The sequence below is a fragment of the Symphalangus syndactylus genome, chromosome 21, assembly GCF_028878055.3.
Source record: "Symphalangus syndactylus isolate Jambi chromosome 21, NHGRI_mSymSyn1-v2.1_pri, whole genome shotgun sequence".
Taxonomy (NCBI): domain Eukaryota; kingdom Metazoa; phylum Chordata; class Mammalia; order Primates; family Hylobatidae; genus Symphalangus; species Symphalangus syndactylus.
Window position 1 is genome coordinate 3,618,965 of NC_072443.2, and position 144,179 is coordinate 3,763,143.

Genomic DNA, 144,179 nt, shown 5'->3' on the forward strand with positions numbered 1-144,179 from the left:
GCAAGAATTAAAAAGGATTATTACATTTTTTCCTCATACTATGGTGGCTATAATTTTTTAAAACAGTAGAAATGTTTAATTTTTAAAGGCCGCTAGTGTCTGTTTTATGCAAAGATGTGAGCTCCCCAGTTCAACCTGTTGTTTGAAATTTGACCAGCTTTTTCTTGCTCTTGTTCAGGACAGTTATTACACAGTCCAGGCAGGCCTCCGGAGTTACATATGTGTATGTGGCTCTGTGTGTATATATACACAGAAGTACAAGTAGCATATAATCAATTTACATAAGACTTTTGCTTTTGATGAAAATTCTTCTAAAAGTGAATATAAATTAATAGCATATGGAGCCCACAAAAATTGTCTAATAGGCAAGTAGGCAAAGATAATCTGTGAACAAAGAGTTTGCTAAAACATACTTTTTTTTTTTTTTACATGTAATAACTTTGTATCGAAGGGTTTCCAGAAATACATAATGTTATAGGGCACTTATCCTGAGACACACAAAGGAGACAAGGGGTAGAGCTAGAATGGAAGGGAAAATAAAGGACAAATAGAGATAGATACTTAAGTGGAAATGTTTTTATAAGAAAATCGTCAAACAGGTGGTAATTTTAAAACATGGCTTTTCCAGGCAGCAAATTTTCTGAATTTATTGCAAAAGAAGATAAATCATGTGTCTACGTAGATCATGCCAATGAAATAAACAATAAAGATTACTTATTAGAATATTGAAAGTGGTTGATAATAAATTATTTATATTTATGATAAGAACAATAAACTTGATTTTTAGGGGGTTCAATGACTTCCTGAAAATATCCTTTCACAGATTTTCTCAGAGTGTCTAGTTGGCAAAAGCACAGCTCCAAATAGCTATTTCTGTCAACGTCTACAGAACATTTACAGTTTGATTTCTGAAAGTTTCCATTTCTACCGATCTTACAAATTTGTAAAATGAATGCCCACCAGGACAAAATATTAAGTGATAAAATTAATTGGATCCTACAAGTGAAAATCTAGGCAAGGAAAGTCTTCTTCCTTCTTAATGAATGATTTTTATTTCTCTTTATTCATGTCCTTCTAGGTAGAGCAACACTCTGCAGACCTTCTTTTGAGGCATTTCACCACCAGAGTAAGTGTAATGTATGACTAATTAGTCCACCCACAGGGGGCTGGTGAAATTAAATTGGAAGTCATTTCCTAACTGGCATATCTTGGAGTAAAATTAATCTAATAACAGCTTTCATAAGAGAGCATAAGCTTAAAAGACCATTTTTCATTCAACTTTACCAAACAAAGTGCAAATTTAGGACTCCAGTTGTGAAGTTTGGTTGTGTGTGGATTGTACAGTGAAGGTACCAGTGGACAACAGTTGCTCATCAAGCAAGTTTATACAAAAGCTTTGGGACAAGTCCAACTCTAGATAAAATTCTAAAGGATTTCGTGCCTGTGTTCAGAGTTCCTTTTTCTCTCTCCAAGGTAACCCACATATCAAAAGACGTATGGGTTGTGGGTAGAACTTCCTAAAATTGCTGGTGAGAAGTGTGCCATGCATAAACTTACTTCACTAGCTTGAATTTTCTATTAGTCTCACAGGCAACAATTACAATCCTGTATGTTGTTCTATCTCCACACACTCCTGTACATAGAAAGATCAGGCAACATCCCTGGTTAAGATGTGCACAGGTTACAAGACATGTCTAAATATATTCACCAAGAGGTTTATCATTTTCACAGTGGCATTCACTAAATCAGTTGTCAGTGCAGCAATACTCAAGGAATAAGCAGTGTCTTTACTTTATCAAAGTTTGGAGTCAACCCCAAGTTAGATCACTGAAGCACATAACTATAGATAAGGTCACTCAAAAGCACAAATCCAGGTTATAAATATTCAGTTGTCGTTTATATGCATTTAGCAATTTGAATGCGGGGAAGTGTAGCCCAGAAAATAAATTGACATGGAACTATTGAAGAGGCATGCATGGCACCTGCACTTTGAATCTCTTCAGACTCAGGTTAAACAGGAGACACCGTAGCTCATGTATCCTGCAATAACCCTTCCTCATTGCCTTTTTATCTACGAACCTGCCCTTTTCAATGTTATCTATATGCCTGAAGGTATGAATACCCTTGATCTTGGTAAAAAATGGTACCACCCGTCAGCAAAATCTCACCGATCGGTGTCTATGTTACCTCACCGAGTTAGCCTTTTGTGTTGTTGTGGCCCAGGATGACAATGTTGACACAATCCAAACCAGTAATTGGAAAGTTAATGTTGGATGCGTCTTTGACAATTGATGGAATTACCTGAAATCAAATGTGAGGCGGTGGAACGACTCAAGAATGCTATTCAGGCAGTTAGTGATCTGTGGAGATACTAAATGAAATATCTGGAAGGAATTGTAATCTTGCAACTGTGCTTTTATGTGTTTTTTGACATAAACGGTTTCTATTTATGATGGGGCTGCAGAGTGCATTTCCCGTAAAGTTCCCACAGTGTTAACTAATATAGTCATGTGTCACTTAATGACAGGGGTATGTCTGAGAAATGCATTGCTGGACAATTTTATTATTGTATGAACATCACAGAGTTTACTTACACAGACCTAGATGCTATAGCTGATTACATACCTAGGCTATATGGTATAGCCTATTCCTCCTAAGCTACAAACCTGTGCAGCATGTTACTGCACTGAATACTGTAGGCCATTGTAACACAACAGTTAAGTATATCTATATGCTTACTTATATCTATACAGTAAGTGTATCTATACATGTCTATACATAGAAGAGGTACAGTAAAAATACAGTGTTATGATTTTATTGCACCACTGTCATGTGTGTGCACCATCCTTGACCAAAATGTTGTTATGTGATGCATGATTGTAACAAAAGAATTAATTAAAGATAATATTGAAGGGCCTATTGAAATTTCAATGAAGGAAGGAATATTTGTAAATTCTGATTGCCTTAAGTGGGAAATGACTTTCTTCCTGTTTCCACGGCTGTTCTTGTGAAAGGGCATAGCTTTCCAAAGACCTGAAATCTCCGACAAATCTTGCAATTCTCTATTGCCTGCATTATGAAGGTCACCTGGTATCAAATGAAGCAAAATGGTAGGTTATAAAGACCTGTACTTTCTTGTCAGTTCCTAAACATAGCAAGCATTGGTCTGTCTTGAACATTTCTGCGGTTATAAATTAGCCTTGGGTCATGATTGTCTGCCTTTTTATCATAGACAAGATTTAATTTAGGAGATGTCCTTTTAATGTGTTATGTGAATAGTAAGTGCCACTTATGAAGCCCTATTTTCTTCCAGTCATTTTAATTGTCAAATCTATCCAGTCAAGATGCATTGTTAGAGGCTTCACTGACGACACCGTCTGTGTGTGTGTGTGTGTGTGTGTGTACATACATATGATTGAGCAGGATTTAATGTAAGTCAAAACAGTCTCAAATTTCTTAGGACAATACAGCTTCCTTGGCCATTCCCTTGGAGCTCTGGGTTGAGGAGCTGGTGATGTGTATTTCTTTTGTGTGTTCTACACGTTATCCCTATGCAGGCCTTCCTTGGGCTTGGTTTTGGAACCAGTGATGAGGAATATCATTAGAATTGTTGTGCTCAGAATGATTCCTCCATTCTTCTGTATAAGCAATGGCAATTTTCCCAGACCAATATTTCTTCTTTTGAAATGGTAAATTTTGAATATTAACAGGTTAGTATAATCCCATAAAATAACAAAGTTTGAGTCCTATGAACTGTGTTTTATGCTAAATCATCATTTACTCCTTGTATGATCTTTTTTTTTTTTTTTTTTTTTTTTTTGAGATGGAGTCTCACACTGTCGCCCAGGCTGGAGTGCAGTGGCATGATTTTGGCTCACTGCAAGCTCCACCTCCCGGATTCACACCATTCTCCTGCCTCAGCCTCCTGAGTAGCTGGGACTACAGGTGCTGCCACCATGCCTGGCTAATTGTTTTTTAAGATTAAGGGCAAAATCAAAGCTGCTCCCCTATATTATATTCATAAACCAGAATGATTAAAGCAAGCTATTTATTTATTAGAAGCACATATTCCAAATTTAGCATCTAAGACATGACAGCCTTTCAAGAGACATCAATTTACTTTTTAGTGTCTATAGCTATGTTTGTATTCATGTTATTGGTGTCCATAATATTTCATTAGATGTTCTGGGCAAATCGATAAATGAAAATAATGTATATGATAAGGAGAACAATCTAGGCCTCCTGGAGGCCCCTTACAACTCAGCTGGTGAAGCAGGAATGCCTGGGTGTAATAGTGAGAAACAACCTTTCAAAAGTGTTGGGCAGTTTTCAGGCAGCGGAATATGTATGCCAATCCAGGCAGCAAGATAAGTGGAGGCCAGTTAAAAGATCAGGTTGTGATTACACGTTTTTTTTTTGTTTGTTTCTACTGAGGAAATATAACACTTCGTTATTATTTTCTCCATCTATCCCGCTATTTTGTCAAAACCTTTCATGTAAGTTACTACCAAACACTGGGTTATCCAAGATCTGTGGGTCGTATTCAATATTTGCTTTTCCCTCAACTACTAACACATTTGATTCCCTTTGTAACTTTCTCCCGTTTCTCCTTTCAGCCTGTTTTCTCCAACCACACTGAGGTTATGAGCCTCCCTGTGTACTCTCACACCCTGTTTCATCTCTAAGCTCCCTTGACCTAAAGAGATTTCCTTTTTCTACTATTGTACTCATCTCATTCCCTAATTTATTTCTTCTTATTTCTCTCTATATTTTTTATTCTTTTAGGCACAGCTCATGTCTCATGACTTTCAAAAAGTTTTTCTGCTGATATTCCCAGCTCAAATTAGGTACATCCTCATCAGTTTCCTTAGACTCACCACTCTGCGTGTTAGTTGCTTGCAGTCTGTCTTAGGCTGGGAATTAGCTGCTTGTAGGCAGGGGCTAGAATTTATTTACTCTTATGTCCATAATGCCTGACACAGGAACTGTTCCCACATACAAATTGTAGGGCCATAATTCCTGAGAACATATGTATATTGTAGTGACTCACAAAGGCTTGAAATAAATTTTTAAAATGATGAATTGGGAAGTCCATGAACTTGATATCTTGATGTAGAAGAAAAGCAAGGGCAGATGAAGAAGTTATACAGGATACTTGAAATACCAGAAGAATATAGTCAGAGAGCAATAAATCAATCCTAGATTTTTAGATGTGAAGAAGTTCTGAGAAATATTTGAAGACATGGCTCTAGGAATGAGTACATAACAGAGACCAGTAGCCAGAGTCAGAGCTTTTCAGAGTGAAGAAATTGCATTGCAGGGAGAAGGGCTGTTGTATACTAAAAGAAATTGTCGTTAAATGGAAGACTAAGCAAGAGGCTGATGATCTGTGGCTGAGAGATGCAAAAAGGTGTGGAGATAGAGGTAAATGCCATAATCTACAAAGAAGATATTTTTGTGCCAGGAAGAAAGAATAGGTCTAGAATGTAATAAAAGATAAATAGGTAACTACATTGTAATGTGGTCTGAGAACTCACTGAAGGCATAGCCGTTGATGTTAACTTCCACTTTGCTTCCAGACAAAAGATTTTAAATATCTTAAAAATTGCATTTGATATTGTATGATTCATCAAGACAGAAAGTAAAGCTGTAGTTGCCCTGGGAGGGTGGGGAATGGGGAGTCACTGTTTAATGGGTACAGGATTTCAATTTTACAAGACAAAACGAATTATGGAGATGGGTGGTGGTGATGCTTGCACAACATTGTGAATACATTTAATAACACTGAATTGTATACTTAACAGTGGTTAAGATGCAAATTGTTGAGTGTATTTTGCCACAACTAAAAAATGGAAAACAATAGTATTTGAAGATAAAGCCCATTTCATCTGGTAGCTAGCTGTATGTGTCTGCTCAGCTGTGGATAGATATTTATGCTGTCTCTGAACTGGAGGTTACTGGTATTCTCTAAGGTATAGGAAAATTGATCTTATGTGGCTAACTGAAGTGGGAATAGTCGTATCCGTCAGACAGTAATGATATAATCATGATAGTTTACATTTAACACAATTTACACGTGTCATACTTTCGAAAGCACTTCATAGATATTATTACTTAATACCATTTTCCCCTTACCATATTTGTCTGTCCTTTCTCTGCTGACTTCAGAAAATGTCTCTTCCACACTACTCAATTCATCTCCTTATCTTTGTCACAATTTTAAGTCTCAGAGTCTCCAGAAAATTCCAGACAAGTCTCATCAGCTTCCGGTCATTGATTAATCGATGCCCTTAGAGGCTTTCCCTTCCCCTTCTCAATTGAACATAGCTTCCAAATATACTTGCCAGTAAAACAAAGTTGTTTATAAGGTTTTGTATTTCTTCCTGTTGAATTATGAACATTTTTTCATATTGACATTGATTTCCATCTGGCCATGAAATACTCAAGGTGAAGAAAATGATACAAAATGGTGAAAATGTATCAAGAGCCAGGTAGTTTTAAGTGTCCTAGAAGCATAAACTAGTGTGATGCTCATCAGCTCATATGAGAGGCAAAAACGGATGAAACGATAAAACCAAGACATAGAGAGTTAAGGGAAATTTCCCAAGATCACACAGCCACTAAGGATATGAACTAGATTTTGACTTCAGGCTACTTACCCCAGAGCCTGTGCTTTCAACCATCATTTGTACTGCTTCCCTAAATTACACTCAACTAGACTGTGACATTACATTTCACCTATGACACTGATTATCTGGGGAACTTTGCAACTTATTCTGAATATGACTCAGTTTTCTTTTCTGTGCAGAGATAAAGTCAGTATATACCTTTTAGATTCGTTATAAGGATTATATGAAATGACACATGAGAAGGCTTTAAAAGGACTTGGAAAGCAATAAGCTTTTTTGTTTTCAATCATTTTTCAATAGGTTATCAGTGTTGTGAATGGTTCATGAAAAATGACTTTGGGCTCAGTGAGTAACTGAAATGTTGATGCTTAATAGTGTGTTTATATTAGTATAATAGTAATAAATGTTGTTATTGTTGAGTAATAGTTATTTTGCTTTTCACTGCTTTCCTTTTCCAGTGATTTAGTCAGAGACTTCTTAAGCCTCCTCGAGAGTGTACACATTTCTTAAATTTGTTGGAAAGTACCAAATTTAAGATATCTTGCATTTTTTTCTTCCTTAGTAAACACTAAATTCTATCACGCAGCAGAAAAAGGGCTCTGTGATTGTCGGTACAATGGTTTCATATTCACTTTTATTCCCTGTATGGTAGTTCTGATTTAATTGCTATTTAGAATAAAACTTGTTCCTTATATGCTTTCATAATTACAAAATTTATGTTTTAATGCCTTCTACACATATATTGTGCTTTTCTTTATTTCTTTATATCTCTCACTGTTTCATAATCCTGGTATTTGAAATCTCATTAAGTGTTATTTGGGGATTTGCCGGGAATGTCATCTACATAGTCATGTCTCAAGTTTGTAGCATCTTTAAAACATAATAGGAGATGGAATTCACAGCAGAGTAATAAGCCTCCCGCTTTAGGCAATGTATTTGTGATTGGTATGACTTTGTTCCCAGAGGGCAGTCAGCAACACAATATTATGGCTATGTGTACAAGGAAAACAAACAAATTTTAAAAAATCTCCTTTAAAAAAAAACAGTGCCCGAGCCTAACCAGTGTCATGCACAGAATCCATTTCCACCTCTTCATATGGAAGTAGCTCTGGGTGGACGTCTAGAAAGTTGGATAACTATTTATCACATATGATCTGCAAAGGAAGAGATTTATAAGAAAGTGTTAAATTTAGTCCGTAGGAAAGCAAAATCAAAAATCAATGAATTTTCCATTTGTACTTTTCTCTAGGGGCTCTACCCTCAAGATGGCTTAAATGCATTAGAATTCAATGACTAGGCACAAGTGTTTGTTAGTGATATCAAAGCAAGGTAAACATTCCTGCTGTGTGAGTCCAAGCACAGGGACACTTGGTTTCCTTTGGAAGGATATCATAAAGGCAATGTTTATGAGTAATCATTGTCTTTTCTTCTGTAGCATTCAATGGTATGTACTATAATTTAGAAACGAAAACTACTTAAAGACCACTTGCTAAGTTTCATGTATTTCAAACTCTCAGATCCTGAGTGTTTAAATATGCCTCTATTTCTTCATGAAAAAAACATAATGTTTGCCAAGTTAGAAAAAGTCATATTCCCATTTTTAACTAAATGTAGTCAGAAATTTGGACAGTTTTTAGCCTTCAATACATTATGTAATTTGGGTAATAGGCTGAATAAAAGTAAGGAACTTCAGTTAAATTCAGAGAGAAGCTAGTAATTGTTTCTAAGACTCAAATGTGTAGAACAGATCTCTGATATTAAGGATAAGACCCTCAAAGGTGACCCAAATTGGGTCACTGTGGGATTATTTTGGGAGGAATCATCATAGATTCTTACTGTTATAAGTACAGTCAAATGTCAGATGAATATACTCCACTGAAATGTCCTCTAGGAATGATGTTGGAACCAGTGTTGGTAATTTTGAAAGTCATGGAGAGGATTTCAGATGATTGAAGTCAGGCAACTATCCCAGGTTTAATAAATAAGCAAATAGTGAATTCCAAAAATGCCATATCAATGAGCCTCATATTGATCCAGAGCACAGTTTCAGGAAGGTCCATTAAATGGGTCTTTTGAGAGCATTAGGATAAAAGGCTGGCAGCAGAGATTCACTAAGAGCAATGGTGCCAAGCTTGCCTCTTGGACATTGTTATCTGACTGATAAAGGTAGGCCATAGCGGCACACAATACGGATATTTCCAGGGTAATGCTGTCGAGCTGCTATAACTTTCCTTTCCTCTTTGCTATCTTCTCCTATAGTCGACTCCCAAGAAAAAGATAGTTGACTTTTAATCCAGAAATGTATGTTAATTGGCAAAAACAAACAAATGAAGCCATAAACTATCCTTTAGGCTTCTCTCTGCTCAGTTATTAGATCATGTGAATGTGCCCTTAGGAAACACAGAAGGCCCACACTATTATAGAGACAAATTTCTTACATTCTCTGCTGTTTAATGCTCTTCAAAAGACTTACCATACTTCACCAATTTGATTGCCAACTACTTGAACACAGGGACTTATTAAAAATTTTGCATATTATGAGGGCATTAACTTTTAAGTATTCGATTGTTAAGACAATGCATATTATTATAAACCATAGAAGGCACACTTATTACCTCCTTAAGAACCAGTCTCTATTTCTCTGGTTCATAGAACTCCCAGGTCATAGAGGGATTGGACATTTGTGTCTTCAATTGGCCCTCTTCAGCCCTAGGATAAATAGTGATTAATCTAAGCCAGTGGTTTGCAGCTCTGTCTGACCCAATGCCTCTACTTCATAAGAAATTCTTCAAAGACCCCTTTACCATTCTAAACTATTAGTGAGAACACAATGTATGCAATCAAGTTGTTGAAAATATTAATGTTATGCTGCAGCTAACAAAGGAGAAATAATTTACTGTCAGTATATAATCCAAAATGTATATAATTGTGCCAGAACATTTACATATCAAATACAATAGAACATAATGAAATTTTCGTATCTTCACCCATACCTTGAAACATTGTAAATAAAAAGCTACAAATATAGTTTCATTGAATAACCAAATGTCAAAACTGCCGTTTCTATTGTTGACATGATTGATCTGCACTGGTAAGTGTGATAGATTCTTTCTGCTTGATCCTTATCCCCTGTTATACTCCCCTATTTACTGGCTTTTGTCCAAGTGGAATGGTCCATATTGAATGTCTCAATAGGTTCCCTTGCTCATTGCCTTCTATGCATGTTCATGAGATTAAAGGGAAGGAGGAAATGGGATTGGGGATTATTGCCTAAACTCCCTCTCTGCTGGGTCTCTTTGACTTCTCTTTTTCATAAGAAAATCAGTGTTTCCTTGTGTGATCAGGGCAGTTTACTCCCCGGAAATCTGCCCGCTTCTACTAACCCAGAGTTATCGTGGGGTGTGATCTCTGTGATTCCTTCACCCTTCTCCCCTGACGTTTTCATAAGTAGTCTCTTTGGAAATAAACTCATGTTAAATTATCTTAGTTTGAGTGTGTTCTCTTTTTCCTATTGAGACTCTGAAATGAGTATCTAAACGAAAAATTCTACCATCTTTTCTCATGTACATAGTAGTTTCATTCCTGCAAAATTCATGGCACATTAAAACCATGCAAAAGTACTTGGCACTTAGGCAGTTACATTTCGGTTTGCGTAATTAAACGAAGCAGGTTATTCACCTTCATTACGTTAGAAAGTCATTCAGGACATATAGCAACCCTTGATTAGGAGCGGTTATCCCATGTTACTGGACATTTGGCATCCCTGTTTTCCAGTCCTTAAAGTTCCAAAATGCCCTCACTTATTCTTTCCTGCCATTGGATTTTGTCCCATTAAGCTGTAAGGCTGGGAATGCCATAGCCATCTTGAAAACAGGTAGAAAGATAAGAGAATCACAAAGACGTGGATCATGTTGAATTAATTAATCATTGATACCATCTACTTGTTGTGCGATTTGGTAAAAATTGCTCCTTGTTTTTTTCTACAATTAGTTGACTATTCTGTTACTCGAAGCTAAAAACTTTATTTTCTTTTCTTCCTTTCTTTTTTTTTTTTTGACAGAATCTTACTCTGTTGCCCAGGCTGGAGTGCAATGGCATGATCTTGGCTCACTGCAACCTCTGCTTGCCTGATTCAAGCAATTCTCCCACCTCAGCCTCCCAAGTAGCTGGGATTACTGACACATGCCACCACACTCGGATAATTTTTGTATTTTTAGTAGAGATGGAGTTTCACCATGTTTGCCAGGCTGGTCTCAAACTCTTGACCTCAAGTGATGCACCCGCCTTGGCCTCCCAAAGTGCTGGGATTACAGGCATGAGCCACTGCCCCGGCCAAAAGCATTTTAACCAATAGCAAAGCATATTACTTCATTTTTTCAAAAGTTGCCAGTAATTTCAATAAAAAATATTATATAACATGCTTAATGCAATAGAATTGCTTTTCAATGTACAATGGGGTTGTCTTGATAAGATGATCATAAATTTAAAATACTGTAGTTAAAATGTATTCAATATGCCTAACATACTGAGCATCACAACTTAGCCTGGCATACCTTTAATGTGCTCAGAACACTTACATCAGCTGACAGTTGGGCAAAATCATTGAATACAAAACCCACTTTATAATAAAGTATTGGATATTTTATGTAATTTGTTGAGTTGAAAAGCAGAATAGTTATATTCTATTCAAAGCTATCACTTTTGCTTCATCATAAAGTTAAAAAAATAATAAATTGAACCATTATAAGTTGGTGACCATCTGTGTATATGTATGTATATGTGTGTGTATCTATATAAATATGTATGTTTATATATATATTTGTGTGTATATATATCCTCTGTGTGTGCGTGTGTGTGTGAGAGAGAGTGTGTGTGTATGTATGAAATTGTAGGAAAGTAAAATTTCGTATCTTATAGATACAGCATGTTAACATGTTGGTACCTATCCTCCTGAGATGTAAAACTTTACATGGATAGATGTGTGCATTTACAGTTGTACACAAAGAGAAACATATTCGCTAGGCTCTTTAGTTTTCTGTAGTTTCATTCAACACTATCTGGTTTATATGGATGATTACAAATATAATGCTAGGGTGAAGGTTCTTCTCTATAACTTTGACACTTCCTTGATTATCAACCCTTGGCATATTCTTAGAATAGGATTTTATTTTAGAATTAAGATCCTTGTTTTAGGACTCTAGCCTGTTAACACACAGAGCCAATAATTATTCAGAATGGTTGGGTTAATTCACATTCCCACAGATGGGACATCAAGTGTCCAGGCTGCACAGCCTCATTAACACTAGATTTTCTGGACATTTCATATAGTATTTCATCTGATATAAAAAGTAGAATTATAATTTAATTATGGTTGTTAATTTATTTTTATAATTTTAGTCATTATGAAAATGTTTAACTATATGAAAAGCCAGGAAAGTGTTGTTTTTTTTTTTAAGGTAGTACTTCAGAAATATTTGTGATACTTAATTTTTAAAAATTCACTCTAAAAGAATCTTGAAATGTCTCTTTAATGAAATAGGACATAAATACTCGTCACATTAGTGAAAAATATGTGTTTAAAATTAAAATCTCTGCAGAAATCCTGTAAATATTAATAATTTTTTTAAAAATTGACATCTTCAAAATATAAATGTTCTAAACTTATAATCAGTTAAATATGTCTCTATTAATACATATAGATACATATATCTAAATAAATTTGAAGACTTCAAATTCCAGGTACAATATAATTTTTTTCTATCCTGTGATTCGTCATTCAGGATTTTGTAATTTGAACAGAAATATTTTGCCCTAACCACATGTCTTTTCTCTTACCTAAAAATGTTATTTTATGAAAAATTGTTTTAAAGGTCAGTTTGCATGTTGGAAAGCATCTTGTACAATGTTACATAACATATTTCATATTTGGCTGTGTTGTTTTAACTGTGTAAATACGGTTTAAATCTATGATGCTCTTTAGTGCCGATCATGAGGCAAAGCAAATTTATCTGTATGAAAGGCTCCTGTTAATTTTTAACTTTCAAAAGATTAGATACATTCACCCTCTTCTGAATTTTAATTCCTGATGCAAAGATTATGAAATCTCGAGAGGATAATGAATCAGCTTCTGATTATATTCTGGAATCACGATTTGATCACCCATCCAAGAATGCGTATTCACTTTCCTTTACATTACACACATGTGTAATACCATGCTGAGTGATGTTGGGAAAGGTGAGTCTTCAGTGATGCCATCATGAAGTTACAGTCTCACCACACCGAGATATTTTCTTTTTAACCCTTTCTTTTCTGCTGTGAATAAGTGCCTAAGAGATGAACAGGTGGGAAAAACTGAAAAAGAACCTTCATCTAATTCAGTAACTAGCTTTCGTATCTTCTAAGAATTTTTGTCTCCAAAAAGCTCTAATTTTCATTCCTTTACAAGCTTTATTTCTCTCTCCTTTCCACGCCAGACTTTGCTCTGTTTGTTTTCTCTACCTTTTTTAGAGACGCCTACAATAGAAAGAAACTATGACATATTCAATACATCTGAAAATTTTGCATTGCCATAAATAAGAATGAATTATCTGTTTATAAAGAAAAAAATAAAAATATGAACCAAGAAAGCACAGAAGGTAGTAACCACATTTCGATGTTTATCATGGAATCATCTTTATAATCCATCTGTTACAACTCCACAGAGCAAATTACAAGTAATTGTGGAGTTTCCCCTCATTTTATAGGTTTGGTCTTGTAAGGCATACAACACAAATTTTATTTACTTTTCTTTTTGGTATTTGGATCTTAATTTGGTCAAGTGGCCACTGGGTGGATGATGGAGCCTCTTGGGACATACAGTCTTCTTCTAGTTTTGTTGATGTAAATATTACTGTGTGTTTTTCATTCACTTGTCATTTTACAAGGCATGCTTCATTAAAAATATGTCAGCATCACATTGACAAATCACAAAATTTAAAAGGCACAAGAAAAAAACAATTTATTTAAAACATTCCTGTGTAAAAGTAGTCACCACTCTTACTATTCTTCAACTATTTTTATTCTATTTAAATGCAAGCCTAGTTTTATCTCGAGTGTCTGACCTTGATGATATGGTATACTTTAAACTTAGAAAAAATTGAACTCTATTGGAAATTTCCTACAGATCATCTTTTCTAGACGCCAAGCGCCTTGTTTTAGCCACGGTGATGACAGCAATTGGGTTCTCAGGGATTCTGGCCTCTGGCATCATCTCAGTTGTTTGTAATTGAAGTTGGCTCTGATGAGAACTCAGCTTACATGCATGGTTGGACTGCTGGGCTTAAGGCTGGCCTGCCAGGAGGTTGCCTTGAGGTGTAACCAGGCAAAGAAAGAAGGAGGTTGGGCAAAATTACCAACAATCTTCAACTATGAATTTTTATGAGTAGGGGCTTCCCACACCATCAGGCACTCTGAGCTGGAGAAACAAGGGATGCTGAATTGAATGTTTAGCTTTTTAGGCTTGATAGTCAGATTAGGGAAGTTTTGGGTACACCTTTCCCACTCTAGAGTCCTCTCCCTAACTCAGGGCCAATTTGGGACGTGGGCTCAACGGAAAAGAGTGCCGAGATCAATTAGAAATATCCACCATGAACATAGGAGGCAGGCATTCTGGCCAAGGGGTGTGTCTTCCCACTTTGTATTCCAGAGTGCGATTTCTTCTTGCTATCTGTCCCTCCATAAATAAGCGTTGGGTGGAGGACAAGCTGGTTACAATCGAGGATGGAACGAGATTCTAGCAGAATTGCAGAATGAACTGAGAGCCACCAAAGTGTGCCTCTGTGAACCAGCAGAGAGAGCTGTGGAAGGCAAAGGAAGAGGAGCCAAGAGGCCAGATAATATTCCTGCTTCCCCTACATTGTGAGAGTGAAATTGTCCGCAACCTGTATCAGTAATTAACCAGAGGCTTTTTAGAGAGTAAGAATTCTGATAGACACTTCAATAGCTGAAGTCGCTCTTCAGTACTGCACATAACCTGTGGACAGATTTTCATCATTATTAATTCATTTATTCAACAGATACATATTAAATTCAAGGCATAGTTCTAAACTATGCAGTCAATTACAAAAAATAAATAATAATGAAGGGCATTAGCTCTGCCTCATAGGACGTTAAAGCTCTAGCTGCTAAATGAGACAAGTAGGGTTCCCACATCAAGTGCCTGGGCTCCTGTTATAACCTGGACTCTGCTTCCGATGGCTTCTCTTGTTTCCGTTTTGGTAAAGCCATCATTTGGCTTAGTCCCTATCCTTGCCATGGTCACCCACCAGCAGGTGGACCTCCTTGACCGTAACTACACGCATAGATCTTTGATTGTTTCTTTTCAAATGTTTGCTTACTTTAGAGCTGCAGTCGAATGTTGTTTGGACCATAAGACTCTGAGGCTGTGTGTGGTTGAAGCTGTCTTGAGACTCAAAGAGCTATTGAGGAAGGGATTTGGTAGCTGAACTCTTTTGAAGGTTTTCTCTGTCTCTCACACATCTGGGGCTGAATAGCTGAATATATTGTTTAATTTCTACATCGATAATAGTTTAATAGGCATTCATGCAAATAAGTTCTGCTGGGAGTTTATTGTCCTACTCCAATAGCCAGTAATGCATTCCTTGAATTCCGTGTAGGTATAAATTCTACATGGTAAGTGAAACTGTCTTTATGAATTACTGCTATAGAATATACTAGATTGTGTAGGTTTTAGTACAATCTAGGTAATTATCAAGCCTTGTAATATTTTCAGGAAAGTGATCCTTTCACTTCAGTTTATGGAACTTGGAAATTTTTCAGTTGCCACCCACTAGTTAATCATAAACTTAATTCTATGTATCTGAATTTATTTTTCTATTTATAAATGTATCTGGATGCTTTCTCAAAGGTTTCCCAGATTAAAAACCTATGACTTTGAAAAATTAAAAGAGAAGTAATTAGAATTGTGTTAAAAAACAGAATCAGGCCGAGCATGGTGGCTTATGCCTGTAATGCCAGCACTTTGGGAGGCTGAGGCGGGAGGATCATTTGAGGTCAGGAGTTCGAGACCAGCCTGGCCAACATGGCAAAACCCCACCTGTAATAAAAAAATACACAAATTAGCTGGGTGTGGTGGTGAATGCCTTTAGTCCTAGCTACTCAGGAGGCTAAGGCAGGAGAATCGCTCGAACCCAGGAGGCTGAGGTTGCAGTGAGCCAAGATAGTGCCACTGCACTCCAGCCTGGGTGACACAGTGAGATCCTGTCTTAAAAAAAGAAAAGAAAAAGAAAGAAAACCAGAATCATACAATGAGAGAGGTTGTATAGCCCTTTTAATTGTCCATAATGGATACATTTCTTTTTCTGTGTAATAGTTTATCAGCATGAAAAAAAAAAGAGTCACTGAACACTGATAATTTTCTTCTCTCTCTCTTTATTTTTCCTTTTTTTTTGAGATGAAGTCTTGCTCTGTTGCCCAGGGCTGGAGTGCAATGGCAACATCTCTGTTCACTGCAACCTTCACATCCTGGGTTCAGGCGATTCTCCTGCCTCAGCCTCCCAAGTAGCTGAGATTACAGGTGCATCCCACCATGCCTGGATAAGTTTTTGTATTTTCAGTAGAGATGGGGTTTCATCGTGTTGGCCAGGCTGGTCTGAAACTCCTGACCTCCAATGATCTTCCCGTCGTAGCCTCCCAAAGTGCTGGTGATGATTTTCATTTAACGGTGTTCTACAAAGTGAGTTTAGGCAGTGAAAAGGCACATGTCATCTATAGTTTACCAGAAAGTAGTACTGGTCACCAGCATTGAAGCATACTCCTAACCCTGGAAAATTTCTTCAGCTGCCAGAATTAATCTCAGATTTTAAGACTGGAGCAAAGACTAATTTGGTATGTGTTCATTTAGATTAGTAAATCTCCATGGTGTTCGAGCTGTATAATATCAAATCTAAAATAAGCCAAGAGAGTTGAACAATTTCTCATCTCTCAGAAAAAAATGCATCATTTTCAAGAGATTTAAGATTGAATTTAAAATCCAACTGCCTATTCCACTGTATGTTTCTCCAGAATAAGGCCAAGCCCTAAAATTCTGGAGAGTGTCCTCCAAGTTGTGTTTAAGTAATAATTGATAAATCTATGGTTTAGATACATATGGAATTCCATATAACTCTAGCTCCAGCCTTTGCGAGTAAAAATTGGCAGTGACCATGGCCTTAATGGAGGCATGTGGTTAATTGGAATTTTCGGTACCAAAAGTCTTCTTGTTACTAGGTTATCGGGGTACCCTATAGTAGTATCCATAACTCATTGCCCACTTGTCTGTTTTGATTTCTTTTTTTAAAAAGACAATTTTAGGGCAGGCGCGGTGGCTCACGCCTGTAATCCCAGCACTTTGGGAGGCCCAGGCGGGCAGATCATGAGGTCAGGAGATCGAGACCATCCTGGCTAACACGGTGAAACCCCGTCTCCACTAAAAATACAAAAAATTAGCTGGGCGTGGTGGCGTCGCCTGTAGTTCCAGCTACTTGGGAGGCTGAGGCAGGAGAATGGGGTGAACCCGGGAGGTGGAGCCTGCAGTGAGCAGAGATCGTGCCACTTCCAACCTGGGCTACAGTGACACTGCGTCTCAAAACATACAAACAAACAAAGACAATTTTAAACTTGGAGGTTTTGTACCTCAATTCACATATGTGGCATATTTATAAAATAATCATGCCTTTGCATATTTTTCCTTTGACATCTTAGCTATATATCCAAGCCATTTATGTTTTTTAATTGCCACAAATATCGCACCGAAATGGAGCACCAGGTACAAAAATGCCTGGTATAACATTTCTTCTTGTTCTTGAAAGTTATTTTAATCCCCATGTTTAAGATATTCCTAGACAGCTATATGTAACTATAATTACTTCTGCTAGGTAGAAACATCTCTGTGGTCAACACTTGTGAAGTACCTTGTAAATAAAAATATGCTTGAGTAGAAATAGTATTTTGCAAATATAGCCCTAAATAGAACTACTGATTTTACCAAGAATTAAACACTCCAAACTCTTTGTCTTTCAACTTTGGTTGATAGGAACATCTCATTACAATGAGCCAAAAGCCTATGTGATCATTAATGAGGTAATTTTAACATTTACAAATGACACAGCTAATTTGTAATAGGTTTTTGAAGTGCAAATTACATGTTTCTGTTTAAATAATGAGAGTAAAATATGGACACTATTCACACTCTATATACACAACTAACCCCAACTTGTCTCTAGAAGAAAGGTCTAATTTTTCCGGTCTCATCCACAAAATGAAGAGTTAAAAAGCTGTATCTTTATTCTCACTTTAAGTGATTTTTTTAACCACTGTATAACACTACTACAGTTTGTTTGGAGATAAAATAACTCATGGTGAGAAATCCAGTTCTTGAAAGAAATCGTTTTACCTTCAATCACATTTAGGATATCTATGCTTTTAGGGTAAGGATGAAAATTTATAAACATTTGTTAAATTATGCAACTGTTTTTGAAGATGTTTCAAAATTACATTTTCCTTATTGTACAACCAGTTTTCATGTATTCACAAATGAGACACATGAGAATTATTAATGCAAAAGCATAGCATATTGACAAAGTTTATAATGTAAATAGTTTAGTTAGGAAAGAATGTAATAAGTGAATTATCAAAGCTATTTTATTGGTCCCTAGATTTGCCATAGAAGAAAATGAAGCACCCTTATAAAAATTTCTCAGCAGTGAGAAAATTTAAGGTCTATTTTGTATGCCGTAAGCTCTAAAAAATATTATTGCCAATAAAAATAGAGTGCCTGATAATAAAACACAATCTAAAATTGTCTTTTTAAAGGTTCACTCTGATTCTTCTTCCCTTCCTATGTGTGCACAGAATACTGTCACTGTCTTGATTGGAACACTGTCTCTCTGTCTCAGAGGGTGTACAGTTGTAGAAGGGAGAAAATATTTGTTCATTTTGCTTCCTATAAGGTAAAGTCTCAGTGGTTGAAGGTCAATTAACAAACTTTTTGTCTTCATACTACTATCTTGGAATTACCAACTGGCTTCTATTTAGATTTTGAAAAATAAAAGAAAAGAACTAGCATTTGTTAGAACTTACTGTGTTCCAGAAACTTTATTGATACGATTTCTTCTCATTATCACATTCATTCTTTCAATTAGTATTATCTTTTCCATCTTAAGAAGGTGGGACCAGAGGTTTTGTAATGTCCATTAACCCACTGTGGATTTCATGGCTTGCAAGAAGAAGAAAGCGTGGTGGAACTCAGGTTTGTCTGATTCCAAATTCACATCCTTTCATGTCTCCATGAAAGATAGAAAAGATAAATTGGGCTCTATTCTAACAAGAGAAACACAATTTTCCATCAGATAAATGAATGATTCTTAAACCTCAAAAATAAAACATGTAGCAAAAGCTCAGTTCAAGAGTAGACATAAAGGTTGTGACATGGGTAGTAGGGATATATGTCTAGTGACATAGATTTGCTATGCATATCTGACCAAAAATCTCCCTCATGATTTTCAAATCAGATGCACAACTGCATTTAATGAGTTTCACAAATCATTAATATCAGTCTCTGAAAACAAGATTGTTAAAAAATATTAAGATTTTCAACAACAAAGATCTTTTCTAAATAGTAAGGAGATTATATTAGATGGCTCGATTCCCTGGGCAGTCTAGTTGACAATTCAACTTGTTCAAAGCTATAACATATGGCAACTTAAAAAATTATGAAAGTTTTTCTAACTTTGTGCTTAAGGTAGTTGGCCATTCTTCCTCTTGGGAATAAAAAGTGCAGATTTTCTGTCGAAGCATTTTGCTATTGTTTTTCAATTTCCATTTATGAGAAATAGATAAAATAGCAACTTTTTAGTTACAAATTTAAAGTCAAAATGGAGATAATTAAGTATCTCCATTAATTAAGTAAAGATTAATTTTTTTAAAAATAGCATTTACTAAATTCTAATTAATCAATTGATTGACTATTTTTATCCCTGGCTCAATGTAACTCTCTTTGAAATACTCTTGTCTCAATTCTAGTTTATGTCAACAATGTGTCATCACAGATGACTGTTTGTCATCTTGATCTCTCGGTTCTATGAACACCTTTGATCTAATGACAATGTTTTCCAATAGAATTGCTTCTACTCAAACTTCTGAGATCAAATTTGTGGATTTAATCTCACCCCAATCAATTCTTCAACTCTCAGGACACCAACTGGTGTCCTACAATTCAATTCAATCCTGAGACTGTCTATCTGGAGATAGCATCAGATCCCACAAGTTCAGGGTTCAGGCCCACAAGACTGCCCCCCCCCCCCCCACCGTTAGAGACGAGTTGTGGGCCTCCCATACTCCTGACCAACTGGCTATAAATTAGGACTTCCATGGATTCCTTCCCCAGGTTCTATAATTTGCTAAGACGGCTCACAGAACCCAAGAAAGCACTTTGCTTCCAGTTACTGTCTGATACAAATCAGGAACAGTCAAATAGAAGAGACACATAGGGCCAGGTATGGTGAAAAGGGGCACAAAGAGGGCCGACAGTTTCAACCACCTAGTTAGGCCTTCATCTTTCTGGTGTCCAGCACCCACCCTGAAGCTCTACGGGTCTCCAGCCACCACTCATGTCATGTCAATAGCATAAACTCAGGTATGGCTAAAAGGGACTTATGACTAGTAAAGGATGGTCCTCTCATCTCTATCAGGAAATTTCAAGTTTTAGGGGCTCTGTACAGTGAACTGGGGAGGAAGACCAAATAGGACATACCCTAGACCAGTTGTGCTAACTACTGTGTGCCTCAAAATTGCCTACAGTTGTGTTAAAATAAGAGATTGCTGAGACCTGCTATTGGAATATCAGATTTGGTAGATCTGGGGGTGTAACCTGAGAATTTGCAGTTCTAGTAAGTTCCCAGGTGATGCTGATGCTGCTAGCACAGGGACCACACTTCCAGAAGGACTGAGTGAAGCATCGTCATTACTTATAATAGCAACTTCTCTGTAGTCACAATTTCATTCATCCCATTCTCTGAGCTCCTCCTTTAATCATTCCCTTTCATATACTGACATAAAATTTTTCAATCTCTCTGAGACCTCCAAACTATTATCTTATCATATTCACAATGACCCTTACCTCCTTGATGTCTACTCTATTGCCTGTTCTCCTGCCTAAATTCCATGGCCAACCATTCCCAGGAAACTTCAACTTCCTTGTTTCTCTTTCACTTTGCCGAATCTAACCAGGAAAATAACCCTGGTTAGATCCAAATTTACACCAAATCTTCACATATATTTGAGCAACTAGCTATATGGAGCGATTTGAAAAATATCCCACTTGAAACTGAGAATCTCAGTGCCGCCTATCAATCAGTCATACTACATATGTTCCAATCTATTCACCCTCTAATTTACTTAGTTTTGTAGCTTATCCTGTCTCTAATCCCTAACACTTCCCCAGAAATCCTCATTCTCTTTTTGGTTGTGCTTCCCTGAGAACATTGCATCACCCAAAGACAACTTCCACAGACTCCTGAAACAATTTAAACTCACTTTCCCATGTCTATATCCACATACTCTTCCTTTTCACCTATTATTATCATAAACTAACTGGCCCCTGTCTGTATATTGTCTGATGATGATTTCTATATTACAGGGTTAGAGCTACTTTCTCATCATAGCATAGCTTAGAATCAAATCCATGCAGTCCACCACTGAAACTGGGGTTCCAAGTCAGTGTATTTGGAGAAGGAGAGCTAGTAGAAAAACAAGGATGAAAAGATCCAGGATGAAGCTTCTGATGGGAGAAAAGGCCATTTTTACTATTATGAACCCCTTGAAGTAGACCATAAGCATTCTCATCTGGACAAATATCCATTCATCCACACCAGTGAGCTGATTAAGTTTTAGGGTTTTAAGGGTCAATGAACAATTATTCCTCATTCAGCAATTAAAGAAGGATTAATATGAATATTATCTTGAAGAAGTTTAATTTAAAATGTATTTCATTGATCTTTGGCAATTGTCTTCTATCAGATCATTACCAATCCATATGAGTTGGGAGGAAGGGAGAAAACCCAAAACTTAATCAGATGCCTGAAGTTAGGGAACATTTTATAACCAACCCAGGGGAAAAAAAAAGGCTCAAAAAGGGAAAGATGAGGACATAGAAAATACATTTCAAATATTTTAACTTTTTGACAAAATGTCAGTTGTGTGCAAGAAAAACTGATGATTGTGTGAATATAACTTTGTCATTTACATCTGCCAATGTGTTCAGAAATATATAACCTATAAGTTTTTTTAAGTCTGACACAAAATTCATTCATCAAAGTATCTAAAACATTCTGAAAATACTAAAAATTTTCAATTTAAATATTAAGCTAAACAGCTCTGTATATATAAATAAGCTCAAACAAACATGCACGCTCCCCAACAATAACACTGCTACAGATATTGACTGGTGGTTTTGGTTTCATTTCATCTTATAATGGCAAATCTGGTTAAAACCTAGATTCTGGGCTGGGCGCAGTGGCTCACGCCTGTAATCCCAGCACTTTGGGAGGCCGAGGCAGGCAAATCACAAGGTCAACAGATCGGGACCATCCTGGCCGACATGGTGAAACCCCATCTCTACTAAAGAAACATACAAAAATTAGCTGGGCGTGGTGGCACGTGCCGGTAGTCTCAGCTACTCAGGAGGCTGAGGCAGGAGAATTGCTTGGACCTGGGAGGCGGAGGTTGCAGTGAGCTGAGGTTGTGCCACTGTACTCCAGCCTGGTGACAAAGAGAGACTCCGTCTAAAAACGAAACAAAACAAAACAAAACCTCAGATTCTGAACTGAATCTCAGAATAAGGATCTCAAAGAGGTCAATATGTATGTAATCTATTCTTAAAGAAAAATTTTCTCCAATTGTTTATTGAATTGTCACACAGGCTCTGACTTTGTTTATACCCTTAAAAAGTATGTAGATTTATGTGTAGCTTTTGTAAAGTGAAAGCTCAGAATGTCTACTCTGTCCTGGTAACCCTTTAGTTTAATTGCTGGAAAATATTTAATAAAAATGAATTGGTCAACAAATGGAAAATTTGAACTCTGCATACTAAATTTTTACTTCATATTATCAACTCTTGAAAACTAAGTGTGTATATTAGAAATGACACTCATTTGACTATACCATAATGCATTTCAGACTTTTTATCTTCAGCTACAGAATTTCTCCATCCTTTGAATTATGTTAGCTGGCTTTAGTTGCCCAGTGTTGGTGATCCGCCTCCACTAATTCACAGCTCTATTGTACTGCCCCCGGGGGTGCATTTCCATAGCTCTGCCTTGTTACGAGTGTCATTTTTTTCTTCTATTTTGTTGACTGCCATTCAAATATTTTTGGCTTTATCAGAGAGTTTCACTTTATTGTTTGTCACCTCCTCATTTTTTTAGCTTTTCGTAATTTACTGTGTTATATCTGCCTGGGCTTTTGGTTCCTTTACAGATTTGTTTCATATTATTTTTAGCTTATGATACTTCTAAAGTCTGTACCCTTTTAATTTTCACTTGCTTCATCTTCACATTCTTGTGTTTTGTTTTCATTTCAAAATACCAGGAAGTAAAATGTCTCAGCAGCTTGGTGAGTGGAATAGTTTATTTATAATCCAAAGAAAACCCATACTTTTTGTGAGCTATCTGCTTATAAGTAAAAATTTTATATAGAAATTCTTGAAAAAAAATCTTAAATTTCTGGGGGATTGAATGAGATTTTAAAAATCATTCTATACAACAACAGGTGCAAAATTTGTACTCCTCTACTCAAGAGAAATAATTAATGAACATTTGTTATTAGTTTACTAACATCTAAATGTTAATGTATTCAATTATACGTTATTAAAACACAATTAAGCTTAAGAGGTGGAAAAGTATAAAGCAAACCAGTGCATAATTTACCTTTATTCATATGAAACATCTTTTTCTCTCCTGAAAATAGAGATTAACTAGTGGTGTGCTGGGGCGGGAGGGGGTGTGTTGGAGGGAGAAAAGCGGTGATTTGTACAATTTGCCCATTTCCATGTTTTAAATACTCCCACCCTGGCCAATTTCAAGCTACCAGCAATTTGATAACCAGTTCACAACATTTTTGAAAATTTAATAATCAGCTCTCAAAAGCTGGTACAGGCCAGGATAAGCCAGCTTCAGCACAAAACTGAAAATGATTATTAATCTTTACTAGCTCCAGATATCTTTTAACATATATTGAAATCTATGACCCTTAAAAAGAAAACATATATACAGATTTTGACAAAACTTTGCAGTTCCACTCATGGATCCCTGTATAAGAATCCCCTTTCTATGTGTGTTTGCAATTTGAAGAGTTCAGACTTTATGGTTCACAGGTGATAACTAATGATTTAATCTCACACTTAGGCTTTTATAATTTGGGAGTCAGGTGTTTAACTGCTGTAGTAGTAACTGCTTCTTCTCAGAGAAACTTAGAAGCTAAGACCAGGGCAATATCCCTTGGTCTGCAGCACACCTCTTCTTTCTGAACATATCGTATAAGAAGCTAACTTTGTCTCAAAGTTCATATGACTTTTGCATTTTCAATTACTAGCTATTTTCTCTTGGAACTGTAGGACTGGGAGAACTTTCCCTCTACCCTCTGAAGGTATGATAACTGAGTCTATGAAATAAATGGATAATAGGCATGTCAAAAGAAGAAAAGGTGTACACATTTATTACACACGTGGGGAAATCACAGGAAAGAAAAGTGGATGCAAAAACAAAACAAAACAAAACAAACAAAACACGACCAAGAAAAAACCCCAGTGAGATTTAGGAGCTTATAGGGAAGGCAGGAGGGAGAATGTAGGAAACTTAGGGGAGGGGAAATTTCTTTTGGGAAAGATGACCAGACCCTTAGCAGAATAGATGACAGTCTGTGACAGTCTGTCTTGGTGTGGTTTGAACTCTTAGTCTTCTCTCCTGTGATACGAGGAGTCAATTTTCCCTGGCTGATGACACTCCTAGGAAGGAGATGAATGTCTTTGTGCTGATAAGACAGTATATTGAAGCTTTATTTTCCAATTCAGTTCTAAATCTGCAGTGTATCAAAATCTCCTCATTATGCTTTGGATGTTATGGTAGATAAATGGTATCTCCACAAAGATACATTCATTCTGGTATTGAAAGTTCCTTTTTGGGGGTTTCTCTTTAGGAAGGTAAAGGGAGTGCAGAGAAAGCATGTCCCGCATTTGTTGTTTTTCAAATATTTTCAGTTCGATGTAATCAGTGCACCAAAGCAATCCTCTCAGGGCTAGCATTTCCTGAACACCTTCAGAACTCTTTTCCATCCCCTGTTATTTCTATCAGATCATGTGATTTAAGAACAACTTTTACTTGCCACTTACATATATATTGAGAAGGCAAACTTTCCTTTCATAGTTTGCTAATTTTGGCAAAGTACATTAACAAAAATTAAGTAAGTGCAATTTTCTGTTCTATGGTTTTGAAAACAATTCTAGAAACTGTCCTTGTAAGAACAGCAAAAAGAGAAAAAGATAATTCTCAACTGCTGCTTCAACCATTCTTTGCTTAACAATGTATCCAATTAAAAGGCAAAACTCTCATTTCAGGTTTATATGTATCAATTGCTTAATTAGAAAGTAAATACTCCACTCCATATAATCTGGTGTCAAAAAACTTATAGTAAAATTACTTTGATTTTGTTGCTGATAAGTTTGTGAATTTAAATCTCAACTTATAGTGATGAATTTATTTGCTTTGTGCTGACAAGCCAGTATCTTGAAGTTTTGTTTTCCAACTCAGTTCTAAATCTGCAGTGTATCACAATCTCCTCATTATGCTTTGGATGTTATGCTACATAAATGGCATCTTCACAAAGATACATTCATTCTGGTATTGAAAGTGCCTACTTAAAATTCTGCACGAACAGTTTTATTGAAAAAATATGTAGACAAGCCGTTAATTATACACAGTGACTTGGAACAAATTCTTTTATTTATTTTTTTTTTTTGAGACGGAGTCTCGCTCTGTCGCCCAGGCTGGAGTGCAGTGGTGCAATCTCGGCTCACTGCAAGCTCCGCCTCCCGGGTTCCCGCCATTCTCCTGCCTCAGCCTCTCCGAGTAGCTGGGACTACAGGCGCCCGCCACCACGCCCGGCTAATTTTTTATATTTTTAGTAGAGACGGGGTTTCACCGTGGTCTCGATCTCCTGATCTCGTGATTAGCCCGCCTCAGCCTCCCAAAGTGCTGGGATTACAAGCGTGAGCCACCGGGCCCGGCTGGAACAAATTCTTATAAGAAGCATAGCATATCTTTCATTAAATGTATACATTTTATAAAAAGTTACTGAAAGTCTTCCTGAGGTTAAACAGTAAATCTTTTAAATTTAATCACTGTGCTACCTCAACGGTATTTTTTTCTTTAGGACACTCACTTAGGGCATACCCTCAGATTTCAGCCTACTTTAAACAACTAGGCAGTATTTTTAGTGCACTTTTCTGTTTGTTAAAAAGCTAGTTGTTGAGAATAAGTTGCTCAATTATCTTCCTCAATTACTTTTTGTTTTGTTTTGTAATTATTATCCTATTTTGGTTTTCCTTTAGAATTGTGAAATATCTTGAATCAGAAATTGCAGAGAATATATAAATGAGTAAGCATGCACTCTGCAATCAAACTAGATCTCGAAAGTGTTTTGTTGTAGTTTATACCTTGAATTCAAAGTGTCATTTTATACAAGGCACTTGAAAAATTTTCAAGCTCATCTATTTCGTAATAGTACAAAATTTATTGTTCTTTTATTTGCAAGGAGATAGACCAGATAAAAGATCCCTTTATTTCTTACAGTGTTGACTTTGATATTCTAAACTTGTCAGTTTATACAGATTAATGAAGACTCCGTACATGTAAAATTCACTATAATTTTTTTTCTGGCGTGAGAGTCCAAACAAATAGTCAAACAGGTAACTACATATTCAAACACGTCAAGTAAAAATATACAATAGCTTGACAAAAAAGAAAAAAGAAGAAAAAAGAAACCCCTATACATGCCTTAACATTCTTAAACTCTGAGGACCAAATCAGATTCAAAAGAAACATTTCTGGTGGTCAGGGAAAGGGCTAAAAAGCTAAAGTATGTAATAAGTAAATTCGTCATTGCTATCAAATATATGACCAGCATGACATTTCAACACATGTTAAAGTTTTCTGAAAAAAGTTCTAGGATAATAGGATTTCAACTTTGGATTCTACAGATACCATTCTTGGGATTGGTATGGGAGAATCATCCTCTTCATGTATTAGTGGATTCAAATGAAAAAAAATCAGCCAGCTAGTTCCTTTCCAAGAAGCCTTAGATATTGTTGTACATAAAAATATGAACCATATTTCTGATTCAAACTTTAATTAGAGAATTCTCTTTATTCCCTCTTCCGCATAAAATTATGCACCGGCACTCTGCTCTCCAGACAAGTAAAACTTCTTACCTGCTATCATTTGAGACACCCAAGACTCAGAACATAGTATTTCCTAGCTGAAAGTCCCAACAAAACTTTTCAGAACAAAAACAACAGAAAGTTAAATACACAGAGACAGGGTATAAAACAGTGGTTACCAGGGGCTGGGGGTGAGGAGAGAAAATGGAGACAGAGAATTCAGAGGATGCAAAGTTGCAGATATGTAGAATTAACAAGTTGAGGGATCTGATGCACAACATGAGGACTGTAGGTATTAATATTTACTGTATTTGGCATTTTACTAAAAGGGTAGTTTGTGGGTACTATTTCCTCAGACACATATCCAGAAAAAAGGTAACTGAGATTTTCAAAGGGAATGCTTCCAGTTTTTGCCCATTCAGTATGATATTGGCTGTGGGTTTGTCATAGATAGCTCTTATTATTTTGATATACGTCCCATCAATACCTAATTTATTGAGAGTTTTTAGCATGAAGGGCTGTTGAATTTTGTCAAAGGCCTTTTCTGCATCTACTGAGATAATCATATGGTTTTTGTCGTTGGTTCTGTTTATATGCTGGATTACATTTATTGGTTTGTGTATGTTGAACCAGCCTTGCATCCCAGGCATGAAGCCCTCTTGATCATGGTGTATAAGCTTTTTGATGTGCTGCTGGATTCAGTTTGCCAGTATTTTATTGACGATTTTTGCATCAATCTTCATCAGGGATATTGGTCTGAAATTCTCTTTTTTGGTTGTGTCTCTGTCAGGCTTTGGTATCAGGATGATGCTGGCCTCATAAAATGAGCTAGGGAGGATTCCCTCTTTTTCTATTGATTGGAATAGTTTCAGAAGGAATAGTACCAGCTCCTCCATGTACTTCTGGTAGAATTCTGCTGTGAATCCATCAGGTCCTGGACTTTTTTTTGTTGGTAAGCTATTAATTATTGCCTCAATTTCAGAGCCTGTTATTGATCTATTCAGAGATTCAACTTCTTCCTGGTTTAGTCTTGGGAGGGTATATGTGTCCAGGAATTTATCCGTTTCTTCCAGATTTTCTAGTTTATTTGCGTAGAGGTGTTTATAGTATTCTCTGACGGTAGTTTGCATTTCTGTGGGATCAGTGGTGATATCCCCTTTATCATTTTTTATTGCATCTATTTGATTCTTCCCTCTTTTCTTCTTTATTAGTCTTGTTAGCGGTCTATCAATTTTGTTGATCTTTTCAAAAATCCAGCTCCTGTATTCACTGATTTTTTGAAGACAGGGATGCTCTCTCTCACCACTCCTATTCGACATAGTGTTGGAAGTTCTGGTCAGGGCAATCAGGCAGGAGAAGGAAATAAAGGGTATTCACTTAAGAAAAGAAGAAGTCGCATTGTCCATTGGCAGATGACATGATGGTATATCTAGAAAACCCCATCATCTCAGCCCAAAATCTCCTTAAGCTGATAAGCAACTTCAGCAAAGTCTCAGGATACAAAATCAATGTGCAAAAATCACAAGCATTCTTATACACCAGTAACAAACAGTGAGCCAAATCATGAGTGAACTCCCATTCACAATTGCTTCAAAGAGAATAAAATACCTAGGAATCCAACTTACAAGCGATGTGAAGGACCTCTTCAAGGAGAACTACAAACCACTGCTCAATGAAATAAGAGAATACAAACAAATGGAAGAACATTCCATGCCCATGGGTAGGAAGAATCAATATCGTGAAAATGGCCATACTGCCCAAGGTAATTTATAGATTCAATGCCATCCCCATCAAGCTACCAAAGACTTTCTTCACAGAATTGGAAAAAACTACTTTAAAGTTCATATGGAACCAAAAAAGAGCCCACATCACCAAGTCAATCCTAAGGCAAAAGAACAAAGCTGGAGGCATCACGCTACCTGACTTCAAACTATACTACAAGGCTACAGTAACCAAAACAGCATGGTACTGGTACCACAACAGAGACATAGATCAATGGATCAGAACAGAGCCCTCAGAAATAATGCCGCATGTCTACAACCATCTGATCTTTGGCAAACCTGACAAAAACAAGCAATGGGGAAAGGATTCCCTATTTAATAAATGGTGCTGGGAAAACTGGCTAGCCATATGTAGAAAGCTGAAACTGGATCCCTTCCTTATACCTTATATAAAAATTAATTCAAGATGGATTAAAGACTTATATGTTAGACCTAAAACCATAAAAACCCTAGAAGAAAATCTAGGCAATACCATTCAGGACGTAGGCATGGGCAAGGACTTCATGTCTAAAACACCAAAAGCAATGGCAACAAAAGCCAAAATTGACAAATGGGATCTAATTAAACTAAAGAGCTTCTGCACAGCAAAAGAAACTACCATCAGAGTGAACAGGCAACCTACAGAATGGGAGAAAATTTTTGCAGTCTACCCATCTGACAAAGGGCTAATATCCAGAATCTACAATGAACTCAAACAAATTTACAAGAAGAAAACAACCCCATCAACAAGTGGGCGAAGGATATGAACAGACACTTCTGGAAAGAAGACATTTATGCAGCCAACAGACACATGAAAAAATGCTCATCCTCACCGGCCATCAGAGAATTGCAAATCAAAACCACAATGAAATAGCATCTCACACCAGTTAGAATGGCCATCATTAAAAAGTCAGGAAACAACTGGTGCTGGAGAAGATGTGGAGAAATAGGAACACTTTTACACTGTTGGTGGGACTGTAAAGTAGTTCAACTATTGTGGAAGTCGGTGTGGCAATTCCTCAGGGATCTAGAACTAGAAATACCATTTGACCCAGCCATCCCATTACTGGGTATACACCCAAAGGATTATAAATCATGCTGCTATAAAGACACATGCACACGTATGTTTATTGTGGCACTATTCACAATAGCAAAGACTTGGAACCAACTGAAATATCCAACAATGATAGACTGGATTAAGAAAATGTGGCACATATACACCATGGAATACTATGCAGCCATAAAAAATGATGAGGTCATGTCCTTTGTAGGGACATGGATGAAGCTGGAAACCATCATTCTCAGCAAACTATTGTAAGGACAAATAACCAAACACCGCTTGTTCTCACCCATAGGTGAGAATTGAACAATGAGAACACATGGACACAGGAAGGGGAACATCACACACCAGGGTCTGTTGTGTGGTGGGGGGGTAGGGATAGCATTAGGAGATATACCTAATGTTAAATGATGAGTTAATGGGTGCAGCACACCAACATGGCATATGTATACATACGTAACAAAAACCTGCATATTGTGCACATGTACCCTAAAACTTAAAGTATAAAAAAAAAAAAAAAAGGTAACTGAGATGATGGATATGTTAATTTGCTTGACTATAGAAACTATTTTAATATGTATATGTGTATCAAAACAACTTAAATATGCAATAAAAATGAATGAATATGACTTTAACTTCTCATGTGCTCTCACTTTGGATCTAATCTTGCTACTGAATAACAAAAGGTATAGAGATATAATAATCACTCACCATCCTCTAGGTGTTATGGAATATGTTGGGGGAGTGGTGATAGAAAAATGGGTAATTCACAATTAGTAAACTCAGGTTGCTTGAAGTTGATCCTATGTGCCCTGTGGCTAAATTTTCATTAATTCACGGGATAATCCCAACTGATACAAACATTATCAAGTTGCCAATAGTGCCAGCCTTGAAGTGTTGGTCAAACTTTTGATTCTTGGCTGTATTCATTTGTAGGCTCCAGTTTCTGTTTTGTGTTTTATGTAAGTAAGTATATGGACGTTGGCCTCTCATTCTTTAAATTACCTTCTGTTATAAGCTTCTGTGACGCCATGTTTGCTTGGCTTACTTATGCCTCTAAGGTCTCCCGTTGCTATTCTTTTTAGGCTTCTCTCATCAGCTCTTAAATTCTGGTGCTTCTCAGGAGCTGGCCCTCCATCCTCCACTCTTATGATCTATAATCTCTTAAGAGTTATTTAATTTGCAGCCATGCCTCCAGAAACACCTGTCATTTTATTCCTCTTGAATCTCTACCTATATTTTCAACATTCCTTTTCTGCTAGAGACACACATGGGCCTCCCATGGTACTCACGATCTCCACATGCTCGTTATGGAACTCCTCCTCTTCTCTTCTCCCATGCTTCCTCTTCCAACTTACTCCTCTCCTGCTTTGCACAGGCAAGTTATGGGAATACGACACACCTGGTTATCAAAGCCAGACACTCCACCTTTTTTTTTTTTTTACCTCCTGTCCATTCATCTCACCCCCTTCCTCCACTGTATCTGTTACATCGACAAACCCACTTAATTTTACCTCTGATATAATTCTACTCTATCTAGCCTCATATTCCCTACCATCGTCTTCTCTCACGTGGACTATATTATATTTTTTAAACTGGTCTTTTCCTCCTTTTCATTTTTATTCCTCTACAGTCCATCTTTTTGACATTGCTATGGCACTCAAATCTTCAGAATAAAACAAACTCTTTTTTGGAAATTTAGGCTCTTCAGGATTTAGAGACAGCAGCTATCATCCTTTGCTTGATATTCAGAATATCTGGGTAACTTTTTAAAAACACAGGCTCACAGGCCACTCGTCTGAAATTCTGATTTAATTGGTCTGGAATAGGGTCTAGGCATAAGTTAGTATTTCTTAAACAAAAAACCAAGGGATGGAAATATGCAGTAAGGGTATATGTAACAAACCTGCATGTTCTGCACGTGTATCCCAGAACTTAAAGCATTAAAAAAAGTTGTATTCATCGAAGAATAATGGTTCCCAGAGGCAGTGGGTAGGTGAGGAGTGAAGGAATGGGGAATTACTGGTCCACAGTTACAAAGTTTCAGCTAGACAAGAGGAATAAATTTTGAGATCTACTGCCAAGCAGGATGACTGTAATCAATAATAATATGTTGTATATTTCAAAATAACTAAGAGTAGTTTCAAATGTATCACCACAAAAATATCAAGGAAGTGAAGTGATGGATATGTTAATTAGCTCGATTTAATCACTCTAAATTGTAGACATATCAAAACATCACATTGTACTATATAAATACAATTATGAAAAAAAATCAGACCTGATGTTTGAAATGATAATTATTTTTATAACCTCATTTCAGATTTAAGAATGTCATATTATATCTTAGTATGTATCCATATTACCCACATGGGAACTACATGTCTCTATAAAGTTACCCAGGTGTGATATCCAAGATATTCAGTCAAGAGGGAGTGTATAACTGTTACTTTTAGTCTTCATTCAGGTTAGTACTGCCCAGCCACAGTTTGTACAATAGTTTTCCCACTTTACAATTTTAAAAACCTATCATTCTTGATTTTATTAACTTGCCATTCTATCAAATTTAAACATGTTTTTATTTTTTAAAAGACCATGTCCAAGTAGCAATTCTATCTGTATCTCCCTCAAAAAAGCATCAGTTGAAGAAATCTGAGAAATTCAGCCAGCTCTGAACTCATCACTGTTTCAATGTCTGTTATTTATTTATTATTATTATTTTTTTGAGGTGGATTCTCACTTTGTTGTCCAGGCTGGAGTACAGTGGTGCGATATCAGCTCACTGCAACTTCTGCCTCCTGGGTTTAAGTGATTCTCCTGCCTTAGCCTTCTGAGTAGCTGGTATTACAGGTGCCCCCAACCATGCCCAGCTAATTTTTGTATTTTTAGTAGAGACGGGGTTTCACCGTGTTGGCCAGGCTGGTCTCGTACTCCTGAGCTCAAGTGATCCACCCGCCTCAGCCTCCCAAAGTGCTGGGAGTAGAGGTGTGAGCCACTGGCCCAGCCCCAAGGCATTTTTTTAAACCAGGACTTCTGTATAATGAAACTTTTCTCGATATCTTTTTAACCACATCCTCTTACTTATTACATCCATTCCAACTGCCTGTCTTCATCTCATCGCACTTAAGTACTCAAACTGTCCACAGGCTGCAGAATGAATTCATTAGGACTTTATATAATTTTTCAAATCATGGAATTGCACAATCTTTTGAATATGGAATTGGAAGGCCTTTATAGTTCATTCAGTAGAAAACTGGAACATTTTTGAAAGGTGATCTGCTTGACACCTTTCAAAGAGTACAAAACCTTGTGAAGTAGCAGATGCATGATTACCAATATGCTTTATGAAATGACTTTCAGAGTTTCAGATTAAATTGGCTTTTCTGAAATATGTAAGTCTGGAAAAACACAACATTTCTAATCTTGCTTTGGAAAGCCTTTAAGTAAAAATCAATTTCTTATCTTCTTTGAAATAAACATGGAATATCCTAAGGTTTTATTCATGTTTCATGAATTTCGCAGCATTCATCACATTTTAAAGTTATTTTTGATGCTTTGCATTGTATTAAAATCTCTCTTGGAATGAGAGGCCTGAAAAACAATTGTAATATACTGTTGTTGTCTAACAATATATCAACTTTTTAATGACTCTTACAATGCAATATTTTTATCATTCTTGTAGTTTATTCACATGTATTTAGATTTTAGTAAATTAATTTAGATTTTAGTAAATTAATTCTGATCTTTGTAAAATAAAACTATATCTATATCTATTAATTCTTTAGTCCATGACTCCATCTAACAATTATTATTGAACAAGTTCTAGGAGATAAGTACTGTATAGTGGCTAAGAATTCTGAAAAATCATCTTATACCTATTATGCAGAAGCAGAGCAAGACAAATGAACCAAAACTTACATAACACTGTGAATGTGTTTCAAGTTTAAAGATCTTAAAAAATACCTTTCATAAAACTAAAGATAAAACTTGATACTTGTTTCTACTACATTTGGTTTTATATACTTAGGCATATTATTTTTGAGTCTGGTATTAAATAAGCCAACATATGTTTGCAGTCTATATCTTTTTTTTTTTTTTTTTTTTGAGACAGAGTCTCGCTCTGTCGCCCAGGCTGGAGTGCAGTGGCGCAATCTCGGCTCACTGCAAGCTCCGCCTCCCGGGTTCACGCCATTCTCCTGCCTCAGCCTCTCCGAGTAGCTGGGACTACAGGCGCCCGCCACCACGTCCGGCTAATTTTTTTGTATTTTTAGTAGAGACGGGGTTTCACCGTGGTCTCGATCTCCTGACCTCGTGATCCGCCCGCCTCGGCCTCCCAAAGTGCTGGGATTACAAGCGTGAGCCACCGCGCCCGGCCTGTTTTTTTTTTTTTGAGACGGAGTCTTGCTTTTTCGCCCAGGCTGGAGTGCAGTGGCGCGATCTCGGCTCACTGTAAGCTCCGCCTCCTGGGTTCACGCCATTCTCCTGCCTCAGCCTCTCCCAGTAGCTGGGACTACAGGCGCCCGCCACCACGCCCGGCTAATTTTTTGTGTTTTTAGTAGAGACGGGTTTTCACCATGGTCTCGATCTCCTGACCTCGTGATCCACCTGCCTCGGCCTCCCAAAGTGCTGGAATTACAAGCGTGAGCCACCGCGCCCGGCCAACATAAAGGTGTTTGTAGTATTCTCTGATGGTAGATTGTATTTCTGTGGGATTGGTGGTGATGTCCCCTTTTTCATTTTTATTGTGTCTATTTGATTCTTCTCTCTTTTCTTCTTTATTATTCTTGCTAGCAGTCTGTTAATTTTGTTGATCTTTTCAAAAAACCAGCTCCTGGATTCATTAATTTTTTGAAGGGTTTTTTGTGTCTCTATTTCCTTCAGTTCTGCTCTGATTTTAGTTGGCCTTCTGCTAGTTCTTAAATGTGTTTGCTCTTGCTTTTCTAGTTCTTCTAATTGTGATGTTAGGGTGTTGATTTTGGATATTTTCCTGCTTTCTGTTGTGGGCATTTAGTGCTATAAATTTCCCTCTACATGCTGCTTTGAATGTGTCCCAGAGATTCTGGTATGTTGTGTCTTTGTTCTCATTGGTTTCAAAGAACATCTTTATTTCTGCCTTCATTTCATTATGTACCCAGTAGTCATTCAGGAGCAGGTTGTTCAGTTTCCATGTAGTTGAGCAGTTTTGAGTGAGTTTCTTAATCCTGAGTTCTAGTTTGATTGCACTGTGGTCTGAGAGATAGTTTGTTATAATTTCTGTTCTTCTACATTTGCTGAGGAGTGCTTTACTTCCAACTATGTGGTCAATTTCAGAATAGGTGTGTTGTGGTGCTGGAAAAAATATATATTCTTTTGATTTGGGGTGGAGAGTTCTGTAGATGTCTATTAGGTCTGCTTGGTGGAGAGCTGAGTTCAATTCCTGGGTATCCTTGTTAACTTTCTGTCTCATTGATCTGTCTAATGTTGACAGTGGGGTGTTAAAATCTCCCATTATTATTGTGTGGGAGTCTAAGTCTCTTTGTACGTCACTCAAGACTTGCTTTATGAATCTGGGTGCTCCTGTATTGGGTGCATATATATTTAGGATAGTTAGCTCTTCTTGTTGAATTGATCCCTTTACCATTATGTAATGGCCTTCTTTGTCTCTTTTGATCTTTGTTGGTTAAAAGTCTATTTTATCAGAGACTAGGATTGCAACCCCTGCCTTTTTTTGTTTTCCATTTGCTCGATAGATCTTCCTCCATCCCTTTATTTTGAGATTATGTGTGTCTCTGCACGTGAGATGGGTTTCCTGAATGCAGCACACAGATGGGTCTTGACTCCTTATCCAGTTTGCCAGTCTGTGTCTTTTAATTGGAGCATTTAGCCCATTTACATTTAAAGTTAATATTGTTATGTGTGAATTTGATCCTGTCATTATGATATTAGCTGGTTATTTTGCTCATTAGTTGATGCAGTTTCTTCCTAGCCTCAATGGTCTTTACAATTTGGCATGTTTTTGCAGTGGCTGGTACCGGTTGTTCCTTTCCATGTGTAGTGCTTCCTCCAGAAGCTCTTTTAGGGCAGGCCTGGTGGTGACAAAATCTCTCAGCATTTGCTTGTCTGTAAAGGATTTTATTTCTCCTTCACTTTTGAAGCTTAGTTTGGCTGGATATGAAATTCTGGGTTGAAAATTCTTTTCTTTAAGAATGTTGAATATCGGCCCCCACTCTCTTCTGACTTGTAGAGTTTCTGCCGAGAGATCAGCTATTAGTCTGATGGGCTTCCCTTTGTGGGTAACCCGACCTTTCTCTCTGGCCGCCCTTAACATTTTTTCCTTCATTTCAACTTTGGTGAATCTGACAATTATGTGTCTTGGAGTTGCTCTTCTCGAGGAGTATCTTTGTGGCATTCTCTGTATTTCCTGAATGTGAATGTTGGCCTGCCTTACTAGATTGGGGAAGTTCTCCTGGATAATATCTTGCAGAGTGTTTTCCAACTTGGTTCCATTCTCCCCATCACTTTCAGGTACACCAATCAGACATAGGTTTGGTCTTTCCACATAGTCCCATATTTCTTGGAGGCTTTGTTCATTTCTTTTTATTCTTTTTTCTCTAAACTTCCCTTCTTGCTTCATTTCATTCATTTCATCTTCCATCACTGATACCCTTTCTTCTAGTTGATTGCATTGGCTACTGAGGCTTCTGTATTCTTCACGTAGTTCTCGAAACTTGGCTTTCAGCTCCATCAGCTCCTTTAAGCACTTCTCTGCATTGGTCATTTTAGTTATACATTCATCTAATTTTTTTTCAAAGTTTTTAACTTCTTTGCCATTGGTTTGAATTTCCTCCCGTAGCTTGGAGTAGTTTGATCGTCTGAAGCCTTCTTCTCTCAGCTTGTCAAAGTCATTCTCCGTCCAGCTTTGTTCTGTTGCTGTTGCAGAACTGTGTTCCTTTGGAGGAGGAGAGGTCCTCTGCTTTTTAGAGTTTCCAGTTTTTCTGCTCTGTTTTCTCCCCATCTTTGTAGGTTTTTCTACTTTTGGTATTTGATGATGGTGATGTACAGATGGGTTTTTGGTGTGGGTGTCCTTTCTGTTTCTTAGTTTTCCTTCTAACAGGCAGAACCCTCAGCTGCAGGTCTGTTGGAGTTTGCTAGAGGTCCACTCCAGACCCTGTTTTGCTTGGTGTCAACAGCGCTGGCTGTAGAACAGCGCATTTTCGTGAGACCACAAATTCAGCTGTCTGATTGCTCCTCTGGAAGTTTTGTCTCAGAGGAGTACCTGGCTGAGTGAGGTGTCAGTCTGTCCCTAATGGGTGGTGCCTCCCAGTTAGGCTGCTTGGGGGTCAGGGACCCACTTTAGGAGGCAGTCTGCCCGTCCTCAGATCTCCAGCTGCTTGCTGGGGGAACCACTACTCTCTTCAAAGCTGTCAGACAGGGACATTTAAGTCTGCAGAGGTTCCTGCTGTCTTTTTGTTTGTCTGTGCCCTGCCCCCAGAGGTGGAGCCTACAGAGGCAGGCAGGCCTCCTTGAGCTGTGGTGGGCTCCACCCCATTCGAGCTTCCTGGCTGCTTTGTTTACCTAAGCAAGCCTGGGCAATGGTGGGTGTCCCTCCCCCAGCCTCGCTGCTGCCTTGCAGTTTGATCTCAGACTGCTGTGCTAGCAATCAGTGAGACTCCGTAGGAGTAGGACCCTCCGAGCCAGGTGCAGGACACAATCTCCTGGTGTGCCGTTTTCCAAGCCCATTGGAAAAGTGCAGTATTAGGGTGGGAATGACCCGATTTTCCAGGTGCAGTCTGTTACCCCTTTCTTTGACTAGGAAAGGGAACTCCCTGACCCCTTGTTCTTCCCAAGTGAGGCAATGCCTCACCCTGCTTTGGCTCCCGCATGGTGAGCTGCACCGACTGTCCTGCTCCCACTGTTTGGCACTCCCTAGTGAGATGAACCCACTACCTCAGATGGAAATGCAGAAATCATCCATCTTCTGCATCGCTCACACTGGGAGCTGTAGACCAGAGCTGTTCCTATTCGGCCATCTTGGCTCCACCCCAAAACTTAATTCTTTTAACATAGATTAGTAATAGGTTGACAGTCCTTCATCTGAAATTCCAAAATCTGAAATGCACCAAAACTAAAACTTTTTGATTGCTGACCTGATACCACAAGTGGAAAATGCCACACCTGAGCTCATGTGACAGGTCACAGGCAAAATGCTGTCAAAACTTAGTTTCATGCACAAAATTATTAAAAGTGTTATATAAATTTACCTTCAGGCCATGTGTATATCCGCCATAAAAAAATGCTTAGATTTGGGTTCCATTCCCAAGATATCTCATTTTATATATATGCAAATATTACAAATTCTGAAAAATTTGAAATCTGAAACACTTCTGGTCCCAAGCATTTTGGATAAGGGATACTCAACCTGTAATTTGAATTTAGCTTTTAATCTGTTTTTATTGCAAATGCTTGAAATTACTTACCATGGAGTAAAATGGATGGTTCAAGAGGACACTCCTTGTATCTCCTGAGATGTAGCATCATCTCAGCACACTACTGAGTATACTCACTTTGAAGTGTGCCCTACATTTTGAGAGTTCAAATTCTTTGGAGATGACTTCCAAAGATTTATCTCTGGTTCTGATTTCTGTAGTGTTTTTTTTTTTTTTAAATTAAATCTGTACCTCTAGAGTATCCACAGTGCCTATCTGGCATTACAAAATTAACAGAGCCAGAAATTGTACTTTTTATTAATTCTGTCAAGTCTGTTTTTTTCTATTGTGTTCTCTATTTTAAATAAAAGGATTATACTTCACTTGAGTACTTTCTCTAAAAACCCCATGCATGTGTAACTTCATGCTTCCTTGTTCCCTTTCTTCTCTCATATGTATACACACATATATATAAACACACATATAATTCAGCCATCAAATCTTGTCAATACTACTACTATATTATTTGGGAATTTATTTCTTTTTCTGAATTACCACTGTAGACCCCTTGTTTTAGGCTGATATTCACTCTTACCTGATTTATTGCATTTGTGTCTTAAATGTCTTTCTGCCTCAACTTTCTAATCACCTTGTCTTCATTCTCCTTTTTTGCCATTATATACTTTTTGAAAACAAAGATTGAGTCCTTCTTGTACCTTAAAACTCTTTTTGTGTGGCCAGGTGCGGTGGCTAATGCCTGTAATCCCAGCACTTTGGGAGGCCAACGTGGGCGGATCACAGGGTCAGGAGATCGAGACCATCCTAGCTAACACGATGAAACCTGGTCTCTACTAAAAATACAAAAAATTAGCCAGGCATGGTGGCACGGGCCTATAGTCCCAGCTACTCAGGAGGCTGAGGCAGGGGAATCACTTACACCCAGGAGGCAGAGCTTGCAGTGAGCCGAGATTGCACCACTGCACTCCAGCCTGGGCATCAGAGCGAGACTCCATCTCAAAAAAAAAAAAAACAGAACAAAAACAAAAACAAAAAAGTCTTTGTTTTCTCACTGCTTAAAGGGGAAGTTCAAGCTCATTTTATTTTTGTCTATGGGTTTTTTTTGTTTCTGTTTATACACAATTTCTTTTATGCCTTCTATAGTTCAGCTACTCTAGATCGCACTTATTTTTTGAACACATTTGTTTGTGAAACGATACTATATGCCAAATATTGTGATAATTGCAGAGAATAAAAAATGTACCCCAAATTTTCTGCTCCCAAAGAGCTTCACTTTTAAGACTGCTTTGGTTTTGTCACTGCTATGGTTTGAAGATTTGTCCCCTCTAAACTCATGTTGAAACTTAATCCCCAATGTAGCAGGATTGAGAGGTGGAGCCTTTAAGAGGTGATTGGGTCATGACGTTTTGCCCTGGCGAATGGACAAATCCATTCATGGATTAATGGATGAATGATTAATGGGTTATCATGGGAGTGAGACTGGTGGCTTTATAAGGAGAGGAAGAGAGCCCTGAGCCAGCACATTAGCATGCTCAGCCCTCTTGCCATGTGATGCCCTGCACTGCCTTGAGAATTGGCATGGAGCCCCCACTAGCAAGAAGACTCTCATCAGATAGGAATGGTTCCTTGACCTTGGACTTTCCAGCTTTTAAGACTGTAAGAAATAAATTCCTTAAAAAAAATTAATTACACAGTTTCAAGTAATCTGTTATAAGCAACAGAAAATGAACTAAAACACAAAATTGGTACTGATACATGGGGTGTTGCTGATAATGAATAACTGAAAATGTGGAAGCAGTTTTGGAATTGGGTAATGGGCAGAGGCTGAAAGAATTTGGAGGAGCCTAGATTCTGGGGAGAGCCTAGAAGACCAAGGAATGTTTGGAACTCCTTAGAAACTGGTTAAGTAGTGGTGACCAGAATGCATATAGAATTATGAACAAAAAGGCCATTCTGATGAAGTTTCAGGTGAAATTGAGGAACAAGGTATTGGAAACTGGGGTAAAAGCCATCCTTGTTGTAAATTGGAAAAGAACGTGGCTGAACCAGGTTCATGCCTGAGGGCTTTGTGGAAGACCAAACTTGAGAGTCATTAACTGGCATATCTGGCAAAATAAATTTCTAAGCAAAGTATAGAAGGAGCTGCATGGTTACTTTTGGCTCCTTACACTGAAATCCAGGAGTAAAGGAAAGATTTAAAGATACAATTCATAATTAAAAGAAAAACAGAGTGGGAAGATTTAGAAAATTGAGCCAAGCCACATAAAGAGTCAAAAAGTGTATTCAGGACAAGAGACAAAAAATGTAGCCCAGGGACCATTTGCTAAAGAGATTAGCATGGATAGAAGGGAGCCAGATGATATTCCACAAGACAATGGAAGAAAGACCTCAGAGGCATTTCAGATATCTTTGAAACTGCTCCTTTCATAACAGGCTAAGAGGTCTAGGAAGGCAGAATGGTTTTTGGGTACAGGCCTGGAGTGCCCTCCATAGGCTCCTGCACAGAGATCCCTTAGGTATATGCTCTCTATATTTCAGCACAGCACTCCTTGACCACCCAGCTGTGGCTCAATTGGCCCCAGGTATGGCTTCACTAGGCACCGCTCCAAAGGTACAAACCTTAATCCTCAGGGGCATCCACATGATGTTAATTCTTCAGGTCCAAAGAATGCAAGAGCTGTGGAGGCATGACAACTTCCACCTAATTTCAAAGAATGTATCAAACAGCCTGTGTGCCCAGGCACAGACTTGTTGCAGGGGAGGAGCCACCATAGAGAACCCCATACTAGGGCAATGACTTGGGGAGCTGCAGGAGTGAAATTGCCACTGAGATCTTAGAACTGTAGAGCTACTAGGGTGCAACACCAGCCTGCAAGAGCTGAAGTGTGGGCTGAGCCATGGAAAGTCATGCAAGCAAGGCAGCCTGAGGACTTGGGGGCCCAACCCCTGTACCAGTGTGGACAGAATGCTGGATATGGAGTCATAGGAGATTATTCTCTAGCTTTAAAATTTAATGTCTGAACCTTTGGTGCACTCAGTCTTGTACTTGTCAGCCTCCATAACTGTAAGAAATAAATTCCTTTTAAAAAATAGATTGCCCGGCTTCAGGTATTTTGTTATAAGTAACAGAAAACAAACTAATACAGTTGTGCTGTTTTCTCTACATAAAATATAATTCTCTCAGTTTCACCCTGATAAACTTGTATTTGTTATTTAAGTACCCATTGAATACTAATTCTGTGAAGTCTTTCTTTTTTACTCTAGGAAGAATGAATTATTCTGTCTATATTCTGGCCAAATATTTTTATGCTCTTGTACATTTTTGTTGGTATTAGCTCCTAAATACTTCACGAAAATATTTATTTCTGACCATCTTCAACACTACTACTCTCAGTAAAGCCATCAACACCTTCCATCTTTACTGCTACAGTCTTTATCTATCTGGCTGTTCTTTATCCTTATTTGCTTCTATCCATTCTCTTTACTGCAGCCAGAGTGATCTATCACCACTCTCCAGCAAAATCTCTTCCGTGGCTTTCTTGGCTCTTAGATGAGGATTAGCATTCTTAATTTAGTATCCTACTCTCTGCCTGGCCTGGCCTACATTAGCAGCCTAATCTTATACTTTTTCCTTCCTTGTACTTTGCTCTCCATTCATTCGGATGTTATTGAGTTTCTCAAACAGCTGTTCATGGGACTTTAGCATATGTTAATTTCTCAGTAGAGAAATCCACCATTCCCCTTTTTATTTTATTTAGCTCACCCTGCCTCTGTCATCAAATCTTAGCTGAATCATCGTTTGTTCAAGGAGGTCTTTGCTGCCCTCCATGATAGACTGAGCACCTCTATTACACACTCACATAACACCATATTTCTTTCCTTCACAGACTTACCCATTTTAATGATTATTTGTATTATTCCTTTATAAATATCCATCTGCTCTACAAAATCATGTATACCATTAAAACAGCCTTTTTTTTCACCTTGGATTCCAGTTCCTGGAAGACTGCACTCAATAAATACATCTTGAATGAATAGAATGTAATATATTATGTTACAGCAAGGTTGTAAGTGCTGTCCGTGAGATCAGGGCCCATGGATCTCTCAAACTGATACCCTCAGAATCTAACACAGTGTCTGAGTTGCAATAGAACATCAAATTCAGTGGGGTCTGTTCAAAGATGGCCGAATAGGAACAGCTCCAGTCTGCAGCTCCCAGCGTGATTGACGCAGAAGACGTGATTTCTGAATTTCCAACTGAGGTACCTGGTTCATCTCATTGGGACTGGTTGAAGAGTGGGTGCAGCCCACTGAGGGTGAGCTGAAGCAGGGCGGGGCATTGCCTCACATGGGAAGTGCAAGGGGTTGGGGAATTTCCCTTTCCTAGCCAAGGGAAGCCATGACAGACTACCTGGACAAACGGGACACTTCCGCCCAAATACTGTGCTTTGCCAACTGTCTTAGCAAAAGGTACATCAGGAGATTATATCTCATGCTTGGCTTGGCTGGTCCCATGCCCACAGAGCCTTGCTCACTGCTAGCTCAGCAGTCTGAGATTAACCTGTGAGGCAGCAGCCTGGCAGGGGGAGGGGTGTCCACCATTGCTGAGGCTTGAGTAGGTGAACAAAGCTGCAAGGAAGCTCAAACTGGGCAGAGCCCACCGCAGCTCACCAAGGCCTGCTGCCTCTGTAAACTCCACCTCTGGGGGCAGGGAGTAGAATAGCTGAACAAAAGACAGCAGAAACTTCTGCAGGCTTAAACATCCCTGTCTGACAGCTCTCAAGAGAGTAGTTGTTCTCCCAGCATGGTGTTTGAGCTCTGAGAATAGACAGACTGCCTCCTCAAGTGGGTCCCTGACCCCCATGTAGCCTAACTGGGAGACATCTCCCAGTAGGGGCCAACTGACACATCATAGAGATGGGTGTTCCTCTTGGATGAAGCTTCCAGAGGAAAGATCAGGCAGCAATACTTACTGTTCTGCAATATTTGCTATTCTGCAGGCTCCACTGGTGATACCCAGGCAAACAGGGTCTGGAGTGGACCTCCAGCAAACTCCAACAGACCTGTAGCTGAGGGACCTGACTGTTAGAAGGAAAACTAACAAAGAGAAAGGAATAGCATCAACATCAACTAAAAGGACATCCACACCAAAACACCCTCTCTAGGTCACCAATATCAAAGACCAAAGTTAGATAAAACCACAAAGATTGGGAGAAACCAGAGCAGAAAAGCTGAAAATTCTAAAAACCACAGCACCTCTTCTCCTCTAAAGGATCGCAGCTACTCGTCAGCAATGGAACAAAGCTGGATGGAGAATGACTTTGACAAGTTGAAAGAAGAAGGCTTCAGATGATCAGTAATAACAAACTTCTCTGAGCTAAAGGAGGATGTTCAAACCCATCACAAGGAAGCAAAAAACCTTGAAAAAAGATTAGAAGAATAGCTAACTAAAATAAACAGTGTAGAGAAGACCTTAAATGACCTGATGGAGCTGAAAAACCATGGTACGAGAACTATGAGACACATGCACAAGCTTCAATAACTGATTCGATCAAGTGGAAGAAAGGGTATCAATGACTGAAGATCAAATTAATGAAATAAAGCAAGAAGACAAGTTTAGAGAAAAAAGAGTAAAAAGAAACAAAGCCTCCAAGAAATATAGGACCATGTGAAAAGACCAAATCTACATTTGACTGGTTTACCTGAAAGTGACGGGGAGAAGGGTAACAAGTTGGAAAACACTCCTCAGGATATTATCCAGGAGATCTTCCCCAACCTAGCAAGGCAGACTAACATTCAAATTCAGGAAATACAGAGCACACCACAACGAAATGAAGGAAAAAATGTTAAGGCAGCCAGAGGGAAAGGTTGGGTTACCTACAAAGGGAAGCCCATCAGACTAACAGCAGATCTCTCCACAGAAATCCTACAAGCCAGAAGAGAGTGGGGGCCAATATTCAACATTCTTAAAGAAAAGAATTTTCAACCCAGAATTTCATATCCAGCCAAACTAAGCTTCATAAGTGAAGGAGAAACAAAATCTTTTACAGACAAGCAAATGCTAAGAGATTTTGTCATCACCAGACCTGCCTTACAAGAGCTCCTGAAAGAAGTGCTAAACATGGAAAGGAACAACCAGTACCAGCCATTGCAAAAACATGCCAAATTGTAAAGACCATCAATGGTAGAAATAAACTGCATCAACTAATGGAGAAAACAACTGGCTAATATCATAATGACAGGATCAAATTCACACATAACAATATTAACCTTAAATGTAAATGGCCTAAATGCCCCAGTAAAAGACACAGACTGGCAAATTGGATAAAGAGTCAAGACCCATCAGTGTGCTGTATTCAGGAGACCCATCTCATATGCAAAGACACACATAGGCTAAAAATAAAGGGATGGAGGAAGATCTACCAAGCAAATGGAAAGCCAAAAAAAAAAAAAAAAATGAGTTGCATACCTAGTCTCTGATAAAACAGACTTTAAACCAACAAAGATCAAAAGAGACAAAGAAAGCCATTAAGTAATGGTAGAGGGATCAATTCAACAACAAGAGCTAACTATCCTAAATATATATGCATCCAATATGGGAGCACCTAGATTCATAAAGAAAGTCCTTAGAGACCTACAAAGAGACTTAGACTCCCACACAATAATAATGGAAGACTTTAACACCCCACTGTCAACATTAGACAGATCAACGAGACAGAAGGTTAATAAGGATATCCAGGACTTGTACTCAGCTCTGCACCAAGCAGACCTAACAGACATCTATGGAACTCTCCACTCCAAATCAACAGAATATATATTCTTCTCAGCACCACATTGCACTTATTCCAAAATTGACCACATAGTTGGAAGTAAAGCACTCCTCAGCAAATGTACAAGAACAGAAATCACAACACACTATCTCTCAGACCACAGTGCAATCAAATTAGAACTCAAGATTAAGAAATTCACCCAAAAACACACAGCTACATGGAAACTGGACAACCTGCTCCTGAATAACTACTGGGTAAATAACAAAATGAAGGCAGAAATAAAGATGTTCTTTGAAGCCAATGAGAACAAAGACACAACATACCAAAATCTCTGGGACATATTTAAAGCAGTGTATAGAGGGAAATTTATAGTACTAAATGCCCACAAGAGAAAGCAGGAAAGATAAAAAATTGATACCCTAACGTCACAATTAAAAGAGCTAGAGAAGCAAGAGCAAACAAATTCAAAAGCGAGCAGAAGGCAAGAAATAACCAAGATCAGAGCAGAACTGAAGGATATGCGGACACAAAAAACCCTTAAAAAAAGCAATGAATTCAGGAGCTAGTTTTTTGAAAAGATGAACAAAATTTATAGACCGCTAGCAAGATTAAAAACGAAGAAAAGAGAGAAGAATCAAATAGACACAATCAAAAATGATAAAGGGGATATCATCACCAATCCCACAGAAATACAAACTGCTATCAGAGAATACTATAAACACCTCTATGCAAATAAACTAGAAAATCTAGAAGAAATTGATAAATTCCTGGACACATACACCCCCCAAAGAGTAAATCAGGGGGTGAATAGACCAATAACAGGCTCTGAAATTGAAGCAATAATTATTAGCCTAGCAACCAAAAAAAGTCCAGAACCAGATGAATTCAGAGCCAAATTCTACCATAGGTACAAAGAGGAGCTGGTACCATTTCTTCTGAAACTACTCCAATCAATAGAAAAAGAGGGAATCCTCCCTAACTCATTTTATAAGGCCAGCATCATCCTGATACCAAAGCCTGGCAAAGACACAGCAAAAAAAGAGAATTTTAGACCAGCATCCCTGATGAACATCGGTGCAAAAATCCTCAATAAAATACTGGCAAACAAAATCCAGCAGGAAAAAGCTTATACACCATGATCAAGTCAGCTTCATCCCTGGGATTCAACGCTGGTTCAACATATGCAAATCAATAAATGTAATCCATCACATAAACAGAACCAAAGACAAAAACCACATAATTGTCTCAATAGATGCAGAAAAGGCCTTCAGCAAAATTCAACAGCCCTCATACTAAAAACTCTCAATAAACTAGGTATTGATGGAACGTATCTCAAAATAATAGCAGCCATTTATGACAAACCCACAGCCAATATCATACTGAAAGGGCAAAAACTGGAAGCATTCCCTTTGAAAACTGGCACAAGACAAGGATGCCCTCTCTCACCACTCCTATTCAACATAGCGTTGGAAGTTCCGGCCAGGGAAATCAGGCGAGATAAAGAAATAAAGGGTATTCAACTAGGAAAAGAGGAAGTCAAATTGTCCCTGTTTGCAGATGACATGACTGTATATTTAGAAAACCCCATCATCTTAGCCCAAAATCTCCTTAAGCTGATAAGCAACTTCAGCAAACTCTCAGGATACAAAATCAATGTGCCAAAAATCACAAGCATTCCTATACACCAGTAACAGACAAACAGAGAGCCAAATCATGAGTGAACTCCCACTCACAATTGCTTCAAAGAGAATAAAATACCTAGGAATCCAACTTACAAGGGATGTGAACGACCTCTTCAAGGAGAACTACAAACCACCGCTCAACGAAATAAAAGAGGATACAAACAAATGGAAGAACATTCCATGTTCATGGATAGGAAGAATCAATATCATGAAAATGGCCATACTGCCCAAGGTAATTTATAGATTTAATGCCATCTCCATCAAGCTACCAATGACTTTCTTCACAGAATTAGAAAAAACTACTTTAAAGTTCATATCAAACCAAAAAGGAGCCCACATTGCCAAGACAATCCTAAGAAAAAACAACAAAGCTGGAAGCATCACCCTACCTGGCTTCAAACTACACTACAAGGCCACAGTAACCAAAACAGAATGGCACTGGTAGCAAAACAGAGATGTAGACAAATGGAACAGAACAGAGGCCTCAGAAATAACACCACACATCTACAACCATCTGATCTTTGACAAACCTGACAAAAACAAGAAATGGGGAGAGGATTCCCTATTTAATAAATGGTGGTGGGAAAACTGGCTAGCCATATGTAGAAAGCTGAAACTGGATCCCTTCCTTACACCTTACACGAAAATTAATTCAAGATGGATTAAAGACTTAAATGTTAGACCTAAAACCCTAGAAACTCTAGAAGAAAACCTAGATGATACCATTCAGGACATAGGCCTGGGCAAGGCCTATGACTTCATGACTAAAACACCAAAAGCAATGACAACAAAAGCCGAAATTGACAAATAAGGTCTAATTAAACTAAAGAGCTTCTGCACAGCAAATGAAAGTACCATCAGGGTGAACAGGTAACCTACAGAATGGGAGAAAATTTTTGCAATCTACCCATTTGACAAAGGGCTAATATCCAGAATCTACAAAGAACTTAAACAAATTTACAAGATAAAACAAACAAGCCCATCAAAAAGTGGGCAAAGGATATGAAAAGACACTTCTAAAAAAAAAACACATTTATGCAGCCAACAAACACATGATAAAATGCTCATCATCACTGGCCATCAGAGAAATGCAAATCAAATCCACAATGAGATACCATCTCACACTAGATAAAATGGCAATCATTAAAAAGTCAGGAAACAACAGATGCTGGAGAGGACGTGGAGAAATAGGAACACTTTTACACTGTTGGTGGGAATGTAAATTAGTTCAACCATTGTGGATGACAGTGTGGCGATTCCTCAAGGATCTAAAACCAGAAATACCATTTGACTCAGCAATCCCATTACTGGATATATACCCAAAGATTATAAATCATGCTGCTATAAAGACACATGCACACGTATGTTTATTGCGGCACTATTCACAATAGCAAATACTTGGAACCAACCCAAATGTCCATCAGTGATAGACTGGATTAAGAAAATGTGGCACATATATACCATGGAATACTATGCAGCCATAAAAAGGATGAGTTCATGTCCTTTGTAGGGACATGGATAAAGCTGGAAACCATCATTCTCAGCAAACTGTCACAAGGACAGAAAACCAAACACTGCATGTTCTCACTCATAGGTGGAAATTGAACAATGAGAACACATGGTAGGTTGGGGAACATCACACACCGGCACCTGTCCTGGGGTGGGGAGCTGGGGGAGGGATAGTATTAGGAGAAATACCTAAAGCAAATGACAAATTAATGGGTGCAGCAAACAAACATGGCACATGTATACCTGTGTAACAAACCCACACGTTGTGCACATGTACCCTGGAACTTAAAGTACAATAATAATAATAATTATAACAACAAAAACATCAAATTCTGGCATACTGAACTGAAATAGATTTTAATTAGGGAACACAGTCATGAACGTGAAGTCAGTGACAGATGCATGGTGTTTGGGAATTTGTGTATGTGGTCTAAATTCACCAATTAAAGTAGGAATAATAACTTTGTGATAGGGATCATAATTAAATTTTATATTATTTTCACTAATCTATATGATGTCTTAATTCATCTTAACAGTTTAAAATTTGTATTTTTTTATGATTTTCCATAAGGTAGTAATTTTTCTACTGTTTATTCTTAAGTAGTAATCTCTGATTCAAAGCTTCAATGAGACATTTTAATTTCTGATTTTTGTCAAGGACAATCAAGAACTCTTCTCCACTTTATATCTGTGGCTTAAGTTATAAGCAGTTAGGATTATTTTTAAATAAAATAATCACAATGGAGTGACAGGTCATTTGGTATATTCTGCTGTGTGTTGCCTAATTGCATTTAATTAATTGTAGAGACAAGAACGCTCAAGCTTGTTTGAAATTTATCACATGGACCCAGGTGAAGGTTCATAACTTCCTGCAGAGAACATGTGTGCACATTCTGAGAAACTAGGCAGGGCATGACATGGGACAATGTGTACATGTGATATGTCCTTCACTCTTCATGAATCCCTTTCATTAGCACCATGGGCTTGATGGGGAAGAACTTCTCAGAGAGAAAGAAGTAAAGCTGAAGCAGCTGACGCAGTAGAACGAGCACTGGCTTAGAAACAGAATTGTTCATTGACACACTGAGAGAAAGAGCTAACACAGAAGACAGCTTAAGATGGTATAGCAGTGTGGAAATGACCTGGGCTCTGGTGACAAAGATCTAGGTTCCCCTTCCAGATGATTAGCTGTGAGTGAGCTATTATTCTTTAAGTTTCAGCTTTGGAATATTTAAAATAGGAATCATATCCACATCAAAGTATCAATGCGACATGTAAATGAGCTATGGCATGTAGAGATTTAAATACAGGGCTTGATATATAATAGGTATTCTGTAAAAAAGTTACCTTTTAAATAGTAATAATGTTATATTTAATCATAATAGTAAAAACTTTATCTTAAATTTTTTTAACCAATAAAACTCCCAATGGCCAAGCTAAAATTGTACTCCTCAATAAATGGTGTAAATGTTAATCATTTTTTAAAATGTCACATTCAGTTTAAACTCTTTCTATTCTCAAAGACAAATACACTCTTGGCTCAGGAAATGCCTCTGTGTCAGCTAGAGTTTTTCTCACTTTCTTCTCCAAGGTCCAATAATAAGGCTCTCTTTGCAGATATTCCCTGTAGCCTGAACTTGGGTGGCAATGTACAATACCGAGTGCCATACCTTGAGCCAAACCATGCACCTTTTATTTTATAGAAGAAGGAAACTTCCGAAAGTGGTGGGACTTGGCAGTCATTTGTATGCTGTATAATTCTACTAATTTTTATCAGTATCTTTACACTTTCTATCAATAAAATGAGTCAACCATATTTACTTTTATTCCACACAAATGGGACTAGAAATAATCTGGCTTATCACTATAAAGAGTTTTGTAATCTTTAGAGTTATGGAGTAATCTTTCTTTTCTATTGAAGTTTATTGAAATACGTTTCTTTTACACAAAAATTTATTTTCAAATTGTTAAAAAGTTTGTGAAAAGTTACTATATTAACTGAAAGGAAATCATGAATTGAAACCGAAGAGTTAGATTGAAAGCTATGGTTAAGTGCCATAAAGCAGAGATGTGTGTGCAGAGACAAAAATAAAACAGACATGAAGGAAGAAACAGAGCAGCCATGAGGCTCCAGTGGCCTGGAGAGAGAGCGAGACGATTTGGTTCCAGTTCTTCAAGGGAGTTGGCGGCTCATATTGCTCTTTGTTTGTATGACAGTCTTTGTCTTAGGTTGGCTTCCCCCAATCTAAGGAAACTTTAAACATCTGAAAGATACTCTTGGCCAGGCTTGGTGGCTCACGCCTGTAATCCCAGCACTTTGGGAGGCCAAGGTGGACAGATCACGAGGTCAGGAGATCGAGACCATCCTGGCTAACACGGTGAAACCCCGTCTCTACTAAAAATACAAAAAATTAGCCAGGCGTGGTGGCAGGCGCCTGTAGTCCCAGCTACTCGGGAGGCTGAAGCACGAGAATGGCCTGAATCCAGAAGGCAGAGCTTGCAGTGAGCCGAGATCACACCACTGCACTCCAGCCTGGGCGAGAGAGCGAAAATCCGCCACAAAAAAAAGAAAAAAAAAGATACTTTTTGTATTAGGTCAATTTCTTCAAAATAAGGAGATATTAGTTTAGGGATTCATATGCAAGTAATTTATTAAAGAAGTGTTCCGTGCTAAATTGGCAAGGGAATGAGGCAAGGAGGGGAGGGAAGGTAAGAAGCCAGGGTACCACTTCAAGCAGGGGTGATGCCAGTCTGATTCAGCAGGGAATTTTGGAATGTAAGTTATAAGGCATTGTTTGTCCCGACTTAAGGCAAGGGAACTGGGCTTTCATACTCCCGCACCAATGAGTCATTAGCTTGTGACCATCTTGGGAGGCATGGTGGTTGCAAATTCCAAGCATTTCCTCTTCTCTGCTTATGCTGGCAAAGATGCTTCACTAGCTCAAGGCCCTTCTTCAAATTAAAGAATCAGCAGGCAAAAAACTGCTTTCTCAAATTGCTCACAACTTTCTAAATGCTTCATCTCAATTTCTATACCAAATTCCATCATGATCTTTAAATCTTTTTTTTAATTTTTTTTTTTTTTTTTTTTTTGAGACAGAATCTCGCTCTTTTGCCCAGGCCAGAGTGCAGTGGCACTATCTCGGCTCCCTGGAAGCTCCGCCTCCCGGGTTCACACCATTTTCCTGCCTCAGCCTCCCTAGTAGCTGGGACTACAGGCGCCCGCCACCGCACCTGGCTAATTTTTTGTGTTTTTTCAGTAGAGACGGGGTTTCACCTTGTTAGCCAGGATGGTCTCGATCTCCAGACCTCGTGATCCCCCCGGCTCGGCCTCCCTAAGTGTTGGGATTACAGGCGTGAGCCACCGTGCCCTGCCTTTTTTTAAAATATTAATAAATTTTTAGAACTTGTCATCCTTGCACAGGGGCCATGCTAATCTCTGTATCATTTTAACTTTAGTATATGTACTGCCAAGGCGAACACTAAATCATTCTTTGAGTAGCACTATACACTTATATCTACAGAATACATACCCTTTTGTTGCATAAAGTGTCTCAGATGAGTTTCTTTACTTGCAGTCAAAAGAATATTGACTAAGATTTCTTCCATTCTTCCTTCTCCCTAGAAAACAGACTTGTATTTATGAGGCTGACCAGTGCTCCTTCCTCGATGTTGCCCGTAGCTAGATCTTCTGGTTGTCCATCATCTCTTCATGAGGGTTAAAAATTTAAGACACTTTCATTTGTAGCCCTATCATAAGCAGCTTCCAAGACACTCTTGTTGAACCACATCTAATAATGGTGACTAAATTCAATTTTTCTGGGATTGGCAGGCAATTAAATAATGTGTAGTCTGGTCTTAATCGTGGACCTATCTCTTTTCACTATTAAGTCTTTCAAGAGTGTCAAAATTTGGCGAGGCTTCTACCTGTTTTAATATGTCTATTTACTGAGTTTGTTTTGTTTTCCATAATAGAAACTCATAACCAAAAAAAGTTCATATCTAATCTTTAGATTGGATAATCTTCATCTCTACTCAATACATTTTTTCTTTCATTAAAATATTTACTTATTAGTTCATTTCTTTTTCTCTCATATACAAATATCTTTCTTTCCTACTAAAGGTCATGAGAGAAAAGTTATTTTATATGACCATTATAAACTCATGAACATGCAGGAAGTCACTGTATTAAATAGAAGAAAGTTACAAAATTAGTGACAGTACAAGACCAAAATTTAGACTGACAGTTATGTTTAGGCTGATTTTATATTTGTTGATAATTTTTTATGTTTCATCTAATAAGAAATTTGTGGTGAGTGTTCAATAAAAAAGAGAAAGAAGGAAAGTAAATTAGGATTTTGTCTCTTAAAATTTGTTGGTGTATTTAAATCTTACATTCTGAGATAATATTTTGAAAGGCATTTGGCATTTCTTGAAACAATACATAAAGATATGAGAGTTGAAATGATATTTCTCTCTCTAAAACTATCAGTTGAAGGCAGAAAATTCATCAGCTCATCTGATACTTTCTAAGGTGAAAGAAGTCATTAATAGAATTATGCTTCCTGTAGTTTTTGCTATATTTAAATGTTAGAAAGGTTTTATTTCTAGAAAACAGTTTAAGGGCTTTACAATATAAGAACTTTTGTATTTAAATCCAGAATCACTCTTTTATCAAATTGAGCTCTTGATTTTCATGTTCTGACTGGAAGAAAGATTTTAATTTATAAGCTATGATTCCATTAAATAATTTCATCATGATTACGATTTGAATGATTACACCCACTCTCAGTATTAGAGATGATAGTAAAAATTAAGTAGAAGGGAGTTGAACCTCATTTGATTTTGTACTCTTGGAAACAGATGAAATTATCTAAATGACAAAAGTATGATCTTGTGCTGTGTGTTTAACATTTCCAATTTAAATCGCTTTGACTTCCCTGTATCTGCACTTATATTTGTCCATTTATGCACACAGCTTTTTTTAGTTGCATTAAAAAGGCACTACAATTATAAAATATCATTTTAACTGTAACTTGTGATTTTGGAAAAAGTTATATAAATAACAGAACTTTGGACTTTTGATAGATCTTGTATATGAAATATCCAGAAAATTAAACAGGAAACAAGAAATATTATTTGGTCCCTGTGGTTTTATCAGCTAGATTGACTTGGTTCTGACTTCAAACACACTGCCTGGGTCCTCTGGTAAGTAAAAGTGCTTGGGTTTACATCTATGGTATATTCCAGCTAACTCTTTTGCTAAGCTCTTTTTGGCAAGATGAAGGCTATCAGCATGAACCAAAACAAATAGCACAGTCTTTTTCTTTTTTTTCCTTGACTTTTCATACCATTTCAAATAAGCTGATGTGTGCTGGATTGACCACACGATGGCAGTACATGAATGCCTTATAAATGAAAGCAAAGTGACTCTTCAGACTGTGCAATGACCCAAAGTATCCTCTTAAAACACGAATGTGGCCGGGCCCGGTGGCTCATGCCTGTAATCCCAGCACTTTGGGAGGCCGAAGCCGGCGGATCACGAGGCCAGGAGTTCGAAATCATCCTGGCCAATATGGTGAAACCCCGTCTCTACTTAAAATACAAAAATTGGCGCGGAGTATGGTTGTGGGTGCTTGTAATCCGAGCTACTTGGGAGCCTGCGGCGGAGGTTGCAGTGAGCTGAGATCCTGCCACTGCACTCCAGCCTGGGTGACAGAGCAAGATTCCGTCTCGAAAAATAAATAAATAAATAAATAAACCCCACAAATGTGTCCCTATTCCACGGAACATCTTTCGTATTGCAAATATTGTCAATTTATGTCCTTAATATTGAGATTTTCCCTTTCACCACAGACTGATAGAATTGTTACTATTCAGTGAAAGCAGATGTATGTTAAAGACATTGCTTCGGTTTTATTTTAATTGAAAGAATGGCCAGGCATATATTATAATCGGTAGGCATAAAGTAGCATTAACCCTTCACTAACTTCTATAGCTCTTGCAAAAACAATAATTTCTATAGTGTTTTCCCACTCTACTATTAATGCTCAAGACATCCTTCAGAGGTTACTAATAAACTAAATAACTATTTTAATGATGAAAAATGTAACCTAGATATTAAAATTTCAAGACAAGTGTAAATTCATGGGAGTTTATCTTTTAGAAGGGGACAGTTTTCAGGTCAGTGGTTGTACTGCTATCAATCAAAGTGAAATAAAATCAATAGATAGAAGTACGCATATTTTAAAAGAGAAACGAGGCAACAGAAAGTAAACAAGATGTATTTGATTATTTATAAAAGAGTTAAATCTTGTAATCTATATTGTACTCATGAAATGTAGGGACAGAAAACATTTATTCTTATTATTTGTACATTTTTCATGACACCTTATTTCTTTTTATTGCTGTGTTTTCAAGCAGCTTGTTCAAGTTTTCAAAAATACTTCTTCAGTTAGTTCTGCCTGTGACAGGTATTCATACTGTCCAAGAATTCATTCTATGGGGAAAATATTTCTACCAGTTTTTTGAGGTTGCCCTTTGAATAATGGAAATTCCAAATGTCTATATAATCTAAGTACACCACCTTACTCTTCTACATTACTTTTACTTATCTTAAACATACCCAAGCTGAGTTGCATATCCTGTCTTCATTGTTTGACCCTACTTGACATTACGTTGAGCCTTTTTGGGAAAATCAGTTATTGATACAAATTCTTGTAGTTAAAAAAAATCTTCTGGCATTTGAAAACTAAGCACAGAACTCCTAGTTGTCCTGTGGATGCTTCTGAGAATGGACTATCGATCTGTTTCCCTTTACTAACTCACTTGTATGCATAAACTATACCGTATGCAGAATCACAGAGGTTGTCTATTAAAATAAGGAAATTTTGTCTATTCTAATTTTATCTTTGGATTAGTCTGTTCTCTGTTGTTTAGATTGCTCCCTTAAATCACTTGTGTGTGCAAAAAGTAAAAGCTACAGAGAAAGGACTCACAGAAGATTGTACTCTTCCTCTTACTTCCTTTCTCTGCTTCATTCATCCTTTTCCTTTTCTCTCTCCTCTCTGCTTCCTTTTTCTTAAATTGGAATTCTAGTTTCTCAGAGGAGAATTATAGGAAATACGGGAGGAAATGCACTATTATCAAATTACATCCTCAAGGGACACAGTAATAAACATCAATCTGAAGTTATTTGGGAATAGATTGCACGGTTATTACAGGCACATGCAAACTGTATGTAAATAAACTTGTGACCCACTTACGTATTGGTCTTGGAAGTCATACCTCACTTCTTAAATGCTGCTTAGTCTGACTATCCTGAAATTTCTCTATCCTCAGCATGAAATATTATCCCCATTAAAAATAATATCAATATTTTCATCTCAATAGCTTTAAATATGGAGCCAAAATAAGCATATGTGAACTGTTGCTTCATCCTGTCATCCTCATCTATTTGGTCATGATAATTACACTACTATAACCAGCTTGAATTTTTTTTAGCTCTAATTCTAAAATGATCCATGTTACTATGATGAATATGTGTTTTTATGGAGCTGGCTCAGTTTCCTCATCCTTAGGATTGGGTGATTGTGTTTCCTCTCGGGATGAATTAGGGTAGTATATTTGAGATTATATTTCATTAGTTTTATTGCTGCTTGTTAAAGTTTTATTATCCTCTCTGTTTTATATTTCAGGCTGGCAACACTTGCCAGCAGTGTTAAGTGACTTGATACATATGAATCATAAGTTTGTGGCCGAAGAACATGCGGTCTGCAAATATAATGGTGACTTAGAAGTGATATTTTATAATGCTATTAAACATATGCATACACAAAACAGTTATCTAGAATTAAGGAACTTTATTTCAAATTTTCTCTCATCTCAGTTCAAGTTTGCAGCATTTCTCCTAAGTGGTATATAATATGCTTTAAATAGGAATTCATTCATTCGGAATGATTTTCATTTATTTCACGTGTTATCTACTATGTGGTTAGAATTCAATAATGTCTTTAAAGCAATCTAGCACTTGGGTAAAATCTGAAGCCACTTTGTGCTACTCAGGTGGATGTCTCCTTACTTAGCTGAATAAACAGTTAAGTAGGTATAACGAAGAGTTGCACATCACATAATTGAAGTAGTGCTAGACAGGTTGATGGCTGAACAGAAAGCATGTGTTCTACTATAGTTACAATCCCCATTCCTCTGAACTCACTATCCTGTGTAGTACTCCCTAATACATTTATAGCAGTTATTAAAATGTGTGCAACTATTATCATAGGGAACATTATTCAAATAAACTACCTGAAATTGGAGTTTTTCTAAAGAATAAATTTGTAAGCAAATCTTTGTTCTTCAAAAAGGAAGTGTTTTAGTTTTCCAGTAGAGGGAATATTAGCTGCAACCTCTTCCAATAATGTAGTCTCTTGAAGAATGATTCATTTATGAATATTTATTAAAGTCCCGTTATGTACCAAAGGATATCTTGAATTTTTTGTTTTTTTTTTTTTTTTTTTTTTTTTTGAGACGGAGTCTTGCTCTGTCGCCCAGGCTGGAGTGCAGTGGCGCAATCTCGGCTCACTGCAAGCTCCGCCTCCCGGGTTCACGCCATTCTCCTGCCTCAGCCTCTCCGAGTAGCTGGGACTACAGGCGCCCGCCACCACGCCCGGCTAATTTTTTGTATTTTTTTAGTGGAGACGGGGTTTCACTGTGGTCTCGATCTCCTGACCTCATGATCCGCCCGCCTCGGCCTCCCAAAGTGCTGGGATTACAAGCGTGAGCCACCGCGCCCGGCCGAATTTTTTAAAAACACATTGTCATTTTCATATTATTAAACTTCACATAATTGAAACTAGTAAATGATATGAAAATCTATGGTTAGCTTGATGTTCAATTACCAATAACCTAAAATTTATTGAACATTTTAGAAAAAAAGAAGTGTAATCTGTATTTTTCTAGGGTTGCCCTTTCTTGGTGGTATTCTAACACTTAACAAATTTTACAAATTTGGATTAATCATGAAATCAAACTTCTCCTTACCCATTAAAAGCAAAACAGTACAAAAACAAAGTTTGTGTGAGAAAAAGAGGTAATCTGGAAATGTCGGCTTATGCGTTCTTGAAGCAGACAGAATTTCATGCTTGCCTTCTGAGTGGCAACCTGGCATTGCACTGTGTCCCAGCATTTCTTCTAAGGGGCCGGGGAGGTATCAAAGAATTTGGCACTTCCAACCTTAGAGAACTCTTTGAGATCTCTGTGGTTTCACGTAACTGTGGAGAGTATTATTCAGTTTCCCACTGATTAAAGAGACCAAGGGATCCTAAAAAAGAATGATCCTGAGGCATCATAAGAATTCTAATTGTCTTTTAAAGAGCTTGGAGTTTCAGAACAAAATAAAACGTAATGACAGTAAATTGTTTTGAAACTAAGCATTTACATGCGATGGGAATAAAAACAATTTAATGTGTACCCCCTTGTCCCTTCTTTTCTGCTTGCCTCTAACTGCTAAGGAGAATTCTTTCCACTCCTATATTACATTCATGCTAATTTGGGCCAATGAATAAAAACAACCTGAAAAGGAAAAAGTAGGGTATTTACTTTGGGAAGAGAGAAAAATAATGGGATTGAAGGAAAATAAGAGAGGAAGGAAAGGCAAAAGCCCACATGGGGTGTGCGGGCTGAGTAGAGTGCCTGGTTGGGAGCTACGAGTAGCAGAGAGGGGGCCGGGCGCGGTGGCTCACGCCTGTAATCCCAGCACTTTGGGAGGCTGAGGTGGGCGGATCACGCGGTCAGGAGATTGAGACTATCCTGGCTAACACGGTGAAACCCCGTCTCTACTAAAACTCCAAAAAACAAAAAAAAAAATTAGGTGGGCGTGGTGCCTGGCGCCTGTAGTCCCATGTACTCGGGAGGCTGAGGCAGGAGAAGGGCGTGAACCCAGCAGGTGGAGCTTGCAGTGAGCCGAGATGAGGCCACTGTGCTCCAGCCTGGACGACAGAGCAGGACTCCATCTCAAAAAAAAAAAGAGTATCAGAGAGGAAGCTGCTGCTACCCATGTGGGGATCAATGAGTTACAGAGAGTGCTATCATTTGAAATTCATGTTAAAATTTAATTGCCATTGTAACAGAATTAAGAGGTGGAAGCTTATAGAAGAGATTAGGGTGTGAGGGCTCCACTCTCATGGGTAGTATTAGGATGTGATGGCTCCACTGTCATGGGTGGCATTGGTGTCATTATAAAAGAGCGAGTTTGGCGCCATCTTGCTCTCTCTCATGCTCTAGAGTCTTCTAACTTTTGCCTTGTGAGGATTCATTCTTTTTTCCCTCTGGAGGATGCAGCATGAAAGACGCCATCTTGGAAGAAGAGAATGACCTCACCAGACATGGAACCTGCCATTGACATAACTTAGATTTCTCAGATTTTCAGAACTGTGAGCCAATAAATTTCTATTTATAAATTATCCAGTCTGTGGCATTGTTTTATAGCAGCACAAAACGGACTAAGGCAGGTGGAGAGAATAGAACGTGAGATGATCTATAGTTTTTAAAGTATTTTTCCATTCTGTTGCCATTTTGAAAAGGACATGTTTAAATGATATGAATGTCTTAATTACTTCTGGCTACTGTTTGTGTTTCTCTGACCACACAAGGCTGAGCTGAGCCTGAATCACATGGGCATGGTTTTTATCCACAATACTCTACATTTCTGAAAGATATCAGGTTGCCAAATGTAGGAAACTCTTATGATTTTGCTTATCTCTTGGTAGGGAGCTTGTATCAGGCCATTTTTTCAGGCAGTGCAAAGACAGAAGTGTGATCATGCTCCTCTTCATTTTGAAGTTTTAGGCCTCTCATCTTTGGAGTAAAGTTTATGTTCTTGAATTACAAGACTCTTGAAAGAGAAAACCTTGTGGTGAGTGAGGGAAAATGGGCCTATAAGAAAAATCTTGAAAGGAGGCTTGGTTCAGTGCCACTGAGTTCAACTCCATTCCGTGGAGATGCTGAAATTGAGGAGGCCTAGGGTATTCTACCAAAACTTTCATTGAGACTATCCATTGCTCTGTGTTTCGTATTGAAAGAAGAGAGGCTATAGTCAAAATGATTAGATATTTTAGCTATTGCGTTCTTCCCAGTAGCAGAAATGGTGGCAGTGATCTTCTGTCCTTATTCTCATGTTGACCATTCTTCATTTTCTTCTGGCTGTCAAAAGTAATAAAAATATTCAACACATTCAAACCTAAACTTAGGCTTTTCCCTCCTGAGATTTCCCCTCCAACTTTTCTTACCTTTGGTCTCCTGGTTTCTCAGTTTTAGAACTTAGAAATAATCTTTTGTTTTCATCTTCACTCTTGTCCAATCTTTGATGATCCATAATTTCTGCTCTTATAATGTTTCTCAGACTCTGATGATTGGCAACAATATTTTACTCAAGGTGTTCCAAATGGAGAAGCTGTTCCCTTCCTCTCTAATTCTTTTAAGTGCACAAGTTAGTCTCCTACCTTAAGGTAGTGTGCGCTCTTTACTCTAGTGCCCCAGCCTCTGTCCCATCCCATACATACTTGGCAATTATCTACTGCTTGTGGGAATGATTGTGAAGTTTATTAAAATGCATTATTTTCATGTGTATCTGTCCTATATGTGAACTGAGTCCATAAACTATAAAAATTACTATGTTTGCCTTCTTTTCTCAATGACAGTGTCTTGTCGTTGAGTATCCTTTTGAATGTATACATTTTAAAATGCTGGGTTTGTAAGAAGTTCTTGTCACTGGTGAATTTAATCATAAGAAGCACATTTTCAGTGTATAATGCAAGGTAAGAGATGTAAATGATAGTTCAACGAACAAGAGGAGGGGAATACAGCCACACTTCTCAAGTACCCCTTGAAACAGAGAAAAGTGGACATGTATCCTAAGTGGCCAGAGTATAGCTGGAAGCACCTGTATTAAATATGATTGATGTTCCTGTTTAATCATGAAAATTCTGGGGAATTATTCTTATTTCCATGGTATCAGTATTTATTTTAATATAAAACTAATCATTTAAATTATATACTAGTTCAACAACTTCTCTTCTCGTTTTATGCCTCCAAAGTGTAACAAAATTGATACTCTAAAATTTGTCTGTGTAATGGTGTTTCTCGTCTTTTCAAAGGTATCTTTCAGATTTGAGAAACTTGTTGATAACAAGGCCAACACTAGGCAGAAAATGAACAGCCCATTAAAGGCTATTAAACAAGTGAGAAACAGTTTCATACACAATTTCCAAATGGAGGGCTGTATGTATTTTCACTGACTGAAATTGTGAATATAGTAGCAGAGATTTAAAAATTGAAAGTGTTCATTAAGCTCATAATAAATTATGTTTCATTTATCTGTTTTAATTGTGTTTAAATAAATTTACATATTCTACAAAAACCATTTTGGTATATATCTCTAAAATACAAAATCTGAACTATTCTATTTAAACTTTAATTTCACTTCTAAAAAGATTTATGTGAACTTAAATGTTTGAATATAGTGCTTCTTAACCACTTTTTACATGAAAAAAACTTGTATTACAAGTTCAGGGTAGAATTATTAGAATATTAATATAAAAACTTGTTATGAATAATACATACACATAATATGGTAAAATGCTTTAATTTTATGCATTTAAATACTCAAATTTTGCATTTTAATTATGTATACTATTATTTATATTATATCTAATCACCTATATAATACAATAATGTTATTATTATATGTAATTACTTATGCATACTTATAATTAAATGGCATATTTATAATATACATAATATTAATATTACATTATGTTTACAATATCATTTGTTTTTTCTATTTACAAATCTGGTTGCATATTATTTTAGTTATGGCACAATTACAAACAAAATAAAACATTATTGAAAAGTTAAATAAAATGAATACAAGAAAATAGACCATTAAAGACATCATCAATATTACCAACTTAGAAGTCACATGTTAAGGATCCATGTTATCTTAAAGTGTATTGAAATATTTTAAATGTGATTCTCATGTTTACTATAGACTAGCCCATAGCATTCTGGTAAAGTCTTTAAAAATTTTCCTATTTTGGTTAACATGTTGATTACCCCAATGTCTCCCTTCAAATTCTATGGAGTACACTTCAAAGTTTGACAAAAGTCAAACTTTGACTTTTCCATTTCTACATTTAAAGTTGTGTAAAAAATATATTTGATTATGAACTTTTCAGCTATAAAAGTTATGTTTAACTACATCTACTTGTAAGTAGTTCACTTTCCAGATTGCTATAATATTATTTGCATCTTTTCAGATAGACAGACTGATTCTGAGAGGGTATGAGTCTCATAATTTCAATTTCAATTTTAGAAAAGTGGGCAAAGATGAACTTTGATGCATCCTGAAGTCCCCTGTCTTGTTCTTCATACCAACTGCTTTCAGGCCGTAGCCTGTTAAAATTCCTTTAACTCACTGGAACTGCTAGTTTTCTCAGGAGTATTTTCTGCAAGTAATCAATGTTAAAATCATGCTTAGCAGCACTGGTGGCATTTCGGTCATGATTGATGGGATTGGGGGTATGGTATTATGGCAGTTACCTCCATAATCTGACCATGTAGATAAATGCCTACTCTACTCACAGTTTCAACCTTGCATTATTTCGTTCATTATCTTTTGAAAAAGGATTTGTAACAGCTATAATGTTTTTTTCTAGATATGTAAAATTTTCTTAAATCTAAAATCTGAAATATTTTGGGAATAACAATTTCATAATTTTTTTAGTCTGTATGTTCTCTTTGTTCTCTTTCAGATTTACCTCTTTGAGACTGACAAACACAGCATTATAAGTAAATGTTTTCTGAAGATTTATATTGCTTTTCTAAAATCAAAGTATTTAAATATATATGTATCTTAAATGTATTTATTTAAAATATATATAATTTAAATATCTTTGAAATGGAAATAAACACTTAGGTTAAAGCAATTCATCCTCCATCAGCCAATCAATAAGCACTGAACTCCGTTCTAGGCTAGAACTGTGCAGATTCCACAATTACTTTAGGACATAGTCCCTGCTCTAGTTGATCAAATGTTACAAGAAAACTTCAGAATGGCTGCAGGGCATTTTTCTTTCAACCTTTCCAGAATAGCAAACAAAAAGCCCAATAAAAGAAACGACTCTGTTTTTAATCATTATTTTGTTTAAAAACATTATTGTTATGCCTGAGAACCTGCTATACTGCATACTTGTAGTATCACTGAAGAAATAAGCCTTATTTCAGTGAATGCCAATTGTAAAGCTGAGAAAAGTTAAAAAGTGCTTGGCAGGATCTACTGATTTGTGTTTTCTCAAAGCCTCCTCTTATATTAGGCTGTTTCTAACTTCAGTTGGGTAAAAGTGTAAAGTTTCTAACTACATATTGTAAAACTGATACAGTAAATATTCTATTTACTTTCTGGCAAATTGTATATTCCATTTTCCTCCCAAACTCAGTGACCTTATGATTTATGCTTTTTTCCCATATGAGGCAGTGGTTCTTGACCTTGGGTGCACATTAGGATGACCTGGGGAACATTTAAAACACATGGACTCCCCAGCTGTCATGGAGGTTCTTACTTAATTGGATTAGGAGGAGCCCTGGCATCTGTACATAATAACATCTCACAAGGCAATTTTAATATGCAATCAGGACCGAGAATCACCGGTAGGAGGGGAAGGGGTTTTATTTTAATTATCTGGAAAATCCCATCACTGGGAATATTAATACTTCCTGTGTGCATAGTGACACAGCATATGTTTTGAAAAAGCTCTCCTACCGATTCTAAGCACTGCAAGCAACCCCAGTGTGAGGAAATAAGTTCTTCATGTGCTTGGTTGTGTTGTCCATTTGCATCTCTTTGGAAAAATCTTGTTGGGAAGACGTCGGTTTATAAAGTTCCATAACCACCAGTCAATGTCAGCGAATTATCTCTGCACCTCTTGACATATTAACACTTTAGTTTGATTAGTTATTAAATGTACAGCTGAGATGAAGAACCTTTGTAATCAGAATACAAGACAGATATGTTTTGATGAGGACAATGGGAAAACCTAGAAGGCTTAAGACAGTACTGGTGTCCTATCACCTGTGGAGATGAGTTGCTGGAAAAAGGAAGTGTCAGCTTCATTAATTGTACCTAGAGTCAATCCTTCGTCTGTTTTTTCATCAGTATCTCAAAATTTTATTTAGAAAACTGTTCCTGTTGGGTCACTAAATACACTAACAACTTTGTCACTGACTATGGCCAAACTCAATCACTTTGGAGCATTCAGTTTTTCTTATTGTTTCTACCAACATCAATTAATCTTAACTTTTTCAATAGTAATTTATAATAACAAAGAGATTTGGAGAAGAAATGTTATTTCTTTTTTATATTGGATTCAACACTGTGTACAGAGGAGGCTATGTAATGGCTAATTTTATGTGTTAACTTGACCAGGTCATGATGCCTAGATATTTGGTTAAACATTATTCTGGATGTTGCTGTGAATATGTTTTTTGGAAGAGATTAACATTTAAATTGGTAGACTCTGAGTAAAGCAGATTGCCCTCCATAATGCATGTGGGACTCATTCAATCAGTTGAAGACCTTCATAGAACAAAGATTGACCTCTTGTAAGCAAGAAGGTATTCTGCCAGCAGACTGCCTTTGATCTTGAACTGCAGTTCTTCCAAGGGTCTCCAGACTGTGGCCTACCCTGCAAATTTTGGACTTACCAAGCCACTATAATCATGTGAACCAATTCCTTAAAACAAATCTCTCTCTCTCTCTCACTCTCTCTCTCTCTATATATATATATAGTTACAAAATAAAATAGCATTTACATACATAAAGTATGTATATTTAGTATATATATTTACTATATATAGTAAATATATATATTTACTATATATAGTAAATATATATATTTACTATATATAATATATATATACACACATATAGATCTATCTATATATTATATATACAGAATATATAGAGATATAGATCTATATTGCTATATCTGTAGAGAGATATAGGTCTGTATTGATTTATCTATAAATAGATCTGTTTATCTATCTATGTAATCTACATATATTCTGTTGACTCTGTTTCTCTGGAGAGCCCTGACTAATACAGGCCATACCAAGCATATGGACAGTATGGTGGTTACTGTGGGCCCATCTGTCCTGTCTCCACTTCTGGTCATCCAGACCAGTGATATGAATATTCCATGGGAAATTGTTAGAAATGGCAATCTTTGGGCTTTATCCTAGACCTACTAATTCAAAAACTGTGGCTGTGGCTTGCAATCTTTGTTTTAACAGGTCCTCCCTCTAATTCCTAAGCACACTGAAGACTAAGGACAACAGTTACTATGATTTGAATGTCTGTGTCTCTCCAAAATTCATACGTTGGAACTTAAACCTCAAAGAAGGTGGGGTCTTTGGTGGTGGTTAGATCCTGAGGAGGTCGACCTTCATACATGGGATTAATGCCCTTATAAAAGGGCTGAAGGAGACTATATAGGCCCTCCTTTTGCCCCTCTGCCTTCCACCATGTGAGGACACAGCAACAAGGCACCATCTTGGAAGCAGAGAGCTAGCCTTCACCAGACATCCAATTTGCTAGTGTCTTGATCTTGGACTTCCCAGACTCGAGAACTGTGAGAAACAAATTTCTGTCGTTTATAAAGAACCCGGTCGTGGTATTTTCTTCTAGCAGTGGGAATGAACTGAGACAACAGTCATAGGTCATAGAGGACTTTGGAAATTAGCATAAACTACCTGCAATCTTACTCTGACTCTATTTTCTAGAGGTAATCCATCTAGGTAAGAAGGGACACAGATCAGTGGTTCTTAAGCTTGGCTGCACATTCAAAATATGAGAAGCTTTGAAAAACCCATGACTGCATTGCAGCCTACACCAGTTATGAGTATTTCTAAAATGTGTCCAGGTGATGCCAATGTGCAGCCAATTTTAAGAACCAGTAGCACAGATAAATCAGATATGTTTGCAGTTGGGAATAGAGGAAACAGTTACAGTGTTAAATGATCAAAATATCCTGAGTAACTATAAATTATGAAATATAATAATCATAACTAGCATATATTTTAAGAGTTATACATATTAACTTATTTAATCTTAATAATAACCTTATACTTACCCTCCTTTAGCAACTGAGGCAAGAGAGATGCAGAAAGGTTAAATTGGCAGAAGTGACGGTGACAAAACAGGGACTGACTTGATCTCAGGTACTCTGCTCCAGAGCTTGTGCTCTTTGCTATTACCCACCACTACCTTGCAAATATTAGTTGATGTGGGTGAATGCATGCTTTTCCTGCAATTGACTCACAACTTGAAGAAAACTGGCATTTGCGATCATTGCTAATTTCCTATCAGTGATCTACGCAGGCATGAAAGGAGATTGCTAACCAAAAGGCCAGGACATAACTCACCACTCCTCAATCATTTAAACAAAAATAGAAGCCTAGAAAATATCTCAAACTAGAAAAAAAGACTAAATGATGAGAAAAGTTTTTTGTGTTAAGCCCAGAGGAACAAAAAATGAGCAGGCTGTGGTTGGTGACAAGGAACTATCTTTTCGATTCATGTTAATAGCCTGGCATGGCCTAGCTTCTTCATTAATGGAGCCATGTGGTGTTATCAATGATGAATTTATGTGGGGAAAAACATACTCACAGTTTTGAAAATGTTTTAAATCAATTGTTGCATGCTGTCGTTCATGACTAGTGTGTGTGATGCAAAGGAAAATACTGCATTTGCTTTAAGTGCCTATTAAATTTTGGAATCTTTAAAATATAATATCCACTAAATCCACTTAATGTTCACCATGTTAATTAAGTTTGACACTTTTTCTGTTTTATTTATCATTTTACACATAATTAAATTTGGAGTCTGGTCATAGCCATTGGGTACAGAATGTCTCTATGACAAGTTTTTAATTCAACATCTTACAGATGTCTCTATGACAAGTTTTTAATTCAACTTGCCAGTATGAGGGTCTGATTTGGGGGAAGAAAACAAAACAAAACAAAAACGAAAACAAAGGAACAGTTGAAGAACAACTACAGCGATAGCATTGTGGACTTCAGACATCAATACGACTGAGATTCTGAATTAACATGATCTTAGTTTTACTTGAGCTTTCTATGCAGCAATGATTGACTCTACAATACGGATTCGCCTTACACTTAATTGTGAGCCATTTGTGTTGCTGGGTGGTAAAAATTTGCTGAGTAATTCCCATCCTGTAAAAGAAAAACTCACAAACATACAGCTTGGTATATATTCTATCTAATGATTTAGTCTCAAACTCAGAAAAAAACAAAACAAAACATTTTTTCAGTTTTGAGATGGCACTTGGTGCTTATTTACATTATGGGTTTTTGTAACTTACACTTTGAAACATTCTTTAAGTGCCTTAGAATCCTTGGTTGCATATTTTGTTTGGTCCTTATAAAAGTGAGCCTCTGAAGAAATTGATTGGTTTACTTTGAAAATGTATCATTTCTTCAGTGTACATTAGGCAGACATAGAAATCTATTCTTGGCAATCACATCACAAGAATTCCTATGAAAACATCTATACCAGAGAAACAGCTGGCCTATTTCCTGTTAATTGTAAAATTATTGGTTGCAGAATAAAGAATAGCACTGGTAATCTTTTCCTTAATCAAGCTCTTAACTTCATCTGCTGTTTATTTGCTGAGAAGCAGAAATCTAAGTTATTACTTTTGTTCCAAACTCAGTGAAACAGTGTCTTTAAAGTATCAAATATAAAGAAAAAAATAAAATTTATCCCCAAATAATAGGAATCCAAGAAGGTACGATACGTACAAAGTAAATTCATTTTCTCAATTAATTTATCTGCAATCATTTGTTAAGCCTAACATATTTTCTCTTAAATAGGAGCAAATAATAATGGATGCAGGCAATCTACTTATTTTCATTAGCTATTAATTTATCAATAAATGCACAGAACTTTATACATTAATAAAATGATTCTTTTTAAATTTAATTTTTAAAATTGACAAATAATAATTCTACATACTCATGTGGTACCTAGTGATGTTTCAATGCATATAATGTATAGTGATCAGATCAGGGTAATTAACATACCCATGTAAAACATTTATTTGTGTTGAGAATGTTCAATATCCTTTTTCCAGCTATTTGAAATTATGTATTATTGTTAACTACAGTCATCTGACAATGGCATAGAGCAGGCGTCCCCAACCCCCGGGCCACAGACAGGTACTGGTCCATATCCTGTTAGGAACTGGGCTGCACAGCAGGAGGTGAGCGGCAGTTGAGCGAGCATTATCACTTGAGCTCAGCCTCCTGTCAGATTAGTGGTGGCATTAGATTCTCATAGGAGAGAGAACTCTATTGTGAACCCGAGAACCCTATTGTGAACCATGCACGCAAGGGATCCAGGTTGCATGCTCCTTATGAGACTCTAATGCTTGATGATCTGAGGTGGGCCAGTTTCAGCCTGAAACCATCTCCCCCACCACCAATCTGTGGAAAAATTGTCCTGTCCCTGGTGCCAAGAAGTTTGGGGACTGCTGGCATAGAGCACTGGAACGTATTCCTCCTATCTAGCTGCAATTTTGTATCCTTTAACAAATCTCTCCATATCCTTCCCTTCCCTCTACCCTTCCCAGCCTGTAGTATCTTCCGTTCTAGTTTTCACTTCTACAAAATCAACTTTTTTTTTTCAGCTTCCACATATTAGTGAGAACATGCAATGTTTAACTTTTTGTTCCTGGCTTATTTCACTTTTGTATTTGTTATTCTCTTTGTGTGTATGTTGCAGAAAGAAAGAGACGGAAGGAGAGAGATGGTTTTAGTTCTTAATTTGGGGTAATTTCGACACACATATCTTTACATAAGATAGGTCATTGTTAAAATAGAATAGCACATGACTTACTATATTAGTCCATTCTCACACTGCTATGAAGAAATACTCAAGACTGAGTAATTTATAAACAAAAGAGGTTTAATTGACTCACAGTTCCACATGGCTGGGGAGGCAACAGGAAACTTACAATCATGGTGGAAAGCACCTCTTTACAGGGTGGCAAAAGAGAGAATTAGTGCTGAGCGAGGGGCGACGTCCTTTTTAAAACTATCAGATCTTGTTAGAACTCACTCACTATCACCAGAACAGCATGTGGGAAAACGCCCCCATGATTCCATTATCTCCATCTGCTCCCGCCCTTGACACATAGGGATTATTACAATTCAAGGTGAGATTTGATTGGAGACACAGCCAAACCATATCACTTAACCATTCTGTGTAGGGATGGATGTTGGCTTTCGAACCTTTTCATTTCTTTATCTTGATTACTATTTAGTAGAAACTGACACAAAATTAATGCTCCTGAAATAGTAACATGAATTTTACTGGTTAAGATAGTATTCTAGTTCTTATTAAAAGAATGATGCGTATATATCATGAGGAATTGCTTCCATTTTCTAAAAATAAAAGTTTTGCTAAGAAATTCAGTCTCATGTGTATGTCACTTTTACTTACTCTGTCAGGAAGAAGGAAGAAGTCATTGCTGATATACTTTAGCGCAATAATGTCTGTATAAGCATACTGTAAACAGCAACACACTTTTTAAATTTGGGGCACTATTTTGATTTTTTAAAAACACCCAAAACCCACAAATACCTCTGACAAAGCAAGTGATCCATTTGAAGGTACTAGAATATTAATCTTTGAGCAATGGTATGAGGCAGTAGGCAACTTTGAAAGCAGATGATTAATTTCTTAAAGAAAAATCTCAGCAAATATATTATTTATATGGCTTCATCATATTTCTCTCATCTCTTCCTTGTCTTTTTTCCCTGATGTATTAGCAGTTTGTATGACACTGTCCAATTTAGTTAGTCCCTGAATGTATCAACTTTTAATGATTAATAAAAGTTAAAAAATTCAAATATAGTTCAAATTAACCTGGCATTGTCTTTGTAACAATAGAATTTTTAGTATACTAGAGCAGACAACACAGATGTGAAGGCCTTAAAAATATAAATAAAAGGACAAATATTGAGTATAAAAGAGCAGTTTAATGTACTGGCTAAGAGCATGAACTCTGGAGTCATACTGTCTCTATTCAAATTCTAGTTCTTCCAGTCACTAACGTGTGACCTTTAGCAATTAATCAATGTGCACCTCAGTTTCCTTCTCTGAGAAATGGGACTCACAATGCACTTACCTTGTAGAGTGTTTGTGAAGATTAAATAAGTTGACACGTGTAAAATGTGCAAGTTTTAACTCTATTTAAAAATAATAAATTAGAAAAGCACTTAAAATTGATGTCATGTGCAAAAGGCTGGATTTAGTTCATAATCTTGAGAACAGGATAGAAGAGAAACAAAGGGATTTCATGCTGTGTTGGGAGGGAGGGGTAGAGAGAGGAAAATAATTCTTGCTATTAACTATGGAAAGCTTCAAGGAGGAAGGAGGAAGACTGGAGGGGTTGATATTGTAGGCTGCTGAGGAGAACTTTTGGAAAAGAGAGTGAAAAAAGGGGAACAGGCATTGAAACCTAGGGAGAGATCATTGTAAACTCAAATGGGGCATACACAAAATATGTTGTAGACTTAATCAGAAATGTTATGGAAAGCTATTTTAAGACTTAGAGAGTTAAAGTCAAGTGAGTCATGGGGTAAAGAAGAGAAAGGATTAACTGTGGCTTTGGTAGTGAGAAGAAGTTTTGTGCAAAGCAGTTACTGAGGTAGAATATGTATGTAGAAACAATAGATTTTGTCAATAGAATATATATGTAATGTATGAGTATGAATATATATCATGTATGTATAGGCATATATGTTATATATACACATATACATTTATAAAGAAAATAATTGACTCACAGTTCTGCATGGCTGGGGAGGCCTCAGGAAACTTACAATCATAGTGGAAGGCACCTCTTCACAAGGTGGCAGGAGAGACAATGAGTGCTGAGTGATGGCGGAAGTGCCTATGTATGTATAGGGGTATATATTATATGTACACATATGCATATTATATGGTACACATATGATAGATAAGGACAAGTATTCATCAAAAATTAACTATAGGACACTCATACTCCATAGTGTGAGGCCTAAACATTTTTGTGGCCTCTGTCCACATGTTTGTTGTTTTGTTGAGTGAATACTTGAAGACAAGTTATAATCTCCTAATAAGTGTGGCATGATTTGATAAATTATAAAAAGTCTGCTTTTTCTGGGGAAATATATTTCAATAATTGAATCATAATTTATTTTGTATAAAATACCCGTTGATTTTAGCATAGCAAGTCCATCTGTCAAAAATTAACAATGTCATAAATTTGAGGCTACTTTTTAAGACTGATACATAGATTCTATTGTACCTCTGGATTCCCCATTTGATTGATACTGTATGCCAGTTTCAGAAGTTTAGAGGCAAGTGCAAATGAATATAACTTTATTTCCATTTTTCTAAATTGCTTAAGATGAGCCTTGTCAAGTTGGACAAACAACTTTAATAGTGGGAAACAATAGTATTTCATTGTGAAGGGAGAAGTTGGCACTTTAGCAAAAGATTATTTCATAACCTCCATATATTAGCTGGTGCAAAAGCGATTGTGCTTTTTGCCACAATCGCTTTTGCACCAACATATTATACCTTGGCACCTAGTTGCAGAAACATATTGAGAACTGCTTCTGCACTGTGTGTGGTGGAGTGGAGAAGAAATGAGCAAAAGGGAAAGACATGTAAGTTACACAAAATCTAGAGAACTTTAGCTAATAGGGGAAGAGCTGGCAGTAAAAAGTGAAGTCCAAATAGAAATGTGGCCAAATTATACCTGTTTTGACAAGCATAACTACTCAAGGTGAGTCTTGTTAAAGGTTGTAGGATGGTTCACTCACCAGGTGAAGATGACTGGCAGCCATCAGAGAACCCAGCTAAGGTTCTGCTGGGACTAATGCTATTTTGCTAATTGCTTCTCTCTCTTTTTCCCATCTCACCTTAAATTATGGTAAGAACCTCAGGAACCTCGAGATCTGGATGAAATATTGGCAACATGTGGCTGGTAGTGATGGGAGATAGGTGAGAAGGCTCTGGTGTGATGGTGGTAGTAGGTGTAGTAGTAGGGCTCTTTAACTTAAAGCACAGGCAGGAACTGCAGGAAGAGACTAACATTTCTAGATTTTGTCACCATTGACCAGATTGATAAATTTCTGTTCGGTTTGGCTTGCAGTAAACTGTCAGCTGATCTGGGTTGATTAGCTCAGGTAGATATTAATCCTGATAGGAGTCAATCAGGAAAAAGGGAGTAGGATTAGAGGTGATGGGTGTTGTCAAGATATTTTTTGTGTATCAAGTGGCCCTACCATCCACATAAAATGGAAGGGTCATCATAATAGAAACCACATTGTGTTCTACTTCCATCTTTAAAAGATTTGTCTTCCTAGTCAGAAGAAGAGAAATTTTCCAATCTATTCTTATACATTTTTTCCTTTTCAGAGATCAGTATAATTATTCTCAAGTCAAAATAACCATATTTTTACTGGTAGAGTTTTCTTTGAGGTGCAAAGCAATCAGATATGGGAAGAGTGTATCTCAAAATGGCTACAAAATAGAGAAATAGCTAAACAATAGCTTTCTTCTTCATGGTAAAAAAAAATATTGCTTAGATGAAGAAGTTGTAAATGTTTCACATACGCTAGTTGAAGATTTCTATTTTATCTAGTAGATTTATACTTGAAGTCGTAAAAATGATCCTGAAACGTTTGGTTTTATTTTGGTTATCAAATGTAGTGTTTCTTTGTTGTTATTAAGAACACCTGTTGGCCAGGCGTGGTGGCTCACGCCTGTAATCCCAGCACTTTGGGAGGCCGAGGTGGGTGGATCACGAGGTCAGGAGATCGAGACCATCCTGGCTAACACAGTGAAACCCCGTCTCTACTAAAAAATACAAAAAATTAGCTGGGCATGGTGGCGGGCGCCTGTAGTCCCAGCTACGCGGGAGGCTGAGGCAGGAGAATGGCGTGAACCCGGGAGGTGGAGCTTGCAGTGAGCCGAGATCGCGCCACTGCACTCCAGCCTGGGCAACAGAGCGAGACTCCGTCTCAAAAAAAAAAAAAAAGAACACCTGTCTTCCCAGTTAGATGGTAACATCACTTCCTTTCTATGTGTCTAGCATAGGTCTCTTCACTTTGCTTAATTGATGTCAGTTGAATTGGAATCTTCTTAGTTCTCTACTTTTTAAATTGTGGTTCAGTACTAAAACCTTTTCTTCATTAAAAGTCCTCATGTCTCAGTTGAACAGTTTTTTTTTTTTTTTTTGGTCTTAAAGTTGTAAAAGTATTAGATTCTTTTATAGACCTGTCTATGCCCTGCTTTTAATGACTTTTACCTACAGTGAATTCAGGGAGTTTCTGAAGGAATTTTCACTGAGCATTACAGATTTATACTCTTTAACCATGGGGTGTAAACTGTTCTTTTACCTTGGCAGTGCTTGAGGCCAGCCCTTTGTTACAAATCCTCTTGACCTCTACCATAATTTTAAACTAAAGGTGAATTACAAAATGATTAACACTGTGATTTGTCTTAGGAGATAAGGAAAGAAGATTCAATGATCGTATTTTCTTCAACATGTTTCTTCAGCCTTAAGTTAAATCAAAGATTATGTTTAGAAAAGATCCGCTATAGAGAATGTACATGCAAATACAGAATTTTGGTATGACTAGCCGAAAGACTATTTCTTTCTTTGAGATATCCTATTTAGGGTATCCTAATCTGGATCCCATATTTTATAGGACAATTAAACTATGCCTTATTTTCTAGACAATATTTATTTCTGATTCAAAGGAGATACAAAGAAAAGACTCTAAATGCTCTGTCTCCTGGTACTTTTCTCTCATCTCTTTGTACTTCTCTTCATCCTCTCCCTTGGCTCTCAGTAGAGTAAGCTCCTTTGTGCTTTCAGAGTTTTCACCAAAACTCACCTTCACATTGAGCCACCCCAGTCAACATTAACATCTCAGTCTTCCATTTCCACACTTCATGTCCTCCCTCCTTACTTTATCTTTTTCTCCTTAGAGCTGTTTACAATCTAACACATCACATGTATGATTGAGTAATTAGTTTTCTATCTTCCACACCATAATTTAAGCTCCGTGAGAGCAAGGTATTGTGTGCTATCATGTTCATACTACCTAGTAGTGTGTTGGCACATGTAAGTATTCTGTAAATGTTGGCTAATTTGATGATTGAAAAAAGAATGATTGTCATGTCTGAACAAATGGCTAAATTTTTCCTTCTTTGAGTGTAGTCTATGCTGAATGTAAATTTCTCCTGTGTGAGGCTAAACTAAGAATTTTTGGAAGGCATACGATTAGTTAGAACCTCTATGGTATTTGAAATCATCACTGTAAATTGAGGGTCAATGTATTAAAAATGTACATGTATTAACTTTTAAGAACCTTGGGTAAGAAAATTATATTCTTTGTCATATGGCTTTCTTTTTTTTGGCTTTCTTTATTTTTGTTCTGAGGAATAGATAAATAAATCAGCAGAAAAAATATTTAGATAGGTGGTATGCAATGGCACTATTGGGAAATGTATTTGATGACTTACAATAAACCATATTCCAAGTAAATTATAATTGCTGCCCAGGAGAGAAAAAACCCAGAAATTAGTTTCACCTTTATTTGATGGGAATCGTGTGCACATAATGCACTTGACAAAAAATAATCACAAAGTAGAGGTAGAATGATTCACAGCAAAATATTTATAATTTCACAATTGGGTACAAGTCAAACGTGAGTCTGCCTAAAATGGATGGAAGACATAACATTTTTCAAAAGAAGTTACTAGAAATAATACAAATTGTCTTTTTCTTTCTTTTTTTTTTTTTTTTGAGATGGAGTCTCACTCTGTCGCCCAGGCTGGGGTGCAGTGGCACGATCCAGGCTCACCGTAATCTCTGCCTTCCGGGTTCAAGCGATTCTCCTGCCTCAGCCTCCCGAGTAGCTGGGATTACAGGCGCCCGCCACCACGCCTGACTAATTTTTTGTATTTTTCGTATAGACGAGGTTTCACTATGTTAGCCAGGTTGCTCTCGAAGTCCTGACCTCAGGTGATCCACCTGCCCCAGCCTCCCAAAGTGCTGGGATTACAGGCGTGAGCTGCTGCGCCCAGCCCAAACTGACTTTTTCTTTTTGAGCTTGTTCCTTAAACTGTGCACCATGCTAAGGACTTTGCACATGTTAACACACTAAATCCTCCAAACTGTGACATTGGTACTATTTTTTCTATTTTGCAAGTGAGAAAATTGAATCTCAGAGAGGTTATGCATCTTTCCTAGTTAGGCAGCTGCTAAATGGCAGGACAGAGATTTATTCCACCTAAACCTAACTCTTAAGTATGCAACATATTACTGTGCGTTGAGGCCTTAACTTGAATGCTGGACCTAATAGCCATTTTTGGCGATTTGAGCTCAACTCCATGAGGTATTCCAACATGTTTGGAATGTCCCTTAGGATCGAATTAGCCAACTGATACTGATAGTGAATGTATCTCACAGCAACTTTTTAACATCCAGTCTTCCATAGTCATCAGAAATAGATAACTTCAAGTCATAGTAAAGTTAGGGTCTTGAATTTGCATTAGTTCTGGAATTAATTTATCCAAATTCTGAAGTCAACATTTTAAGTAGATTCAGTGTTTGAAAGAGTCACCCTTCTAAAGAATTGACAATGCGAAAAAGGAGAAAAGAAGTTAAGGGAGACTGCTGATTCATAGATGGAGAATTTCCTTGGATCCTGGAGATCAGCCTATCTGTCCCCTTGACAGCGAGATGTTACCAGCTATAGATAGGAACAGAGGGAGCCATATAGCAGTAAAGCAAATGCCAAGCTTGAAAAAAAAATACTAAAAGATTTAGTGTCTGCTGTGAGTGTAGTAAATGTTTGGAAATAGGGTAGAAATGATGGAGAGCTGTGAGTGTAGAGTCAGAAGAAAGGGTGTTGCAAAAACCCACCATTTGGCCTTTCAGCCTCTGCTTCCCTAGATTATCTTTGCCTTTCATCTTCGTTAGCCGATCCTCCACGCAGGACTGCCTACATGGTCTTTTCATACAGATTTGGTCACAGTCACCAGTTCTGCTGACTCAAATGCTATTAAACAACCAATGATTTCTTTTTTAAAAAAACTCTGGAGAATATAGTATATATATATTATAAACAAATAACTTTTTCCCTCTTTTCTCTCCTTTGTTTAATTTTCCCTGGTTGCTCTTAAAACTATGTCCACTTTTTCCTAGTTGTAAAATTATTCCTATATTGTTGTGTTAGTCATAATCCATTGTGGATTTTATATTTGTGATAGTAATTTAATCTGTTATAGCATAATCATGCTCAATTTGTTTACTTCAGTGACCTACTATACTGGAGTGGTTAAAAAAAAACAAAAAAAAACAAAAAAAACCAAGTTCCCTGATGAGGATATTAAGCCAAATTCCCTCTGTCCAGATGGCTCCTGCTACCAAGCCAGGAAAATGCAGATCCTCCATACTTCCTGCTGATTTGTTTATAGTGGCCCTTGATTGCTATTAATTATCCCCAGCTGTAGCGACTACCTAGCCCTGTCTACCTTCCGTCTCTTACACCCTCATTAACCCGTTGGGGTTGGTTCCAGCTTCTCTGCTATCTATTTATTTCTTCCTTGCTTCTTTGCAAAGGAAACAAAACTTTAAGTTTGAGACCTTCCTAGGAAACTGGAAGAACAATAATAATGAGGCGATTCTAGGGAGAGCTTCTTTGACTTGTATTTTTCTTAACGTCATACTCTTGCAACCATATACATCTTCATTTTAAATCACTTTTTAAAGAATAAATTAATTCGGAAGCACCTAAAAGACTCATGTATGCACATGTTTTTATCCATTTTATATTGCTTTTTGGAGTTATTTTAGGGACAGTTTTGTCAATTATGTAAGGATTTGTATTACTTGCAGTCTACTCTCGACTACCACCTCCCAATCCTTCTTTGTACTTTCTATTTATGTTAGGTTTTCAAAACACAAACAAATAAAAATATCATAGTGTTAACCATTATGTTCAGAAACTGAATATTTTTGTAATCTGTATTTGAAATAGATGGAATGTTCTGAAAGGAAAAAAAAAAGATGGAATGAAGAAGCAACTAAATTTCCTTCTTTTAACACCTGGGTAGAAAATGAAGCAGATATGATGCCATGAATTAAAGCAGAGTAAAGTAAATTAAAGTGTCTTTTATCTTTGGTGATTTTCTATCTTCTCTTTTCTTTTTTCTCTTCTTGACTTTAGATATCAAGCTACAAATTTCTTTGAAGATGTTTCAAGTGCCTCTTTGTATTTTAGGAGAGAATTTGATAATAAGCTAACAGCCATGGAACATGTTCTAACTGTCAAGTGCTGTGTCATGTACATTACCTGCATTAGCTCTTATTTCTTAAAAAAACAGATACTTAAATTACTCCCATTCACAGAGGGAGACACTGACAGATTTAGTATGAACATCATCTAGTGTATCTTTAAAAATAACTAAACAAATGCACTATTCAGTCATTTATCTCCAAACAAAAGCTCCGAAGCTAAAGCAAGATAGGAAGAAGACTTTACAACCATTACCTTGGGGGAAACATTATAAACTGGGACCAGGGAGCAAGCTCTCAAACAACAGCAGCAGAAAAGTCTTGAGGCCTATTGTTATGAGCAGCAATGGAGGGCTCATTGGATTAAAAAGATTTAATCTCACTGCTTTTCCTTTCTAAGAGAGGAAGAACAGATTGGTTTCTGTTTTCTTTCCTGAATGGTAGGAAGCAATTCTCACATAATAGGAATAAATAATATACATTTTTAACCTAAAAAAAAACCGTGAAAACTCTCTGATAAACATGAAATGCCACAAATGAACACTCATTGGTAACAAGTCCTATAATCTGGCCTGCTGAATTATTTTAGAATGGGTGGACAATTTTTCTGGCATTTTGTGACTCAGTTGTTTTTAAATTGCATTAAAACTCAGGCAACATTGACAGATTTTATTTTGGATCATACATTATTTTGTGGTTACTTTTGCCATCTGGTCTTTTTTTTCTTTTTCCTTTTTCAAAAGCTTTTTATTCTCTGACTAATCTTAATAGCCTCTCAGTTTAAAAATAACTGTTATCAGATAGTATGCACTTATGGCTTGACCAACGAAACCATCCCTCCAGGAGGGATGTTTTGTTTGTGGGAGCACAGCATTGCTGAACTAATCCCCCTGGTACAAACACACTATCCAAGGCAACACATTGCAGTGTATTTTAAATGAATAGATACATTCCAAAATGGAATGAGGGCTTTAGGGAACTGCCCACATTTAACCAAATAACCAGCTGTGCAAAATGCTAAAACACAATTGATCTACTACAGTATTTGAAAATCATGGAAGGTCATTTAGTTTAATACTCAGATGGCTATCCAGCAGGTCTAGAAGCTTTGCAGGCCCAGCAGTAACTGATATTAGTCACTACTGGAGATGATCAAAAAGGCCAACTGGGCCTCTTTGAATCCAGCTACCATTCCGTTCATGTATTCCTCCCCACAATTCCCCAGATCCTGTAAATTTCCTCCTTAAATTTTGGCTAAGGAGAAGGTTTTTGGTACATTTTTTTCCCTGGTTCATTTGACTTCTTACTCCTAGATAGGAATGACAAAACTAAACAGGCATACAATGGAGGAACGGGGTTTATATTAAAGGGAAAATAAGAATTTTAGGCAAAAGTATTTTTGTCATCCACTATCTCTTCCTTTCATGTTTTATTAGTTCATTTTTCATACTTTAGTCAAATTTAATGTATTTGATGAGGTTGTACCCCTGAAGTCTGTATTCACTTTTTTCTTCTAAATGGAAATAAAACTCTTTCACAAATCTTAAATTTCACTGTTATATTTCCTTTGTTTTTTTCTGTGTTGGTTCTTTTTTTTTCTCAGTTGTATTCTAATGAGTTATTCCAGTGAATGAAATATTATCCTGGTTTATATATACCCTTTTTTTTTTGCCAGTACAGTAGATAAAATCATTAATTTATTAAGAAGAGTCATGCATTCCACTTCAAATTGTACCAGTGTATTCTCAAACTATTTAGAATAGTTTGGTATAAGATGTGGCTGAGTTGATAGTCCTTTGTTTTTTTAGATAGGGGCCCTTATAGCAAACAGAAAAGTATTTCCTTTTGGCATTTTGAGTTGTGAAGGAACTTTGAAATAATTACACCAAAATCAATGGCAGCAAAAGCCAAAATTGACAAATGGGATCTAATTAAACTAAAGAGCTTCTGCACAGCAAAAGAAACTACCATCAGAGTGAACAGGCAACCTACAGAATGGGAGAAAATTTTCACAACCCACTCATCTGACAAATGGCTAATATCCAGAATCTACAGTGAACTCAAACAAATTTACAAGAAAAAAACAAACAACCCCATCAAGAAGTGGGCGAAGGATATGGACAGACACTTCTCAAAAGAAGACATTTATGCAGGCAAAAAACACATGCAAAAATGCACATCATCACTGGCCATCAGAGAAATGCAAATCAAAACCACAATGAGATACCATCTCACACCAGTTAGAATGGAGATCATTAAAAAGTCATGAAACAACAGGTGCCGGAGAGGATATGGAGAAATAGGAACACTTTTACACTGTTGGTGGGACTGTAAACTAGTCCAACCATTGCAGAAGTCAGTGTGGCAATTCCTCAGGGATCTAGAACTAGAAATACCATTTGACCCAGTCATCCCATTACTGAGTATATACCCAAAGGACTATAAATCATGCTGCTATAAAGACACATGCACACGTATGTTTATTGCGGCACTATTCACAATAGCAAAGACTTGGAACCAACCCAAATGTCCAATAACGATAGACTGGATTAAGAAAATGTGGCACATATACACCATGGAATACTATGCAGCCATAAAAAATGATGAGTTCGTGTCCTTTGTAGGGACATGGATGAAACTGGAAACCATCATTCTCAGTAAACTGTCACAAGGACAAAAAACCAAACACCGCATGTTCTCACTCATAGGTGAGAATTGAACAATGAGAACGCATGGACAAAGGAAGGGGAACATCACACTCCGGGGACTGTTGTGGGGTGGGGGGAGGGGCCAGGGACAGCATTAGGAAATATACCTAATGCTAAATGACGAGTTAATAGGTGCAGTACACCAACATGGCACATGGATACATATGTAACAAACCTGCACATTGTGCACATGTACCCTAAAACTTAAAGTATAGTAATAATAAAATAAAAAAATTATTTGAAACATGCTTAAGAAATGTAATTTGGGTTCAAATAAAAATATTTATTTTTTGAGAGGCTATTTTTTTACATTTTACAGAAAAATTTTACATTTTTCTAATGAGATACAAGCCCAAAAGGAATCAACTAAATGTATTCTTTTGCTTAGATTAATAGCAGTTACAGCAGAAAATGCTGAAAAATTGCACTTCTGCAGAGCTCTAGAGTTTTATGTAAAGCAGTGTTATTACATAAAAGGGTCTAAGAACCTAATGATACAAGGAAAATGAAACTATCAGGTAGACAGAAGCTTTTCCTTTTCGTTTTTACAATTATGTATAATTAAGGTATACACAATAAAAAGAATCTTACTGATGATGCTGAAGTGTTGCATTTGGATGATGAAATGCCAGTGCATTTTTTTTTTTTTTTTTGAGATGGAGTCTCAGGCTGGAGTGCAATGGTGCAATCTTGGCACACTGTAACCTCTGCCTCCCGGGTTCAAGCAAGTCTCTTGCCTCAGCCTCCCGAGTAGCTGAGATTACAGGCGTGCACCCCCACACCAGGCTAATTTTTGCATTTTTAGTAGAAATGGGGCTTCACCACATTGGCCAGGCTGGTCTCGAACTCTTGACCTCAGGTGATCTACCCGTTTCAGCCTCCCAAAGTGCTGGGATTACAGGCGTGAGCCACTGTGCCCGGCCCAGTGCATCTTTAACTCTGAATTTCAGGATGAAACTTTTTAAATTTAGTTTTAACTTGTTTCATGGCCTTTGTGTTACAAAAGGCACCCTCTTTCTTAGATGATGTGTGTGAGACACAAGGACTACTAGGTTCCTCCTTTATACAGTGTTTTGAAGTTAGGCTTCTCATATCTCTCACCACCAAGGAGTTCAGGAAACTTTCAGGATATATTTATACAAAAGCCTTTCATTATGTAGATTTAAAATCTAGTGTCTGCTGCTTCATGAAAGAATCGTGTAATTTACATTTGCAGAGTGACTAGACTGCTTTGTATTTAGGGTCAAGTTGCAGGCTTGCACAAGTTGTCTCCTTTCGTGCAGGGAAGAACACTATTTACATTGAAATTATTGCTCTCTCACAATATTTAGCACAGATGACTAGCACTAATAGAACACCAGTAAATGTTTGATGAGTCTAATTGAATTAAGTTGCTTTCTGATAAAAAGTTGTGGGTTGTTGAAGAATAATTATGATCATCCAAAATTTGTTCTGCCAGTTTGGGAAGAGGTGGGCTGAATTTTCTGCAGACTTGCTTTTAAATTTGCAATCTAATAGTAGGCCACATTCTAGGTTGGTGCCTTTGAATAGTTTAATTCATAATGTTCACCTCAAGTAAAGCTGACTACTGTTTAAATACAATATTCTCTTTAGAAGTTAGATTTTGACACTTGCCTTCTGCTACTCTTCTGATAAATTTGGATCTTTTCTGACACCTAAGTTTAGCTAGTTACTTGAATAGACCAATACCACAAAATCAATCCAACCACTTCAATCCAAAACTTAACAAATATATCACAAGGGGTTAGAATAATCAAAAGTAGAAAAAGACTGGCAGTGATTGAATATAGGGAAGGAAGTAGGACAAAAAGGGGAGGGCTGCGTGTTAACTAAAAAGTCTGGTTTGGAGTCACCAGGCAAGAAAATTGTGGGACTGATATGGTTTGGATTTGTGTCCCCACCCAAATCTCATGTCAAATTGGAGGAGGGGCCTGGTGGGAGGTGAACGGGTCATGGGGGAGGGTTTCCCCCATACTGTTCTCACGATAGTGAGCCAGTTCTTATGAGAGCCAATGGTTTAAAAGCATGTGGCACTTCCCCCTTCTTTCTCTCTTTCTCCTGCCACCATGTGAAGAAGGTCCTTGCTTCCCTTTCACCTTCCACCATGATTTTAAGTTTCCTGAGGCCTCCCAGTCATGCTTCCTGTTAAGCCTGTGGAACTCTGAGTCAATTAAACCTCTTTCTTCATAAATTTCACAGTCTCAGGTAGTTCTTTATATTAGTGTCTGAATGGACTAACACAGCGACAAAGAGATGTCATTAAACATTTCAAGGCCAGGTATACAGAAGGTGAAGTATTAATGGATGGAGTAGCATAGCAGAACCATGTCTTCAAATCACTGCAAGAAAATGAGGCCTAATATCAGAAAGGCAAGACCAAAACACAAGAAAATGCTTAGGTTCACTAATAACTGGAATGTATGAAGCTATATGCCCTTAACAGAAATAGAATGATAACATGACTTTTTACTAAAACCAATTATAGGTAAAAAAATCATTAATCTTTTCATTATAGATAGGATTATATTATATAAGGGTAGCATATATTATAGAAAAGTATGACATTTGTGCAAACTGCATTAGGGCTTACATTATTGAGAAAGTAAAATTATGAGAGAAATAATGATCAGCCAGGCTAAGATAAAAACCCCTCTATATCTAATTCTACCTATTTTAGGCCTTGGAATGGTCTGTGCTATAGTTCATATAGCTGTCTAAAAGTCTATTTTCAAAGTTTGGCTATAAATTGGTGTGTTTATTTATTTTTGCCTGGATAGCATTTGCACTTTTCTTATTTTTGGTTATCTGCTTTTGCTGGTAGAACATTAGTAATAATTGGAATTGGTTTGCAGTTTGAATTGGGGATAATTTTGTTTTTTACTTGATATTTGCCAACCTTTTATTTTAAAAGCTCTACTTTACACCTATGCACAGCCTGAGGGAAATGGAATTTTAGTACAATCAGCTAGGTCATTTATTTATTTGCAATTAGTTTTCTTCTATCAATTATACAATGTTCATAGACAACTGTTTGCTAAATTAATTTCTTTTGTTCCTTCAAATTGTATTCCCTTTAAACATGTTCCCAATGGTAAGGGAATTTGGAAGTAAGAAATATGATCTATGATGTCAATGATAAGGCTTTATTTTAAAATATTATTATTTCAAACACACACAAATAAATACATTATCCCCAGCACTGGTATTGTTATTAGTCAAGCTTTTTAATAAGGCAGGAAAGAAACACACAAGAATTACCTGTGGAAAGGGAGCTTATTAAGTTTATACAGAAATAGAGGGGTGAAAGTTCCAAGATCGGGATATACTATCCCTTTTGGAGACTTGAAACCATTAACTATGATCTAGGATCTAATAGAACATCTTTTCATTTAACATTTATATTTTTTAGTAATAAGAGAATTTGATTGGTTTAGTTTATCATCTTTCAATATGGAGCAACTTTATTGGGTAGAATTTCAGGCCAAAGTTCTTCGAGATGACTGGCCTCTCTTTTCTCCTTCTCCAATGTGATTGTTTTTGACTAGTGCACTGATAATTACTGCATTCAGTTGTGGGGAAAGGGCTGAAGTTGGTTTCACTCAGTATACATTTGAAAGCATTATACACAGGAAAGGGCCAGTTCTGGCCACTTTCTTTCAGAGGATACTGTGAGCTTGGCAGTCGTCTGAGATTACATGGACTTCCCTTTAGTATCCAATAAAAATACCATTTTCCATTAAGTAAAGATCATCTTTCTTAATCGTTCTTAAATCAGTTAACTTAATTAAATTAGTTTTCTTATTTAAATTAGTTAGAAAATGTGGTGGGAATGGAAGAATTTAGGGAAAATTGTTTTATATTACAGAACTAAAATTGAAATATTTTCTTATCGAGACACTAGTTTCCAATTTCCTACCTTTTTTTTTCTTGAAATCGTACACATTAAATTTGTTTGTATTGTCTATATAAAGGAGTAGATGGGTATTGTTTTATGAAAGCTAAAATTTCAGGGCTCATTATATCTGTGATCTGTAGACTTAGCTGTGAAATGTCTGAAGTATGGAAACCAGGACTTCTCAGAGACTTGTGAATTTCAGATGATAGCTCATGGGTTGTGAGTCTAGAGAAAACTTCTCTGAGTTTAGAGTTCAGTTTTATTACTATAAATAAAAACACTTCCTTTTTTTTTTAACAAGGTACTCATAGGGAACAGAACAAATGTAAACTGCTGGCTTTCCTCCCAGAAATTTTTGCTGTTTTAATGGCATATGTTATGAGGCAGTTAGCAGGAAACACTGACACACTACATTTTGGGGTAAGGTAGGCAGTAAAACAGTAAGTGGAAAGGGAGAAGCTTCTTAGCTATTTCAGCAGTTGCATAAAACCAAATTCTACAGAGAGCTGTCTGATTCAGTTGTCACATCCTGAAAGCATTGCAGTATGCTCTGGGAGGAAGTTTCTAGCAGGTTTAAAAGAGGGTTTTGACACACAAGCCACAAAAGGTGTGGGGCTTAACATTTCCACTTACCTAGTCACACCAAATTAAAAACAGAGGACTGGGGAGAGGTGGCTGGGCAACTCTAAATTATGCAGGAACAGGAAGTTAATTATTGAACCTCTCTGGCCATCTGCATACAGTTTAAATTTTGAGAAAAACAGTAAACTGTATTATTCTGATGACTACAGCAGAAATGCACTCATGTTTATAGGATGTGGGAATAAGGCTAACATTTCGGGTATGCTTGTTACATGCATCATACTGGGAGATAGTACTTTTCTGTATCACTTATAATCCTCAATATCTTTTGTGTGGAGTCTTAATGTCTCCATTTACATAGATGAGAAAATGGGTCTAGAGAGACTGACTGATTTACTTAAGGTCCCACAGGTAGGAGTAAGCCCATCCATCTGGAATTGGGATCCCAAACTGACTGATTTAAAACCTAAGGTGCTTCCAGAGACCTGGAAAAATTTATTTACTATTGTTCTAGGAGCAATGAGAAGTTTCCTCCTGGAGTTATTGTGGCGAACTGCTCACTAATTAAGAGGATATTAAACAACGAGTGCATAAGAATTTAGTGCGTCTTTCATTTGTTCAACAACAGCTGCCTTGAGCCAGTGCCATGGGTATTTTGTGGGAGGCAGAATAAAACAGAAACAAATAAGTCACAGTATCCACCTCCAAGAAGTTTACTGCTTGGGAGGAGGATATGAATGGAAATTACATCATATAAAAGGAGCTAGAACATGGGAACCTCTGATAAAAGTACAACAAATTCTACCTCATATTATTTATTTAAATATGTTTTTAGCATTTTTTTATTGAGGTAAATTTTATACACAGTGAAATGTACAGACCTAAAATGTATACAATTTAATAAATTTTGATAAATGCAGGAACATGTGTAACAAATACCTAAAACAAGACATAGGTCATTTTCATCATCCTGCAAAGTCCTCTTAGGCCCCCTTTCCTATGGTTTTCCTGCCTTTAGGAACCATTATTCTAAATTCCATTATGATAACACTTCAAGTTGAAATCCAAACTAACAATATCACATCTTTTTTTCTTTTTTGGTTTAGCTTTTTTCTCTCAAAATGGTGTTTTGGAGGTTTATCCATGTTTATTGCATTCATAATACTTTTTTTTTAATTGCAGACTATTATTCTATTGTATAAAATACCAATTTGCTTATCCATTCTTCTATTGATGAGATATTCATTTTTTTCTCCAGTTTTTTTTTCCTGCCTGTTGTTATTTGATATCTGGATCCTTAATTTAGGCAGGAGTCTCCAAGTATTTTTGATTATACCAGCCAATAATATACAAATATCATTATTATGAACCAGTATCTCAAGGCACAATATACATTTAGGGTGAGGTTTTTTGTTACTAGCAGTGGATAGCTGCTCATATTTTTAATGGTCTTCATGATACATTTTTTTGTTGTTGATTTCTTATCAAATCCTATTAGACTTTCATTGATTTTATCAAGTGTGGCCAGTGTAGCCAGTGTGTAAATAATCAGTGTGGCCAGGGAGGCTTTCATGCTAGAATTAATAATAATGTAAACCCTGGTATTCTTTTTGCTTACTGGTACTTACACTATTTTTGTTATTTTCATTCCTTACTTTAACTGGAAGAGCTGTTGTAAGCCACTTGCCTATTTTATGGAGATTTAGTTGAAACTGGATAATACAATTTGTAAATTCAATTGTTAGTTAAAACTGTAAAACCATAAAGCCATTTTTTGGTGAAAATGTTGACTGTGACATCAACAAGATGAAAGCAAATGCACAAATGAAGTGACCTCTGTCCCATTTCTTCTAATTGGAGATGTTCCACTCTTTCCTCAGGGCATCCTGAATACTGTAGGTTATATGAATATATGAAATATATATTGCCCTAATTGGTAAACTAGTGTCAACCTGTATATTACAATCTTATAAAACTTAATTACTTATTTCTTTTTCTTTTTTTAAATATAAAAATGACAGATAATTAGGGATGCTGACATTTTCTACACTCAGTACAGTGCCTAGGCTTACTTACATCCTGGGATGCCTGTACTCCATTTTGGAGAACCCTGATTGAAAGCATGGAGTCGTAGAAAAGTTATGGACCAGCTAGTAGTGAGAATACTCATTGTTTTCTAATTATAGAACATACACTGGCTCTCTGTTGAGTTACTCAATATTTTTGGAGCTTGTTTGTAAGATAAGGCATTTGGACTAAATACCTCTGAGGTCCCCCTGGATCTAACACTGCATGAAGATGAATTCCTCATCTTTGTCCTTTTCAAGTTTTTCAGGAGACCCATCCCTTCTTAATGTAATCTCTCTCTTATTACAGCAATGCCCCCTAGTAGCCTTTAAGACAATATTGTGGGCTGAATTAGTCTCTCATATATCTTTTTTCCCCTTTATAGTCTAGCAAAATGTCTTGTTGCAAAAAACTCTCAACAGATGTTCTGCCAAAAACAATATGCAGGAGTCTAAGATGGCCAAGGCCAGGGCCACCCAATTGGTCTGATCCTGAGGCAAATGTTTAAAAGTTAAGGATGAAAGAAAGAAAAATTTATACAGATATTCTCACTCTCCTAGACAGAGTTGGCAATAACTGTAGACCACTTAGAAACAGGTGTAGTCACAGCAGGGGGAAGTTTCATCTCATTGTTTTCTTGACGAGGACTTAGTTATCTTTCTGATGCTAACTAGTAACTAGTTATTTACCTGACTACTAATCTTAAAGAGAAAGTTCAGCATAGATTGGAAGATTATTAGAATCACTTGTATTTTAGAGTATTTTGAATCTGACCATCTTAGCATTGGATTTCTGAATTATTAACTTTGAGAAAATGGGGTATCCGCTGCATTCATTCAAGGAAGTTTTAAAACACATGACTAGAAGAAAGTGAAGTAAAATCTGAGAAAGAAGATGGGTTGGATTTTGAGCAGATGGAATATCAGCCTGATGTGTTTGGTCTTCATCTCTTAGCTCATGGGAACTTTGTTATTTTTTGACTAGGCTTGGACCTAGTTCCAAAATCAGATTTTAAGAAAAAAAATTTTTAATTATGTTTAAGATGAAATGTAGGAGTTAAAAATCGAAGCAAGCTACCTAGAGGAGAGCAGATACTTAGTGATGAGAGCAAGTGCAATGGAAAAATTAAAATAGGTCTAGAGAGGAAAAAATATACAAATTGGTGACTGAATTTAAGAAGGAAAGTGTCAAAGATGATACTGAAATAGTTTAAAAATTAGTCTGTGATGAATGGCATTTAAACATGGTAATTATATATATATGTATTTATGTCATATATATGTATGATAAATATATATGCATGTATTTTTATTACTGAAATTCAATCAAAGCTAAATTTCCTGAAGGGGAATTATTGCTCAGCAAAAGAACCATGAAGCGTATACTGATGAAAAACATGAAGGCTTGCCCTCAATGTACTCTTTCCACCCCCTCTGGCAGTGATGTAACGAGGAGCTACTAGTATTTTTGTTGTCACCAGCTATTCATGCAAACTACATTAATTTTGTTGAAAAATGATCATTAGGAAAGTTAATTATCTTTAAAGTGTTAACTGATTATTGTGTAAGTATTATGTGTTCACTAATTATTATTCCTTTCCATTAATTATATATAATTACTTAATTCCTAAAAGCAGATGATTCTTGTTTTACCATGCTGTTCACTTCTGTTAATTTGGCTTACCAGATAATCCTTTGTACCAATCCAGAACCATACACTTGAGTGTTCAGAGTAATTTGATAAACATTAACTTGCTAATCCTAATAACTTCTTGGTATCAAAATGAAAAACTTTCTTGCTAGCTTGTGTCTTATAGTCACCATCAAGTTGACAATTGAATAGTATCTGAATAAACAAAGGTAATGAAACCATATATAATGCTTGATGATTCTTGGGAATTAGCTCATTTCCCCATGGGGGAAGAAAAATAAATCATACCTGATACATGGAATTATTCTGCTTATCCTGTAAATACAGAAACTTTAAAAATCACAATTTTTTTTTTGTTTGTTTTTTATTTTTTTTTTTATTTATTATTATTTTTTTTTTGAGACGGAGTCTTGCTCTGTCACCCAGGCTGGAGTGCAGTGGCGCAATCTCGGCTCACTGCAAGCTCCGCCTCCCGGGTTCACGCCATTCTCCTGCCTCAGCCTCTCCGAGTAGCTGGGACTACAGGCGCCCGCCACCACGCCCGGCTAATTTTTTGTCTTTTTAGTAGAGACGGGGTTTCACCATGGTCTCGATCTCCTGACCTCGTGATCCGCCCGCCTTGGCCTCCCAAAGTGCTGGGATTACAAGCGTGAGCCACCGCGCCCAGCCTAAAAATCACAATTTTAATATGAAGGAGAAATAAGTAAATGAAGACAAACATTATTATAAATCAAATTTACATTTTATATCTACATGCAAAGCTTGAATTTATTTGTAGATTAATCTAATTTTGAGACACAGTCTGATACAATTTATTGTTCCTTATAAATATAAACAAATGTTGTATGAAACAATTTAATATTGTGCTATTTAACAATGTAGCATTTTTTTTTGTATTTTCAGGATATTTGTCTTTGTTAGTTCTTCCAAAATATTAAAATGATGGGTTTGTGTGTCATCAAATCTATTCGTTATTCAAAACAGCAGTCGCCTTCATTTTCTTATACTCTAATCCCCACTGATTATACTTTCCACTCTGACTATAACTTCAACTCTATTTGCAAGTATCTTTTTTCTCTGGAGATACTACCATCAACTTTTTATATACTAGAGGCTTGAAAGAAAATGTTTGAGAAAGCAGAATGGTGACCAATTCACCATGATATAGAATAAAGGGATTTAGCTTTATATGTTTAGTCATTGTAAAATAGTATATTAGAACACATTTCAAAGACTTATTTCATACCCTTCTGATAAATACAGTAGATTAAGACACAACTATTCAAACAGGAATTTTATACACTGAGTGGTTGAATTCCAGCTTAGATCAAATGAATTGTATCAATGTATCTTGATACAATGCTATGTATCAAGAAGCATTTCAACTGCAGAATATATGAATTAAAAGCTCATTTTTCTTGGTTGGGTGCAGTGGCTCAGGCCTGTAATCCCAGGATTTTGGGAGGCCAAGGTAAGCAGATCACTTGAGCCCTGGAGTTTTGAGGCCAGCCTGAGCAACACAGAAAAACCCAATCTCTAAAAAAAAAAAAAAAAAAAAAAAAAAAATTATCCAGAAGGCTGAAGAATTGTTTGAGCCAGGGAAGTCAAAGCAGCAGTGAGCCTTGATAGCGCGATTGCACTCCATCCTGGGAAAAAGAGTGAGACCTTGTCTCAAAAACAAAAACCAAAAGACACCTACAAAAAAACACCCTATTGTTCTCATTTGTCAAGGTCAATAAATCTGAATGCTGTTGGTTGTCATATAGGGAAGTTACCTTGCTTAAGGTAGAAGAATAACATACATCATAAAAAAATAAGTTACCCAGGTCCAGTAAAAATCAGCCAGGTAAGTGAACCCGGGAGGCAGAGCTGGCAATGAGCCGAGATCGCGCCAGTGCACTCCAGCCTGGGTGACAGAGCAAGACTCCATCTAAAAAAAAAAAAAAAAAAAAAAGTCAGCCAGATAAAAGAAGAGTGAAATAGTTTGTTCCTTGCACACAAGCATACGGTTTACTTATTTTTTTTTAATGTGATATTTTTTATTAATGTTCAGCATGGGTTTATTAATCATTCATTTATTCACATTTTCATAATATAAGGTAAACGTATTTTTTTTATTATTATTATACTTTAAGTTTTAGGGTACATGTGCACAATGTGCAGGTTTGTTACATATGTATACATGTGTCATGTTGGTGTGCTGCACCCATTAACTCGTCATTTAGCATTAGGTATATTTCCTAATGCTGTCCCTGCCCACTTCCCCCACCCCACAACAGTCCCCAGAGCATGATGTTCCCCTTCCTGTGTCCATGTGTTCTCATTGTTCAATTCCCACCTATGAGTGAGAACATGCGGTGTTTGGTTTTTTGTCCTTGCGATAATTTACTGAGAATGATGGTTTCCAGTTTCATCCATGTCCCTACAAAGGACATGAACTCATCCTTTTTTATGGCTGCATAGTATTCCATGGTGTATATGTGCCACATTTTCTTAATCCAGTCTATTGTTGCTGGACATTTGGGTTGGTTCCAAGTCTTTGCTATTGTGAATAGTGCCGAAATAAAAATACGTGTGCATGTGTCTTTATAGCAGCATGATTTATAGTCCTTTGGGTATATACCCAGTAATGGGATGGCTGGGTCAAATGGTATTTCTAGTTCTAGATCCCTGAGGAATCGCCACACTGACTTCCACAATGGTTGAACTAGTTTACAGTCCCACCAACAGTGTAAAAGTGTTCCTATTTCTCCATATCCTCTCCAGCACCTGTTGTTTCCTGATTTTTTAATGATCGCCATTCTAACGGATATGAGATGGTATCTCATTGTAGTTTTGATTTGCATTTCTCTGATGGCCAGTGATAATGAGCATTTTTGCATGTCTTTTTTGGCTGCATAAATGTCTTCTTTAGAGAAGTGTCTGTTTATGTCCTTTGCCTACTTTTTGATGGGATTGTTTGTTTTTTTCTTGTAAATTTGTTTGAGTTCATTGTAGATTCTGGATATTAGCCCTTTGTCAGATGAGTAGGTTGCGAAAATTTTTTCCCATTCTGTAGGTTGCCTGTTCACTCTGATGGTACTTTCTTTTGCTGTGCAGAAGCTCTTTAGTTTAATTAGATCCCATTTGTCAATTTTGGCTTTTGTTGCCATTGCTTTTGGTGTTTTAGGCATGAAGTCCTTGCCCATGTCTACGTCCTGAATGGTATTGCCTAGGTTTTCTTCTAGGGTTTTTATGGTTTTAGGTCTAACATTTGATTCTTTAATCCATCTTGAATTAATTTTTCTATAAGGTGTAAGGAAGGGATCCAGTTTCAGCTTTCTACATATGCCTAGCCAGTTTTCCCAGCACCATTTATTAAATAGGGAATCCTTATCTCATTGCTTGTTTTTGTCAGGTTTGTCAAAGATCAGATGGTTGTAGATGTGTGATATTATTTCTAAGGGCTCTGCTCTGTTCCATTGGTCCGTATCTCTGTTTTGGTACAAGTACCATGCTGTTTTGTTTACTGTAGCCTTGTAGTATAGTTTGAAGTCAGGTAGTGTGATGCCTCCAGCTTTGTTCTTTTGGCTTAGGATTGACTTGGCAATGCAGGCTCTTGTTTGGTTCCATATGAACTTTAAAGTAGCTTTTTCCAATTCTGTGAAGAAAGTCCTTGGTAGCTTGATTGGGATGGCACTGAATCTAAAAATTACCTTGGGCAGTATGGCCATTTTCACGATATTGATTCTTCCTATCCATGAGCATGGAATATTCTTCCATTTGTTTGTACCCTCTTTTATTTCATTGAGCAGTGGTTTGTAGTTCTCCTTGAAGAGGTCCTTCACATCCCTTATAAGTTGGATTCCTTGGTATTTTATTCTCTTCGAAGCAATTGTGAATGGGAGTTCACTCATGATTTGGCTCTCTGTTTGTCTGTGATTGGTGTACAAGAATGCTCGTGATTTTTGTACATTGATTTTGTATCCTGAGACTTTGCTGAAGTTGTCTATCAGCTTAAGGAGATTTTGGGATGAGACAATGGGGTTTTCTAGATATACAATCATGTCATCTGCAAACAGGGACAATTTGACTTCCTATTTTCCTAATTGAATACCCTTTATTTCCTTCTTCTACCTGATTGCCCTGGGCAGAACTTCCAACACTATGTTGAATAGGAGTGGTGAGAGAGGGCATCCCTGCCTTGTGCCAGTTGTCAAAGGGAATACTTCCAGTTTTTGCCCATTCAATATGATATTGGCTGTGGGTTTGTCATAGATAGCTCTTATTATTTTGAGATACGTCCCATCAATACCTAATTTATTGAGAGTTTTTAGCGTGAAGTGTTGTTGAATTTTGTCAAAGGCCTTTTCTGCATCTATTGAGATAATCATGTGGCTTTTGTCTTTGGTTCTGTTTATATGCTGGATTACATTTATTGATTTGCGTATGTTGAACCAGGCTTGCATCCCAGGGATGAAGCCCACTTGATCATGATGGATAAGCTTTTTGATGTGCTGCTGGATTCGTTTTGCCAGTATTTTATTGAGGATTTTTGCATCAATGTTCATCAAGGATATTGGTCTGAAATTCTCTTTTTTGGTTGTGTCTCTGCCAGGCTTTGGTATCAGGATGATGCTGGCCTCATAAAATGTGTTAGGGAGGATTCCCTCTTTTTCTATCGATTGGAATAGTTTCAGAAGGAATGGTACCAGTTCCTACTTGTACCTCTGGTGGAATTCGGCTGTGAATCCATCAGGTCCTGGACTCTTTTTGGTTGGTAAGCTATTGATTATTGCCACAATTTCAGAGCCTGTTATTGGTCTATTCAGAGATTCAACTTCTTCCTGGTTTAGTCTTGGGAGGGTGTATTTGTCGAGGAATTTATCCATTTCTTCTAGATTTTCTAGTTTATTTGCATAGAGGTATTTGTAGTATTCTCTGATGGTAGATTGTATTTCTGTGGGATCGGTGGTGATATCCCCTTTTTCATTTTTTATTGCATCTATTTGATTCTTCTCTCTTTTCTTCTTTATTAGTCTTGCTAGCAGTCTATCAATTTTGTTGATCTTTTCAAAAAACCAGCTCCTGGATTAATTAATTTTTTGAAGGGTTTTTTGTGTCTGTATTTCCTTCAGTTCTGCTCTGATTTTAGTTATTTCTTGCCTTCTGCTAGCTTTTGAATGTGTTTGCTCTTGCTTTTCTAGTTCTTTTAACTGGGCGTCAATTTTGGATCTTTCCTGCTTTCTCTTGTGGGCATTTAATGCTATAAATTTCCCTCTACACACTGCTTTGAATGTGTCCCAGAGATTCTGGTATGTTGTGTCTTTGTTCTCATTGGTTTCAAAGAACATCTTTATTTCTGCCTTCATTTTTTTATGTACCCAGTAATCATTCAGGAGCAGGTTGTTCAGTTTCCATGTAGTTGAGCGGTTTTGAGTGAGTTTCTTAATCCTGAGTTTTAGTTTGATTTCACTGTGGTCTGAGAGACAGTTTGTTATAATTTCTGTTCTTTTACATTTGCTGAGGAGAGCTTTACTTCCAACTATGTGGTCAATTTTGGAATAGGTGTGGTGTGGTGCTGAAAAAAATGTATATGCTGTTGATTTGGGGTGGAGAGTTCTGTAGATTTCTATTAGGTCCACTTGGTGCAGAGCTGAGTTCAATTCCTGGGTATCATTGTTAAATTTCTGTCTCGTTGATCTGTCTAATGTTGACAGTGGGGTGTTAAAATCTCCCATTATTACTGTGTGGGAGTCTAAGTCTCTTTGTAGGTCACTCAGGACTTGCTTTATGAATCTGGGTGCTTCTGTATTGGGTGCATATATATTTAGGATAGTTAGCTCTTCTTGTTGAATTGATCCCTTTACCATTATGTAATGGCGTTCTTTGTCTCTTTTGATCTTTGTTGGTTTAAAGTCTATTTTATCAGAGACTAGGATTGCAACCCCTGCCTTTTTTCATTTTCCATTTGCTTGGTAGATCTTCCTCCATCCCTTTATTTTGAGTCTTTGTGTGTCTCTGCACATGAGATGGGTTTCCTGAATACAGCACACTGATAGGTCTTGACTCCTTATCCAATATGCCAGTCTGTCTTTTAACTGGAGCATTTAGCCAGTTTACATTTAAGGTTAATATTGTTATGTGTGAATTTGATCCTGTCATTATGATGTTAGCTGGTTATTTTGCTCGTTAGTTGATGCAGTTTCTTCCTAGCCTCAGTGGTCTTTACAATTTGGTATGTTTTTGCAGTGGCTGGTATTGGTTGTTCCTTTCCATGTTTAGTGCTTCCTTCAGGAGCTCTTTTAGGGCAGGCCTGGTGGTGACAAAATCTCTCACCATTTGCTTGTCTGTAAAGTATTTTATTTCTCCTTCACTTATGAAGCTTAGTTTGGCTGGATATGAAATTCTGGGTTAAAAATTCTTTTCTTTAAGAATGTTGAATATTGGCCCCCACTCTCTTCTGGCTTGTAGAGTTTCTGCCAAGAGATCAGCTGTTAGTCTGATGGGCTTCCCTTTGTGGGTAACCCGACCTTTCTCTCTGGCTGCCCTTAACATTTTTTCCTTCATTTCAACTTTGGTGAATCTGACAATTATGTGTCTTGGGGTTGCTCTTCTTGAGGAATATCTTTATGGCATTCTCTGTATTTCCTGAATCTGAATGTTGGCCTGCCTTGCTAGATTGGGGAAGTTCTCCTGGATATCTTACAGAGTGTTTTCCAACTTGCTTCCATTCTCCCCGTCACTTTCAGGTACACCAATCAGACGTAGGTTTGGTCTTTTCACGTAGTCCCATATTTCTTGGAGGCTTTGTTCGTTTCTTTTTATTCTTTCTTCTCTAAACTTTCCTTCTCGCTTCATTTCATTCATTTCGTCTTCCATCACTGATACCCTTTCTTCCAGTTGATTGCGTCGGCTACTGAGGCTTCTGTATTCTTCAGGTAGTTCTCGAAACTTGGCTTTCAGCTCCATCAGCTCCCTTAAGCATTTCTCTTCATTGGTCATTTTAGTTATACATTAATCTAATTTTTTTTCAAAGTTTTTAACTTCTTTGCCATTGGTTTGAATTTCCTCCTATAGCTAGGAGTAGTTTGATAGTCTGAAGCCTTCTTCTGACAACTCATCAAAGTCATTCTCCATTCCACTTTGTTCCATTGCTGGTGAGGAACTGCGTTCCTTTGGAGGAGGAGAGGCACTCTGCTTTTTAGAGTTCCCAGTTTTTCTGCTCTGTTTTCTCTCCATCTTTGTAGTTTTTTTCTACTTTTGGTCTTTGATGATGGTGATGTTCAGATGGGTTTTTGGTGTGGGTGTCTTTTCTGTTTGTTAGTTTTCCTTCTAACAAACAGGACCGTCAGCTGCAGGTCTGTTGGAGTTTGCTAGAGGTCCACTCCAGACCCTGTTTGTCTGGGTGTCAGCAGCAGTGGCTGCAGAACAGTGGATTTTTGTGAACTGCAAATTCAGCTGTCTGATCATTCCTCTGGAAATTTTGTCTCAGAGTACCCGGCCGAGTGAGGTGTCAGTCTGTCCCTACTGGGGAGTGCCTCCCAGTTAAGCTGCTTGGGGGTCAGGGACCCACTTTAGGAGGCAGTCTGCCCATTCTCAGATCTCCAGCTGCATGCTGGGAGAACCACTACTCTCTTCAGAGCTGTCAGACAGGGACATTTAAGTCTGCAGAGGTTCCTGCTGACTTTTTGTTTTTCTGTGCCCTGCCCCCAGAGGTGGAGCCTACAGAGGCAGGCAGACCTCCTTGAGCTGTGGTGGGCTCCACCCCATTTGAGCTTTCTGGCTGCTTTGTTTACCAAAGAAAGCCTGGGCAATGGCGGGTGCCCCAGCCCCAGCCTCACTGCTGCCTTGCAGTTTGATCTCAGACTGCTGTGCTAGCAATCAGTGAGACTCCATGGGCATAGGACCCTCCGAGCCATGTGCAGGACACAATCTCCTGGTGTGCCATTTTCCAAGCCCATTGGAAAAGCATAGTATTAGGGTGGGAATGACCTGATTTTCCAGGTGCCCTCTGTCACCCCTTTCTTTGACTAGGAAAGGGAACTCCCTGACCCCTTGCACTTCAGGAGTGAGACAACGCCTCGCCCTGCTTCGGCTGGGCTTGCGCATGGTGCACTAAACTGACTGTCCTGCTCCCACTGTTTGGCACTCCCTAGTGAGATGAACCCAGTACCTCAGATGGAAATGCAGAAATCACCCTCTTCTGCATCGCTCACTCTGGGAGCTGTAGACCCGAGCTGTTCCTATTTGGCCATCTTGGCTCCACCAGCATACTGTTTACTTATAATGAATAGGAGAAACAAAACTGTTAGAAGTAGTAGAAAGTGCAGTAGATAAAATGATGCTTGTTTGAAAGTGTTGTTCTAATTTTAATGCAATCTACTATTCTAATTTATTATTATCACTATTGTAAATCATTAGACATGGGTTTTAATCCCAGTTCAGCAAACTAATTAGCAGTGAGCTCTTGGGCAAGTGTTTCATCTTCTCTTGTCCTAAACTAGATAATCTAAGGTCTCTTCAGATTAAAAAATTGTTAATTTATTAAAGTCCAAATAAATATGTTGCATCTTGGATGAGTTAAAAGCCACATAATTAATTATGCAAATTAAGAACGCTAGACCCACATTCAGTAAAAAATAATCAACAGGTGTTAAAATATTTTCAGTTCTATAAGTTTCTGTAAATTTAGGTGATATCTTTATTCATGTTCATCTTTTTCTTTAATGTATAGATGTGTGAGTGATTTACCATCTACATTTTTAAAAGCTAGATTCTCTAATTTTAGTGATTATTAACAAGTGAGATTAGGTTTCTAAAATGGTGAAGATTTCACCTCTCAAATTTATTTTCATTCCTTTTCTCTTTCTTTTTTTTTTTTTTTTTTTTTTTGAGAGAGGATCTCTGTCACCCAGGCTGGAGTGCAGTGGCACAATCTGCTCACTGCAGCCTTAAACTTCTGGCCTCAGTCTCTCAAGTAGCTGGGACTACAGAGGAGTGCCACTATGCCCAGCTTATTTTAAAATGTTTTTGTAGAGATGGGGACTTGCTATGTTGCCCAGACTGGTCTCCAATTTCTGACCTCAAGTGATCCTCCCTCCACGGATGCCCAAACTTCTGGAATTATATGTGTGAACCACCATACCTGGCCTTGTACTGTATTTTCTTACATTATTTTTCTCTTTGCAACTATATAGCAGAGCATTTGGTATACAGAAATTCCCCATTGTAGTTCTCAACTTTGCAGACAAATAACTAATTAATGGAATTTTCCAGGTACAAACAGAGTATCTCAAAAATGAAGTCACATGCATTCAGTTAAGAGAGAATGAAGAGAGTATTCTTCCTCAACCTCTCTGTTATTTTCTAGCTAACACCTACTTAAAATGTATGGTGAAATGCTTAAAACCTAATATTGTTTATTACTTCAATTTGTTATCCTTTGTAATTGTATAATCTCCCCTTTGAAGCCCAGCAACTGATTCTTAGATACTTTTCTTTAAAGGCAATTGGGCTACTCAATAGATAATATCAGCACTCTGCATTTCTTCAAATAAAAGTACCAAATGATTGAGAAGAGAGAAAGCTGTTTCACATACAACATGAATGTGCTTTTCAAGAAAGGGAGGTAAGATAAAGACTTGTATTTAGATAAAGAGAATTAATTGAAACTTTAGCAAATAGCAGCTTTTCTCTTTGTGACTACTCCTTTTTTTTTTTTCTTCTTTACCTATGCTTACCCATGTCACTGTACTCTTTAAACCTTATGGGGAATGATTTCCATATTCTGGGAAGTAGAATGGAGGCTTTGGTACTGATAAGGAAGCTAAGCCACTGCAAACTTCTGGAGAGAAACAAAGTTTAAGAGAAAACTTCCTATTTTCTTTTGCTTTTTATCTTGAGCAAAATTTAAAGTTTCAAGGGCACGTGATCATGGTAGAATTGCCACAGGATGGTGGAATCAACCCTCAAAACGTATAGTAGTACCATTAATGTAGGTAATAAAGAATGACTCATATCTACAATCAGAAAAGAGAGTTCATTTGGGGATATGCTAAGACATCTCGATGTGGATCAATCAAAACTAATCCATTTTGACCAAATCAAGGCAGGATCATCTATGGCTCAAAAATAATTTTAGTAGGATAATCTTTTTTTTGCCTTCAAAATGACCTCACTCAGAACTCTGATGATACAACAGATAAAAGTGAGGTTTTGTTTGTATACATTTACTTTATAATTAACTTCATATTTGTTACATTTGCTTGTTGTAACGTCAACATTTAGAACAATATTTAATCCATAATACATGTAAACATAAGTATAACCACCCTAATTAAAGGCAGAGACTATTGGGATGAAAGAACAAAACCATCTATATGTTGTCTATAAAAAACTCACTATGAATATAAAGACATAGCTCCGTTAAAAGTTACAGAACAGAAAAGGTTGAACAATGCAGACATTAAACATAAGGAAGTTGGTGTGACTCTATTAATATCAAGAAAAATTGACTTCAGAACAAAGAATGTTACCAGGGATAAAGAAGAATATCACATAATAATAAAGGGGTCACTTTATCCAGAAGACACAAGAATTTTAAATATAAATACACCTAATAATAGAGCTTCAAAATATGTAATCCCAAACTGGCTGAAGTGGAAAGATAAATAGACGAATCTACAATTATAGTTGAAGATCTCCACCCTCAGTTTCTCACTGTGGTGTCACGTGGCCTTTCCTCTCTGCACACATGCTTCTGGAATCTCTTCCTCTCCTATAAAGGGTACCAGTCCTATGGATTTAGCAACCCATATTGTTTACCCCGTTTATCCTTAGTTACCTCCTTAAAGACTCTATCTCCAAAACCAGTCACATTGGGCTTTAAGACTTCACCATACAATTTAGTCCCTGACATTCTACTCCAGTCAGCTATATTTATGTCCTTCTCTAATGCAATATAGTCATCTCGTGAAAGTTAATTTTATGTGCTAATTTGGCTAGGCTAAGGAATGCCGAAATAGCTGGTAAAACACTATTTCTGGCGTGTCTGTGAGAGTGTTTTGGAAGAGATTAGCGTTTGAATCAGTGGACTGAGTAAAGAAGATTTATCCTCACCAATGGGGGGGTGAGCATCCAATTTTTGAGGGTCCAAGTAGAAACAAAAGCAGATGAAAGGTGAATTCTCTCTTTTCTTGAGCTGGGTCATCCATTTTTTTTTTTTTTTTTTTTTTTTTTTTTGCTCTTGAATATTGGAGCTCCCGGTTCTGCATCCCTCAGACTGTGGGACCAATACCAGCAAACCTCCAGTTTCTCAGGCCTTCAGGCTTGGAGTGGGAGTTACAACACTGACTTCCCCATTTCTCAGGACTTTGGACTTAGGCTGAATTATGCCACTGGCTTTCCTGGTTCTCCAGCTTGCAGATGGCATCTTATGGGACTTTTCAGGCTACATAATTGCATGAGCCCGTTTTCATAATAAATCTCTTCTTATACTTATCTATATATATTTTATTGGTTCTGTTTCTCTGGAGAACCTTGACTAATATACAACCCATCCCAATATCCCCAAAAGTCTTAACTCATTCCAGCACACATTTCAAGTCCAAAGTCTCATCTAAATATTATCTAAATCAGGTAATGGTAAAATTCAAGATATGAGTCATACTGGGGCAAAATTCCTCTCCAGCAGTGAAACAGTGAAACCAGACAAGTTCTGTGCTTTCAATACGTAGTGGTAGGAAAGACATTTCCATCCCAAAAGGTGGAAGTAAGAAAGAAGAAAGAAGTGATGGTCCCAATTAAGCCCAAAACTAGCAAGCCAAGGCTCAAAAACCATCTTCTTTTGCTCAGTACTCTACATTCTGGTCCCACTGGGCATCAGGTCATCCCCACAGCCTTAGGAGGCAGCCTTACCCCTGTGGCTCTACAGAGTGGCCTTGCAATGAGACACTGGGCAGTGGCATCCTTGCCCTAATCTCTGAAACTCAGGAGGAGACAGCCTAGCCTGTGGTGGGAGGTGCAGCCCTGATTTTTGAATCACTTTCAGGGTCATTCTTCCTTTTATTTCAAGTGTATTTGAAGCTGGATAGCTTTATTGTCACATCCCGTAGCATTTCAGAAGTCTCACAGCCTTCTTTTACTCCTTCCCATTTTCTCTGTCCCCTTTAGTCTCAGCTGACAGATTATCTATGGATTTAATCAGCCCACTCAGTTGAAGCCAGAAATAAAGATACGCACATATCTTTTTATGAAGTAATTGACAGCTAAACCCCTGGTGTTTCCTCCAGAACATGCTTTCTAATTTTTTTGCAATATGGATAGGTTGAGAAATTTTCAAATATTCAAGTTCTGGTTCTTTTTGTTTAACAGTTCCTCTCATTTATCTTTTTCCTCTCTCATTTTACCATAAACAGTAAAGATATGCCAGGCTGCACTTTTAATACTTCACTTAGAAATTTATTCCACAAAGTATCCAAGGTTATCACTCATGGTTCTATCTTCGAGAAAATATGAGAAAACAATTTGGCCAAGTTCCTTGCCACTTTATAATGTGAAAGTTGCCGATAGCAGAATGATTTCCGGTCTGACTTTTGTCAGGCCCAGACAAAGTAGGGCTGGGAAGGCACAAAGGAGAGAAGGCTCATGCTTACTTGTCTGAAGTAAGAATTTTTTCCAAAGACTTTCTAAAAATCCCACAGGAAGCCCTTTTACATCCTTCACACCTCTTCTGCTTTGACAAGGTTTATCTGCTGGCTTGTCATTCTATGCATTCTGAATTCTAGTCCTTATTCTCATTCCTGAATAAACTTAACATATTTGCGATAATTTTCTTTAGTTTTTTTTTTCAGGTTGAAAATAATGATTGCATTTTGTTAAGCTTCTAGTAACATGTTCCTCATTTTCGTCTGAGATCTATCCTGAAGCATTTTTAATGTTCACTTTTCCAACAACATTCTGTTCGTGATGATATATGTATTCTGTAAGACAATAGAAGGTTTTAAAGGGCTGCCTTCTCACTGTGTCCTTGTCTGGCCCTTATTCCCTCTTTCTCTGTCTCTCTCTCTCTCTCTCTCTCTCTCTCCGTGTGTGTGTGTGTGTGTGTGTGTGAGAGAGAGAGAGAGAGAGCATGCTCTGCTAACTTTTTCTCTTCTTGTAAGAACACCAGTCCTATTGGATTAGGTCATCACTCTGATGACCTCGTTTTATCTTAGTTACCTCCTTAAAGACCCTATATACAAATACAGTCACACTAGGGCTTAGGGGTGCAACATGTGAGTGTGAGGGAACACAATTTTGTCCAAACAATAACAAACTACCAATGCTTAGTGGCTTAAAAACAATAACATTTTTGATTTAGCTCATACATTTTCAATTTGGGTAGGACTCAGTTCAGCTTGTCTCTGCTCCACTCAGTGTCAACAGGGGCAGCTAGAAGGGTGTCATTTACTCATAGGTCTAGCAGCTGATGCTGACAGTCATCTATAATTTTAGTGGAGAGTGTCAGCTGAACATCTACAAGTTCCATGAGGCGGCTAGGTTTCAAAGGTGAGTGTTTTGAGAGGTAGTGAAAGAGCCAAGCAGAAGCCATATTCCACCTATGACCTAGCTTCTAGAGTCACACAATATCACCTATTTTACATTTTATTTATAAAGTTCTACCCAGTTTCAAGTGGAAGAAAAATAGACTTTTGCTCTTTATGAGAGAATAGCAAGGATCTAAAAATATTGCTGTAGAAGGAGAAATATTACTGTGGCCATTTTTTGAAAATACAAGTGACCACATTATATATGGTTACTATGCTTTGAGAATTATAAATTGGTATCTTCTCTTTGGTTTACCACTAATCACATCTTCTCTTGCAGTTTTGTGCCATAGTAAGTAATCAATCATAAATATTTTTCTTTTACCTCAGAATCATCAAAACACAAGGGTAGAAGCCAACAGGACTTTATGCATGGCTCAGCAATTTGCAGATTTATTAGATACTATTTATATTTAATCAAATATACCTACTTATAAAGGGCAAGAGTTTTAGCACAAGATAACAAATGACTTATTTTTAGCCTAGAAGGTAGCTGGATGTAAAAAACTGGAGGAAAACAGACAAGTATAGTAAACTGCTTTGGAAAATGTTTTGAAAGCAAACTAAATTCCCTAAATTATTCTATAGGTAAGCATTATAGGTTGTGGCTCATTTTCTCAAGTCAATGTGTTTAAAATAAATGCTTGAAATTAATATGTCAAGTATTTAAGAATAAAATTAATAATATGTATAATAAAACAATAAATTTAATAAAGTAATACTTTATTTTTATTTATTTTGGACATTCATTATTTTAATTACTGGTGTCTGTAAAATTCCTCATTTTTACATAGCTTACTAGTTGCACATCTTGTTACAATGGTACTTTATTCCAAAACTTTGTTACAGGTCTTTACAAAGAAAATGAAAAAACCCATTGTTCAATCTCCCTATCTAATGTCTTTTTTTTTTTCCTTCTTTCCTAGCCTCTTTCCATTTTAGGGTAAGATTTCCCAGTGACACTAAACAACACATAACCTTACCGTTTCTCTGAATCTCACTTTCTTCCTCATTTTTCTCTAATAGAGGTGACATAACATAGGAAAACATTTCAAAATGGCTGCCTGTATTTGAGGCCTTCCCAGGTTGGATGCTGGTTAGCCTGTGGTCGTTATAGGAAAATACAAATTGTCATTCTGTGCCCCTGCAGGAACTGACTGTGGGTTTGTCTTCACTTTGACTGGCGCCAGGCAAATATGAGATGCAAAGTTGTGTTGAACCACATAATAATTCTGATGGGCATTAAATTTTAAGTTTGTTCAGAAAGAGGATGAATTTATGAATTACAGAATAGTGAATCCTTTGAAAAAGAAGAGGAAACATAAAATGAAATGCAATATAGATTTATATGCAATGTTGAAGTTTGGTCGGCATTATTTTTCAGATATTCTTATTTTTGTATGTGACATGCAATTATTTAGTTTAGACAGATAAGTTCTTGGTGAAGAAAGGAGAAGGAAAAATTGAAACAAAAATAAAATGACAGCATTTTAAAAAAAAAGCAACACAGCAGGCAGTTTTAGAACAGGTGAAATGAATAAACTCCATTATTAAAATAGAACAATATGATAATGTTAGTGTATGAGATACTTATTTAGAATCTACTAAAACCTATTATTACTCAGTAGATGCTGTTTTGTATGTTGCTTCCCTTGATAAAATATCATGCAGACTAAAATGCTGGAGTATTTTAAGGAGCAGACTGTTATTTGTCACCTGGATTTAAGAGAAAAATTTATTCATCACTGAAATTTCTCTCAGACTAAAAAGATAAATAAATACATACATAAAGAGGTAACAACCAAGCTTATAAAGACAGGTTCTTATTTTAATTTGGAACAGTTCTACTCTTAGAAAATTTGTCAACCAAAGCACACAAATTGAATCCTGTTTATTTTATTGTAATTAAGTCAAGAGTGGACATTTTCTACACTATCCCTTAAGAAATAAACAATAAGGTAAGTTACTTTTTAATTTTTTTACACTATTTATTTTTCCAATATGAAACTAATTAGTGAGCTCATTCTTTTAACAGCTGTCCCTGTTGTTCAGGATTTTTCTAAGAAGATCAGGGCCACTGGATGGAAAATAGAACTTAAAAAATCTAATAATAATAATAAAAAACCCACAAAGCATGTCTGAGGAATTAAGTAAAAACAATAAATAAGTCATTTTACAAGAGTTCAGTGATCTTGAACTTCCTATTCCACTTATCCACATTGAGGTTGTGTTGGTTAGTGTCAGTGGGAAATCTTACCCTGAAATGGAAAAATATTAGCAATGAGTCAACCTCAAAGGGTTCACATTCAGTTTGAATAAGTATCCTGAGTTCAAACATCTATTGGGATCTTAGTTAAACCTCTACCATCTACTAGTGCAGACCAAAAACTTCGAGGGAACTGGCTTTTTTCCAGTATTGCTTCAGCATCTTCTGTTTCTATCAGAATGTTAATTTCTAAATTCCCTATATCCCTTATGTTTAATATATTTTCCATTCATGCTCAATGGGTGTTCCTTCTTCACAGACTTAGTAACGTTGAAAGTAAATTTACATATGCAGAAGATATGCAGTGGTAGGAAAAAGGTGAAAAAAATCTAACACCAAAGAAGTAAAACTCAGAGTTTTAGAGCCTCTGATTCTAAGTGAATATGAGAAACAAATGGGAAAAGAAAAGGTTAAGACTTTACAAAATTCTGCAAAAATGCATGACAATAAGTAAAACCGTGTTAAGTTAGCTGGTTACGTACATTAAATGTCATTTGATGAGGTCTTTGTAAAAATAATTCAAGCTATTAGATCTTTGGTTTGCACTGCCAAGCATAATTTATCCATTATCTGTTCCTCATTAAATCAGAAAATTTCATATAATGTATCTTAGTAATTTAAAAAATGTGATATTGGGGTTGGGAATTCTGAACATCAATATTCTTATTACTAGACTTTCCTCATACTACACAAACTAAATCTTAAAGGAGTTTCTGTTTTATCCTAGAGTAATTCCCTAGCTATGACATCTTAAAATTTCATGCCAGTGTGTTTAGAGTTGAACAAATTAGGAAGATATGGGGAGTAAAACTGGCCCTCTTGTAATTCTATAATAAATTATTATTATATATTTTGCTAACTTTGTTTGCAACTTCTAATAAAATATTTCATTGAGACAATAATCATTAACAAGTGCTAAATACTATTAGGTGAAAGATTGCTACAGATATTCATGAGATGTAAAAACATCATCACAAATATTACTTGTTAGTCACCAAGGGAAAAAGATATACTTTTATAGAGAAGGGATAAGGCTGTCCTCCATTAACTGAGAATCCAATGTTAGCATCACTAATAGTGCAGATGTGATGTATGTCTTATTGTGATGCAGTATGAGGTACACAGCATCACCCAAAAAGTATTATGTTGCATCACACTCCAGCACAATGTTTGTTCTAATTGGCTTCAAGACTTCTTTTGAATATTGAGAGAATTTCAAGATGAAATGAGTATTAAATGGTACAAAAAATTAAGTTTGTTAAGTACAATAACGGTGTTTTCTTATACAGAAAAATATTATCTTTAAGGATTACAAATAGTGATGTGGTGATGTATTTAGGGCTCAAATGTCATGATGTCTATATTTACTTTAATTAGAACACAAAAATAGATAAAATAATATAGTAATTGCTAGTTGTTAATTGTGATGATGAATGTATTACTCAGGGTTCTCCAGAGAAACAGAACCAAACAAATGTATGTGTGTATTTATACATATATATGTGTATATACACCTATATACACATATATGTATATACGTATATATGCACCTATATACACATATACGTATACACGTATATATGCACCTATATACACATATACGTATACACATATATATGCACCTATATACACATATACGTATACACGTATATATGCACCTATATATACGTATATACACATACGCACACATACGTGTGTGTGTATGCATATGTATATATACACATATGTATATATGTATATATACACATATGTATATATACACACATATGTATGTGTGTATATATACACCTATCTGTGTGTGTGTGTATATATGTACATATATACACATATTTATGTGTGTGTGTGTAGGTAGATAGATAGATAGAGATTTATATTAAGGGAATTTTGTTTTAGAGAATTGCCTAAAATGATTATGGAGGCTTTACCAGCCAGTCCAAAATATGCGGGGTGGACCAGGGAAGGGCCAATGTTCAGGTGAAGTCTGAAGGCCATTTGCTGGGGAAAGCTCAGTCTTTTGTTCATTTCAAATTTTCAAATGATTGGATGAGGCCCACTCACATCATGGAGGACAATCTGCTTTACTCAAAGTTCATGGATTTAAGCATTAATCTCGTCCAAAAACCTGCTTACAGAAACATCCAGAATAATGTTTGACCACATATCTAGACACTGTGGTCCAGCCAAGTTCACACATAAAATTAACCATTACAATGGGTATATGAAACTTTATTATTATTTTTCTACCTTTCTGCTAGATTTAAAATCTTCAAAATTAATATTTTTTAAAATATTTAAAAATTTATCTTGTGGGTATTTATTTCTTATAAAATGTTGTTCCATTAGTTGTTGTTTCATTAGTTGTATGAAAAATTAAAATATGAATTCTGAGAATACAGAAAAGTTTATTATCAGTGCTTACTTTATCAACCTTAGTCAATGACATTTACACACTGCTCTTTACAGCATTATACAGGGAACAGAAACGAAAAAGAAAAAAAAATTGAAGTGTTTGATGTTTAAAGTAGGAAAAACAGATGTGAAAGATTCAGTGGTTTAGGTTTCTGGTATATTTTATGCTGCATCTGTGGAGAAAAATGAAAAAAATTATTCTAATCCCATAGAAGCTTTCAAAGGAATTCTTTTTTTAAATTGCAAGTCCAAATCAATTATGTCATTCAATGATATCTATATGGACATGTTTAAATAGGATTTGACATATCTCATGGTCTCATGGCTTGTAGTGTTGAGACAAATTTTATTTTAATCATTGGATACTCTTTAGTAATGACAAAAGATTACTCAACCCATTTAGAATACTTGGGGAATAGCTGAGAGACGGTATGATTGCACTTGAGATTTCTGACAGAGCTCAAATTAGAGAGAGAAAAAACAAGTAAAAATATGCTGGTATTGTTTGTGATAACAACCAAGGCACATAGTAAATAATTTAAAAAAATAATGCCTGATTCAATGATTTAAATCAAAACAATACGAATACTGGAAAACTATGAATTGGAGTTAGCTGTGCTCACAGGAGAAGTGTCACTGGTGGGAAAAAGTGTCTTGCAAGGGCCACTGGGACAAGAATAGGAAGCAGACAGGGAACAGAGTAGCTTTTGTCCTCCCCCAGTCCTCCAAACTCCCTCTAGCAGCACCTATTCTCAATGTCCAACAGGGAGACAGCTGGGCAAAGCGGAAATATGGTTTATAGATGTCCAGCCCCTGCATCACACAAAGCAGTATTGAAGGTTGGGCTTGAAGCTTACTATGCAGCACACATGCTACTGATAACAGATCACTGAATATAATTAAGAATTTTTATCTCAAGTAAAATCATGTCTTATACAAACACTATATATATATCATAAAGCTTTGGCCATGATTGCCTCTACTTTTTCTCCTTAGGTTACCTTTGGCCACTTTATTCTCATTACCCCGTCCCTCAAAGTGGAGGAGAGAAGAAATGGAAAAGAATAGATATGATAATATATAGAAATTACAGTTTGAAGAGAAGATTAGAGACCAAGCCAGCCACTATCTTATATTCTGGGAAATGCAGATGTCTGGTGAACACAAATGCCTTTGTGATCTTTAACACAGTATTTTATTGCTTATTAAACCTTCCTTCCAAAGTATCAAGCACAGCTGAAAATATGATTATATAAACTAGGGATGAGAGTATGATCTAAAACTTCTGCAAGAGCATTTCTTTTTTTCTTTCTCGTTTTTTCGAGGCAGGGTCTCACTCTGTCACCCAGGCTGGAGTGCAGTGGCACAGTCATGGCTCACTGCAGCATCAACCTATCTAGGCTCAAGTGACCCCCCCCACCTCAGCCCCAAAACTAGCTGGGACTACAGGTGCATGTCACCATGCCTGGCTAGTTTTTGTAATTTTTTTGGTTGAGGTGGGGGTTTTCCATGTTGCCCAGGCTGGTCTTGAATTCCTGGGCTTAAGCAATCCACCTGCCTTAGCCTCTCAAAGTACTGGGATTACAGGCATGAGTCACTGTGCCTGGCCACATTTCTTATTTTATGCTAAAAATAGAATTACATTGGGTTTCTTATTTTAATAAAAAAATTAGTCCCCTCCATCTATAAGGTGTTGCATGTTTAATGTGTGACTTGATTAACAATAGCACACAGTCACCTACCCCACAGATACGTAGTTTAAGAAAACATGACAGCAAATCATTTATACATGTGTCACTTAAATGTATAAATGATGTTGGCTTTGATAATATAGTCATGAATTGCTTAACAACAATAAAAATGGGATATGTTCTCAAAATGTGTTGTTAGGTAATTTTGTCGTTGTGTAAACATTATAGAATGTACTTACACAAACCTACTTGACATAGCCTACTACACATTTAGGCTATGTGGTATAGCCCACTGCTCCCAGGCTACAAACCTATATAGCACGGTACTATACTGAATACTCTAGGTAATTATAATGCAATGGTGAGAATTTTTGTAACCAAACATAAAAAGTATGGGAAAAATACAGTATAAAAGACAAAAATGATATACCTGTATAGGGCACTTACTATGAATGGAGCTTGCAGGACTGGAGGTTATTCTGGGTGAGTCAGTGAAAGAATGTGAAGGTTTAGGCATTACTCTATACTACTGTAGACTTTATAAACACTGTAGACTTAGGATATATTAAATTAATTTTTAAAAAGTTTCTTTAATAATAAATTAGTTTTAGCTTAGTGTAACATTTTTTCTTTATAAGCTTCTTATTTTTTAATGTTTTCATTCTTTTTAAATAATGTTTACCTTAAAACAGAACACATTATACAGTTGTACAACAAAAGTATTCTTTTTTTAAATGGAAATATGTTTTATGTTCATAGCTTGGAAAAATTAATACTGTTTAAAATGTCCATATTACCCAAAGCAATATACAAATTCAATACAATTCCTATCAAAATTTCAATGAACTTTCTACAGAAATATGAAAAACTTTCCTAAATTTGCATGGAACCACAAAACACCCCAAATACCCAAAGCAATATTGAGCAAAGTAAACAAATAAATAAAACATACAAACAAAAAAATAAAGCTGAAGACATCATACTACCTGGCTTCAAAATATACTTCAAAGCTATAATAATCAAAACAGCATGGTACTGGCATAAAAGACATGTAGATCAATGGAGCAGAATACAGCACCCAGAAATAAATCCACACAGTTACCGTCCACTGATTTGCAACAAAAGTATCAAGAATATACAATGGAAAAAGGACAGTCTCTTCAACAAATGGTGTTGGGACAATTTGATATCCAGATGCAGAAAAATGAAACTAGACCCTTATCTCACACTGTATACAAAAGTCAACTCAAAATGGATTAAAGACTTAAACATAGACCTGAAATTGTAAAACTAACAAAAGAAAATACAGTGGGAAAGATCAATAACACTGATTTGGGCAATGATGTTTTTTATATGACCCTGAAAGCACAGGCAATAAAAGCAAAAATAGGCTAATGGATAGCATCAAACTAAAAAGCTCCTGCACAGCAAAGAAAACAAGATTGAAGGGACAGTCCACAGAATGGGAGAAAATATTTGCAAACCATACATCTGATAAGGAGTTAACATACCAAATATATAGGGAACTCAAACAACTCAATAGTAAGAAAATAAATAACACGATTTAAAAGATGGGCAAAGGATGTGAATAAACATTTCTCAAAAGAAGGCACGCAAATGACCAACAGGTATACTAAAAAATGCTCAACATGATGAATCATCAGAAAAATGCAAATTAAAACCCCAATGAGATATCACCTCACACCTGGAAGAATGGCTATTATTTAAAGAGGAAAGATAACAAGTGATGGAGAGGATGCGGAGAAAAGGGAATCTTGCACACAGTTGGTAGGAATTTAAATTAGTACAATCATAGTAAACAATATGGTGGTTACTCAAAAAACTGAGACTAAAACAACTATCCAGCAATCCTACTACTGGGTGTATATCCAAAGGAAATGAAATCAGTATGTCAAAGACCTATCTGCGCTCCCATGTTCATTGCAGCATTATTCATGATAGTTCAGATATAGAATCAATTTAAGTGTTCATAGTGGATGAATAGATAAAGAAAATGTGAAATATATATATATACACAATGGAATACTTGTCAGCCATTAGAAGAATAAAATCCTGTCATTTGTGACAATATGGATGAATCTGGAGGGCATTATGTTTAGTGAAATAAGCCAGGCACAGAAAGACAAATACTGCATAATCTCATTCATGTGGAATGTAAAAAAGCTGATCTCATAGAAGCAGAGAGTATAACAGTGATTACCAGAGATGGTTAGGGCAGTAGTAAGGAGGAGAGGTTGAGGAGAGGCTGGTCAATGGGTACAAAGTTACAATTAGATAGGAAGAATAAGTTCTGGTGTTTTATTGAACAGTAGAGTGTAGTTAAGAATAAATATATTTCAAAATAACTTATAGAAGAGAAGATTTGAGTGTTCTAACTTCAAAGAAATTGTAAATATTTGAGGTAATGGGTATGCTAATTACCATGATTTGATCATTACTCAGTGTATATATGTATTGAAACATCAGACTGTAGCCCATAAATAGGTATGTGTCAATTAAACTAATAAAAATAATAAAATGTATAGTTACTTCCAGGGGGTAGACAATGTGGTATATATTCATGGTATACTACACAGCCTTAAAAAAAGAAAATCCTGTCATTTATGACAGGAAAAACAAATAAGATAATCCAATGTACCATTTGTTGAAAAGACTTGTTCATTTTATTATATTATCTTGACATCTTTGTAAAAAGTCAGTTGACCATAAATGTGTGGGCTTAATTCTGGACTCTATTTCATTCCTTTGATCTATATGTTTATCCTTTCACTAAAAGTAGATTGTCTTGATATTGTAGCTTTATAAGTTTGAAAATCAGCTGTGAAATCTTCCAACCTTGTTCTACTTGTAAACATTGTTTTGGCTATTATAGGTCATTTAAAGTTTCATATAAATTTTAGAATCAACTATTCAATTTCTACAAAGAATTCTGCTGGGATTTTTATTGGGAATGTGTTTAACATTTAGATCAATTTAGGGAAGATTTGGTATCTTAACAATATTGAGTCATCAGATCGTATGAACATATATACCTCCATTTACTTGGGTCTTTTTTTTTATTATACTTTAAGTTTTAGGGTACATGTGCACAACATGCAGGTTAGTTACATGTGCCATGTTGGTGTGCTGCACCCATTAACTCGTCATTTAGCATTAGGTATATCTCCTAATGCTGTCTCTCCCTCCTCCCCCCACCCCACAACAGTCCCCAGAGTGTAATGTTCCCCTTCCTGTGTCAATGTGTTCTCATTGTTCAATTCCCATCTATGAGTGAGAATATGCGGTATTTGGTTTTTCGTCCTTGCAATAGTTTGCCGAGAATGATGGTTTCCAGCTTCATCCATGTCCCTACAAAGGACATGAACTCATCGTTTTTTATGGCTGCATAGTATTCCATGGTGTATATGTGCCACATTTTCTTAATCCAGTCTATTGTTGTTGGATATTTGGGTTGGTTCCAAGTCTTTGCTATTGTGAATAGTGCCACAATATACATACATGTGCATGTGTCTTTATAGCAGTGTGATTTATAATCCTTTGGTAAAAAACAGGTGCTGGAGAGGATGTGGATAAACAGTGTAAAACACTGTTGGTGGGACTGTAAACTAGTTCAACCATTGTGGAAGTCAGTGTGGTGATTCCTTAGGGATCTAGAACTAGAAATACCATTTGACCCAAAATATTATTTCTTAATATCCTTGTTCTATAATTTTTTTCTCTTTAAAAATTATTTATTTTTTACTTTTTAAATGTTTTTGTTAAAAAAGACTCGCACACATTAGCTTAGGCCTACACAGGGTCAGAATCATCAATATCACTGTCTTCCACTTTTATATATTGTGCCATTGGAAGTTCTTTAGGGACAATAACATTCATGAAGATATGTTTTATGATAATAATGTCATTTTTTGAAATACATTCTGAAGGATCTGCCTGAGGCTGTTTTACTGTTAATTTTTTCCCTATTACAAAGGGAGTACATTCTAAAATAATAACAAAACTATAGTATAGCAAATACATAAGCCAGTAACGTAGTCATTTATTATCAACTATTAGTTACTATATGTAATAGTACATGTTACACTTTCATAGGACTGGCAACACAATAGGTTTATTTACACCAGCATCATTGCAATCATGTGTGTAACAAGTTTTGCTAAGACATGAAGGCAGCTACAGTGTCACTAGGCAATAGAAATTTTTCAGCTTATTATCATCTTATGAGACCTCTGCTATATATGTGGTCTGTCATTGACTGAAATGCTGTTATATAGTGTATGACTACATAAATAAAAAAAATCTATAGAATCATAGAGACGCTCATATCTATCAGTATAATCATATTTGAAATTATTTGTACTGAAGCTACACAATACAGCAGAAAAATCGCAAGATAGTAGATCTAAAGATTGCTATTATGTCTAGCCTTTCAATCTGTGAAGGCTTTGGCAAGTAAACCTGACTTTTTCAGCATTTTGTCATCTTTCAAATGGTGGTAATGCTCAGTCTGCATAAGGAACTAATGCTTCAGTTCCAATTCTGTACCAGGCACTATATTTTAATAAATATTTACAACATCTTCATGGGATATGTATCATTATCTTCATGTAACAGAAAAGAAAACTAAACTTCAAAAGGAATAGGAAAAGGAAAGATCAAAGTCACAAAGCTAAGTGATAATCAAGACTTGAACCAGCGATTTCCTCTCCAATCTAGGATAAAACAATGTGTGTGATTATACTTGTAATCTATGAAGTGGTTATATAAATGCATTAATTCAAGATAATTTCTCTTTCAGCTTTCATCATTTTAAAACAAGAAAGATATTTTTAAAAATATCCCATCAAGCTTGTGGGCAGCAAATCTTAACACAAAAATTAATCCTCTGAGATGAGAAACTCGTTCTTCCTTTGCACCTCCAACTTAGTTTCCTATGATTCGTTTTATTTTTTGATATGGGTTGAATTATCCCAACAATCACTCAGATTTTCACTTATTGAATGTTTTGTGTTAAAGGAAAAAACTATTCATTGAGATAACTTCAAAGTGTGTTTCATTCCCTTGAGAAATGAGAAAGCCTTATTCTTCTAATATAACCATGGTCACATCATGTGTTTGAAACTATTTTTTTTTCCCCACGAGTAATTTGTTCCTCCAATTCCATTTGGTAAAATGTACTTTTTTTCTGCAACTGAATTCACAATTCCTATACTCAATATTTCATTTAATTTCTCCTTTATCTGAATTCCATCAGTATTTAGAGTTCATGGCAAATAAATAATCGTGTGTGTGTGTGTGTGTGTATATATATTTCCTCTAGGGAAAAGATCTCTAATCATAAGAACACTCAATATTTGATGGTAACACTTAAGTGTTGTTTCATACTGTTACCTGGTATTTTTAAGAGTATTATTATTGCTTTTCCAATTAGATTTAAATGCCTTGAAATAAGCCAGATTTTCATTATTATCTCAAAAGCTTTTAGCAACAATTGTCGTATTGCAGTTGCTTAGGCAATTCAATTAGCATCATTAATTCAGCGAGATTTTATTATAATAGTTCTTCAAATTCACCACTATATTGATATAGACTCAGCTTCAATCTCTATTAATAACCTTATTTTAAAAGCTGCACATAATATTTAATAGGTTGAAGAAAGGGATGTATGGAAATAATGAAATAATGTTTTCCATTTTTTAATTGAGTCTCTATAATCATTTCAATGAAAATATTTAAATGCTGTAAATTAGTTATTTATGAGAAGGAATAAGTGAAAAACAAATTACTTCAAGGAAAATGATTCTCCCTTAAAGCCAGAGTGTATACTACTAACCAGAAGTCATGATTACCTGGATGGGTATGACTAGCTTAATATAATTTTTTTCTCTTATTGTTCCACAGTTGTCCCACTGTGGAAATTCACCTGTATCACCACTCCTATTGGTACCAACCAAAGAGCAGGGTAAAGTTTCTCTTAAAATGGAAAGGTAGACTGTGTAAGTATAAGCTTTCCCTGAGACTTTCTGACAATCTGGCAAAATTCAGGTCAATAAATCTGAACCACCTCTGAGATTGGGCCCATAGAACAGCCATTGTTGGGGCCAGGTCCAAACCAGCTTTATCCTTCTATAAGTGTGCTGACCTGAATAAATTCAATCAGAAGGCTTTATTCAGTCCTAGGTGAAAAAAAATCTCTTAAAAAGTAAAAAGAATCTCTCTTAATACATCTACCCTGACACTTATCAGGGATATCAGGAGAAAAGGAATTGTTAGAATAGATGATGATCCTGATATCACATTTTTAGAATCAGCTTATTCAGGTAAAAGGTAAGGCATTTTGCAGGGCAAACTGAAAAAGAAATTGCAGTCATTTCCTTGTTAAACCTTGGAAGAAATGAAGAATTTCAGTCTTTGGTGCTGTCAAACTGACACCATTCATCATCCTTGAATTGGCTCTTGGCTTTAAAATAAATAAAACAAATCAGAGATCCTCTTCAGAGCCCCATAATAAAGAAAGGCAACTCCCTACTGTAGCTCATCTTGATTTGGGAGTTGATAGAAAAAAACAAAAATCAGATTTCAAGTCCTTAATACTCCCAAGACTGAAAACCACACTGGAGCCAAACAATCTCAAGAAGTTACTGAACTAGGTATTGATTGCAAACTCGGGGGCTGTTTGTTATTTGATTTTTCAATTTCCAAGGAATGAGGTGAAATTCACATCTCTCCAGAAGAAAGCATGCTTTGGTTCCTGGAAGCAAGAGTTTACATGACTTGAGTTCATTTGAAGAGAATAATTTATATTGGCATGAATAAATAATAGCAGAGAGTTCTAACAGTCCAAACACGATATACAATACCCTGAGAAAAAAATGTGGACCATGTTGTAATGTCCTGTATGTCACATTATGAGAAACGGTAAGAACTAAATCATTTCAAAATCACCTATCTACTCAGGTTTTTAAAGCTGCATTTGTCAAACAGCATCCTGGCATCAGTTTGAGATACAGGGGCAGCTTGTGTTGTAATTAACTGTCTACTCTCTAAGCTTGCCTGAAAAGCTTGAAAATGAATGACTTACAAAGGATATCAGAATGATGTTGTGTCCTTTTATCAAGTTTCTCTTCATGAGAAAATAATAGATAAATAGCCAGTGAGTTTTTAGAAAACCATAGACCAACTTATTTGGTGTGAGAGGGAAAATTTCTGCATCTTTAATTTGTAGACAGAAACTTCCCCAGCTGCTACCAATTAAACCCTGCTCACTGCTTCTGGTAGATATATCTCTGAACTGAGTACATTTGCAGGCTTTGTTTCCTTTTGTTCAAATTAAATCTCAAATGAACCAACTCCTCTGAATTAACATAATAGCAGTTGAGTATTGGGTGCTGTCTCTCTTGAGTTTCTTCATCTACAAATCAGACTTTTGCATGTCAGGGTTTATTAAGAATATTATGTACTAAATACAGAAATGAAGATTTAAATTCTAATGAATATACTTTAATTCTAAGGTTGAAAGATATCTGAACTGGAGAGTGATTAAAACTAGCTTTTATTTCAGTAAATGACCAAACAAAAGAGGGCATAGCCCAAAAGAAAGTGTATGGGCCAGAAGTGAGGAAGTATTAGTCCTGGTTTCTTGTGCCATATGTTGGAGGTGTTATGTCTAGTAGTGGAGAGTCAACGAATAATTTAAAATGAAGCATTTAGAAACAGAAAAATGTAGATAAACATACTCTGACTTTCTGGGACATTAGAGAAATTCATTTCAATATTTAGAGAATTTTGCTAATTAATACCATATCCTTTATTATAAAATATTATTCCTCCCGAGTCTTACATTTAGACAAGATTTATCTTACAGGCACAAAATTTGGTGTTTGAAATAAATTACAGTGTTTATGGAAACTTCTCAGGTTATGCTACTTTTATGTCTTGTAACTTCTATGTCAGGTAAGAAATTTGAGGCTTTGTTCAAATATTTCCTCCTTCCAAACTGCAGTAAGTTCCTTAAATGACTATTACACTGGAATAATGTCCTAAAAATAATGCTTTATTTCATTCTAACTAGTAAGGATGGTTAGATATGGAAGTCTATATTGTGTTCTAAACAAAAGCTCTGTCGTAGCAATTTATTTATTGGATGATAGGAAGGCTTCAGCACAATTAGTTTTTGGCATTATTTTGACTGAATCAAATTTCTATAAGGTTTTTTTTTTATAATTTCTGTCTTCAGTTCAACCTGTATTAAAATTTTCAAGTGAAAATAATATTTCTCACTCAAACTGGTAGTGTTTGGCCTTGTAATATACATTGAATTTACAAATCACATTTAATTCTTGAGCCTTCTAAGTACATTATAGAAAATTTACTTTGCAAGAAAACTTAGAATGGTTGTTCCAATACAATGAATCTAATGTAAATGTTTCTGGTGAAAATACATATGTAAGTTTTTAGAGATATTATTGTTTCCCTGGAGCACATTTATTATAGTCTTTTGAGTTCTAGAAATTTTCAGTGCCTTACATTGTAAAGGAAGATTAGACATAACTGGTTTTATTTTTTACTACTGTATAAAATAGTTTACTGGGCTCTGTATAAACACACAGTGTCTTTTTGACAGCATATTTTGCTTTTACTGATCATGTATTTTGCACACAAAGCCTTTAAGAATAATAGGTTCTTCAGACTGAGCATGGGAAGCAAACTCTCCATCTGCCTTGCAAGTAGCTGTGATAAAATGTCAGCAGACATCACCAATATTTGATGACTTCTCATCTGTGCTTCTCAAGGTCATTTCACTCCAACAAATATATATTGGAATCTTACTCTATGGAAAGGTATACTTTATCCAGGTTATTCTTAGTTTCTAGTCTTATGCTCTATCAAATTCTAAAGTAGCCCAGTGGTGGAGACACCTTGTGTGGCAGAGGAGGAAGCAATCATGACATCTAAATCTGAATTCTCACACCAAAGCAGGGAAATCCAGTGTAGGATCCTCCATTTTCAAAGGGTCCTATGAAGCAAATCTGGATAACTGTGAAAATGTGGGATTATATTATACTAGTTGTCCAAAAAGGACAATATTTCATTTCCAATTGTTGGCTGTATATGCTGTTTTGGATACTTTGGACTGATGTATAAAATATGAAATCCCTCATGGTTACAGTGCTTGTGAAAAACCTAGAGGCTCTCATTTATTATTTTTCTTAAAGGTTTTGCTACTTGCTGTTTCCACTGAAAAAGCATAAAGGCCTAATGAGCAGTTTCTCTTGTATCTTCAGGATCTTTAAAACAAGAATGGGTTTCAGAAGTGCAAAGAGAGTGAACAAAAAGAGATAAGCGAAAGAGAAACCCGAGAAAGACTATTTATCCATCTTATGACAGGTTCTTATGAAGTGACCCATTCATGTGAACAAGGGCCTAATGATTGCCAATTCTCACTGAGTGTCAGTTTTAAGTGGACGGAACATAGGATAAATGAATAGCCTACCATATCCATAATTTGGGCTGGAGCAAGCCTTTATGTTGAATTAAACCAACTAATCCTATATTAAACTAAGACCATCTCTGTGCAAGCAACTCTGGTAGATATTATAACTAGATATCCATTTATTAAGGAAAATTCCTTAAAAACTCAGAACAGTTGAAAATAGAGCTCAAATTATAACTATACGTTTATCTTTAATCCTTCTTACTTGGACAGCAGATAAAGCTTACAAGAAACAAAACTAAACACCAGTTGCCCTGTGGTTTCCAGAGATTAAGTACATAGACTATTCTTAAAGGTTTATATTTATTTGATTATATTTACTGTTTATTTTTTATCTTATATTTATTTACTTTATATATTATATATATTTATATTGTTCCATTGTAAGCCAGTTGTTTAACACATGGTGATTTTTAAAAATAATTGGCATTTTACATATTGCATTTTAGAGTGTTTATAATGAGAATGAATGTCCCTGAATTATGAGTGAGTCTAGCCTCTGATCAACAAGCCATAGCCTGGAAAACATGTGAATGGCTAATTGAATTCTACATATGATGTTCTAATTTGCCAAATGGGTGAAAACACTCTGGGATTTCAGGAAACAGAAAATTCCAAAATAAATCATTAATTCAATGTTTTTTCCTTGAATATGGCTTTCTCTAGTAAATATGGCTTTCTCTAGAAAAACATTAATCCAAACTTTTGAAAGTTCCAAATACAGGGCAAATAAATACATTGAATATAGCAAAAGAACATTATTTTTGGATTATTTATTTTAAAATTAAACTGACAAATTATAATTGTATGTATTTATGGGGTACAAAGTGGTGTTACGCTTATGAATACAATGTGAAATAATTGCATCAAACTAATTAGCATATTCATAATCTCAGATACTTATTTCCGTGGTAAAAACATTTGAAATTTACTCTCTCAGCAATTTTGAAATGTACCTTATTTACTATATTTGCCACATGATGAAACCTATCTCAAATAAAAAAACTATTCCCCCTGCCTATTTGAGGCTTTGTACCCTTTGACCATTATTTCCTCATTGACTCCACCCACCAGCCCTCAGTAGCCACCATTTTACTCTCTGCTTTTTTTACTTTGTTTTAGATTCCATTTGTAAGTCCGATCATGAATATTTGTCTTTCTGTGCCTGACTTATTTTACTTAGCATAAAGTTCTCCATGTTTATTTTCATTGTAAAGGATTAGTGATCAACCAACAATATGAGTGGTCTTTCTCCCAAAGACCTAATGTCCTGAGGGCAGAGGTGAAAATGAGAAACGACAAAAAGTAGGATTTCTACCTAGAGGATCCAAGATAGCTTAAAAAAGAAGGTATTATTTTTATATTTCAAGGTGTTTTTAGTTGATACATAATAATTGTACATATTTATGCGAGATGTGATATTTTCATATATCCATACAATGTGTAATGATCGAATCAAGCTATTAGGATACCCATCACCTCAAACATTTTTCATTTCTTTGTGTTGAGAACATTTCAAATCTTCTCTTCTAGGAATTATTTTAACAGAAATTTGACTTAAAGAGTTTCAGACAGGTAATAATTTTGAAAAGAACCTGCAATCACCTATAACAATCAGGTATGTAAGGAATATATTCTCAGCATAGAGGGCAGCTGCTGCAGGCTGGTGAAGGGGTGAGCACACAGCACAAACACATCAGCTCTGTGGCCGGAAGCCAACAGAGCTGGATGAGTTGGAGATAGATGGAGCTGGCAGGTGCAGAAGCTGCAAGTGAGGTTGGGAGATTCGTTACAATAAACAAAGAAGTAAATTGAGCAAATTGTGTGTGTGCGTGTGTGTGTGTGACAAAGAGGATAAAGTGAGTAGATTTCTCACTGTCAGAGAAGAGATTTACAAACATGGGTAGAAAGAAAGAATCCTCAGGGATGAAATTTAAATAAGAGGTATCAGTATGAATTATTTGTGTGCAAATACTCAGCTAGACATAGAACTATATAGAGAGATAGGTATATGTAGGTGTATGAATATAGACAGTTATGTCTCTGTAGATGTATGACTATAGAGAAATATGTATATGTAGGTGTATGAATATATGTACATGTATTTCCCATTCTGTTTTCTTAGAAGTCTTTGAAGCAATGACATCCCAATAGCAATGAATACATCGAGGACCCAGATCTTGGTGACTGGATACCAACCTCCATTAATAGGAGTCAGAAATTCTTAGAAAAATAGCTAATTCCAGGGCTGGAGTGAGGCAAAACCAAGAGGAGCCTGAAACATCTTGTGCCTGATGAGAAAATGCAAATAGACATAGGCATCAGCTTTCAGGGGCCAAACCTGTGACAATTTGCATCAAAATAATGAGAGAAATGAATTACTGGCCAATTGAAAAAAATAGGAATTTATAAATCTACACTAGCATAAAGAAATAATAAATAAATGAGTGAACAAATAAGAAGGGAAAACTATCCCTTACAATAGAATGACAACCAATTCATGAAGACAGAAGGATAAAAATGAAAAATTACCCATTTGACAGTCATTGTAGACTGGCAGCTGGTTCAGGTGAAAGTCATCAAGGGAGGCTAAGGCTGGTTGGAGGCTCAATAAGTACAAGAGTAATGCAATATTATAATTTCCGCACATAGAAAATTAATTAACTACAAAGGGTTTTGCTCTTAAGTCCTGATTGGATGAGGTCCATCCACATTACCAAGGGCAAGCTCCTTTTTTAAAGTCAACTGATTGTAATAATAGTCACATCTAAATAATACCTTCACAGCAGCTGGACTAGTGTTTGACAAAAAAAGAAAAACCAAACAAAAACAAAGAAACAGGCACCATAGTCCAGCCAAATTTACACATAAAATTATATTACACTCAGTATCATCTAGAAACTTTTAAAATTCTTAGCAAATCATTTTCAAAAAGAACATATGAAAACATGAAGATAGCCATTTAGAAAGTTCATATCCAAAGTGTTGCACATCTTTCTAAAACATACATATATAATATATATTATATATAACATATATATTTATTTTATATATATTATATATAATATTATATAATATATATTCTATATAATATATATATTATATATATTATAATATAGAATATATATTATATATAATATATATATAATATAGAATATATATTATATAGAATATATATTATATAATATTATATATTATATATAAAATAAATATATATGTTATATATAATATATATATTATATATTATATATAATATATATTATATATTATATATAATATATATTATATATAATATATAATATATATATGCAAAACTCCAAAACATATCCAAAATTATGCCCAGGAGTCTATTACATATTTATAGAATTTATTCAAATATATATGTAATGATTGGGTTTAACTACCCTTTCCCTAACTTTTTAACCCTAGAAGACTTAAAAGAAGTCTTTTTTTAAGAGTAAGTTAGTTGGGAAGAAGAAGGAGAGAAATTTGCCCAAAAAAGGTCCAGAAAGGAGAAAGAAAAAGATAAAACACAGGTAAAATAAAGGAGATATTTTTTTATTTAAATATATACAAATAGTGACTCCAGCCAAATTAAAAACAAAGATTAAGATAACTAGTTAGAGTTAATTTGATATACAACATCCTGGACAATTTGGGTTTGTCCAGAGTCATACTGCTTAAAAAGAAATACCAACTTTGTAAGCAGTCACAGAAATAGACTCTATGAAGAAACTTCAGCACATGGTACAATTCTAAAAGATCATATGTGTAGAAAAATTGGAGACCTAAACATATCATAAATCTAGGGAAGTTCCCAAAACAGACATAAATTCTCTGCATTAAAAGCACAAACACTAGTCTCTTCACGTTGCAAGCCTCTCTCTCCTTCCTCTTGTTCTCCCGCTAACCCTGTTTATCTCTGCCATACATGCATTCATTTTAAGTTAATGAGGTTGGAAAGAAATCATACAGTGAGCATTTGAGGGGAAAAAGGCAGGAAGCATCAGATTAATTCACCATAAAGATCAGCCACATCTGTCCACAGCCTTGGCACCTTTCGTTCTTACACATAGAAAAATATCATTGTAATTTCTACAAACTAATTGGGTTGGCTTAATCCTAGAAAGCAGCTCTTGTTTCTTTAAGTAGGTTAAAGTGGTTGAAATTTTAAGCTTTTATAGAATAATTTGAATATTTTACTTGTGAAAGTGGCTTCTCTAGAAGGCTCATATAATTATATCTTACTAGTAAAAATGTAAAAATGTAAAGTCTCTTGAGCTAACACTTCAGAATTTAACTTTGAAAGCCACGACTTAAAGTCAGAAAATATTCCTTATAAATTAGTAACAGTTCTGAGAGAAGTTATAAACAAGAGACAAATTAGATATTGGGCATAAATGGAAGTGTAGCTCAAGACCTCCGTGGTTTGTCTTCCTGGCGGTGGTTGTAAGATTGAGAGCACACTTTATTTAGTCCTGCAGAGTTTAAAATAGCATGCACCTAACTGTTCAATAGAAGTTTCCTTATAACACTGGTAGGTTGTAAATAATTAAGATAGTACCATCCTAGATAATAATGTTCAAAATAGGCTCATCAACTGACTTCCTTCAACTCATTTAGTTTGACCATGTAAAATAGGCTGGATGTGTAAGTAACGTTTTTTTTTTTTTAATTATACTTTAAGTTCTAGGGTACATGTGCACAACGTACAGGTTTGTTACATATGTATACCTGTGCCATGTTGGTGTGCTGCACCCATTAACTCGTCATTAAATTAGGTATATCTCCTAATGCTATCCCTCCCCTCTCCCACCACCCCACAACAGGCCCTGGTGGGTAATGTTCCCTTTCCTGTGTCCACGTGTTCTCATTGTTCAATTCCCACATATGAGTGAGAACATGCGGTGTTTGGTTTTTTGTCCTTGCCATAGTTTGCTGAGAATGATGGTTTCCAGCTTCATCCATGTCCCTACAAAGGACATGAACTCATCATTTTTTATGGCTGCATAGTATTCCATGGTGTATACGTGCCACATTTTCTTAATCCAGTCTATCATTGTTGGACATTTGGGTTGGTTCCAAGTCTTTGCTATTGTGAATAGTACCACAATAAACATACATGTGCATGTGTCTTTATAGCAGCATGATTTCAAATCCTCTGGGTATATACCCAGTAATGGGATGGCTGGGTCAACTGGTATTTCTAGTTCTAGATCCTTGAGGAATCACCACACTGTCTTCCACAATGGTTGAACTAGTTTACAGTCCACCAACAGTGTAAAAGTGTTCCTATTTCTCCACATCCTCTCCAGCACCTGTTGTTTCCTGACTTTTTAATGATCATCATTCTAACTGAAGTGAGATGGTATCTCATTGTGGTTTTGATTTGCATTTCTCTGATGGCCAGTGATGATGAGCATTTTTTCATGTGTCTGTTGGTTGCATAAATGACTTATTTTGAGAAGTGTCTGTTCATATCCTTTGCTCACTTGTTGATGGGGTTGTTTGTTTTTTCTTGTATATTTGTTTGAGTTCTTTGTAGATTCTGGATATTAGCCTTATGTCAGATGAGTAGATTGTAAAAATTTTCTCCCATTCTCTAGGTTGCCTGTTCACTTTCATGGTAGTTTCTTTTGCTGTGAAGAAGCTCTTTAGTTTAATTAGATCCCATTTGTCAATTTTGGCTTTTGTTGCCATTGCTTTCAGTGTTTTAGACATGAAGTCCTTGCTCATGCCTATGTCCTGAATGGTATTGCCTAGGTTTTATTCTAGGGTTTTTATGATTTTAGGTCTAACACTTAAGTCTTTAATCCATCTTGAATTAATTTTTGTATAAGGTGTAAGGAAGGGATTCAGTTTCAGCTTTCTACATATGGCTAGCCAGTTTTCCCAGCACCATTTGTTAAATAGGAAATCCTTTCCCAATTTCTTGTTTTTGTCAGGTTTGTCAAAGATCAGATAGTTGTAGATGTGTGGTATTATTTCTGAGGGCTCTGTTCTGTTCCATTGGTCTATATCTCTGTTTTGGTACCAGAACGATGCTTTTTGGTTACTGTAACCTTGTAGTATAGTTTGAAGTCAGGTAGCGTGATGCCTCCAGCTTTGTGCTTTTGGCATAGGATTGACTTGGTGATGTGGGCTCTTTTTTGGTTCCACGTGAACTTTAAAGTAGTTTCTTCCAATTCTATGAAGAAAGTCATTGGTAGCTTGATGGGGATGGCATTGAATCTATAAATTACCTTGGGCAGTATGGCCATTTTCACGATATTGATTCTTCCTACCCATGAGCATGGAATGTTCTTCCATTTGTTTGTATCCTCTTTTATTTCACTGAGCAGTGGTTTGTAGTTCTCCTTGAAGAGGTCCTTCACATCCCTTGTAAGTTGGATTCCTAGGTATTTTATTCTCTTTGAAGCAATTGTGAATGGGACTTCACTCATGATTTGGCTGTTTGTCTGTTATTGGTGTATAGGAATGCTTGTGATTTTTGCACATTGATTTTGTATCCTGAGACTTGGCTGAAGTTGCTTACCAGCTTAAGGAGATTTTGGGCTGAGATGATGGGGTTTTCTAGATATACAATCATGTCATCTGCAAACAGGGACAACTTGACTTCCTCTTTTCCTAATTGAATACCGTTTATTTCTTTCTCTTGCCTGATTGACCTGGCCATAATTTCCAGCACTATATTGGAGTGGTGAGAGTGGGCATCCCTGTGTTGTGCCAGTTTTCAAACGGAATGCTTCCAGTTTTTGCCCATTCAGTATGATATTGACTACAAGCCTCCAGTAACCAAAACAGTATGGTATTGGTACCAAAACAGAGATATAGACCAATGGAACAGAACAGAAGCCTCAGAAATAACACCACACATCTACAACCATCTGATCTTTGACAAACCTGACAAAAACAACAAATGGGGAAAGGATTCCCTATTTAATAAATGGTGCTGGGAAAACTGGCTAGCCATATGTAGAAAGCTGAAACTGGATCCCTTCCTTACACCTTACATGAAAATTAATTCAAGATGGATTGAAGACTTAAATGTTAGACCTAAAACCCTAAAAACCCTAGAAGAAAACCTAGGTAATACCATTCAGGACATAGGCCTGGGCAAGGACTTCATGACTAAAACACCGAAAGCAATGACAACAAAAGCCAAAATTGACAAATGAGATCTAATTAAACTAAAGAACTTCTGCACAGCAAATGAAACTACCATCAGGGTGAACAGGTAACCTACAGAATGGGAGAAAATTTTTGCAATCTACTCATCTGACAAAGGGCTAATATCCAGAATCTACAAAGAACTTAAACAAAGTTACAAGAAAAAAACAAACAAGCCCATCAAAAAGTGGGCAAAGGATATGAGAAGACACTTCTCAAAAAAAAGACATTTATGCAGCCAACAGACACATGGTAAAATGCTCATCATCACTGGCCATCTGAGAAATGCAAATCAAAATCACAGTGAGATACCATCTCACACCAGTTAGAATGTTGATCATTGAAAAGTCAGGAAACAACAGATGCTGGAGAGGATGTGGAGAAATAGGAACACTTTTACACTGTTGATGGGACTGTAAACTAGTTCAACCATTGTGGAAGACAGTGTGGCGATTTCTCAAGGTTCTAGAACTAGAAATACCATGTGACCCAGTGATTCCATTACTGGGTATATACCCAAAGGGTTATAAATCATGCTGCTATAAAGACACATGCACATGTGTGTTTATTGTGGCACTATTCACAATAGCAAAGACTTGGAACCAACCCAAATGTCCATCAATGACAGACTGGATTAAGAAAATGTGGCATATACACACCATGGAATACTTATGCAGCTATGAAAAAGGATGAGTTCATTTCCTTTGCACAGACATGGATGAAGCTGGAAACCATCATTCTCAGCAAAGTATCACAAGGACAGAAAACCAAACATCACATGTTCTCACTCATAGATGAGAAATGAACAATGAGAACACTTGGACACAGGGCGGGGAACATCACAACCGGGCCTATTGTAGGGTGTGGAGCTGGGGGAGGGATAGCATTAGGAGAAATACCTAATGTAAATGATGAGTTAATGGGTGCAGCAAACCAACATGGCACATGTATACCTATGTATCAAACCTGCACATTGTGCACATGTACCCTAGAACTTAAAATATAATAATAATAAAAAATTGGTTAAGCCATACTAACCACTATTATCTTTGTCTGCAAGAATCATTGATGCATTACACATGAAATTAAAGCATAGATTTATTAAGTAGTTTAAAAAAGTATTGTGCTGAGTATTGGGGAAGAGGAAATAAAGGATGGAAGTAAACTTATTGGTTCTTTTCATGACCCAAAGCTTGAAGTTCTATGGAGATCACCAGAAAAACTCCTCAGGCAAACCCAAATTTCCCCTTTTCAGTGGAAAAGCAGGTGTAACAGTTTTATGTCAACCCAATTCACCTATGCAAGTTTGCTGGCTCTTCCTGAATCCTGTCTTCTTTTTTGTTTAGTGCATCTCATTAACTTTCTCCTTCCATTAGGTGGTACTGGATTCATTACTGCCTTGCTGTGTCATCTTGGTTGTCACCTATTTCGAAGTGGTTTCTCTTAAATGTATAGAATATTAACTCTGTGTTTGTTCCACATATGATGTGAGTGGCAGAGAGTAGATAAAACATACCAAATTCTTGGAGACTAGGTTTTAGTATCATTATTGAGGTAGCATTATTTGATATGTCATCCAGCTTAAACACAGAGTAGACTCCTGCAGATTTTTCCATGTGTTAGCAACCTACTTGGAATGATTGAGATGACATTTATGTTTGACTGACTTGTAGAGTCTGGCCTTAGGGACTGTTTCGAAAAGAGTTCGTTTAATTGAAATTTCTGTGTTATGACTTCCCATGTCGAAGCAACTAAGTTCATACTCACTGGTAGTTGTTGAGTTTAGAAAAAACAAAATGTTTGAGTCCTTACAGTATACATGTGGCTGTGAACATCAGTCTGCCAAAAAAGCTCTGAGCAGCATGAAACACAGACCCTTACTTGTGCAGGAAAAACTGCCAGACAGAAAGAGAATTATTTGAAATATCAGGGTTTTATGCATTGGTTCTTTTTGCCTTAAGGGAAGGAAGCGGATGTAAAGACATCTGGAAAGCTTTCATAAAGTGAGATTTTACTTATCTACCTCTGGGTAGATAGTTTTAATTTCCAAACTCTTTAACTGTAAGGGGAATACATTTGCTCATCACTCTATGGAGTATTGTAGGAAAGAGAGAGGGCAAGACCTATTATAAATAGCAGCCCAGTGTGACTGTGTCTTCCACATGCTGAAATTAAAGATTTTTTTTTTAACTGGAGAATGTAAGGGTACCTAAGAGACTTCTTTATGTAGTAGTGGATATTAAACTTAAGCCCTTTGTCCATTCTGTAGTGTGAATTGGAGAACATTTTCTGTTTTTCCATCTGCATCTGTTTGCTGTGATAGATCATTGACATCACTTCAATACAAAGAAATAATATCTTTTTAAAATACAACAAGGAAAATAAAGGATTGCAGTGGGACTAGCAATTAGGACATGTGGTATGAAGGTTCCTCTTCCTTTTAACTCTTCACTTTTTTTTTTTGTATCTGAGTATTTTACTTTTGTGCTAATTTGAGAATTTGTGCTTGATTTTGTGTGTGTGTGTGACTCTTCTTTGATTGATAATATCAAGCTTTACAATTTTTACAACTGAATTACAGATTCATTTGTAGAAATGTATGTGCTGAGAACTATTGGACTAGACTAGAGGTTTTCAAAACACTGGTATAAGAAGAAAAGATCAGAAAGTGTGAGAAAAAAATTTCTTTGATGAAGAGACATTGTAAGAAAGAAGCTTCAGTTGTTGAGTGAACACCTTGCATGCTGGCTCATATTGTTTATGGGAAGAATTCCTGACAAAACTGGAAAAAATCAGAAAATATATGCATGGAATTTTAACAAGATAGATTTTGAAGTGCTTTTGAAGATAAGAGTTATTTAGGAATAATATAGACTACAAAAAAAAATCTGAAGGTGAACTTTAACTTAGTACAAGTGGCTTGGAAATGATAGTGTGTATTCTGGAAATATATATCTGAAACAAGTTTTTTACTTTCCAAGCCCTTACAAACTTCAGTCATTCTACCTAGAATTATGACTAGTCGTTCCCTAATTATATGCAAAAAATAAAATAGAATACAGAACTGCTAAGCCTTATAGCTTGAGTTTCTAAAATGATCTGGGCTGTTTTAATAGAATGTTAGAATATTTATTGCCATGAATAAGCATCTGTTGGTTTGACCTCTCTACTGTTGATCAAATTCCTTATTTTCTTCAGGAAAACCTTCTCTCTCTCTTCTTGGCTATTGGTTTTCTTTAGTTATTGAGGATTTTAGTTGTAGAAGAGGAGGAGAATCTTCAAAGATATTTCTCTGCCAGGATATCAACAGCTTAAAAGAAGCTACATTGTTTAGAAATTTCTTGATGGGTTGGTCTCAAGAAATCCTGAGTTTACAGAACTGTTTCAAGTTAAAACTGCTATTGTGAAAATGGTTTGCATACGTTAATTAATTTCTTTTGATTTTAATTTTCAGTAGTGTGAACTTTATACAATTAAGTTATGACTCCTTTACTATTTATATGAACTGCAGTGCTTTGTAGTATCTATTCCTCATGGAGGAACAATTTACAGATGGCCTATGTATTGTGATTTGCTGTAATGGTATCTTTTTCTTTAATATGGGACTAGCAATAACTGTTTTAAGAAGTAGATAGAAATATGCAACAAGAAAGTTTTAAGGCACCACACCCTGCTGTGGCTGATTTTCTGCTCCTGCCTCCTTACAGGCAATTTAGACTTATTTTGTGTGGTTGGCAAAAAAGCAAAAGATAGAAATAGTTCTCTCTGAGAAGCAAAAAGGAAAACAGTGTCTGACGTATAGGAGCTCTTTCAATTTCTCCTTTGGAGGCCAAGAGAGAAAAGGAAGAAAGAACATAGGAGGAAAGAGAAAATACACATGAGATCTCTTACTTCACCAATGTAGGTGACTTTTGTTTCCATACTCCTTAATTGTAATAAGAATTATCTTAGTTAATTATGTTCTGTATTGTTGGAGGAGAAAAGGTCACTCAAGTCTAGTTTTATATGTATAAGACAATTTACATATTCTTTTCTCATCTGTCCCTAAACTTAAGCATAATTTTGAATTTTATATGTAGTTTTTGTTTTATGTTAAAAAGAAGTAAATAATACATATGAAATAAATTCCTCTTTATTTTAATTGGCATTGTCAATTTTGTTCTGAATTAGCCAACACATTAATGATATATCTTTTAATATCTTATTACCTGGAAACTTACAAATTACTTGCGGAAAGTATTTCAGAATTATAGGTGAAATTATTTTGTGGTATACTGAAATAAATTTTGACAATTGAAACAAATCTTTGTTATAAGTCATTTGCAACCCTATATGAAGATTGAAAAATACTGCCTTATAGATACGCAGATGTGGTGACAATAGCAGAAGTGACATAGAATATCATATATCTATCTAGTCATTTAAAGGAGATAGTTCCATTGATTCTAGGTAGATTTGTTCTTCTGTTAAATTGCATTTTCTTTCCATATAAATGTTGTAGATTATGTTTGTTTAGTTTCTAGAAAGGACAATAATGGCTGCATATCTCACTTAGATTGTTTATGTTTTGGAAGCCACATTTTGAAGAGGGGTGATCCATCTCACTTTTAAAAACAGTCTTGTTTGTTCTCCCTGCAGCAATCAGTTTATATCACTAGGGGTCAGTCTGCATGAACAAATGTCCATATATATCATGGTTTTAGGACAGTGTTATCTCATTTCATGTAGTGTTTTTTCATTTGGGGATATGGACACTTACATAGTAATATACAGCTTCTTGCAGCTTGAATTTGCTAGCTATACTCTTGACAGGACATTTCTCCAAGGATTTCCGTATGTAGTTCAAACTGTTCTTTTCCCTTAGCTGCCTGATTTCTTTCTGTCTGATGTCAGTTGAGAGCCTTCATCTAATTTAATATGCAGGAACAAAAGAATGGCTGATAGCAACGACAGGATTATGGTCAGGGTATTTTCAAAGCCTTTGTGAATGGACTGAAGGTGACAATTGCTCCCGGAATGACTGGATTTGGGGTATGTCTGACACATGGGAGTTATAGAGGAGGGTGACATTGCAACTATGATGCCTTATCTAACTGCTGGTTTCTATTATTTTCTTTCATGTTCCCTCTGCCTCCTGGAAGACATGGAAGTCTATCTTCACCATGCACCATAAGTTTTTCTTGGGCAGGTATGGCATCTTAACCGTCCTTATTTTTCCAGTATTTAGCACAATGTTTGGCGTATAGTCGGTAGTGATCGTCTTTTCTTAATTGAACTGTACTTGGTAAATGCTAATATGCCAGAATGACCTACTATGTAGTTACTTTAATTGGCAGATAAATGTTATGCATTAATGGATATGCCCATGTAACAATGGCCAAAAATAGAACGACCCACTCTACTTTTTCTTTATAAGGATGGAAAAGAATGTACATAGTTTATAAGTAATTGGAATAATTTGGAGCTCATATGTAGCCAATAATTGTTCTAAGAAGAATGCCTTCTAATCATTATTATTATTTTTTGGCTTGTAAGCAACAGAAATTTATTTCTTAACACTTCTAGAAGCTGGAAATTCCAAGATCAGTTTGCCAGCATCTTTGGGTTCTGGTGAGTGCCTTCTTTCTTCATAGAAGTGTCTCACTGCAGTCTCACATGAATGCCTTCTAATTTTTAGGCAAAACTCAGAGAAATATTCTCATGTCTTAAACTAGAAAAGGCATTCTTGTTAGTTTAGAAACAATAAGTAGTTTTCTGAATAAAAGTCTTTTCTGTTTGTTCTGATTAATGTTAAGTTTAACACTACATTGGTCATTTTAGAAAATTGGTTTAAAACCATAGAATCCAGCTTTAGGAATTGGAAATAACTTATTATTTATTTAGCTCACATCATTGTGTTTGTAGAAAACGTTTTCACTTTTCAACAGAATGAGCATGAGAGTTTTTTGAAGGCTCATGGCTTTAGTAATTATACTTGATATCTTACATGCATAAATTATTATATATATAAAATACTCTGTACTAAATTATACACTGTATTAGACTGTGATCAAAGATGAGGTTCAATTTGTGACCACTGGGAGTCACTGTGTAGCTGTCACAGCTAAGAAGGCCCCCACACCATCCACACAAGCTTGCTGGGCTACTGGGGAGATAACATGCTCATCTCTTTCTCCCAACCTCTGGCATTTATCCATTTGCCAACTGGTAGTTATTAAGTACCCACAGAGAGCTGGGTGCTGTGTTAAATGAGGAAACACAGTGAGAACAAGCTGCCTATGTAGCTAGCCACGCCCCCCATCAAAGCTCTTTAAAACTCCTTTATGACTTGGTTTCAATATTCTGGTACATTTATTTATGAAAAATCATCTTTCCTGCTAGAGATCTTTAAGAGATACATATGTGTTTTTATTTTATCTTGTAGTTGTTTAACATATTGGCCGATATATAATAAATCCTTAAGACACGTTTGTTGAGTGACAAGATGCTATGCCAGTTGTTTCCTCTAGTTCTTGGATTTGGTTGCTATTTCTTCTTAATTGCATTACCACTTAGTTATTGCAACTTAGCCTGTATCTTTATCCTCTAATGATGTTGTAATATGAAATAGAAATAGGTGAACAATTTTCTTTCATGTCAGTTATGTTTCCTCCTTTATTCTGCCGTAACAATTTAGGGGTCTTGTTTATATCACATCAAAAATGAATGACATCAGTTATCAGTGACAACAAAAACAGCCTCACTTTTGTAAGTGGGGACTAGAATTGAACAATGTATACAAAAATGCGCGTGGTATTTGAAAACAGCATTAGTTATTGGAAAGAGAAATAAGTTCATAAGAGAGAAATTTACATTTTCATTTCATATCTTTCACCGATGAATAATTTCAATATAAAGGATTGTGTTACTGCTCACTGCTTCCCTTTCTCCATTTGTAAAATCCATTTAATGCCTATTAAATGCCAGATAGAGACCAGGCTATGTACTAGGTGTTGCGGAGAGTACAAAGATAATTTAACAGAGCATAATGCCTTATGGGGCTGACTGTACAGTGTAAAAGAAATATATACAACAAACTGAACTTCTAAGGCAGTATTTAAGTGCCAAATAAGTGGAAGAGACTACAGAAATTTAGATATGTGATTCCATTTAGCTTAGATCTGTCATGATTGCCTTTGGAAGAAGTCGATTTTGCTTTTGGCTTTAAAGTATCAAGACACTCCATTTGCTGGAATAGACAGCAGGGGGCATTTTGGGGATAGTTGTTCAGGGATGTTTTGGCAATAATGAGTACACCTTATGTCTGAGGAGAAGAACATGTATAGGAGAAAGTACAGAAAAGTTTTAAAGAAGTGATGAGTTTACTTAATAAAAATCTTGAATATATTTTTAATCATGAGTTTAGGGACCATAATGGATTATTCTTAAAATTGGGTTTTGAAGGTCATTCCTCATTTGATATCCTACCCCTCTTGCTGGAATAATTGGTTCTTAGTAGGTATCGCATCTGGAGTTACTGTGTCCAGTAGCTTTTTCCTGAGGTACTAATGATACAAATCCAGATATTGCCAGAGGTCTCGATTTTCTTGCAAAAGGGTTGCATTTCATCCAAAGAGCCACTGCCTTTGAGTGGGCACCTCTGGAACATTTGAGATCTGAAAATAACCCACTGTTTGGGCACCTAATTTGTTACAAAGAGAGCGAAGAGCTCCAAGTCTTATCCTGGATTTTCAGCTTCCCCTTTGGCTTCTATTAAAAAGTGTTCTCGGCCGGGTGCCGTGGCTCACGCTTGTAATCCCAGCACTTTGGGAGGCCGAGGTGGGCAGGTCACGAGGTCAGGAGATCGAGACCACGGTGCAACCCCGTCTCCACTAAAAATACAAAAAAATTAGCCAGGCGTGGTGGCGGGCACCTGTAGTCCCAGTTACTCGGGAGGCTGAGGCAGGAGAATGGCGTGAACCCGGGAGGCGGAGCTTGCAGTGAGCCGAGATCGCGCCACTGCACTCCAGCCTGGGCGACAGAGCGAGACTCCGTCTCAAAAAAAAAAAAAAAAGTGTTCTACAGGAAAACTCTCTGCCAGACTAAGCACCACAGACGCTGAGCTTGTATGATAAAACACTGGGGTGCTTGAGGATAAACTGATGGCAGGAAAAGTTGCTTGTTAATTAATTAATTTAGATTTACATCTCTATTGTAACTATTAACTAGCAATGTGCACTTTAGGTAAAAATACAATTCTACTCCTTTTCTATTTACGTTCTTCTTACCTTCCCTCCTTCAAAGGACTGCCAGTTCAGGGGAACAACACTTAATTCCCGTAACTGAGAATCAACATTTGTTCCCATAACTGCAGAAAGACTTCTGTTCCTGTTAATGCCAATGGATTTTTAGTCCCATTAAGGGAAATAGCTCTTTATTTTTGTTAATGTTGTAGAATGAGAAGGCTGGAAGCTCACAGGTAATAAAGACCAGATAAACCGATTCAAAGAAGAAAACCATAAAGAAAACAATTGATTCATGGTAATGATTTTTTGCTTGTCCAAAAAGTCTCTATAATTATTTTTTTCTCCCATGGAAGTGATACTGAAGAAACTTATAGAAAATGTACGTGTGTGTGTGTGTGCACGTGTGTGTGTATGTCTGATTTTAGGCTGTTTATTTTATGAATTACTTTACATACTCTGATCTCTTGTTTAAAAAGCACATTGTTAAAGCTACAAAAGGAGACCAGTCACAACTTTTAACTAACAACTGGAAGGTAAATAGAGTATACAAAAACATCTTGCTTTTCATTCAAAGGACTGATAAGAAACTGCTAATCCTATGTGTATCTCAGGCTTGTAGTATAATTGGGGAAAAAATTCTCAACAGGTATATATTATTTAATTCAATAGGTATTTGTACAGATGTTTCTATTTATTTTGGAAAAATAATATCAATAAATAAATTGTAATAAATTGGTCCCTAAGTAATTTCATGCAAATGTATTTAAAAAATTATTATGTGATTGTACCGAAATAGTTTCTTATGATAAAGATAGCAGGAATTTTTTTGGTTAATTAACTTTTTAAATATTACAAATAACCTTTACATATATAAAATATAAATGATATTTAGTAAGCCTGGATTTTTCATGTATCAGGTTCTCTTAAAATTGGTCAAATAGGCAAATTTATTTTATTTGGTATGGGGAATCTCTTTTATTTGTTTTGAAGCACCTATAGCTTTTCTTTAAAATGTTGCCAAAAATCATATTATTGTTGAGCTTGGCCTATTGAACTACAAGAACAGAGTAGATATACAAGCCATTAAAACAAATTAAAACTAAACAATTTGGTCAGTCATGAGCTGAATATATTTTTCAAAACACAGTTATTTGCAAGAATTTTCACTTTAAATATAAGTTGTGGATGGTGTGAGGCCAAAACTCTGTAAAATATAGCTACAATACACAATACAAAAAATCAAATGGGCCAGGTGCGGTGACTCATGCCTGTAATCCCAGCATTTTGGGAGGCAGAGGCGGGCGGATCACTAGGTCAGGGGTTTGAGACCAGCCTGGTCAACACGGTGAAACCCTGTCTGTACTAAAAATACAAAAATTAGCTGGGCGTGGTGGTGGGCGCCTGTTAATCCCAGCTACTGGGGAGACTGAGGCAGGAGAATAGTTTGAACCCAGGAGGCTGAGGTTGCAGTGAGCTGAGATCCCGCCATTGCACTCCAGCCTGGGCAACATGGTGAGACTCCGTCTCAAAAAATAAATAAATAAAATAAAATAAAATAAATCAAATGAACAAATGTGACAAATCTGTGAAGTTATTGAACTAAAGTATAAAAACAATGATGGGGAAAATACCTAAGGTATTTTACTTTCTATTCTCCAAAATCCCTCACTGGTTGGGTGGGCTGGCTCACACGTGTAATCCCAGCACTTTGGGAGGCCAAGGAGGGCAGATCACCTGAAGTCAGGAGTTTGAGACCAGACTGGCCAACATGGTGAAACTCCATCTCTGCTGAAAATACAAAAATTAGCCAGGCGTGGTGGTGCGTGCCTGGAATCCCAGCTATTAAGGAGGCTGAGACAGGAGAATCCCTTAAACCAAGGGGGTGGAGGTTGCAGTGAGCCAAGATCGCACCAGTGCATTCTAGCCTGGGTGACAGAGTGAGACTCTGTCTCAAAAAAAAAAAAAAAAAAAAAATCCCTTACTGAGTATGCATTATAATTTGTCTTTGTATTTCAAATCTACCTCTGCCTGCACACCCCTCTCTCACCAGGGTCTAGCACTGGCTGGCAGTAAATCTTATTGTGTGAAAGGAATAATTCAATAAACAAAACAGTGGTATAAGTGTAAACTGAGCTCATGTATTGCCATTTGGTCTTGGAGCAGCAGAAAAATCATTTTATAAATAAATAGTCATTTGTCTCCAAATACTCCTTAGATAAATAAAGAGTGGTAATTTTCAGGTTATATCCCATTGAGAGCATAAATAAATTTCTCTTTTAAAAATACATTTTTTTCTACCAAGTAGTGAAAAAAAATACTTTAGGAAAAAAAACAAAACAAAACTAAGAAATAAAGTTAAAAAGAGCTTTACAAATCATTGTACTGGTCAATTATAATAATAACAAATAATAAGAAAGAGTTAAAAGAAGCTTATAAATTATTGTACTTGTCATTAGTAATAATAATAATAATAATGACGAGTACATTTTCTTCAACATACAGTTGGGGAAACTGAGCTACAGAGAGGTAAACGCATTTGTCAAATTTCTTCTTTTATTCTGGAAAACATTGTCCACATGCATAAAAGTAGCGTGTAGCATAGAACTCTGCTGTTCAATGTGGTAATCATGAGCCATGTGTGACTACAAAGCACTTCAAATTTGGCTACTGACACACATTGAAATTATAATATTTTGGGTATATTGAGCTAAATAAAAATAATTTGAAAATGGATTTTACTTATTTATTTTTACCTTTTAAAACTGCTTACTAAGAGATTTGAAATTACACATGGGGCTCACCTTATATATTTTTGGACAGTGCTGGCAGTCCATAAACCCTATGGAATAGTAGGTACCAATACCCACTTCAACAGTCATCATGGGTCACCTTGTTTCATGTATACTGTATGTACTTCAGCACTGCCCATGGTCATGCAGATAATTAGTCCCAGATTTGGCATGAACACCTGGTTCTTGGCTATTGTTCTTTTTACTACTATTAATTGAAGCATTTTGTGTGTGCCTGTGTGCAGGCCAGTTTTACGTCTTCTAATTATTTAACCCTACATTTCTTAGTTTTACTGATTTTAACAGCTTAATAATGTATTTATGTTTAATGGATTTATTCATTTTCTTTGTTATTTTCATTTTATTGATAAAAATTTTTAGATCAAATTCTCCAATTTACTTTTACTAAGTACAGTGGATTCATTTATAGATAGTTGCTCATTTTCACACGTGTCTGTGTGAAGAGACCACCAAACAGGCTTTGGGTGAGCCACAAGGCTGTTTATTTCACCTGGGTGCAGGCGGGCTGAGTCCGAAAAGAGAGTCAGCAAAGGGAGATAGGGGTGAGGCTGTTTTATAAGATTTGGGTAGGTAAAGGAAAATTACAGTCAAAGAGGGGTTGTTCTCTGGTGGGCAGGAGTGGGGGGTCACAAGGTGCTCAGCAGGGGAGCTTTTGAGCCAGGATGAGCCAGGAAAAGGAATTTCACAAGATAATGTCATCAGTTAAGGCAGGAACCAGCCATCTGGATGTGTACGTGCAGGTCACAGGGGATATGATGGCTTAGCTTGGGCTCAGAGGCCTGACATTCCTGTCTTCTTATAATTAATAGAAAATAAAACAAAATAGTGGTAAAGTGTTGGGACGGCGAAAATTTTTTGGGTGTGGTATGCAGAGATAATGGGCGATGTTCCTCAGGGCTGCTTCAAGCAGTATTAGGGGCGGCGTGGGAACCTAGAGTGGGAAAGATGAAGCTGAAGGAAGATTTTGTGGTAAGGGGTGATATTGTGGGGTTGTTAGAAGAAACATCTGTCATGTAGAATTATTGGTGATGGCCTGGATATGGTTTTGTATGAATTGAAAAACTAAACGGAATAAGAGAAGGAGAAAAACAGGTATTAAAGGACTAAGAATTGGGAGGACTTAGGACATCAAACTAGAGAGCATTTAAGGAGGTTCAGCATAGCCTTGCCAGCAAAGATTATTTATTTATTTTAAGAATTAAGAGTGGCGGTTTGGGGATAGCAGCGAGATATCAGCTGTGATGGCTTGGAGAAACAGTGCAAACCGGCAGTGTAAATAAGAGCAGGGCATGTATGAGTAGTTGAGAATGATGAACAGGAGTATGACTAGACAGAAAATAGTAGGGATGACAAGTTTTGGGGCACAGTCCAGTTGGTCTGGTGTCTGGGATGAGACTGGGGCCTAATAAAAAGGAGCAACTATACAGGAGCTCAAATGGGCTCCTGTACACCTTATGGCATTCTGAGGACAGGCCTGAATTCTGAGAGGGGAAAGTGGCAAAAGTATTCTCTAGTCCTTTTTAAGTTGGTGGCTGAGCTTGGTGAGGTGTGTTTTTAAAAGACTATTAGTCCATTCTACCTTTCCTGAAGACTGAGGACTGTAAGTGATATACAAGTTTCACTGACTACTAAGAGCCTGAAAAAATACTTGGCAGATTTGACTAATAAAGGCCAGTCTGCTATCAGACTGTATAGAGGTGGGAAGGCCAAACAAAGGAATTAGGTCTGACAGAAGGGAAGAAATGACCGTGGTGGCCTTCTCAGACTTTGTGGGAAAGGCCTCTATTTATCCAGTGAAAGTGTCTACTTAGACTAAGAGGTATTTTAGTTTCCTGACTCGGGGCATTTGAATAAAGTCAATTTGCCAGTCCTGGGCGGGGGCAAATCCTTGAGCTTGATGTGTAGGGAAGGGACGGGGCCTGAATAATCCCTGAGGAGTAGTAGAATAGCAGATGGAACAATGATAAGTTATTTCTTTGAGGATAGATTTCTACGATGGAAAGGAAATAGGTTCTAAGAGGCGGGCTAGTGGCTTGTACTATAGCATAGCCTGCCTTTGCTAGTGAATGGCGATTAGGCCTGGTGGAACTGCCATCAATAAACTAAATGTGATCAGGGCGAGGAACAGGAAATAAGGAAATTTGAGGAAATGGGGTGAATGTCAGGTGGATCACAGAGATACAGTCATGAGGGTCAGGTGTGGTATCCAGAATAATATGGGAGGCCGGATTGAAGTCCGTGCTGGGAACAATGGTAATTATGGGAGACTCAACAAAGAGTGAGTATAGCTGAAGGACCCAGGAAGCAGAAAGTATATGCATCAAGTATGAGGAAGAAAATAGATTTTGGAAGTTATGAGAACCGTAGAGTGTGAGTTGAGCGTAGTTTGTGATTTTTAGGGCCTCTAAAAGTATTAAAACAGCGGCAGCAACTGCATGCAAACATGAGGGCTAGGCTAAAACACTAAGGTCAAGTTGTTTGGACAGAAAGGCTACAGGGTGCGATCTCAGCTCTTGTGTAAGAATTCTGACTGCACTAACCATGCCTAGGAAGGAAAGGAGTTGTTTTGTAGAAGGGATTGAGGTTTGGGAGATTAGTTGAACATGATCAGCAGGGAGAGCACGTGTGTTTTTATGAGAATTATGCCGAGATAGGTAACAGATGAGGATGAAATTTGGGCTTGACTGAAGTAATGGGGGCTATCTGTGAAGCCTTGTGGCAGTACAGCCTAGGTAATTTGTTGAGCCTGATGGGTGTCAGGGTCAGTCCAAGTGAAAGCGAAGAGAGGCTGGGGTGAAGGGTGCAAAGGAATAGTAAACAAAGCATGTTTGAGATGCAGGACAGAATAATGGATTGTGGAGGGAGGTATTGAGGATAGAAGAGTATATGGGTTTGGCACTATGGGGTGGATAGGCAAAACAATTCAGTTGTTAAGTCGCAGATCCTGAACTAACCTGTGAGACTTGCCCAGTTTTTGGACAGGTAAAATGGAATTGTAAGGAGAGTTTACAGGCTTTAAAAGGCCATGCTATAACGGGAAAGTGATAACAGGCTTTAATCATTTGAAAGCTTTCTGCGGGATGGGATATTGGCATTGAGTGGGATAAGGGTCTTAGATTTTAATGAGATGGTAAGGGGTGCATGATTGGTCACCAAGGAGGGAGTAGAGGTATCCCATACTTGTGGGTTAAGGTGGGGGGATACAAGAGGAGGATGGAAAGGAGGCTTTGGATTGGGAAGAAGGGTGGCAATGAGATGCGGCTGTAGTCCAGGAATAGTCAGGGAAGCAGATAATTTAGTTAAAGTGTCTCGGCCTAATAAGGGAACTGGGCAGGTGGGGATAACTAAAAGGAGTGCTTAAAAAAGTATTGCCTAAGTTGGCACCAGAGTTGGGGAGTTTTAAGAGGTTTAGAAGCCCGGCTGTCAATACCCACAACAGTTATGGAGGCAAGGGAAACAGGCCTTTGAAAAGAAGGTAATGTGGAGTGGGTAGCCTCCGTATTGACTAAGAAGGCGACAGACTTACCGTCCACTGTGAGAGTTACCCAGAGCGTCTGTGATGGTCTTGTAGGCTTCCAAGGCGATTGGGCAATGTCAGTCTTCAGCTGCTAAGCCGAGAAGATCTGGGAAAGAGTCAGTCAGAGAGCCTTGGGCCAGAGTTCCAGGGGCTCTGGGAGTGGCTGCCAGGTGAGTTGAACAGTCCAATTTCCAGTGGGGTCTGAATCACGGCACCAAATTTCATGCCTGTCCATGTGAAGAGACCACCAAACAGGCTTTGTGTGAGCAACAAGGCTGTTTATTTCACCTGGGTGCAGGTGGGCTGAGTCCGAAAAGAGAGTCAGCAAAGGGAGATAGGGGTGGGGCTCTTTTATAGGATTTGGGTAGGTGAAGGAAAATTACAATCAAAGGGGGGTTGTTCTCTGGCGGGCAGGAGTGGGGGGTCACGAGGTGCTCAGCAGGGGAGCTTTTGAGCCAGGATGAGCCAGGAGAAGGAATTTCATAAGATAATGTCATCAGTTAAGGCAGGAACAGGCCATTTTCACTTCTTTTGTGGTGGAATGTCATCCGTTAAGGCAGGAACCGGCCATCTGGATGTGTATGTGCAGGTCACAGGGGATATGATGGCTTAGCTTGGGCTCAGAGGCCTGACACTCATACTTGCAAAATCCTGATCATCTGAAGATACCAAAGAAGTTAGTGCCTTCTTGGCTGTATTTTTATTTGTAGTTTTCATGAAAAGTTCCATTATCCTCTTAAAGTAGATGTTAAAAAAGCATGTGTCCAATAATCAATAAACATATCTATTGAATATTTACCACGTAAGGCACATACGTATGTGCACACACACACATACACACACACACTACATCATTTCGGGAGTTAGTACTGTTGGAGTGGGAAGAGAGAGGAGGAAGCACAATTTTATAGATAGGCTGGACCTGAAGTGTCAGGAAGATATCAAAAGTAGAAATGTCTAGAGATTAGCAGGAGCTGAGCTACTGCAGAAAACACTTCCTGTCTGCACTTTCTCTTCAGTGATGACTTCTTGAATAGAAAAGGAGAACATTTTGTTGAAACTATTAATTATGATATTTCAGAGAATACTTACTGTTACATTTCTGCTTCTATTTTTATGTAACTTTGTTATAGTTATTTCAAAGCAAACATACTGGTGTATTTTGAGGGGATATAAATCATTAATAGAATCTATTTAGTTCATTTTTAACTTAATTACAAATTCAGTTTAGCACATTTGCATATTAGGAACTGAAAAGGGCTTTATCACAGAAAATCCAGTTCTGAGTTTTTCCTTCTACCTAGGTTGAAATTTAGAAAAGTTATGTGATGTTTTGCTGGTACTCCTAACAAATGTACCTACCCTTAGGAGTGATTTGGGTGGAAGAAATGATGCCTGTATGTTGGCTGTCTTCTGGGTGCCCTACAGATCCACATCTATCATTCTCTGGTCCTGGGAAGCTGATCTGTAGAAAATATGTCGCCTGGCTCCCTTGCCCTCTTTCTGCCCTCTGATTTGGTGAGAATAGTGGGAAATATCAGCAGGAGATGGGAAGTAGGGAGTGAATTCAGGATGTCTATTCCCTTGTTCTTTTCCTGTATGATTGCTGAGGGTGGCTGCTGTTTACCCAGCCCCTCTGTCTTTGGATTTTGGGCATCAGTCAATCCTCTGCATACCTAGGGCTGCTAACTAACGCCTTCCCCCTTAAATGGCCGGGGTACTACCTTATACCTAGTGGGTTTTCCACTCTTTCCCATACATTTGTAAAATCCTTTTATTAAACTCCCCACAAGCTATCCCAATTTGAATGTGCCATTTGTTTCCTGGGGAATCCTGAAAGTGTATGAGGATTTCCAAACTTGACTCTGTATGTTAGAAATCCAATTTGACCCTGGAGACACCTCAGTGTACTTTCTTCGAAAGCTGAGTTTCTACTTGGAAAAGAAATTGGCAGGTGGCTGGAGATTCTGGGACATTGAGCAAAGGATAATTAGAACAAGGATTTTCTCACATTTCTTTCCACTTAAAGAATAAAATGTTATGTTTCACTGAATAAAATATACAAGTGATATTCCAGAATATACTTGAAGACTAAAGAGTTTTTCAAGGTATACTTGCAATTAAACAAAGGAATGAGATGGCAGCTGCAGCCCTGAAGTCCATGCATTTGGACTTGACTTTAAATCGACACCAAAGACACATTTGGCCTCACATTGCTGGCAACACACTAAGTCCTATTGCACTTAAGAGCTTCAGGTTTTTAATAAGCATTTTCTTCAAAGCAGTGGCTTGATTTGCTCTGTGATTTTTGTCAAGTGCATATCATATCAAAGGATAAGTGTTTGCCAAAGCATTTCTTCAGCCACAAAAAGGGAAGTTTTTTTTGAAGAAAGTCAAGCTGGCTGCAGTGACCAGCTCCCACTGGGAAGATGAAAGGAATGATTGGATTTCCTGTTACTCTTTTGTTGTTGTTTGTATCCCTCACATATTTTAATCAACATGAAAGAACAGTGCAATTTGAGAAGGCCATTTAGAGGCCGCCAAATACATTTGCAACTAATAAAGTTGTATTTGTCTATGGTGTCAAAGACCAGATTTATAAGAGATGGTTAATAAGGGCCAGAATGCCAGACATGGAGAGATAATCAGGAGATTATTTTGAAGATGGATTTCTCCACTGCAGATTCTTGATATGCATTATGTACATTTCAAGAAACAAGATAGACTGTAAAGGCTAATTTTAGTCCAATGACAATGTAGCATTGAGACACAGTTATGGTATGAACTGCATACATTTTCTATATACAAGTACACATGGCCTAATAAATCAAGAATAGTACTTTCAAATTGAGAATTAAGATTTCTTTATTAATGATCTGTGTTTAATATATGAAAGTATTCATCTTAATTTATTGTTGTACATTGTTTTCTTGTTAAATTTCTGTTATATATATATATATATATAAAATAGGCCCTCAATATGTGTTTGTTCAAGGAATGAATGACTAGATAATTCAAGAATATGCATTTTTAAGTTTTTAAATCATTAAAAATTCTGTTACATAATGATCCTTGTGCCCTGAAGAAAGGAAAAAAAAAAAAGAAAATATACCATCATCATTGTGTTTATTATAACCTACAATTTCCATTAAGGAAATTAACATCATAGGATACTCTTATTCAAATGAAGTAAGTCTCAATTTTCTCAGGATAAGTGCTTGAGACAAGAAAGAAGTATAGCATCACACCTGTTCTCTCAAAAGGCTGTGCTCTGCATTTCTTCGTGAGGGTAAAAAGGTGGAGAACACTACCCCTACTCTGCATTATTTTTGTTTGAGTTTCATAGTTTATAGTATTGTAGGTCTTTTTTTGTCTTACACTTTTTTTCTTCCTATTTTTAAAAGTAATGCAAGAAGGTTAAGTTCACCATATTCCTCAGTGTATATGATATGCTAGGCACCAGTCTGAACAAAGTCCTGCTTGTATCTTACTTATTGATGGATTTCCTTTATTCCCATTGTTCACCATCTTTCTCCACAAAAGACACCATACTGTATATCCTTCTGCTCTCATGTTCTTACAAAATGTATATTGCTGTTTCACGTATGTCTATTTTTAATTTATGAAAATAGTAATGGAATAGATATTGTTCTTACCATTTTCATTCATACGTATGTTCTTACAATTTTTCCTTGTGGCTATGAGCAATATACTCCATTGCTTCTAGCTAACAGTGCACTGTAATGGGTCTTCACCATACAATAACTACACAGTTCCTTGATGTTATCACTGTATTACAAATTCGTCTTCTGATGTCTAGGCCATTCACCTTTCTACCTGTGGTTCCTGAGGGTTCTCGTGATCCCACAAGCCTGCCAATGCTTGGTGTCATCTAGCTTTTAATTTTGGTCATTATGGACATAAAATGATGTCTCATTGCTTCAGTACGCATTTTTCTGATTAAGTCTGAGCATCTCTTTATGTGCTAACTGGCTGTGTAGACCATCTCCTCTGTAATTTGACAGAACATATACTTTGCCCAGTGTTCAACTGGGATTTATGTTTTCACCTTTTTGATTTTTCTCAGGATAGTCTATGTATTAGACCTTTGATAGTTTTAGTGAAAACTTTCAATCTTCCATTTTCTCTGATCTTTATTTATGAGGTCCTTTCTTGAACAAAATCCTTAAGTCTAGTATGAGAAGTTTTGTCTTGTGTATGTGTATGTTGTTTTGGGGTTTAAGAAGTTATTTCCCATGTATCTGTCCTCAAGTTATTCTTCTGTATTTTCTATTATTGACTTCATAACTTTATATTACACATTTGAATCCTTAACATATTTAGTCTACATTTACATGTGATGTGGATGGAAGTCCTGTTTTATTTTCTTCTATATAATGCCAATTTTCCCAACTCTTTTATTAAAAAATTTGCCATTTGCCCTTTGATGGTTGTGCTGGCACCTTTATCATGTGTTTCTGCTCATGGGTTTTTATCTGAGCTCTCTATTTTATTATATTAGACTATTATCTATTCTTGTGCCAATAATATACTGTCAATGCAGTATTTTGTTTAACTAGTGCTTTATAGTATAGTATGAACTAATATCTGGTATGTCAAATTCTTCTTTTTTAAAATATACACTTTGCTATTTGTAGACCTTTGTTTTCCGTATAAATTTTAGTGTAAGTGTATTCAAAAATTACTGCTGTATTAGGATTGTACCGAATTTATAGACTAATTTAATTTAGACAACTTTTAAGTTGTGTCACCCAAGGGCATGGTATATCACTTCAGTTATTCAGCTCATCTATGCCTGACCTTAGAGTTTTGAAATTCCTCAGAGCTTTGAGCATTATATTTGAAATAATTTCTAGAAATTTATAGTGTGAAAGTAATGTCACATTTCTATCATATTTTTAAATTTTTGTTGCTTGTAAAAAGAGATTCTATTGAATTTTGCAATTTGATTTATATCAGGAAAACTTGGTCAATTTCTTCATAGTTCTGATAGCTTAGCCTATTGATTTCATTTATTGTCCTGTGTAATGACCAGAATGTGGCTGTTTATCAGAATTTATTTCTGGCTTATTACAGATGTACCCTCTTTTTTTTCCTTTGGTTCAGCCTTCTAGATTGTAAACATTGTCAAGGTATTTGATAATGCTGAGTTTATAAAATTTTTACAACAACCACTTTTATTTATCTTCTTATTTTAGTACTTTCTTCAAGATTGTTTTCTCGGTGGCTTTACGGTGGCAAATTACCTGAGGCTTTATATGCCTGAGAGGATTTGGCATTCCTTAATATTTAAATCAGAAGGTGGCTGGATTTATAATTTTTA

General features: G+C 36.6%; 1 pseudogene; it reads right to left on the minus strand.

Annotated features, from left to right (window-relative positions):
• Window positions 1-51,683: 51,683 nt before the first annotated feature.
• Window positions 51,684-51,783, minus strand: LOC129471812 (uncharacterized; annotated as a pseudogene).
• Window positions 51,784-144,179: the final 92,396 nt, after the last annotated feature.